The 119,740-nt window shown below is 46.4% G+C and overlaps 1 protein-coding gene across 2 annotated transcripts; it reads left to right on the top strand.

Moving 5' to 3' along the window:
* The first annotated feature begins 24,806 nt into the window (after positions 1–24,806).
* Positions 24,807–95,397, top strand: LOC144484380 (NACHT, LRR and PYD domains-containing protein 3-like). 2 transcript variants are annotated; one of them, XM_078202903.1, is made up of 13 exons: positions 24,807–25,402; positions 28,875–29,070; positions 30,819–30,981; positions 38,854–38,949; positions 46,901–47,067; positions 62,802–62,973; positions 63,077–63,142; positions 67,490–69,227; positions 74,868–74,954; positions 80,957–81,127; positions 84,765–84,935; positions 90,208–90,375; positions 94,913–95,397. In XM_078202903.1, the coding sequence occupies exons 4-13, from the start codon at positions 38,886–38,888 to the stop codon at positions 94,998–95,000; spliced, it is 2,892 nt and encodes a 963-aa protein (XP_078059029.1). In that variant the 5' UTR covers positions 24,807–25,402; positions 28,875–29,070; positions 30,819–30,981; positions 38,854–38,885; the 3' UTR covers positions 95,001–95,397. The 2 variants fall into 2 exon arrangements, with proteins under 2 accessions (XP_078059029.1, XP_078059027.1); XM_078202901.1 differs by lacking the exon at positions 28,875–29,070.
* The last annotated feature ends 24,343 nt before the right edge of the window (positions 95,398–119,740 follow it).

Below are 119,740 nucleotides of genomic sequence, written 5' to 3'. Positions count from 1 at the left end.
TCCAAAGTTTCAGCGTTCTTTCAATTCTGCGTCCCTCATTTCTTTCATCCCTCCATTGTCAGCCGTGCCTTCATCTGCCTGGGTCCAGAGCTCCAGAATTTACTCCCATCTGTCCCTTAGAAATCTTTTACAAATCTGCCTCTTTTATCAAGCTTTTACTCTCCTGTCCAGTAAGGACAGTAAGACAATAAACTTGCCTCATTTTGCTCCAGTGAAGGACTTTGGAATATTTTATAGCATTAAAGGAGCTATAAGAATGCAAATCGCTTTTGTTGAAATCAAAGCAAAATACTGTGAATATTGGAATCTGAACCAAAGGGTGGGATGGGTGGCCCAGTGGTTAGCACCGGTGACTCTCAGTGCGAGAGACCCGGGTTCGATTCCCGGCTTGGATCACTGTGTGTGGACTTTGGACGTTCAACCCTTGTTGACCTGGGTTTCCTCCGTTGCTCCGGTTTCCTCCCACAGTCCGAAAGACGTGCTGCTTCGGTGCATTGGCCACGCTAAATTCTCCCTCAGTGTAACCTGAACAGGCGCCGGAGTGTGGCGACTTGGGGATTTTCACAGTAACTTCATTGCAGTGTTAATGTAAGCCTACTTGTGACACGAATAAATAAACATAAACAGAAAACACTGGAAAATCTCAGCAGGTTTGACAGCATCTGTGGAGAGTGAATAGAGCCAACAGCCCTCAGCAGAGCTGACCATGGTCCTTGCGGGCATTCCCCTCGGTGAAATGGAGCTCGTGGCAACAGGCTCTGAACTTTTGCACAAGACAAACACTTCGCTGCTCTCTCCTCGATTTGGGTATCGAGCCCTGACCACCAAAAATAACTTCTTTAATAACTCAGCTTCCCTCTGGAAACTTGACTGACGATATTTTATGGTCTGTCCGGCTGACTGTGAGAAATGGAATCCTAGTATGAGGCCCAAAAAACATTGTTAGTGACTGATTATCCATTAATTCAGTACATTTCCTTCCACATCGGTGTTGCCCTGATTCTGAAAATGATTCCTGGAGCTTCCTTTTGTTTGTGTGCAGAGTTCATTCCTGCTCTGTTCAAGGTCTTGGTGCAAAAACTATCGGCTTCTCTTTCCCATCGGGCATTGCGTGAGAAACTGCTGCCTCCATCCCATAAGGCGATGCGTTATGTGCCAGTTGCAAAGGTAAATTTGGATTAAAGTGTGTCAGGATTTCTGACTTTACTAGTACCTCTTTAGCTTGTACGAAGGCTTTCTCACACACATCCACCCATTTCCATTTCTGTTTCCTCTTATGACACAAAAAGTTGTGTAAATGTTTAAGAATAGTCGCTAGATTAGTGACAAACCTTTCATGAAAAATACTTTAATAAGCCCAAAGGAGAATTAAGATGATTGATGTTGAGGTGCAGGTGCGTCAGAAATGGCTTTGACTTTTGAAGGCAATTTGTGCAGTCTCTTTGCATCTATAGAAGATTGGAAATCTTCCGTATTTATCTTTCCGTAATCTTAATCCATGATCTTCTAGTCTCTGGAGTGTGGCATCTAGGTTGTGGAGATGTTCTTCCTCATTCTTTCCAGTAACTTAGATATGGCCTATGAAACACTGGACTCTTTCTAATCCGCTTAGAATTTGATCCATGGCACATTGGAACAGCACAGGTGCAGACATGATGCCAAATGGAAGTCTTGTCTATCTGAATAGCCCTTGGTGTGTCACAATCGTCAAATATTGTTGTGAATCTGGATCCACATTCATCTGGAGATAAACACGATTAAGATCAATTTGACTGAAGTGTTGCCTTTAGCCGAACCAGTGAATAAATCCACCTTTCCATCATACAACATCTGTTAGCTCTGGGATCAGGCATTTCCCAAGAGTAATCATTAACTCTCCACAGCCGGTGTGACACAGACAGCTGCCCAGTGAAATCCAGAGAGTCCCACTGGTCCCCACAACCTGGTTACAGGTGGGATCCTGTTCACTGAGACTCCACACTGGGAAATCCCATTGGTTAAAGATTTACTCCCAGTGCAGAATGAAACCAGACTAATTCCCATGGCAGAGAATATTCTCAAGGGAAATGTGGAGTTTGGTGATCAATGGTGAATTAAATGATCCTTCACTTGGTTTCTAACAGCCTGGCAGGGTTGTACTATGTTAACATTTATGTTTGATGTGTTTGATTTGATGGAGTTTTGATATTAAGCTCTGGTAATGTATGAATTATATCTCTGCACTTATACATTATAAGTGGATATGATTCCTCTGGATAGTGACAATCTCCATGAGATGAGTGCCCTGGTTGAAGCTCTAACTTGAATACAGTGACCAAATTTCTCATTGTGTCAGCAGTTGACCAATGAACACTGTAGGAGGTGAAAGTAGTTACCACTCTTCTACTAATATTAACATCAATGTATAATATTTTCATTCGTAAAGGTATCATCAAATAAGGTCATATGAATTGAACTGAAGAACAAGAAAGGGACACTGACAGTTCTGGGAGTATAACATCTACCCCAGACAGTCAAAAGGAAGTCAAAGAGCAAATATGTAGTGACATTGCTGAGAAGAATGTACTCAAGAGGCGGCTGGATATCGCATTTGGGGCAAATGGGATCAAAGGTTCTGGGGAGAAAGCAGGATGAGGCGATTGAGTTGGACGATCAGCCATGATCGTAGTGAATGGCGGAGCAGCTCAAAGGGCTAAATGGCCTCCTCCTGCTACTATCTTCTATGTTTCTCTGCATAGAACATAGCACAGGAAACGGCCCTTCAGCCCACGATTTTGTGCTGAACATGATGCCAAATTAAACTAATCCCTTCTGCCTGCCCCTGGTCCGTATAACTCTCTTTTTTGCATATTCATGTGCTTCTCTAAAAGCCTATTAAATTCCCCTATCGTATCACCCCTGGCAACGCGTTCCAGACACCAACCACCGCCACCCCTGGCACCGCGGTCCAGACACCTACCACCACCACCCCTGGCACCGCGGTCCAGACACCAACCACCACCACCCCTGGCACCGCGGTCCAGACACCTACCACCACCACCCCTGGCAACGTGATCCAGACACCAACCACCGCCACCCCTGGCAACGCGTTCCAGACACCAACCACCACCACCCCTGGCACCGCGGTCCAGACACCTACCACCACCACCCCTGGCAACGTGATCCAGACACCTACCACCACCACCCCTGGCAACGTGATCCAGACACCTACCACCACCACCCCTGGCACCGCGGTCCAGACACCAACCACCGCCACCCCTGGCAACGTGATCCAGACACCAACCACCGCCACCCCTGGCAACGCGTTCCAGACACCAACCACCACCACCCCTGGCACCGCGTTCCAGACACCAACCACCGCCACCCCTGGCAATGCGTTCCAGACACCAACCACCACCACCCCTGGCACCGCGGTCCAGACACCAACCACCACCACCCCTGGCACCGCGTTCCAGACACCAACCACCACCACCCCTGGCAACGTGATCCAGACACCAACCACCGCCACCCCTGGCAACGCGTTCCAGACACCAACCACCGCCACCCCTGGCAACGTGATCCAGACACCAACTACCGCCACCCCTGGCAACGCGTTCCAGACACCAACCACCGCCACCCCTGGCACCGCGGTCCAGACACCTACCACCACCACCCCTGGCAACGTGATCCAGACACCAACCACCGCCACCCCTGGCAACGCGTTCCAGACACCAACCACCGCCACCCCTGGCAACGTGATCCAGACACCAACCACCGCCACCCCTGGCAACACGTTCCAGACACCAACCACCACCACCCCTGGCACCGCGTTCCAGACACCAACCACCGCCACCCCTGGCAACGCGTTCCAGACACCAACCACCACCACCCCTGGCACCGCGGTCCAGACACCAACCACCACCACCCCTGGCACCGCGGTCCAGACACCTACCACCACCACCCCTGGCACCGCGTTCCAGACACCAACCACCACCACCCCTGGCACCGCGGTCCAGACACCAACCACCACCACCCCTGGCAACGTGATCCAGACACCAACCACCGCCACCCCTGGCAACGCGTTCCAGACACCAACCACCGCCACCCCTGGCAACGCGTTCCAGACACCAACCACCACCACCCCTGGCAACGTGATCCAGACACCAACCACCGCCACCCCTGGCACCGTGGTCCAGACACCAACCACCACCACCCCTGGCACCGCGGTCCAGACACCTACCACCGCCACCCCTGGCAACGTGATCCAGACACCAACCACCACCACCCCTGGCAACGCGCTCCAGACACCAACCACCACCACCCCTGGCACCGCGGTCCAGACACCTACCACCGCCACCCCTGGCACCGCGTTCCAGACACCAACCACCGCCACCCCTGGCACCGCGGTCCAGACACCTACCACCACCACCCCTGGCAACGCGTTCCAGACACCTACCACCACCACCCCTGGCAACGCGTTCCAGACACCAACCACCGCCACCCCTGGCACCGCGGTCCAGACACCAACCACCACCACCCCTGGCAACGCGTTTCAGACAACTACCACCACCACCCCTGGCACCGCGGTCCAGACACCTACCACCACCACCCCTGGCAACGTGATCCAGACACCAACCACCACCACCCCTGGCACCGCGGTCCAGACACCTACCACCGCCACCCCTGGCAACGTGATCCAGACACCAACCACCACCACCCCTGGCAACGCGCTCCAGACACCAACCACCACCACCCCTGGCACCGCGGTCCAGACACCTACCACCACCACCCCTGGCACCGCGTTCCAGACACCAACCACCGCCACCCCTGCCAACGCGTTCCAGACACCTACCACTCTGAGTAAAAAATATGCCTCTCACATCTCTGTTGAACAATCCCCCTCTCACGTTAAGTGCAGGCCTCTTAGTAGTAACTCTCGGTAGAAAATCTTCTAGTAAATGTCAACCCTATGATCATTTTATAGATTCCTTTCAGGTCTCCCCTCAGCCTCTGCCACTGCAGAGAAAAGAACCCGAGTTTGTCCATCCTCTCCTTATAGCTCATATCCCCTAATCTAGGCAGCATTCTGGTAAACCTCTTCTGCACCCTCTCCAAAGCCTCCACACCCCTCCTGCAACGTGGCAACCAGAATTGAACACAATACTCGAAGTGCAGCCGAACCGAAGTTTTATAAAGCTGCAACATGACATCCGAACTCTTAAACTCAATGCCCCGACCAATAAAGACAAGCATGCCGTACACTTTCTTTACGACCATATCTACTTGTATAGCCCCTTTCAGGGAACCCCAAGATCCCTCTGTCCATCAATGCTATCCAGGGTCCTGCCATTGACTGTATACTTACCCTTAACATTTGACCTTCCAAAGTGCAGCACTTCACACTTGCCCGGATTAAACTCCATCTGCTATCTCTCTGCAAATATCTGCAACTGATCTATATCCCGCTGTATCCTTTGACAACCTTCTATACTATCCACAACTCCACATACCTAGAGTTGTCTGCAAATTTACTGACCCATCCATGTTATCATCCAAGTCATTTATATGTATCCCAAAGCAATAGGTCCCAGTGCGTATCCCTGTGGAACATAACTAGTCACGGACCTCCAGCCCGAAAAACACCCTTCTACCACAACTCTGACTTCTTTGGGCAAGTCAATTCGGAATCCAAGTGGCCAAGTCACCGTGGATCCCATGCTTGTAAATCTTTTGGATGAGCCGAACATAAGGGGCCTTGTCAAAAGCCTTACTAAAGTCCATGTAGACTAAATCCACTACTCTACCCTCATCGATCACCTTCATCACCCCTCAAAAAAACCAATCAAGTTAGTAAGACATAACCTGCCCCACACAGGCACATGCTGACTTTCCCGAATAGGCCTGGCCTTTCCAAGTGCAGAAACAAAATGGCAGCGATCAAAGTGGATTTCAACTGTCCCAGAATTAACTGAGATGAATTGAGGTTGGGGGGCAAAGAGCAATCAAAATGCATTTGTCCAACAATATACTCTACACATGAAGTTTACAAAAGTATATTACAAGACTACTCAAAGCTGACAGCACACAAAGTGCAAAACAAATAAGTTTCTCCCAATTCTGGATGTTATTTACTCCATTCACAATCACAGTTAACATTTAGCGTGAACATACGTCAAACGTGTAGCCTGAGGGTTTATTTTGAGTTTTCATTCTCTCGCTGAGGGGTCTTAAAAAGCAGCCTTTTCCCTTTGTGGGAGCGGCCCCAGATTTTACTGTGGCCCCAGTACGTTATCCTGAACCTGGGAATGTGTCAGTCTGCGATTACAGAGCTGGAATTAAAAAGGAACTCGCAAAAGCAAAGAGAGGGCAGGAAACAATAAGGGGGCTGTAAAAAGGAAAGACAAAATATATTTTATAAAGACAAAAAATGCAAACAGATAACTCAGACAAGAATACCAAGCATTAAAAAACAAAATGGAAACTTGTGGATGGAGAGAGACGAAATGCACATGGTTCTTAATGATCTGTGTGTCTGTTTTCACAAAACAGGGAAGCGAAGCAGACCTCTCAGTTAAAGATGAGGGTTGTGAAATATCGAATGTGTTAAACTTAGTGAGGGATGAAGTGTTGAGATATTCACCATCTTTGAAAGATTTGGATGAAATGCATCCCAGGCTGCCAAGATGAGTAAGGGAATAAAAAGAAGAAGCTTTAACCATCACTTTCCAGTGCTCTTTGGCTGCAGCGTGATGTTGTCAGATTGGGGAACTGCTAATGTTGTACAGTTATTTAAAAAGCAGCAAGGGGTAATTACAGGTCAGTCAGTTTGATCTTGGTGGACAAATTATTCAAAGACCTTCCGACAGTTATTATAAATGCTCCTTTGGAAAGGCATCAATTGGTAAAAGAAAGGTGATGTCTGACTATCCTCACTGAATTTTTTTCAGATTAGAGAGACACTTGTTTGATGCAGTCTACGTGGGTTTTAGTGAGGTTTTTCTGACAACTGTTCAGAAAAGTAAAAGCCATTGGATCCAAGGGAAAGAAAGTGGTCATTTGGATCCAAAACTGGCTCAGTGGCTAGAATCAAATTGTAATGGTGGATGGATATTTTTTGTAATTGAATGACTATCCAGTGAGGACTCCGTACTCGGCGCCTTGCTGTTTGTGGTAAATATCAATAATTAGTCCTAAATATAGCAGTGATCGGCACAAGGAAGGTCCTCTGCTTATTTCTCCACTCTTCACAGTTCTGCACATTCCTCTGTAGTTATTCATCAGAGCGTCCCATTTCCAAATTCAACGAGCAATAATCCGAGCGAAAGGAGCGAAGAAGTTTCCTGACTTCCTGTAAACTAAACACAAGTCCTCTTCCTGAAGAGTGCTCCACCCGTAAGCAGCCATTGTACCTCGGGTATCCAGCACTTCCAATATTGCGAACAAACATTTACTGGTTCCATCACCATTGGCCAGGCCTCATAAACCCCACATGGGAGACTTAATTGGGGCTGGAGTGAATTGCAGAAGCAAATCCTTCCTGAGGTTGCAAATGATCCTCCTACACTGACTTAAATATAGGAGCCATGATTAAGAAGTTTGCAAGTTATATGAAAATTGGTTGAGTCGTTAACAGTGAGACAGAAAGCTTTAGAATGAAGGAAGATGTCTGTGGACTGAACAGCTGGGCAGAAAAGTGTCAAATAAAATTAATCCAGAGTAGTGTGAGGTAATGCATTTAGAAAAGGCAAATAAGCCGATGAAATACACAATAAATGGATGGATTGGGGAAAGAGAGACCAAAGATACAGAGATATGTTGGAATCCAGGACAAGCTGCATGTACAGAATATTGGTCAAGGCATTAAATGTAAGAAGTTACATTAATCTTATCTTCTGTCTGCAAAAAATCCCTGTCTCTTCATTTCCGTGTAGTGTGTGTCAGTTCTATCCCTGATCCTCTGCGTCAATGAGATAGAAATTTCTTGCAACTTGCTGAAATGAAACAAATTGGAAATGTGATTGTATCCCTTTTCAGTGAAGCTCACAGCTTTACCCTCTGTGTGAAAGCTGCTGCCCATCCTCAGCATGGAATTCAATTTAAACATTCCCCACTTACTGCAGAGAAGGGAGCGGCCCCATTCCAGGCATCAAATTCAACCTGTTTGACAACCTGCGGCTAATTCAACTGTCAACAAGTTTCATTTGAAATTTTACTTTAACTCTTCTTGTTCCAGAGATGTTCAGTAAATCAGTCAAATGATAAGAAACAAATTCCAACTGGGACTTCGGAACTTTGAGCAAACATTGATTTCCTGATATTTGTGGTTTCACCCCAGAGCCCAGGAGCCAGTTCCTTGTCAATGAGCTGAGAGAAGGGCTGTTTCTCTACATGGAGATTAACCATTTAACTTCCAAACTGAATGATCTCTGAGCAACAATGGCTGCAGCTGTTGGGCAATGAGCACTAACACTCCAGTTACATTTATTATTGTAAACCAGCAACTGAGACACCAGATTCTGGCCCAATGGAGTTATTCAAGAAGATGCTCAGAATTTCACTAACTCAGGATGACAAGTGAAGTGAATCTATGGCAGGTCATCGTCAACTGTCCTTATCGAGGATGACATCTACTCAGGGTAAATGGAGTTAAGATGCAGATTAGGCAACATTTAATTAAATAGAGGAAGAGGCTCAAGGGGCGGAATAATTTCATCCTGTTACTGTATTTAAATGTTGGTTGAATAATGAAGTGTGAAACTTCTGGAGGATTTGCACCTCCCTTTTAATCAGTTGATCTTGGATTGTTTATTTCAGATGGTGCAACATTTTTATTCAGAGAATGATCAGATAATCGGGTTCAAAGGACAAACTTTAGAAACGATAGTTTAGCAAAAACACTTTCAATGTTCCATCCTGTGCCAGTTATAGAATCAGGCCCCTAAACTTACTGATAGTTTTATTCTGGGTTCAACCAAATCTCTGAACAAAAGATTTGCTATCGAGTGATTTTAAATATCCAGATTTGGAAATTACTGATTTATAACCTGATCCAACCTGCTGAGGATTCTAGATCGGATCCACGAGGTTAAATATCAATTTTGATGTTAAATTGATAAGAGTAAGACAGGTGAGAGCAGTGTGCACTCTAACACTGCTTCCAACTCTCCATCTCTGTTGGGTGAGGTCCACTGGTTCTCCTGCACCCACTTGGCAGGACAAGACAACAATTCAGGTTGTTGTTTTACTGTGTGTAAATTACAGACAGTGTGGGCCTCCAAATGAAAAGAGAGAATCGAGCCAAAGTTTTGAGTCAAGATGACCCTTCATCTGAACTTGTATTTTAGCTCATTCTTTAAGTTTCCTAACCTACTAGCTGTAATTGAATCAGAATTTGACCGTATTTAATTCCTAGAAATCAGGAACACAGAGGGACTAAGTGAGTTGGTAAAGCTACAGCATAAAAAAACTGGAAATCTATGAATAGGCAGTGTGAGGCCATCCACTTCAGTTCTGAGTATTTTCTCTGTGGGAAGTTGGATGAAAAAGTGATTACCATCTCCAGGTAAAAGACATAAAAGCAAAGAGTTCAGGGAAGGAATTTCAGAGCTGCAGGTCAAAGGGAGTGGAGATACACAGGAGGCCAAACGTGGAGGAATGCTGAGATCTCAGAGAGGAAAAACCATAGACCTATGTGAACAGGAGGTTGAAAATTCTCGGTCTGGAAGAAGACACAGTGCTAAAGAGAAATGAGGCCTCAAAGGGATATGAAATGCAGGAAGAGATAGTTCTCTTCGGATGACAAACGGAATAATTTTGGCTTATACACTGAGTTGAGAGGAATAAGCGGTGATTGCGCTGAAACATACAAGTATCTGAAAGGGCTGGGCAATGTAGACACTAAGTAATTGTTTTCCACTCGTTTGGAAATTGAAAACAGCAGTGCAGGATCTCAGGATAAGCCGTGGATTGTTTAGAATTGGGGTGAGGAGAAATGTTTTCACTCAGAGGGTTGTGAATCTTTGGAATTCTCTACCCCAGAGAAGGTGGATGATCCAGCACTGAAAATATTCAGGACTGAGATTTCTGATCTCTTATCGAGTGAAGGGATATGAGGAGCAGCTGGGAAAGTGGAGTTGGGGCAGAAGAGCAGCCACGATTATATTCAATGCAGAGCAGGGGCAAGGGGCCATGCAGTCTACAACTGACACTATTTCTGATGTGTTTAAATTAAAAGCCAGACATTTGCCAACTGGGGACCAAGGCAGTAATATACAAATTAACACTTTCAGTTCACTGCCTGGCAGACAGTAAAAGAAGATATTAATGTCCATGGAGAAGTAGTCAGGGTCAAAGCGGCAGTCAAGTTCACACATTTAGCCAATTAGGAATGGCTGGAACAGAAAAGAGAAAGATGTTACAATGGAGCGTGGACAGTCTTAACAACCATCACCTTGTCTGAATCCGCAATCACCAGCTTCCCCTTTCCCAAAATACAAATGAAGAACGTATCCACTCGCTGCTCTCCATTTATTCAATTGCAGCTCCCAGCTTCACTTCCAACTGAAATCCTTCATGATCATTTGTGCTGCAATTTGAAAGGGAGCCCAAAAACAGAGAGACTTGGGAAAAAGGGCAGAGATTTTTAAAGACAACACTGTTTAAAAAGCTGAGAAAAATTCCAAATGCCGAATTCGCGTAAAAACTGGAGTAATTCCCGCTGGGGTTTATTTTGGTGGGATTTTCAAATCTCCCACACTGTGCGCACTGCAGAATGCACTCGCGTGAATCTCCTTCAAAACCCAGGGCGGAGCCTATTCCAGCCGGAGAGGCCGGTGGCAGAGCACTGAGCGGGTCACTGTGCAGACGCTGCTTTGTCAGAGCAGAGACTGGGGCTGGCGCAGTAATCCACACTGCCAGCCTCCCGATTGCTGTCCAGCCCCGCGACCCCACACACATTACTGACCGTGCGACCCCCCACCCCTCCCCCACACGCCCTGATCACTGGTCTCGCAGACATGTCTGGGCCAGCCATGACCTCTCTACCCCCCACCCAACCTCCCCCACCGGCCTGGAGGGGGACTGGGGGGAGATGCTTGCGGCCCCAAAGACTTCAGTCCCAGGCCCGCTATGCAAGTGGTCATCAGTATAATTTATACAGCTCCGCACCGATTTCTGGCACAAAGCTGACTGCGCCAAAAATCTGGCCAGTGACACACGGAGGCCGTGGCACCCAGCGGGAAGCCCGCTACACGGTCTTCGCTTGCGTCTCTTGGCTCACTGCACTGCTAGTGGACTGGGGGAATCACCCCCATAAACTACAAAAGGCGAGAGAAGGTTATGTTTATCATTCACCAGTTCAGCCTCAGCTTCAGCACTGCACCCAATTTGAGGTCTCTGGAAAGAATGTAAAGCAGCATTTCTGGCACAGCTCCAAGAATCAGGATCTTTACCAAATGACTGCAAAGGTTCATGAAGGTGGCTCATCGCCACCTTCTTATCGACAATTAGGGATCAGCAACAAATGCCGGTGATGTCCCGATTCCATTGACAGAGAAGAAAAACTTCAGTTTTGTAGACCATGGAGAAACTGGCACTATTCTCCGAGAGCAAAGAATAAAGAGCGTCTGAACAGGGGAGTTCAAAATGAGGAGGCTTTGATAATGAGAAGTGTTTCCACTGGCAAAAGGGTCAGAAGCAGATAAGGACAGATTTATGGCGTTCTGTAATTGGTAAAGGAACCAGAAGGGAGATGAGCTATCTTTTAAACAGCAAGTTCTGATCTGGAAAGAACTATCTGAAAAAGTGAGGCCGCAAATAACCTCCCCTCCTGTTCTCCCTCCAACTGCTCTAACTGAGGATTTTAGGGTTTTGAATGGAATTATCAGTTGACAGAAATTTTACTCACTGGTGTGAGAGTCGCCGGGTCCGGATGGGATGTACCCCAGGTTACTGTGGGAGGCGAGGGAAGAGATTGCAGAGCCTCTGGCGACGATCTTTGCGTCGTCGATGGAGACGGGAGAGGTGCCGGAGGATTGGAGGATTGCGGATGTGGTTCCTATTTTCAAGAAGGGGAATAGGGATAGCCCAGGAAATTACTGACCGGTGAGTCTAACCTCAGTAGTTGGTAAGCTGAGGGACAAGATTTATGAGCATTTAGAGAGGTTTCGTATGCTCAAGAATACTCAGCATGGCTTTGTCAAAGGCAGATCGTGCCTTATGAGCCTGATGGAGTTCTTCGAAAATGTGACGAAACACATTGACGAAGGGAAAGCAGTAGATGTGGTTTATATGGATTTTAGCAAGGCGTTCGATAAGGTCCCCCATGCAAGGCTTCTAGAAAAGGTGAGAGGGCATGGGATCCAAAGGGCTGCTGCCCTGTGGATCCAGAACTGGCTTGACCAAAGGCTGCTCTAACTGAGGATTTTAGGGTTTTGAATGGAATTATCAGTTGACAGAAATTTTACTCACTGGTGTGAGAGTCGCCGGGTCCGGATGGGATGTACCCCAGGTTGACACTCACTGTAAGACACTCACCTGAAGAAGGGGCTAAGAGCTCCGAAAGCTTGTGTGGCTTTTGCTACCAAATAAACCTGTTGGACTTTAACCTGGTGTTGTTAAACTTCTTACTGTGTTGACCAAAGGAGGCAAAGTGTGTGCATGGATGGGTCTTTTTCTCAATGGAGGTCGGTCACCAGTGGTGTGCCCCAGGAACCTTGCTGTTTGTCACTTTCATAAATGACTGGATGAGGAAGTGGAGGGATGGATTGGTAAGTTTGCCGAAGGTTGGTGGGGTTGTGGATAGTCTGGAGGGATGTCAGAAGTTACAAAGGGACATAGATAGGATGCAAGACTGGGCGGAGAAGTGGCAGATGGACTTCAACCCAGATAAATGCGTAGTGGTCCATTTTGGCAGGTCAAATGGGATGAAGGAGTACAATATAAAGGGAAATAGTCTTAGTACTGTAGAGGATCAGAAAGACCTTGGGGTCTGGGTCCATAGGACTCTAAAATCGGCCCCGCAGGTGGAGGAGATGGTTAAGAAGGCGTATGGTGTGCTGGCCTTTATCAATCGAGGGATTGAGTTTAGGAGTCCGGGGATAATGATGCAGCTATATAAGACCCTTGTCAGACCCCACTTGGAGTACTGTGCTCAGTTCTGGTCGCCTCATTGCAGGAAAGATGTGGAAAAGATTGAAAGGGTGCAGAGGCGATTTACAAGGATGTTGCCTGGATTGAGTGGCATGCCTTATGAGGATAGGTTGAGGGAGCTCGGTCTTTTCTCCTTGGAGAGACGTAGGATGAGAGGAGACCTAATAGAGATATATAAGACGTTGAGAGGCACAGATCGTGTGGACTCTCAGAGGCTTTTTCCCAGGGTGGAAATGGCTGCTACGAGAGGACACAAGTTTAAGGTGCTGGGGTGTAGGTACAGGGGAAATGTTAGGGGGAAGTTTTTCACACAGAGGGTGGTGGGCGAGTGGAATCGGCTGCCATCAGTGGTGGTGGAGGCAAACTCTATAGGGTCTTTTAAGAGACTCCTGGATGAGTATATGGGACTTAATAGGATGGAGGGTTATAGGTAGGCCTAAAAGGTAGGGATATGTTCGGCACAACTTGTGGGGCTGAAGGGCCTGTTTTGTGCTGTAGTTTTTCTATGTTTCTATGAGAGCTCAGGACAAGGGGACAAATATCTTATTATCAGAGCCAGGATATTCAGGAGATAAATTTAGGAAACACTTGCTCACACAAAGGGTGGGGGAAGTGTGGAACTCTCTCCCACACATAGCTGCAGATATTAGCTGTTGAATATTCTCCCCGTGTCTCCATGGGTTTCCTCCAGGTGCTCTGGTTTCCTCCAACAGTCCAAAGATGTGCGGGTTAGGTGGATTGGCCGTGCTCAGTTGACCCTAGTGTCAGGGGGTTAACAGGGTAAATATGTGGGTGTTATTGGGGTGGGGCCTGGGTGGGATTGTGGTCGGTGCAGACTTGCTGAGCTGAATGTGCTCCTTCTGCACTGTGGGGATTCTGTGAACAATTTTCACTCTGAGATGGGGATATTTCTGCTGCCGGAGCTCAGAGCTTGTGCAGCTCCTGGAGCTGGGGGAGGCCATTCGGCCGCTTCAATATGGGACAGCCCACCTTTCAGACAGTTTATCCCTTGTCTGATGTCGGTGAGCTTTGTGTTATTTTTATTGAAGGGTCATTAACAATGTGCAGATTCACACAGACTCTCTCCATGTTACTGGGTCACCAATGTTGCTGATCTTTCCCCTGAGCGGGGGACACTCACAATAAGGAAACAGCCTCCTCACCCAGGCCCGGCCTGTTGCTAAGGGAACCTGGCTCAGTCACTGCGCAGGCCCGGCCCGTTTCTAAGGGAACCTGGCTCAGTCACTGCGCAGGCCCGGCCTGTTGCTAAGGGAACGCGGCTCAGTCACTGCGCAGGCCCGGCCTGTTGCTAAGGGAACGCGGCTCAATCACTGCGCAGGCCCGGACCGTTGCTAAGGGAATGCGGCTCAATCACTGCGCAGGCCCGGCCCGTTGCTAAGGGAACGCGGCTCAGACACTGCGCAGGCGCAGCCCGTTGCTAAGGGAATGCGGCTCAATCACTGCGCAGGCCCGGCCCGTTGCTAAGGGAACCTGGCTCAATCACTGCGCAGGCGCAGCCCGTTGCTAAGGGAATGCGGCTCAATCACTGCGCAGGCCCAGCCCGTTGCTAAGGGAATGCGGTTCAATCACTGCGCAGGCGCAGCCCGTTGCTAAGGGAATGTGGCTCAGACACTGCGCAGGCTCGAGCCCGCTGAGGTCAGCTCGGCAGGTCACGTGAGGAGCTGTCAATCAATTGCCTATTCAGCATCTTTGTTCAATCATTGACTGAATAAATTCTGTTAACCTGTTGCATCAAACTCACTGTCTGGTGTCTTTTCATCTTGTCCCAGGAACTTAGTTCATCTCAGTGAGTCTCACACAAGCAGCTGGAGGCACTTTGTGCTCTCATGGTTATCCTGTCCACCCAAATAGTCTGAAGATTTCAAAGGTTGGTGTGAGATTCTTGAATTTACCAATGTATGGGAATAACAATAAACATATGGAATTTTAACCATATCTCACCATTGACTTCAATCATGCACACGTACAAACGCATGTACGCACACACGGAGATGGCCCGGAACTTGCACATGTTCACGTGTGATTTCAAGAAGAAATTAGATATAACTTTTGGGGCTAAAGGGATCGCGGGATTAGGGAGGGGAAGGGGAGATCAGGATATTGAATTTGATGATTAGCCATGAGGAAGAGTTCATAGAGGGTATCTGCGATACCTTCCTTGAACAGTATGTAATGGAACCTACAAGGGAGCAAGCTATCCTAGATCTGGACCTGTGTAATGTGACGGGAATAATTAGTGATCTTACAGTTAGGGATCCTCTTGGAAGAAGCGATCACAGTATGGTTGATTTAAAATACAGATGGAGCGTGAGAAGGTAAAATCCAAAAGAAATGTCTTGTGCTTAAACAAAGGAGACTACAAAGGGATGAGGGAGGAGTTGGCTCAGGGAAACTGGGAGCAAAAACTTTATGGTGGGAAAATTGAGGAACAGTGGAGGACTTTCAAAGCGATCTTTCACGGTGCTCAGCAAAAGTATATACCAGTGATAAGGAAAGACATAATCAGCCATGGATATCGAAGGAAATAAAGGAGGGTATCAAATTGAAAGAAAATGCATACAAAGTGGCAAAGATTAGTGGGAACCTGGAGGATTGGGAAATCTTTAAAGGTCAGCAGAAAGCCACAAAAAAAGCTATAAAGAAAAATAAGATGGATTATGAGAGTAAACTCGCTCAGAATAAAAAAAACAGACAGCAAAAGTTTCTACAAATATATAAAATGAAAAAGAGTGGCTAAAGTAAACATTAGTCCTTTAGAGGATGAGACGGGGGATGTAATAACTGGATATGAGAAAATGGCTGAGGCATTGAACAGGTATTTTGCGTCAGTCTTCACAGTGGAAGACACAAATAACATGCCAAGAATTGATGAGTGGAAGGCTATGGCAGGTGAGGACCTCGAAACTATCATTATCATGAAAGAGGTAGTGTTGGGCAAGTTAATGGGGCTAAAGGTAGACAAGTCTCCTGGCCCTGATGGAATGCATCCCAGGGAACTAAAAGAGATGGTGGGGGAAATGCACTGGTGATAATTTACCAAAATTCGCTGGACTCTGGCATGGTTCCCGCAGATTGGAAAACAGCAAATGTGAAGCCACTGTTTAAAAAAGGAGGTAGACAAAAGGCAGGTAACTATAGGCCAGTTAGCTTAACTTCTGGAGTAGAGAAAATGCTTGAAGCTATCATCAAGGAAGAAATAGCGAGACATCTGGATATAAATTGTCCCATTGGTAAGATGCAGCATGGGTTCATGAAGGGAAGGTCATGTCTGACTAATTTGGTGGAATTCTTTGAGAACATTACATGTGCAGTGGACAATGGGGAACCTGTGGATGTGGTGTATCTGGATTTTCAAAAAGCATTTGGCAAGGTGCCGCACCAAAGACTGCTACACAAGATAAAGGTGCACGGTGTTACGGGTAATGTATTGCATGGATAGAGGATTGGTTAACTAACAGAAAGCAAAGAGTGGGGGTAAATGGGTGTTTTTCTGGTTGCCGATCACTGACTAGTAGTATGCCGCAGGGACCAGTGTTGGGACTGCAATTGTTCACAATTTACATTGATGATTTGGAGCTGGGGACCAAGTGTAGTGTGCCAAAATTCGCAGATGATACTAAGATGGGTGGCAGAGCAAAGTGCGCAGAGGACGCTGAAAGTCTGCAAAGGGATATAGATAGTTTGTGAGTGGACGAGAGTCTGGCAGATGGAGTACAATGTTGGTAAATATGAGAGCATCCATTTTGGTTGGAATGACAGCAAAATGGACTATTACTTAAATAGTAAAAAATTGCAGCATGCTGCTGTGCAGAGGGACCTGGATGTTCTTGTGCAGGAATCTCAAGGAGTTGATTTGCAGGTGCAGCAGGTATTTAAGACGGTAAATGGAATTTTGTCCTTCATTGCTAGAGGGATGGAGTTTAAAAACAGCGAGATTATGTTGCAGCTGTATCAGGTGCTGGTGAGGCCACACCTGGAGTACTGTGTAGTTTTGGTCTCCTTACTTGAGAAAGGATATACTGGCACTGGAGGGGGTGCAGAGGAGATTCACTAAGTTGATTCCGGAGTTGAGAGGGTTGGCTTATGAGCAGAGACTGAGTAGACTGGGGCTATACTCATTGGAATTCAGAAGAATGAGGGGAGGTCTTATAGAAACATATAAGATTATGAAGGGAATAGATAAGATAGAAGCAGGGAAATTATTTCCACTGGCAGTAAAACTAAAACTAGGGGGCATAGCCTCAAAATAAGGGGGAGCAGATTTAGGACTGAGTTGAGGAGGAACTTCTTCACCCAAAGGGTTGTGAATCTGTGGAATTCCCTGCCCAGTGAAGCAGTTGAGGCTCCCTCATTGAATGTTTTAAGGCAAGGATAGATACATTTTTGAACAGTAAAGGAATTAAGGGTTATGGTGAGCGGTCGGGTAAGTGGAGCTGAGTCCACGAAAAGATCAGCCTTGATCTTATTGAATGGCAGAGCAGGCTCAAGGGCCCAGATGGGCTACTCCTGCTTCTAGTTCTTATGACCAAAATGAATGGTGGAGCAGGCTCGAAGGGCCGAATGGCCTCCTCCTGCTTCTCGTTTCTATGTTTCACACATAACCCCCATGCAGGCAAACACTTACACACTCACACACTCAATTTCTCTCACAAACACAGACACACACACTCGCACACACTCGCACATAGGCACACACCCCTCCCATGCACATATACACACACGCACACATACATGCAGAATACACACACACACACACACACCCAAATACACCTATGCAGACCACCTCACACCCTGATACACACACACACATACTGATACATACACCAATATACGCACGCAGACACACACACACGCACGCAGACACGCACACAAACAAATACAATCTCCCATTTCATTGTTTCATCAAACAAGGACAGGACAGTTCAGAAAATGCAGTTAGATACAGATGAAAACTCCCTTCATATCAGCCTCTCTTTCCCACTCTCCATCCAGCTGGAGTGGGCAAGAGAGAAACAGGGATAGAGATAGAGAGAGAGTAACAGAGAGAGGGGAGGAAAGGAATGGAGTGAGAGTCACAGAGAGGGAGAGGAAGTGATTGAGATAGAGTGTGTTCGGCAGAGTTCCTGCAATGCTGAGTACAATGGCCTTTGAAGGTACCACACAGAACACAACAAATAGGAGCAGAAGTAGGCCATTCTGCCCCTTGAGGCTGCTCCTCCCATTGATAAGATCATGGCTGATCTGACTGTGGCCTGAACTCTACTTTGCTGCCTGTCTCCCCATAATGCTCAACTCACTCTCTGGGGAAAGTGGTTAGCACTGCTGCTTCACAGCGCCAAGGACCTGGATTTGATTCCCAGCTTGGGTCACTGTCTGTGTGGAGTTTGCATGTTCTCCTCGTGTCTGCATGGGTTTCCTCCGGGTGCTCCGGTTTCCTCCCATATTCTGGTTCGGTGCATTGATCCGAACAGGCGCCAACTAGAGGAATTTCACAGTAACTTCATTGCAGTGTTAATGTAAGACTGACTTGTGACCAATAAATGAATTTTAACTTTGAATTCTAAACACTAACCACCCCCTGAGAGAACAAATTATTCCTCCTCATCTCCATCTTTAATGGGCGCTGTATGAATTTTAAACTGTGCCCTCCCTGATACTAGATTCCCCCATGTTGGCCCTGTTCTGTGATAATACAGATGTTTAAAGATTATTCAGTAGTTCTTTAAGGGTAGCAGACACAGGGAAAAAAGAAGTGACTCTGTACACAACAGATATATTTCAAGGGGATACTGCACCCAGCTGTATCTGAGTGGGCAGTAATCTTCCCTCAGAATCAGACAGATTGTGGGTTCAGCTCAGAGCCTCAAATACTAGGCCCTTAGCATCGATCAGAGACTCCGCGCACAGCATGATGGGAGAGCGGACAAAGGAAACTGGTGTCAACTTTTGAATGGACCTACCATATATTAAGCTGATCTTTCACTCCACACTATCGGTAACTGCAACACTATATTCTGCACCCTTTCCTCTCCTTCTCCCCTATGTACTCTATGAACGGTATGTTTTGTCTGTATAGCGCACAAGAAACAATACTTTTCACTGCATCCCAATACAAATCAATCAAATCAAATCAAATTAACACGGTGAAGTTTGGACCCTGTGGAGTGACAGTTGTCTGAATACAGATTCTATCTTATTGTAACGTTCAGGTACCACGTGTACTGAGCTCACCAGCGTTCTGTCTGCATTGTGTGAATCCAGTCTTGAAATATCCAATCGTGTTGCTAATTCTGCCAAAACAGAAACAGAAAGAGTGTTTGAATTCTCCGTGATTAGACCCCTTAATGATAAACAACATGGTGGATGAGAGGGATAGAGAGAGAGAGGAAGAGATACAGAGTAACAGAGAGGTAGGGAGAATGAGAGAGAGCAATACAGAGAGTAACGGTTGTCTGAATACAGATTCTATCTTATTGTAACATTCGGTACCACATGTACTGAGCTCACCAGCATTTGCAGAAGCCATTATATAAATACTGTTCTGTCTGTATTGTGTGAATCCAGTCTTGAAATTTGCACTCATGTTGCTAATTCTGCCAAGACAGAAACAGAAAGAGTGTTTGAATTCCCTGTGATTCGACTCCTTAACGGTAAACAACATAGTGGATGAGAGGGATAGAGAGGGAGAGGGATAGAGAGGGAGAGGAAGAGAGAGAGGGAGCAATGCAGAGAGTAACAGTTAGACAGTGAGGAATAGAGATTAATTCAGATGGATAGTGAGTGTCAGGGGAGTCCGAGACGCTACATAAACAAGGTAAAGATTTGAAAATGGAGGAGTGTTTCTTACCCACTTTTAAAAGATAATCCACACTCACACCACTCACATTTCACACTCTCTGCTCAGTCCTGTGTTGGGGGGTGTTGAGTGTGGGATCAGTGTTTGCTTTTCTCAAACCGCACTGATATTCCCAACAAGGGCAAGAGGTTTCAGTGTTTGAAAATGTAAACATTTAAAAGCAAAACTAGACTGGATTTGGTTAAATCTCATGGGATCCAGGATGAGGTGGCCAAATGGATACAAAATTGGTTGATGACAGAAGACAGAAGGTGGTTGTGGAGGGTTGTTCTATTTTCAAACTGGAGGCCTGTGACCAGCGGGGTGCCTCAGGGATCGGTGCTGGGTCCCCTGCTATTTGTAATTTATATTAATAATTTAGATGAGAATTTAGGAGGCATGGTTAGTAATTTTGCAGATGACACCAGGATTTGTGGCATAGTGGACAGTGAAGAAAGTTATCTCGGATTGCAACGGGATCTTGATCATTTGATCGAGTGGGCTGATGAATGGTGGATGTAGTTTAATTTAGATAAACGCAAGATGATGCACTTTGGTAGATCGAACCAGCGCAGGACTTAGTTAGTGGTAGGGCATTGGTGAGAGTTATAGAACAGAGATCGAGGGCTACAGATTCATAGTTCCTTGAAAGTGGAGTCACAGGTGGATAGAGTGGTGAAGAAGGCATTCCACATGCTTGGTTTCATTGGTCAGAATACTGAATGGGATTTGGGACATCATGTTGAAGTTGTACAAGACATTGGGTAAGGCCACACTTGGAATACTGTGTACTGTTCTGGTCACCCTATTATACCAAGGATATTATTAAACTAGGAAGTGTGCAGAAAAGAACTACTGGGATACTGCAGGGTCTTGATGGTTTGAGTTATAAGCAGAGGCTGCAAAGACTGGGACATTTTCTCCTGGAGCATAGGAGGCTTCGGGGTGGTCGAACAGTGGCCTCGCTGGATTCACTCTGTCCTTACAGATTCAGTCCCACAGGCCTGGCTGTGTTCACTGTGTCCTTTGAGATTCAGTGTCACAAGCCTGGCTGGGTTCACTCTGTCCTTTCGGATTCAGTGTCACAGGCCTGGCTGGATTCACTCTGTCCTTTCGGATTCAGTCCCACAGGCCTGGCTGGATTCACTCTGTCCTTTAGGATTCAGTGTCACAGGCCTGGCTGGTTCAGTGCCAGGTTCACAGGAGTGCCCGTGTCAAATAGTAGTTCCCTCTAGCTCGATTTGAAGTCCCAACTATCTCAATTTGGAGTGCCCCCTATCTCGATTGCGAGTGACCCTCTAACGATTAGGAGTGTCCCATCTTGATTTGGAGTGTCCCGATCTGCAATAAGGGAGCCTTCTATCTCGATTAGGAATGCCCCCCTGTTTAGATTTGGACCAGTGACTATTTCAGTGAGGAGTGCCCCCCGTCATTTCTGAGTGTCCCCGGTCAATTAGGAATGCTGCCTACCTCGATTAGGTCTGTCCCTCCCTCGATTAGGAGTGTCCCATATCTCGAATAATGGAGCCTTCTATATCAGTTCGGGGTGCCCCCGATTTAGATTTGGAGCAGCGACTAATTTAATTAGCAGTTTCCCCCCCCATCGCCGTTGGCAGTCCCCCCCCACCACCACCCTCCCCCCCCCGCCCGACCGTCGCCGTTAGCAGTTCACCCCCGCCCCCCCCACCGTCGCCGTTAGCAGTGCCCCCCTGTCTCGATTGGGAGCACGCCGTTTCTCGAATAAGAGAGACTTCTATCCCGATTAGGTGTGCTCCCATTTAGATTTAGAGCAGTGACAGTATCAATTCTGAGTGCCCGCATATCAGCTCGCAGTGCACCTGTCAATGAGGAGTGCCCAGGTGAATCACAAGTGCCCCCAATTTCGGTTTGGAGTGCCCCCATCTTGATTACATGCGCCCTTATCTCGATTAGAGGGCCATGGACCAAATCCTGAGTGGAATGACAGGAGTCCAGACTTACCTGGATGGTATCTTGCTCATGGATTCGACTATTTTCCCAGTACTTGGAGAATACCTTAGAGGTTGCAGGAGCACGGCCTGCAAATCAAGAGAGAAATATGAGTTCTTCAAGGACTCCATTGAATGTCTGGGTCATGAAATGGATGCACAAAGCCTAAGATGGAGGTCATCATGAAGGCCCCAAGACCAGACAATGTGTCCCAATTCAGGTTGTTTTTGGGTCTAATCAATTACTATGACAACAAGCTCAATCCGGACCTGGCGGCAGCATTGAAACTGATGCTCCAGTTGCTGGTGAAAGGAGAGCCGTGGAAGTGAAAAAAAGGAGGCCTCCCTGGCGGTAAAGCAGGCTTTGAAGAGATTGGAAATGCGAGTTCAATTTAACCCAAAGTTACCGCTGCAGCTTACATGCGAAGCCTCGCCCAATGGGATTGAGGCTGTCCTGTCTAACGTTATGTCAAACGGAGAGGAAGATCCATAGTATTCGCTTCTAGATCATTGACGAAAGCTGAGGAAAAGTTTGCTTGGGTGGAAAAAGAAGGCTTAGGCATCGTCTTTGCATCAAGAAATTAAAATCTCTGCCATGATGATGTTGTGACTGAGCTCGAAGGGCTGAATTACTGACTCCCATTCATAATTCCTATATTTTATCTTCCATCCTTGGACCATTCACTGGGATACCGTCCATGGCAGCAGTTTGATTGCAGAGGTGGGTGTTGGTGCTGTCAGTGAGAAACACGGCAATGCGGATGCTCTGTCAAGGCTGCCTTTGCCTGGAGATAAAGATGTTCCCGCTGGAATGTGCAGACAATGCTCTTCACACAAGAAGATAAAGTTCCGGTAACCGCTAACCAGTTACGGAAAGTCACCCGGAATGATCCGGTTATGAGGCAGGGAGTGGAACTTGTCCAGAGAGGGAGGATGAGTAGAAAGCACCCGGAGTTACGGTGATAAGTGTGCGGAAGCTGGGAGTTGTCGGTGTTGCTGGATGTTTATTCTGGGCTATGAGAGCCTCATTCCCCCATCATTAAGAGGAAAGGTGCTGGAACGGGAGCACCAAGAGCACCCGGGGGTGCTGCCAATGGAAGAGACAACAAGAAGCTGTTTGTGGTGCTGCCCAAATGGAAGAGAAAGTGGGATGGTGCGAATGCTGCGCTTGGGGACGGAAGGTGCCGCCCTTGCTGCCTCTTGCTGCCTGGGATTGTCCCCAATGGCAGCGAATCCACAGCGAGTCGCTGCTTCATCACAATCTGCCCGACTCCACCCACACTGGCTGTCAATCATTCTGCTGGAGCGGCTTCCTATTGGCTGTGTTCAGCTGATGGACAGCAGAATGCACCAATGGAGAATGAGGGTGCAGTGATGGATTGTGCAATGAATCAATGAGGCTTTTGACAAGGTACCACATGGCAGGTTGTTGCACAACCTCCATCATGGGACCCAGGGTGAGGTAGCTAAATGGATACAAAATTGGCTTGATGACAGAATGTGGAGATGCCGGCGTTGGACTGGGGTAAACACAGTAAGAAGTTTAACAACACCAGGTTAAAGTCCAACAGGTTTATTTGGTAGCAAAAGCCACACAAGCTTTCGAAGCTCTAAGCCCCTTTCGACGCTGCGACAACGGATGAATGAACACCGCTCGACAATCACCAGGCAAGACTGTTCTCTTCCTGTTGGGGAGCACTTCAGCGGTCACGGGCATTCGGCCTCTGATATTCGGGTAAGCGTTCTCCAAGGCGGCCTTCACGACACACGACAGCGCAGAGTCGCTGAGCAGAAACTGATAGCCAAGTTCCGCACACACGCGGACGGCCTCAACCGGGATATTGGGTTCATGTCACACTATTTGTAACGCCCACAGTTGCGTGGACCTGCCGAGTTTCACTGGCTGTCTTGTCTGGAGACAATACACATCTTTTTAGCCTGTCTTGATGCTCTCTCCACTCCCATTGTTTTGTTTCTTAAAGACTTGATTAGTTGTAAGCATTCGCATTCCAACCATTATTCATGTAAATTGAGTCTGTGTCTTTATAAGCTCTGTTTGTGAACAGAATTCCCACTCACCTGAAGAAGGGGCTTAGAGCTTCGAAAGCTTGTGTGGCTTTTGCTACCAAATAAACCTGTTGGACTTTAACCTGGTGTTGTTAAACTTCTTGATGACAGAAGCCAGTGGATGGTTGTCCAGGGTTGTTTTTCAAACTGGAGGCCTGTGACCAGCGGTGTCCTCTGGGATCAGTGCTGGGTCCACTGTTATTTGTCATTTATATTAATGATTTGGATGAGAATATAGGAGGCATGGTTGGTAAGTTTGCAGATGACACCAAGATTGGTGGCATAGTGGACAGTGAAGAAGGTTATCTCGGATTGCAATGGGATCTTGAGCAATTGGGCCAGTGGGCTGACGAATGGCAGATGGAGTTTAATTTGGACAAATGCGAGGTGATGCATTTTGGTAGATTGATCCAGGGCAGGACTTACTCAGTTAATGGTAGGGTGTTGGGGAGAGTTACAGAACAAAGAGATCTCGGGTACGGGTTCATGGCTCCTTGAAAGTGGAGTCACAGGTGGACAGGGTGGTGAAGAAGGCATTCGGCATGCCTGGTTTCATCGGTCAGAACATTGAATACAGGAGTTGGGACGTCTTGTTGAAGTTGTACAAGACATTGGTAAGGCCACACTTGGAATACTGTGTACAGTTCCGGTCACCCTATTATAGAAAGGATATTATTAAACTAGAAAGGTACAGAAAAGATTTACTGGGATGCTACCGGGACTTGATGGATTGAGTTCTAAGGAGGAGTTGGATAGACTGGGACTTTTTTCTTTGGAGCGTAGGAGGCTGAGGGGTGATCTTATCGAGGTCTATAAAATAATGAGGGCACAGATCAGCTGGATAGTTCATGTCTTTTCCCAAAGGTCGGGGAGTCTAAACCTTAGAGGGCAGAGGTTGAAGGTGAGAGGGGCAATTATTTCACACAGAGGGTGGTGAGTGTCTGGAACGAGCTGCCAGAGGGAGTAGTCGAGGTGGGAACAATGTTGTCTTTTAAAAAGCATTTAGTTAGATGGGTCTAGAGGGATATGGGCCAAATGTGGGCAATTGGGACGAGTTTCGGGGTTTAAAAACAGGGGCAGCCTGGACAAGTTGGGCTGAAGGGCCTGTTTCCATGCTGTATGTAAATCTGAATGATGACGCAATGAGGTGCCGCCCACCCAGTGACGTGGCTGGAAGCGGCCGTTAAACGGTTTCCGCGCGCGGCTGGAGGGGGCGTTGTGACGTCACTGCCGACGCACAGCACGTGACCTGGATCTGGCCAATCGGCGAGCGGGACAATCAGCCGCCGCCGTCGTCTCGAGTGCGGAGTTCAGGCGCCGCGCCGTTTCTCACTGCGTGTGCGGGGCTTTCCCAGCGGCGTTCACACCGAATCTTTGAGTCACGGTAAGGAATTAAATAAGAGAAAAAGTCTCCGCTTCAGCGGCGCCGACTCTCGCTGACTGGGATTGTCCCCAGTGGCAGCGAGTCGCTGCTTCATCACAAGCTGCCCGAGTGCGCCCGCGCACTGGCTGCCAATCATTCTGCTGGAGCGGCTTCCTATTGGCTGTGTTCATTTGACGGACAGCAGAACGCACCAATGGGGAATGAGGGTGCAGTGAGGTCCCGCCCACTCAGTGAGAGCGGCCCGCGGTCACGTGGCGCGGCCGTTAACGGTTTCTGCGCGCGGCTGGAGAGGGGGGTCTGAAGTCACTGCCCGCTCACAGCACGTGACCGGGAGCTGACCAATCGCCGGAAACCAGCCCTCGCCGCCCCGAGTGCGCCTGCGCCAACTTCACTCCGGGAGGGTGCGGCCCGCTTCCTATTGCGCGCAGGCGCACTGCGGTTTTGTCGGTGCGTATCCGGGTATTTCCGGGTTTGAGGAATTAACGGCCCAGAAAAAGTTTCAACTCCAACAACATTCAGCTTGAGGATTAAAATGGCGGTTTCCTGTGTAAATACAGCCCGTCTTTGTATCATATTAACAGAGCGGGGACGGTCAGTTACATTGTGGGCGGCGCGGTGGCTCAGTGGTTGGTGCTGCGGTCTCACAGCGCCAGGGAGCCGGCTTCAATTCCCGGCCTTGGCTCACTGTCTGTGTGGAGTCTGCACATTCTCCCCGTGTCTGCGGCCCTTTCCTCACACTCTCCAAACATCAGCAGCACAGGGGCACTGGCCAGGCTCAGTTGCTGCTCAGTGTCGGGGGGATTAGCAGGGTCAACACGGGGAGAGGGTCTGGGGGGGATTGTGGGCGGTACAGACTGGATGGACCAAATGGCCTCCTCCTGCACTGCAGCAATTGGATGATTCAATGTTTCACAGAAAGATCTGTTATTACAATCTAGGCCGTGTCTGTGTAAACACCATCTAAATGGTATGAGTAAACACAGCAATGGATCTCTTAGTTAATTCAGTCTGGGCCCTGTGTGAGCATTTGTAGAACATGAAACTAAATTGCTTTTACAGCCGCGCAAGCAACAAATGCAAGGAAACTGAGAGCTTGATTGAATACGAGGATATGTGCACATTCACAGTGCAACACGTGTTTTGTCACTCTATCTCTAAAGAGAGCGAAGAACTGGTACCCACAATGTTTGTGTCTCATGAAAATCCCCCCTCCACCCTTTTGCCCTGTCTGGGCTTCTACTGCACAACTTTCACCTCTCTGACTTTGCCCGCAGTCTGGACGCACCCTGGCATGTCTTGTTGCCGTCTGCCAGGTATTGTCCCCAGTGGATGGCCATTCATGAGCGAGGCCTCCCCCTTATCATCAGGACCTAGGGTGGAGGGGTTTGCCTGCAGCAACACCATACAGTCACAGGTTGAATTGGTTCACAGACTAAAAATACGTCTGTGAATTTGCAGCCTTGTGGAGTCCATAGACCACATATATGTAAGTTGTCAAAGGCTGCACTTCATTTTTAGTTTCTTGAGAAATGTGTAAATTTCTTTTTTGGTGGGACTTCAGCCCCAAGCGTCGATCTTTGGGCACCCGTCATGGAGGGGGACGGGAATGGGGGAGAAGCTCCTCATATGCCTGCTCCTGGACTTGGCCAAGCTGGCCATTAATAGGTCCAGGCAACGGGAAGTTGAGTGGGTCGTCTGTCCCAACTCTTTTCCCATCTACTGCAGCTATGTTCACTGCCAGGTGAAAGGCAGCATGTGATCTCTGCTGGCAACATAGAGGCTTTCCTTACCTGGTGGGCACTGAGGGCTGGAGTGTGTTTTTAACCCCTTTCATTATAGTTTGCTTTATTGTTTAAGTTTCCTTCGAGATTCTGTTCATTTTTAGGATGCTGCATTTTAATTCATCCCTCAATTTGTTGATTTGGTTTATTTGGTTAAGATACGAATTGCAAGATGCAGAATTTCACTGGCATCTCAATCTCTGGACTTTTCCCTCGGATGCCAACAGTCCACAGTCAGTCACCTTGCAGAAATGTCCCCCCTCATTTTAGCTAAGAGCAGAGGGCTTTCCCTGTCAGCAGCTGCTGCACCCCTTGGAGGGAGAAGGGACAGGGTTGTGGCGGGGAGGGGGGTGAGGCAGAGATGGATTGAGAGGTGGAGGGAGACGGGGGAGGCAGAGGTGGAGGGAGACGGGGGAGGCAGAGATGGATTGAGATGGGGGGGGAGGCAGAGATGGATTGAGAGCGGGGGGAGGCAGAGATGGATTGAGAGGTGGAGGGAGACGGGGGAGGCAGAGATGGATTGAGAGGGGGGGGAGGCAGAGATGGATTGAGAGGTGGAGGGAGCCGGGGGAGGCAGAGATGGATTGAGAGCGGGGGGAGGCAGAGATGGATTGAGAGGTGGAGGGAGACGGGGGAGGCAGAGATGGATTGAGATGGGGGGGGAGGCAGAGATGGATTGAGAGGTGGAGGGGAACTAATTGCAGGTTGCAGTGGTTAGAACAAACTTTGTACAAATTTATGGTTTCTGAAATTTGTAATTATTTTGACAAATTGAGCAGTGGCTGTTCAGTGAATTGCCACCCTGACAGATTCTGTTCACTAACAAATGAACAATAATCTCATTGAACGACAGTGCAAACACTCGGTAGTGTTCACTTACTCCTGTTCCTGTGAGTTTGTAAATACCTGCTGTGGTTCCTTGATGTGGTGAGGCTCCTCAATTAACTGCTGCTGATGTTGGAACAGAGTCTGATCAATGAAAATTAATGTTGTCCCTCATGGGTCAGAGCAGTGGAGAATAGGAAAACTGAATGGGGAAGATTGAAGAAATAGGGAGGGAGTCAGTCACAAGGTGTTTGGAAGGAAGGGAAGATCTCTCTCTCTCGCGTTTTCTTTCTGTTTTTCATTCTTTCTCCCTCTCTCTCCCTGAACCATAGAATCCCTACAGTGCAGAAGGAGGCCATTTGGCCCATCGCATCTGCACCGACGGCAATCCCCATAACCCTACTTATTTACCCTACTAACCACCTGACACTAGCGTCAATTTAGCATGGCCAATCAACCTAACCCACACATCTTTGGACTGTGGGAGGAAACCGGAGGAAACCCACACAGACACGGGGACAGTGACCCAAGCCAGGAATTGAACCTGTGACCCTGGCGCTGTGAGGCAGCAGTGCTAACCACTGTGCCGCCCTGTGGGACTGGGGGAAGTGCTATAAAAGTTCCAGTGAACTGATGTCCCATCAACTTGTTCACACTGTTCAGATGCTCTCATTGTGGGGCTGGTTTCAAGACATCTTCTAATCTCGCTGCACACCTGTGAGTTCACATTGGGGGGGAGACCTTTCAAATGCCTAGATTGTGAGAAGTGCTTTAAACGTTCTGAGGAACTGATGTCCCATCAACGTGTTCACACTGATGAGAAACCATGCTCTCTCTTTCATTTTGCTCTCTGTTTTTCTCTCCAGTATTTCCTGGATTTAATTCTGTCGATCAATGAGCATTACTAGAACTGAGCTTTCTATTGGATAATGATTGACATCTAGATGCACCTATGAGAAGATGGAAAGAATTGAAACGCTGGTCTTGGTGACGCATGCACATAGACCGTCACAGCCGGCAACACGCATGCGCCAGCCTGCCGTCTGCACGCGAGAGAAAACGGTTAACGAATAACAGTGTTTGAATAGAAACAGCCTCAACACTGAGTAGATCTGGGTGATTCTAGGCTGAATAGACACAGCATTATAACACAGAATATCTGGGTGATTCTAGCCTGAATACACAGCATTATAACACAGAATATCTGGGCGATTCTAGCCTGAATACACACAGCATTATAACACAGAATATCTGGGCGATTCTAGCCTGAATACACACAGCATTATAACACAATGTCTGGGTGATTCTAGTCTGAATACACAGCATTATAACACGGAATATCTGGGTGATTCTAGTCTGAATACACACAGCATTATAACACAATGTCTGGGTGATTCTAGTCTGAATACACACAGCATTATAACACTGAATATCTGGGTGATTCTGGTCTGAATACACACAGCATTATAACACGGAATATCGGGGTGATTCTAGTCTGAATACACACAGCATTATAACACGGAATATCTGGGTGATTCTGGTCTGAATACACACAGCATTATAACACGGAATATCGGGGTGATTCTAGTCTGAATACACACAGCATTATAACACGGAATATCTGGGTGATTCTGGTCTGAAAACAGACCACCAACACTGAAAATATCGTTGAATCATAGAATCCCTGCATTGCAAAAGGAGGCCATTCGGCCCATGAATTCTGCACCGACAAAATTCCATCCAGGCCCTATTACCCATAACCCCACATATTTACCTTGTTGATCTCCCTAACACTCGGGTCAATTTAGCATAGCCAATCAACCTAACCCACACATCTTTGGACTGTGCGAGGATACCGGAGCACCCAGAGGAAATCCCTGCAGACACGGGGAGAATGTGCAAACTCCACACAGACAGTGAGCCAAGGCTGGGAAGTGAACCCGGATCCCTGGCGCGGTGAAGCAGCAGTGCTAACCACTGTGCCACCTTGCCGCCCCTTGATCTGGGTGATCTAACCTGAATACCGAGAGGGCATTATAACACTGAGTGTATCTGGGTGATTTTGGGCTGAATAGAGAGAATTAACTGCTTCATAACACTGAGAACATCTGTGGTTATTGTTACACTTTTCAAACACACACTTTTCCTGAACATTCATCCTTAGCTTGGGGAGAAAATGGCGATTTTCTGTTTTTCACTCAAAAAACCATATAGGCGGCACAGTGGTTAGCACTGGTGTGTCTCAGCGCCAGGGACCCGGGTTCAATTCTGCCCTCTTTGTGTGGAGTTTGCACATTCTCCCCATGTCTGCATGGGTTTTCTCCGGTGCTCGGGTTTCCTCCCACAGTCCAAAGATGTGGGGGTTAGGTTGATTGGCCGTGCTAAATTGACCCAAGTGTCAGCGGATGAACAGAGTAAATATGTGGGATTAAAGGAATAGGGTCTGGGTGGGATTGTGGTCAATGCAGACTCGATGGGCCAAATGGTCTCCTTCTGCAGTGTCGGAATTCTATGAAACCCCATATTGAAAATTAGGGTAGTCTGATCAGACACTGTGTAACCTTCATTAATGTGTCCAATGAAAACACTAATTCAAACATTTCCAACACTCCTATTGAAATTCCCTGTTCGCTTCACTAGATGGACTGTCCCAGGATTGAGGAAATTGTCATTCTAATTGAAACATTTCCAACCGTCTAATTGAATCTTTCTTTCGGGTCTGGTTTATGGGCTGACCTGGGAGTGAGAAAATTGTCGTTCTCGTTCACCTGGCACTATTTGTCTTTTTTTTTCTCTCCTGCTTTAATCAGATCTCCGGTGAATGCTGGATTGATTGAGAAAATCCACAGCTGGAAGTAAGCAAGGAGTGTGGACTGCGGGACTAAAAGGTGAACCAGCACAGGATTGTGAGAGTGCCAACCAGAGAGAGACCTTGAGATTGAAAGAACTTCCGTATATTTTCTGGAGAGGAAGGTGAGAGAAAGTTGCATTTATTCTGGTCCTGTAGACAGTGCAGAAAGGTTACAAGGTGAGGTCAGAAATGCTGAGTGAGAGGTATGGAGAGTCTGAGCACTGAGTCCAGTTATCTCGGATATAAAGTGTTATTTACTGTCAAACAGATCAGTTTTTGTCTCCTTAAACTTTAATTTAATAAAACCGCAGTGTTTGTTCTTGTTATATCAGTTGTGCAATATTGGAATTGCAGCTTCAGTGTTAATTTAAAACAAACTGACTGTTCTGGGTTAATCTTCCTCTGAACTGAACTGATGGTGTGTGATGGTGGTTTTGTTATTTCCGTTTTCAGTTATATTTGCTGATGGATTTCCTGTGTTGCCGCGGTAACAATCTGACTGATCTCAGGACCAGAGGCAGAAGTACGGACACCAATTAGTGGAGAGAAATCGGATGGGTGGGGGCCAGGCGAGGGGATCACCATGTGAGAGGCGGGATTCTGGAGATAGACAAAAGCAATCAGATCTGCAAGGCAGAAGGAGAGGGAGACCAGGGCAAACAGACACAGACAGGAATGAAGGAGAAAAGGAAAAGCAGAGAGGGGGAGAGAGAGACACTCTTGCAGACAGGCAAGGAAGTTCGAAACTGAGATGGCAAGTGACAAAGCAGCAAGGCTAAACATGGAAGCAGGTGGTGGGGCAATTATGTTAATTAAAGAGGGCTTTAGTCGTGCAGTCAGAGGTGACCTTTAGTTCTTGAAGATCGAAGTGTAAAATCAGTTGGGTGACCCTAAGAAACAGCCAGGGGCAAAATCCATTGGTGTGAAGTGTTTGTCGGTCACCCAGCAGCAGATGGAATGTGAATCTCCGGTACGTCAGGAAGTTCGAGGTGTGTTTAAGAAGGGTAATGCAGTAATCAATCTACATCGAGACTCGGTGAAACATAATTAGTACTAATGTTGTGGGGGATGAATTGTTTGAAAGTATCCTGAGCCATTTTCTAGAATAGTATATTGAAGAACCAACTAGGGAATCGAAAAACAGGAGACTAAATATGTAAATGAATGATCTCGGAAAGTGTTATCATAACAATGAACAAAGAAAAGTACAGAACAGGACAGGGCCCTTCGGCTCTCCAAACCTGTGCCGATCCTGATGCCCTAACGAAACAAAAAAAAACCTCCAGCCCTTACTCGATCTGCCTGCTTCCACCACCTCCCTCAGGCAGTGCATTCCAGGCACCCACCACTCTCTGCGTGAAACAGTTTGCCTGCACATCTCTCTTAAACTTACCCCCCCTCACCTTGAACCTGTGCCCTCTTGTAATTGACACTCCCACCGTCTATGCCCCTCATAATTTTGTAGACCTCTATCTGGTCTCTGCTCAGCCTCCATCTTTCCAGTGTGAACAATCCGAGTTCATTCAATCTCTCCTCATAATCAACACCCTCGTGCTGGTGAACCTTCTTTGCACTCTCTCAAAACTCCAGGTTCTGCTGGGAGTGTGGTGACCAGAACTGCACACAATACTCCAAATGTGGCCTAACCAAGGTTTTATATAGCTGCAACATGATTTCCCAGCTCTTGTACTCGGTGCCCTGGCTGATGAAGACAAGCATGTTATTTGCTTTCTTAATCACCGTGGCCACCGTGTGTCGCCACTTTGTGAGAACTGTGGACCTGCATGCCCAGGTCCCGAGATATGTTAATGTTCCCAAGGGTTCTGCCATTCACAGTATAATTCATGATAGAATTTTACATTTAAGTTTGAAAGTGATTAAGTTGCATTAGAAACTAGGGCATTAAATTAAAACAAAAACTCTGATGGTGTGAGGATCAAATTGGCTGTGGTGGACTGGAAAACTACGTTTAAAGTTTGTCAGACAATGTCAAACATTTATAGAAATAATACATAGTTTACAATAGCAATACAATCTGAAACCCAGAAAGGAATGTGTTCCAATCATGGCTAATGGAAACAAAGCAAGGATTGTGTCAGATCAAAGGAAGCAGCATATAAAGTTGATGTGGATTTATGGGTGTAGGAGTAGGTTGAGAATCCAAACAGGAATGTCTGTCATCCACTCCAAAAGCAGAGTTCACTGGCAGTCCTTGCCACAGCAGCATTTTCTTCCTGTGGTCGGCACATTGGTAAAGGAAGACGACATGTGTCTGTATCTGCGTTTGCATTGTCCTTCCCTGCCAGCCTTGATCACCATGTTATACTGGTTTGGTGACAGTGTGAGAGCCCAGTGCTGTATTCTCACTGAGGCCTTGGGGGGAATGCGCTTGGATTCACTGAAAAGACTCATCAATGGCTTATGGTCTGTGCATATGGTGAATGAAAGACCATAAAGATACTGATGAAAATGTTTCACAGCGAAATCGATGGCTACACCTTCCTTGTCTGACTGAGAATATCCCTTCTCAGCTTCTGTCAGCGTATGAGCTGCAAAACCAATGGCTTGCTCTGACCTGTCCTCCATCAGATGAGGGAGTTCTGCCCCAACACCGTAGGATGAGGCATTGCATGATAGAATGAGTTCCTGTCTTGTTCAAAGTGATCGAGCAGATTAGCTAATTGCAGCAGAGCCTTCACATCCTTGAAAGCTTTCTTTTATGCTGACCCCCACTTTAATTTGGTTTCTTTGTGAAGCAGTATATACAGTGGTCCCAACACTGCTGTAAGGTCTGGCAAAAACTTCCCGTAATAGTTAATCAAACCCAAAAATGAACTGAGCTCGGACACATGATTGGGATCTGGAGCTTTTTTCCTCCACAAGTGATGAACGCTGCACTATGATTTTGTGACCTAGATATTCCACAGTTTGTGCCTGGAAAATTCCCATGCTGCGCTTCAGATGCAATCCTGCCTCTGAAGACTCTAACACTTGATTCAGGGTGCTGAGGTGTTCCTCCTCAGTTTTCCCTGTAATTAGATGTCATAAAAATGAACTGCGACAGGAGGAAAACCTTGTAACAGATTATCCATTGTTCCCAGCACGGTTTGAAAACAGAACTCCAGGCCTCCAGGTAATCACGTGTACGCATAGTATCATCATTTTTAATAACAGGGATATTTGATGCTCCCCAACTGAATGGACTCATCGAGTGGCTGCAAAGGCTTGGAATCAAACTCCTCCCCCACTTTACCTTTCATGGTGTAGGGCCCTGTCCTGTACTTGAAAAAGCGAGGAGGATAGCCTGTGGATCAACAAACAACTTAATTATAGTGCCACGCAATGTGCCCAGTTCATCAGAATATTTCTGAATGCCATCCTCTGTCACCTTTGTGTGCTTTATTTCATCCCAGTTCTACAGAACATCACTGAGCCAGCCATGCCCTATAGATAAGGCTCCTTCCCTTTTACCACACGGACATGTGTTCTTCTTTTCTGTTGTGTGCAATGTCTAACACCGGAAGCAATGGTATGGGCTCTCCGGTGTACATCTGAAGTTTGATCCCTGTCTGAGTAAGGGCTGGCGCCTTGTTCGAGTCCCAAGTTGTCTTGTTGGTCCTTTCACTGATCACCGATGCAGAGGCTCCCGTGTCCATCACCATCATGGTTTGTTTTCCACCGACCTCTGCTATTGCATAAATAGGTTTTACATGCCCCTCACTCACATTAAACATGTTGTAAGAGTGCTCCTCGAGCAAAGGAAAGTACAACACAAGAACACGTCCTTCGGCGCTCCAAGCCTGTGCCAATTATGATGCACTAACTGAACTAAAAAGCCCTCCTGCCCTTACTCGGTCTGTATCCCTCTATTCCTTCCCTATTCATGAACCCATCCAGATGCCCTTAAATGTTGCAAATGTGCCTGCGTCAACCACCTCCTCAGGCAGCATGTTCCAGGCACCAACCATTCTCTGCGTGAAAAACTTCCCCTGCACATCTGTCTCAAACTTGCCCCCCTCTCACATTGAACCCTTTTATTGACACTTGCACCCTGGGGAAACGCTTCTGAATTTGCATCATGTCTATGCATCTCATAAGTTTCTAAACCTCTATCAGGTCTCCACTGAGCCTCTGGCTGTCCAGTGAAAACAATCCTCGTTTATTCAACCTCTCACCACAGCCAACACCCTTGAGACCAGGCAACAGCCTGCTGAACCTTATTTGTGCTCTGCAAAGCTTCCACATTCTTCTGGTAGTGTGGCGACCAGAACTGTGTGCAATACTCCAAATGCGGCCAAACCAAGGTTTTTTATAGCTGCAACATGATTTGCCAACACTTGTACTCAATGCCCCGGCCATGTGTCTTCTCAATAACTATGGCCACCTATGTTGCCACTTTTAGGGAACTGTGGGCCTCCACGCCCAGATCCCTCTGTGTCTTAATGTTCCAAAGGGTTCTGCCATTTACAGTACAATTCACACACAAACATGATCCTCCAAAATGCACTACCTCGCATTTATCCAGATTAAACTTCATTTGCCATTTCTGTGCCCAAGACTCCAATCTATCTATATCCTGTTGTAAACTCAGCACTATTACCCTCTCCACCAATCTTCGTGTCACCCGCAAACTTACTAATCAGACCACCCACGTTTTCCTCCAAACAAAATAGGTCCCAGCACTGATCCTTGCAGAACACTACGAGCTCCAGGTCACCATTCTGAAAAAATACCCTTTCCCTGCTGTTCTCTGGGGTGAATTTTCCCATTCCGCCCACCATGGGAATCGGAAAGCCGAGGGGTGGACCATGGAAAGGTCCGTTGACCTTGGGTTGGATTTTACAGTTTTGGGAGGAGCGCAGCGTAACATCCTGCCGTCTGTCTTCTGTCACCAAGCCAGTTCTGTTTCCATCCAGCCAGCCCACCCGATTCCTTGTGATTTCGGTTGTTGTACCAGTCTGCCATGTGGGATCTTGTCAAACACCTTACTACAGTCCATATAAACTACATCCACAGCCCTTCCCTCATCAATTATCTTTGTCACTTCTTCAAAAACCTCAATCAAGTTGGTGAGACATGACTTTCCCCTACAAAACCATGCTGCCTGACACAAACTCGTCAATTTTTCCAAATGTGCACAGATCCTCACCAATAGCTTCTCCACCGCAGACGTTAGGCTCACCAACCCTTGATTTCCTGGATTATGCCTGCTTTCTTTCTGAAACAAGGGATCAACAATGGCTATTCTCCAGTCCTCTGGAACCTCGCCTGTGGTTAAAGAGGATGTGAAGATATCTTTTTACTCCCCTGTTTCTTTCCTCCCACACTAAACTGGGGTCGATCCCATTTGGCCCCGGGGACTTGTCTACCTTAATGTAATTTAGGATACCTACCACTTCCTCCTTCGATATATTGACATTCCCTAGAGTGTTCACACACCTATTCTTGGCCTCAACATCCTTCACGTCCATCTCCTTGATGAATACGGATACAAAGTACTCATTAAGGATCTCACCGCCTTCCTGTGACTCCACGCATAACTTCCCTCTATTGCCCATGAGTGGGCCTATTCTTTCTTGGGCCACTCTCTTACTCCGAATACATGCATAAAAGTCTTGGGATTCTCCTTCTCCCTGTTTGCTAAAAATGTTTTATGGCCCCTTTTAGCCCTCCTAATTTGGCGTTTAAGTTACTTCCTATTTTCTCTCTACTCCTCAGGGGCTTTGTCAGTTTTTTAGTTGTCTCGACCTATTGTATGTTTTCTTTTTGACTGAGCTTACAATTTTCCTTGTCATCCAAGGTTCCCGAATTCTGGCATTTCCATCCTTCATTTTTCCGTGTCAGGCATTTCCTGCATTTCAGTCAATTGGCCTTTAAAAGCTTCCCAGATGCCAGACGTGGATTTGCCCTCAAAGAGCCGCTCCCAATCCGCATTCCCCTGTTCCTGTCTAATTTGGATGTATTTGTCCCGCGTCCAATAGAACCGAGGGCCACTCTTGTCCTTATCCATTACTACCTGAAGTCTTATGGAATTATATGGAATCCTTTGCTCCTGTATGTGCTCTGAGCTCTCCAGGTGATGTGTAGCTGACTGATGCTTTTTCAAATTTGAATTCCCTTGCTCCACCTTCGACTTGCTTTTAGCATCTTTGCAGCTCTTTGTTAAACGCCCCTTTTTTGTTGCAGTGGTGACAAACAGCATCAAAACATTTGCAATGATCCACATAGTGTGTCCCTCAACACCTGACACATTCTATTGCTTTCACCTTTCTTCTTGCTGCCTCTTTTGTTACTTGATGCAGTGCCCCCTCCTGCTCACCACCATTGGTCTTCTGGATATCTTTTGCATGGCAGCCATTTCCATGCACTGAGAAATTTCTGCGGCGCTCTTGAAAGTCACTGTGGCTTCACCCAATAACTGATGCTGGCTCGGTGTGGGCGAGGCCGGGTCATTGGGGTTGATGAGGAATAAACCCGGATCTGTTCAGATGACCAGATGTGTATTACAGAGCCTCGCTAGAATGATATTGTAAATTTAGTGTTAAATTGAAGAGACCCAAAAGGGAGAATGAATTTGTGCTTTGGGATATTGTTTTCACAAAGTCAGACACACTGGAAATCTGAGTTGTTCTGAGATGAAGAGTGAAACGGGTAACTGCATTTTACATTGCTGGTTTTAAACCTTGGTTGTAAATTATTGCTGTTGAATAACTTCCAATTCTAATTTGAAGAAATTAAATGTCTGAATCACTTTTCCATTTCCATATTGGAGAAAGGAGAGGACAATAGCTGAGTTTGATTAGGGATACAGGTACAGGGACACAGACACTGACACATCCACACGAGTGGAGAATATGGAGCCACATGCATTTGTATAGCACCTTTAACGTAGCAAAACATCCCAAAACACTCAACAAGAGAACAATTCAGTGGGAAAACAAATACATAAAACATTCGAAGGGGTAGCTGGGCAGGTGACTAATTTTAGTCAGATTGTTAATCTTTTTAAGGTGAATCTGAGAAGAGGGAAAAGTAAAGCAGCCGAGAGGCTTCGGGAGGGAATTCCGGAGCTCAGGACTTGGCCTGGATTGTGGACAAATTATTCTCAAGATACACAACTTGTCAGATTGGGCAAGGTAGAGATGTTGTTGGCTTCTGGGGCTGCTGTAGGCTGCATGAATAGGAAGAGAGGGGCCATGGAGAGATTGAACAGCTAGTTTGAGCATTTTAAAATTGAGCTGTTGTCAGGCTGTGAGACAGTGAGAGTTGGTGAACACAGGTGAATGAACTGAGACGTGGTGTGAGTTAGTCAGGATTCAGGAAGCAGAGTTTCAGAGCAGTGAGAATGTAGAGCTGGATATCAGCAGTTTGCATGTTGAACCTGCTGCCAGGTTACCGAGGGGCAGCATGTTGATGAGGAATAGAAGAGGGCCAATGATAGAGATAATGATGTGGGAGTGGCAAGAGAAAGCAATGTCACTGATTCTCTGGATGGAAAGTAATAGATAAGAATTGAACCGGGGCCTTTGATGCATTTCCACTCAGCTGCACGACAAGAGGCAGGAGTTGAGAAGGATAACATGGTCAAGCACGTTAAAGGTTGCAGACGGGTGAATGAAGATACTTCACTGACTTTTGTCAGAGTCGGATAGGATAGTATTTGTGATTTTAACAGCAGCGGCAGGGTGCAAACTTAACTGTATGGAGCTCCTGCTAAAATGGTGCTGGATTTGGGAGGTAACAACATGTTCAATAACTTTGGAGAGGGAAGTGGGAACTGGAAATGGGGCAGAGGATTGAAAGGGAAAAGGATTTTTCAAGGGACCTGATGAGGGTGACTGGTATTTTGTGAAACAGCTGCCACTAATATCGTGGTAACATGTGCAATTGTAATATTCTGAAATATATTTTACACATCAGTGAAGATCTCAACGCTCTGCTTCTGATTTTAATATTTACATCTGATCCTGACATTGATATTATCCTCATTACAGAGTCTCAGAATCAGGGAACGTCTGTCAATATCATGGCTGAAGGTTCAAACAGGGGAGAATGTTCAACATCTTCAAAACGAATGAGAATGGACACAGGTAGGATCACCAAACAATACAAATATAATTCCTGTCTTGTCTGCTGCTCACACAGGAAGAGGGAACAGGACAGGGACTGAGTAGAAAGTGGGAGTGAGTCACCATCTCGAGCGGGTTGATCCAAAGTTCAGCCCAGGGGCCGGGTGTGACTTGTGAAGCTCCTCTACGCGGCCCCGGAGGCAGTTTTCAAATTGTTGTCAAACAGCTGGGTTCGAATTCAAGATTCTGCTTGGAGCTGCTCCTCCAATCAGAGGTTGTTTCTCTCTCCCGTTGCTGCTGATTGGCTGACTAGCGAGTGTGAATAGGAGAAACAATCCATGATTGGTGACGCAGTGAACAGCGTGCTGAAGGCTGGTGTGAAAAAGGAGCAAAGGTATCTCTGGGTGGGGCAAAGTGCAGTGAGGCTGCAGCCCGGTGGGAGGGAACAGGCGTGGCAGGGCTGGGGTGGGTGAAGTCTAGTCGGGTAAAATCGAATCGGGGCTTAAGACAGAATGTTTGTCATTTTCGTGAGAACAGTGACTAAAGGGATGTGTGAATGAATGAGGGTGTGTGGGAGAAAGAGTGACCATGTATCTGTGTGGGGTGGTGAGAGTGAGAGAGAAAATTGAGACTGAACGTATGTACTCACACTCGTCCCCACTGTCTCAGACAAAAAAATCAGGACCTTCCTCCTGTTATCTCTCCAAGATTTGGCCTCTTGAGTGATTAAAAATGTATATATATCCTCAAGTTGTGAAGGTGAACAAGCCTGATCTAGAGTGAGATCACATTTACAGGTGGAGGGAGCCCCGACGTACTCAGACTGTCCAATCGACAACTGGAAGTGGGCATTGTAAGGGTGACTCAAGCAGAGTGTTCCTGAGCAACAGTGTGACGTGGGCCACAGAAATAAGAGTGATAGTGGTTGGAGATTCTGTTGTCAGGGGAATAGACAGATTCTTCTACAGCCCTGGCACATCACAAATGGTAAATTAGCTCCCTCGTACCAGAGGAAAGAATATCCTGGAACTGATGGGATCGTCTTTGAGAAGGAGGAAAGACCAAAAAGATGCATGTTTTGAAGTAGTGACACAGATGGAAAGATGTTCATAGAGGAGCTGTTAAAACTGACGCACTGGAGTGAAAAACAAAGCATGAGTGAGTGATATCTGGATTGTTCTGTGCTGGGTCAGGTCAGGAGGGGAATAAGAGGCTGGTCAATGTGAAACTGCAAGGCTGGAACAGGAGTGGGGTTTCTCATTCTCGGCTTCAGAAGAAAGGGCCCTAACGTCTGTACCATGAACCTATCAAGGACAATAGAAAGATAAGTGGAAAAGTGAGAACAAATAATTGATACGAACATATGGAATAGGAGCAGAAGTCGGCCATTCGGCCCCTTCAGCACTTCTGCCATTCAATAGGACCATCACTGATCTATTTGTGTTTCGAAATCAACAGCCCTCTGAAAGAAGAAAAAATCTCATCATCTCTGACCTAAAAAGACAACTTTATTTTAAAATAGTGTCCCCTAGTTCTGGACTTACCCACAAGGGGAAACATCCTTTCCATGTCCTCGGTGTCAATACCAGATTTTATAAGCTTCAACCAAGTTGCTGCTCACTTTTCTAGACTCTGGAAGAAACAAGCCCAGTCTTTCTCGCGTTTCCTCATAAGATAACCCGCTTCTTCTGGGTATCAGTCCAGTTAACTTCCTCTCAATAGCATCTAATGCACTAATATCTTTGTTACATAATGAGCTCATTAACTGGGCACAATATTCATAGAGTCATAGAGGTTGACAGCATGGAAAGAGGCCCTTCGGCCCAACTTGTCCATGCCACCCTTTTTTGTTAACCAATAAGCTAGTCCCAATTGCCTGCGTTTGGCCCATATCCTTCCATACACATCTTACCCATATAACTTCTAAATGCTTTTTAAAAGACACAATTGTATCTGACTCCACTCCCATCTCTGGCATCTTGTTCCAGACACTCACTACTCTCTGTGGAAAAAATTGTATCTCTCCCCTCTCTCCCTAAACCTATGCCCTCTAGTTTTAGACCCCCCCTACATTTGGGAAAAGTTGCCCCTCATTAATTTACAGACTCTATAAGATGTCCCCTAAGCCTCCTACGCTCCAGGGAAAAAAGTCTCAGTCTATGCAGCCTCGCCTTAAACCTCAAACCATCAAGTCCCAGTCGCATCCTCGTAAATAATCTTTTTTGCACTCTTTCTTGTTTAATAATATCCTTTCTATAAGAGGGTGACCAGAACTGCACACAGTATTCCAAGTGTGGCCTCACCAATGTCTTGTACAACTTCAACAAGACATCCCAACTCCTTTATTCAATGTTCTGACCAATGAAACCAAACATGCTAAATGCCGCCTTCACCATTCTGCCCACCTGTGACTCCACTTCCAAGGAGCTATGAACCTGTTCCCCAAGATCTCTTTGTTCTGTCACTCTCACCAACGCCCTATCATTAACTGAGTAAGTCCTGCCCTGGTTCGATCTACCAAAATGCATCGTCTCGCATTTATCTGAATTAAACTCCATCCGCTGTTCATCAGCCATTTGAGATGTGGTCTTCCCAATTCCCTGTAAATCTGAAGCATAATATCCTTTTATCTTCAAGTTCCCTCAAAATAAAGGACGATATTCCATTCGCCTTTCAATGACTTGCTGTACCTGCAAATTATTTTTTTCTGACTCATGCACGAGAACACCCAAATCCAAATGCATCAGAATCCTGCAGCCATTCTCCTGTTTAGGAATACTGTTTCTTTTATCCTCCCTGCCAAAGCAAACAGATTCACATTCTCCCACATAATACTCCATCTGTCAGTTTTACTTACTCACCCATGCACAACCTCCTTATATCCTCTTCACAAGAACCTTTTCTACCGATGTTTGTATCATTTGTAAATTTAACCTTGATGCCTTCGCTTCTCTCGTCTATTTCATTCATAAAAATTGTAACAAGTTGATGCCACAGCATAGACGCTTGCAGCTTTCCACTGGTCCCAGCCGGCCAATTGCATAAAGCACCCATTCATTAATACTCTGTTTTCTACCAGCCAGCCAATCTTCTATCAATACTATTATGTTACTCCCTGCACTGTCACCTTTTATTTTCCACAAAACTTTGATGTGGCACCTCCTCAAATGGCCTCTGGAATCCAAGTGCAGCATGTCTACAGGCTCCTCTTTATCCACGGTGTCACTGATCCTTCAAAGAACTCCAGTAAATTAGTTCAGCACGATTTCCCTTTCCATGCTGACTCTTCCAGATTTTCTGAGTTTCTCTGAGTGTCCAGGTATAACCACCTTAATGATCGATTTGAATGCTTTACGTGTGACAGAAGTCAAAGTAACTGGCCTATAGTATCTTTTTTAACCTCCATCCCTTATTGAATACACGGGTTAAATTTATCTGGTTTTCAGCCTGATGGAACCGTTTCACAAACTAGGGAATTTTAGAAAATTAACACCAATGTGTCCAGTACCTCATGAGCCACCTCTTTGAGATCCAAGGATGAATGCCATCTCGATCTGGAGATCTGTCAGCCTCAGCTCTAGCAGTTTGCTCAGCACCAATCCTTCTCGTGATTGCAACTTCATCAAGTTCCTCTCCTAATAGCTGTCCTCCAGCTATTACTGAATGCTTCTGTAGCCTCGAGAGTGTAGACAGCAGCCAATTATTTGTTCACTTCATCCGCCAGTTCATTATTATCTGCTCGTCTCTCCCCATTGCCACTCTCCACAGGACCAGCACCAACTGTACCGGCTCTCTTCTTGTTTGAATACTTGTAAAAACTCCTACTATCAATGTTTGCCATTTTTACCTGCTACCTCTTTATTTAAGTGAAGAACACACGTCTTAGACCCATTCTTCTGCCTCAACCTGGCACTTGGCAGGCAACATTTTTTTCACTCTTGCTCTTTACTGCAGTGAACAGTGTCAATCCCCCTCACTATATTCTTTTGGAACAAAGTGATAGGCTATTTCTCTCTCTGCCTGATGTTGCACACTGTCTTGACTGGGAGTGTCTCGGAGGGGAGTGTTGAACCGTTGGAGAAAATCTCCATTACAAAGTTGGAAGTGTTAGGTTTGTTAGAGAATTTAAAGACTGACAAATCCCCAGGGCCTGATGGAATCTATCCAAGGCTGCTCAGGGAGACGAGAGATGAAATCACTGGGCCTCTGATGCAAATCTTTGTCTCGTCACTGGACGCAGGTGAGGTCCCAGAGTATTGGAGGATAGCTAATGTGGTCCCGTTATTTAAGAAGGGTAGGAAGGATAACCCGGGTAATTATAGGCCGGTGAGCTTGACGTCCGTGGTGGGGAAGTTGTTGGAGAAGATTCTTAGAGATAGGATGTATGCGCATTTAGAAAGGAATAAATTCATTAACGACAGTCAGCATGGTTTTGTGAGAGGGAGGTCATGCCTCACTAACCTGGTGGAGTTTTTTGAAGAAGTGACCAGAATGGTTGACGAGGGAAGGGCCTTGGATGTCATCTATATGGACTTTAGTAAAGTGTTTGACAAAGTCCCTCATGGTAGGCTGGTGAAAAAGGTTGGATCTCATGGGATAAAGGGGGAGGTGGCTAGATGGGTGGAGAACTGGCTTGGTCACAGAAGACAGAGGGTGGTAGTGGAAGGGTCTTTTTCCGGCTGGAGGCCTGTGACTAGTGGTGTTCCGCAGGGCTCTGTATTGGGACCTCTGCTGTTTGTGATTTATATAAATGATCTGGAAGAAGGTGTAACTGGGGTGATCAGTAAGTTTGCGGATGACACAAAATTGGCAGGACTTGCAGATAGTGAGGAGCATTGTCAGAAGCTACAGAAGGATATAGATAGGCTGGAAATTTGGGCAAAGAAATGGCAGATGGAGTTCAATCCTGATAAATGTGAAGTGATGCATTTTGGTAGAAATAATGTAGGGAGGAGCTATATGATAAATGGCAGAACCATAAAGGGTGTAGATACGCAGAGGGACCTGGGTGTGCAAGTCCACAGATCCTTGAAGGTGACGTCACAGGTGGAGAAGGTGGTGAAGAAGGCATAAGGCATGCTTGCCTTTATAGGGCGGGGCATAGAGTATAAAAGTTGGGGTCTGATGTTGCAGATGTATAGAACGTTGGTTCGGCCGCATCTGGAATACTGCGTCCAGTTCTGGTCGCCACACTACCAGAAGGATGTGGAGGCTTTGGAGAGAGTACAGAGGAGGTTTACCAGGATGTTACCTGGTATGGAGGGGCTTAGTTATGAGGAGAGATTGGGTAAACTGGGGTTGTTCTCCCTAGAAAGACGGAGGATGAGGGGAGACTTAATAGAGGTGTATAAAATTACGAAAGGCATAGATGGGGTGAACGGTGGGAAGCTTTTCCCCAGGTCGGTGGTGACGTTCACGAGGGGTCATAGGTTCAAGGTGAAGGGGGGGAGGTTTAACACAGGTATCAGACGGACATATTTTACACAGAGGGTGGTGGGGGCCTGGAATGCGCTGCCAGGCAAGGTGGTGGAGGCGGGCACACTGGGAACGTTTAAGATTTATCTAGACAGCCATATGAACGGAGTGGGAATGGAGGGATACAAAAGAATGGTCTAGTTTGGACCAGGGAGCGGCGCGGGCTTGGAGGGCCGAAGGGCCTGTTCCTGAGCTGTATTGTTCTTTGTTCTTTGTTGTTCTTTGTCTTTTGTTCAGCTTCCAGATCAGTATTCCTGATCTGGATTTCCTCCAGCTGCTTACACTTTCTGCAGACGTGTTTGTCAGGAATCGCCTTGCTTTCCAAAAGCTCCCACATTTCCACAGCTGCAACATAGCACCAATGCTGCCATTGGTCCTTATGTTATTTAGTTAATTAAATTGGTCATTTAATTAACTTAAAATCATTCCTATGTGTACCACACCTCTTTCCCCAGCACTGAAATCCCACTTGAAGCAAATTTGCTGCTCTCAGTCTCTGTCTTACTCCGGCGTAGTTACCTGTTCCTCACACCCCTTTTACACAATACAAAATTAGTGTAGATTCTGCTACCTTGAAAGAACAGCAAAGAGTGAAAACACATATTTTCGGAGCATCGAAGGAAACTTGCGAGTGATATTAAATCAACACATTTTTTTCAGTTACGTTTGGGTGGTTAGTAATAATGTAAACCCTCTGAAAACTGATAATCGTGATATTGTCAGTGAAAATATGGAAATGGGGATATGTCAAATACTTTGCATCAGAATTTACAGTAAATTAGAGAACAACATGCCAGACATCTCCAGGAAACTAATGCTGAATCAGAGATAGGGTTCATTGCAGCATTTTAAGGTGCTGGTGAGGCCACACCTGGAGTACTGTGTACAGTTTTGGTCTCCTTACTTGAGAAAGGATATACTGGCACTGGAGAGGGTGCAGAGGAGATTCACTAGTTTGATTCTGGAGTTGAGAGGGTTGGCTTATGAGGAGAGACTGCGTAGACTGTGCCTATAATAATTAGAATTCAAAGGAATGAGGGGAGATCTTATAGAAACATATAAGATGATGAAGGGAGTAGATAAGATAGAAGCAGGGGAGTTGTTTCCGCTGGCGGGTGAAACTAGAACTATGGGGCATGGCCTCAAAATAAGGGGAAGCACATTTAGGACTGAGTTGAGGAGGAACATCTTCACACAAAGGGTTGTGAATCTATGGAATTCCCTGCCCAGTGAAGCAGTTGAGGCTACCTCATTGAATGTTTTTAAGGCAGGGATAGATAAATGTTTGAACAGTAAAGGAATTAAGGGTTATGGTGAGCGGGCGGGTAAGTGGAGCTGAGTCCACAAAAAGATCAGCCATGATGTTACTAAATGGCAGAGCAGCTCAAGGGGCCAGATGGCCTCCTCCTGCTCCGAGTTCTTACGTTCCTATGGAAGTAGGTGAAGCATTTTTCTCAGATTCATTATAAAGATTTGAGCCTTGTTGGTGAGGCCAGCATTTATTACCCATCCTATCTTCCCTTGAAAGTTGGTGATGAGCTGCCGCTGACTTGAACCTCTGCAGTCCATGTGGTGCAGGTACACCCACAGTATATTAGGAAGGGAGTCCCGGGATTTTGACGAAAGAAGTGGGATATGGTTCGAAATCAGGATGGGGAGGAGGAGAACTTTCATGTGGTCGTGTTCCCATACATATTCCACCCTGCTAGGGGGTAGAGTTCATGGGCTTGGAACTTGCTGTAGTGGTTGTCAATCAAGCATGTTGTTTTGTCATTAATAGTGTTGAGCTTATTGCATGTCAATGGAGCTGGTTTCTTTGGGGCAAGAGATGAATATTCCATCACTTAACTGACTTGTGCATTTTAAACAGTGAACAGACTTTGGGGAATCAGGAAATGAGAAATATCTGCTGCAGAATTCCCAGCCTCTTACCTGCCCTTGTCGTCACAGAATTTATATTGCTTGTCAAGTTCAGTTTTGTCTCAATGGTAACCCAGGGAATATTGTCAGTGGAAGATTCAGTGATGGTAATTTTGTTGAATGCTCCTTCAACATTTCCCAATCCACGACCTGTCACCCTTGAGGGACAAGGGCAGCAGGTATATGGGAAGTCCACTATCTGCAAGTTTCCCTCCAATGGAAATTTAGGAAAGAAAACAAATTCAGGCCTTACCAGCAACCCCCACATCCAGTGAAGAATTAAAAAAATGTTGATTTTATATTTGAAATTAATGGCCTCTTTTAACGATGGATGTTCATGGATTTGGGGCTAAGTTCGTTACAGGGTTAAGGTCAAATATGCTTTCACTGAATGTTTGTGTGTTAAACACAGTAAGAAGTCTCACAACACCAGGTGTTGGAATCATGTTTCTGTGTTCCCAGAAAGTGTTTGATAATACGGTTCACAGGGGGCTTCAGTTGCTTCTTGTAAAGTGAAGTGTAACAACATGGATAGAAACTCATTGACGTGTTTATTTTTCTCCATTTGTGTTCACAGATCCAAACTCCACAATCCCTCAGTTCCTGACAAACTGTGATGATTACCAGTTGTTCCAATTGACAAAATTCTACCGGGACAGACTAAAGCAGGCGATGGAAGGAGGAGTGGATGGAGTCAGCTTAACATTAACATACGAGAGGATTTTCACTGGACAAGAACATGGGGTAAGTGGGAGGAATACAGAATTAGTTTCCATTATTCCTATCAGTACACAACTTTCAGGATATATTGCCAAATGATGGTAAAAGAGCAGGTTCTGTCCAGATAATCTTCCAGCAGACAAGGAATCACACGCTGCACTGATAATGGAGTTATTGACTCATAATATTCCTGTCTTTAAGTCTACACCAGACCCAGGTATGAGGAGAGGGAAACTTCACAGCTCGACTGTACTCCCCACGCACGGGGACAGCAGCTTGGCTGCACTCACCACGCAGTTTATTGGGATATTACTGGGTCCACTCAGGTGCTTGCGTAAACCAGTGTTAAAGGCGCCCTTGCGGGATCGGAGCTTTAAAACACCATGAAACATGCTTTGATCTCACTGTGGCAGTTTGTATATTTCGTCAAAACCAATTTGTTTCACTCAGGCCCTTTATAGAGTCATAGAGATTTACAGCATGCAAACAGGCCCTTCTGCCCAACTTGTCCATGCAGTCCCATTTTTTAACCCCTAAGCTAGTCCCAATTGTGCCTTTTTGTCCCATATCCCTCTATACCCATCTCATGTAACTCTCTAAATGCTTTTTAAAAGACAAAATTGTACCTGCCTCTACTACTACCTCTGGCAGCTTGTCCCGGAAACTTAACACCCTCTGTGTGAAAAAATTGCCCCTCTGGACCCTTTTGTATCTCTTCTGTCTCACCTTAAAGCTATGCCCTCTAGTTTAGTCTCCTCTATCTTTGGGAAAAGATATTGGCGATCTTGCTGATCTGTGCACCTCTATTTTATAGACCTCTATAAGATCACCCCTCAGCCTTCTACGCTGCAGAGAAAAAAGTCCCAGTCTATCCAGCCTCTCCTTACAACTCAAACCATCAAGTCCCAGTAGCATCCTAGTAAATCTTTTCTGCACTCTTTCTAGTTTAATATACTTTCTATAATAGGGTGACTAGAACTGTACACAGTATTCCAAATGTGGCCGTACCAATGCCTTGTACAACTTGAAGACATCCCAACTCCTGTATTCAATGTGCTGACTAATGAAACCAAGCATGCCGAATGCCTTCTTCACCACTCTGTCCACTTTTTCAAGGAGCTATGAACTTGTGCCCCTAGATCTCTTTGTTCTGTAACTCTCACCAACGCCCTACGATTAACTGAGTAAGTCCTGCCCTGGTTCGATCCACCAAAATGCATCACCTTGCATTTATTTAAATTAAACTCCATCTGCCATTCGTCAGTCCACTGGTCCAATTGATCAAGATCCCGTTGCAATGCCAGATAACTGTCTTCACTATCCGCTATGCCACCAATCTTGGTGTCATCTGCAAACTTACTAACCATGCCTATTAAATTCTCATTCAAATCATTAATATGAATGACAAATAACAGTAGACCAAGATCCCTGAGGCACATCACTAGTCACAGGCTTCCAGTTTGAAAAACAACCCTATACAACCACCCTCTGTCTTCTGTCATCAAGCCAATTGTGTCTCCATTTGGCTACCTCACCCTGGATCCCATGAGATATAACCTTGTGCAACAACCTACCGTGTGGTATCTTGTCAAAGACCTTGCTAAAGTCCATATCGACAACATCAACTGCACTCCCCTCATCTACCTTCTTGGTTACCCCTTCAAAAAACTCAATCAAATTTGAGAGACCTGATTTTCCACTCACAAAACCACGCTGACTGTCCCCGTCAGTCATTGCATCTCTAAATGCCTGTAGATCCTGTCTCTCAAAATACCTTCTAACAATTTACCCACTACAGATGTGAGGCTCACCGGCCTGTAGTTCCCAGGCTTTTCCCTGCAACCCTTCTTAAACAAACGCACAACATTTGCCACCCTTCAATCTTCAGGCATCTTACCTGTGACTTTAGCTGAGGAAACCTGCTGTCCTGACTCAAGCTGGCCTGTATGTGGATCCAGACACACAGAAATGTGGTTGACTACTCACTGCCCTCTGAAATAGTCTAGGAAAAGAGGCAAATTTTCCCAATCAGGAATGTCTTGGCAGCACGATTGTTGACTGAACTTTCCAGGCTGAGCTTGTGGCAGATTCACTTGTTCATGACAGTGTTGGTAAGACTCAGCGCACAGCCTGTGTTGGAGATGAAGTAGCTCTTTAAACTGAGGAGTGGGTGTGGTGTTGTGCGATGCTCTGCCCTTGTGAAATGTGATAGATTTATCAGGTGCAGCATTGCTTATCCATCACTCCACCATTATAATCAAACCAGAGGCCTAGCCCTGGTTCAATGAGTTGCATAGACGAGTGTTATGACAGCCATAAGGGACATGGGAGATTGTCATTAGATCTCCTGTCAGCTTTTTGAAGTACAAACTTCCTGCTTGAGCGGAGGCTTTAGTCGGACTGCTGGTCCTGGGATACAGACTTGCTTGCTGTAAGTCGTGATTGCGGCTCTTCCTTTTGGTTTTCAGTAAACGGTTTCTGGTGATGGGAAAGTGGATTTGGAGGCTGACTGCATTGGCGATGAGGAGTGAATAAAAAAACATTTTTTTCCCCTCTGTGGACGACCGCCATTTGTCAAGTAGCTTCTTCAGTAATGAAAAGCAAATATGTTTCTTCTTGGGAAACCTGAGCCCTATGATAACAGTGTACAGAGTGCATGCATTACTACTTGTCAGGCAGGGAGGAAGCAGACGTGTGAGGGAACCGTGGTTTACTAAGGAGGTGGAATCTCTTGTGAAGAGGAAGAAGGAGACTTACGTTAAGATGAGACGTGAAGGCTCAGTTAGGGCGCTTGAGAGTTACAAGTTAGCCAGGAAGGACCTAAAGAAAGAGTTCAGAAGCGCCAGGAGGGGGCATGAGAAGTATTTGGCAGGTAGGATCAAGGAAAACCCTAAAGCTTTCTATAGGTATGTCAGGAGTAAAAGAATGACTAGGGTAAGATTAGGGCCAGTCAAGGACAGTAGTGGGAAGTTGTGCGTGGAGTCTGAAGAGTTAGGAGAGGCACTAAATGAATATTTGTCGTCGGTATTCACACTGGAGAGGGACAGTGTTGTCGAGAGGAGTACTGAGATGCAGGCTGTTGGACTGGATGGGATTGATGTTCATAAGGAGGAGGTGTTAGCAATTCTGGAAAGGGTAAAAATAGATAAGTCCCCTGGGCCGGATGGGATTTATCCTAGGATTCTCTGGGAGGCAAGGGAGGAGATTGCAGAGCCTTTGGCTTTGATCTTTGTGTCGTCATTGTCAACAGGAACAGTGCCAGAAGACCGGAGGATAGCAAATGTTGTCCCCTTGTTCAAGAAGGGGAGTAGGGACAACCCTGGTAATTATAGACGGGTAAGCCTTACTTCTGTTGTGGGCAAAGTATTGGAAAGGATTATAAGAGATAGGATTTATAATCACCTAGAAAGGAATAATTTGATTAGGGATAGTCAGCACGGTTTTGTGAAGGGTAGGTCGTGCCTCACAAACCTTATTGAGTTCTTTGAGAAGGTGACCAAAGAGGTGGATGAGGGTAAAGCGGTTGATGTGGTGTATATGGATTTCAGCAAAGCGTTTGATAAGGTTCCCCATGGTAAGCTTTTGCAGAAAATGCGGACACATGGGATTGAGGGTGATTTAGTGGTTTGGATCAGGAATTGGCTAGCTGTAAGAAAACAGAGTGTGGTGGTTGATGGGAAATATTCATCCTGGAGTTCAGTTACTCGTGGTGTGCCGCTGTTTTGGGGCCACTGCTGTTTGTCATTTTTATTAATGACCTGGATGAGGGCGTGGAAGGATGGATTAGTAAATTTGCGGATGACACTAAAGTCGGTGGAGTTGTCGACAGTGCGGAGGGAAGTGGCAGGTTACAGAGGGACATAGGCTGCAGAGCTGGGCTGAGAGGTGGCAAATGGAGTTTAATGCGGAGAAGTGTGAGGTGATTCACTTTGGAAGGAGTAACAGGAATACAGAGTACTGGGCTAATGGTAAGATACTTGGTAGTGTGGATGAACAGAGGGATCTGGGTGTCCATGTGCATAGATCCCTGAAAGTTGGCACCCAGGTTGATAGGGTTGTTAAGAAGGCGTACGATGTGTTAGCTTTTATTGGTAGAGGGATTTAGTTTCGGAGCCAGGAGGTCATGTTGCAACTCTACAAAACTCTGGTGCGGCCGCATTTGGAGTATTGCGTACAGTTCTGGTCGCTGTATTATAGGAAAGATGTGGAAGTGTTGGAAAGGGTGCAGAGGAGTTTTACCAGGATGTTGCCTGGTATGGTGGGAAAATCATATGAGGAAAGGCTGAGGGGCTTGAGGTTGTTTTCATTAGAGAGAAGAAGGTTAAGAGGTGACTTAATAGAGGCATACAAGATGATCAGAGGATTAGATAGGGTGGATAGTGAGAGCCTTTTTCCTCGGATGGTGTTGGCTAGCACGAGGGGACATAGCTTTAAATTGAGGGGTGAGAGATATAGGACAGATGTTAGAGGTAGGTTCTTTACTCCGAGAGTAGTAAGGGCGTGGAATGCCCTGCCTGCATCAGTAGTGGACTCGTCAACATTAAGAGCATTCAAATGGTTATTGGATAAACATATGGATGATATTGGAATAGTGTAGATTAGAGGGGCTTTAGATTGGTTCCACTGGTCGGCGCAACATCGAGGGCCGAAGGGCCTGTACTGCGCTGTAATGTTCTATGTTCTACTTTCATGTTAGCAACATTGAAGGAGATGAAAAACAAATGTAATATTGTTGACAGCATGCGAGGCCCTGACATTCAGTATGATTTTAAAAGTTTGACCTTGCCGCATGTCCCTGACTTAAACTTTTGATGAAGTAGTAGACCTGGGGAAAAACCACCGTGACCCGAATCCCTCTGTTATACTCCAGAGATACCACTTCAACGTGGCTGAGAAACCTGTAGGGAACCTGTCACCCAATTCTTGTCTGGATTATGAAAATTAGCAGAACATTTGTGAAGTCATGCTGCCTCGAGATGAATTGTGGCGATATAGATTGGTATGCAGCGTAAATAACCTAACTCGCCAAAAGAAGCTGTCGGCATAACTCAGTCTGGATTTACAACAAATAGTTCCAAGAACCTCATGTCAGGAGAATGCAGACGAGGTGCTCAGGAGCTACAAGGGTCGTCAGGCAGCAAAGTCATCCAACTGGGGAGTGTGTCATTGTGTGTAAACAGTCTTCAATAGAGAGTGCTTGTGTAAAGCAGGTGTTAAAGGACCCCTTTGCGAGATCGGAACTTTAAAACACCATGAAACAGTCAACGAAAGGCAACAATGACCTGAAGAGTGTTAGAGAACATTGGCCAGAGAGTTGCAGATGCCAGACAATAAATTATTACAAGTACTGCCAAAGGGCACAGCCAAGGTGAAATTTTAGAAATAGGCAAAATGCGTGCTGCCCAGTGAAGAAACCATGGCCAATACCTGACCGTACCATGTTGCTATTCCTTCTTCCAGAGTCAGGGATATACAACGGAATCACATCACCACAACAAAGGCTGCCCTCATAATTGCAGAATTACTGGTAAATGGCTAACCCCAAAGAACAAAGAAACAGGAACAGGCCCTTCAGCCCTCCAAGCCTGCAGCAACCATGCTGCCCGACTTAACTAAAACCCCCTACCCTTCCAGGGACTATATCCCTCCATTCCCATCCTATTCATGTATTTGTCAAGATGCTTAAAGTCACTATCGTATCTGCTTCCACTACGTCCCCCGGCAGCGAGTTCCAGGCACCCACCACCCTCTCTGTAAAAAATCTGCCTCGTACATCTCCTTTAAACCTTGCCCCTCGCACCTTAAACCTGTGCCCCCTCCTAATTGACTCTTCCACCCTGGGGGAAAAAACTTCTGACTATCCACTCTGTCCATGCCCCTCATAATCTTGTCGACTTCTATCAGGTCGCCCCTCAACCTCTGTCATTCCAGTGAGAACAAACCAAGTTTCTCCAACCTCTCCTCATAGCTAATGCCCTCCATACCAGGCAACATCCTGGTAAATCTTTTCTGTAACCTCTCCAAAGCCTCCACATCCTTCTGGTAGTGTGGCGACCAGAATCGAACACTATATTCCAAGTACGGCCTAACTAAGGTTCTATAAAGCTGCAACATGGCTTGCCAATTTTTAAACTCAATGCCCCGGCCGATGAAGGCAAGCATGCCGTGTGCCTTCTTGACTACCTTCTCCACCTGCATTGCCACTTTCAGTGACCTGTGTACCTGTACACCCAGATCCCTTTGTCTATCAATACTCTTAAGGGTTCTGCCATTTACTGTATATTTCCTTTCTGTATTAGACCTCCAAAATGCATTACCTCACATTTGTCCCGATTAAACTCTGCCACCTCTTCACCCAAGTCTCCAACCGATCTATATCCTGCTGTATCCTCTGATGGTCCTCATCGCTATCTGCAAATCCACCAACCTTTGTATTGTCCGCAAACTTACCAATCAAACCAATTACATTTTCCTCCAAATATATATATATATATATATAATATATATATATAAAACAGCAATGGTCCCAGCACTGATCCTTGAGGAACGCCACTGGTCACAGCCCTCCATTCAGAAACGCACCCTTCTACTGCTACTCTCTGTCTTCTTTGACTGAGCCAGTTTTGTATCCACCTTGCCAGCTCACCTCTGATCCCATGCGACTTCACCGTCTGCACCAGTCTGCCATGCGGGACCTTGTCAAAGGCCTTACTGAAGTCCATGTAGACAACATCCACTGCCCTACTCTCACCAATCATCTTTGTCACTTCCTCGAAAAACTTGATCAAGTTAATGGGACATGACCTCCACTTCATAAAACCATGTTGCCTCTCTCTAATTTCCAAGTGGGAATAAATCCTGTCTCGAAGAATCCTCTCCAATAATTTCCCTACACTGATGGACATCATAATGGATACCCATAATGGGCATTTGGTACATCCTTAGCTGGTCTCTGTTCTAGGAGAACAGATACACAAACACCTCCAACTTGGCATCCAACTCCTAAGTTTGGAAGACACAAAGGCCAGGCTAGCCACCTGCACACGGGAATCTTTACAAGTAAAAATCACCACCGTGGTCTCAGTGACTTCAAGGCAGCAAACAACTCGCCTCACACAAAAGGATCAAGTTTCATGGGACGAGATTGGCTCCAGAAGACCCGTCTGATGCGGTTGGAGATCTTTAGGCTAGGCGTTGGGTGATTGTACAAAGTCCAGTCGATGCCCTGGAAGTTTCCAAGAAAGTCTTGAAAAAAATAAAAGGGGCCAAGGCCAAGATCTACATCGACCCCGATCTAAACCTAGGGCAAGACCAGTTCCTTACTCCGTGCTGGAGAAATTGGAAACTGAACTGGGGTGTCTTGAAAGTGTAGATAGAATAAGGCCTGTGCAATTTGCAGAATGAGCGGTGCCTGTAGTGGCTGTTTTTTAAGTCCAGCAAATCAGTTTGTCATCGGGATTATAAGCAGTCAGCTGGTTTTTCAAACTCTATACTCCCCTCTGCTTGAACAGAGGGGAGTACGATAGGATGAGGGTGGAATTGGCTAATGTAGACTGGGCGAGCAGACTGGTAGGTAGGACAGCTGAGGAACAGTGGAGGATTTTTAAGGAGATTTTTTTTAAGTACTCAGCAAAAATATATTCCGGTGATAAAGAAAGACTGTAAGAAAAAGGATAACCGGACGTGGATAACGAAGGAAATAAAGGAGAGTATTAAAATAAAATCAGATGCGTACAGAGTGGCCAAAAATAGTGGAGAATTAGTGGATTGGGAAAGCTTTAAAGAAAAACAAAGAACGACTAAGAAAGCGATTAAGAAAGGAAAGATAGATTATGAAACTAAACTAGCTCAAAATATAAAAAATGATAGTAAAAGTTTTTACAAGTATATAAAAAGGAATAGAGTGGCTAGAGTGAATGTTGGACCCTTGGAAGATGAGAGGGGGGATTTAATAGTGGAAAACGAGGAAATGGCTGAGACTTTAAATAAGTTCTTTGTGTCGGTCTTCACGGTGGAAGACACAAATAGTTTGCCGAATATTAGAGATCGAGAGTTGGTGGGAGGGGAGGTCCTTAATACAATTACTGTTACTAAGGAGGTGGTGCTTGGTAGACTAATAGGACTGAAGGTAGACAAGTCCCCGGGCCCGGATGGAATGCATCCCAGGGTACTGAAAGAAATGGCTGAGGTAATAGCAGATGCGTTAGTAGTAATTTATCAAAAATCGCTGGACTCTGGGGTAGTGCTGGCTGACTGGAAAACAGCTACTGTTACGCCGCTGTTTAAAAAAGGAAGTAGACAAAAGGTGGGTAACTACAGGCCGGTTAGCTTAACGTCCGTAGTTGGGAAGATGCTAGAGTCCATTATTAAAGAGGAAATAACAGAGCACCTGAATAAGAATGGTTCGATCAAGCAGACGCAGCATGGATTCATGAAGGGAAAGTCATGTTTGACGAATCTACTGGACTTTTATGAAGATGTCACTAGTGCGGTTGACAGGGGAACCGGTGGATGTGGTGTTTTTAGATTTCCAGAAGGCGTTCGATAAGGTGCCTCACAAAAGGTTGCTGCAGAAGATTGGGGTACACGGAGTTAGGGGTAAGGTGTTGGCGTGGATTGGGGATTGGCTATCTAACAGGAAGCAGAGAGTTGGGATAAATGGGTGCTTTTCTGGTTGGCAGTTGGTGACCAGTGGCGTGCCGCAGGGATCGGTGCTGGGGCCTCAATTGTTTACCATTTACATAGATGATCTGGAGGAAGGGACTGAATGTAGGGTATTCAAGTTTGCTGATGACACGAAGGTGAGTGGGAAAGCGAATTGCGTGGAGGACGCGGGAAAGTCTGCAGAGAGATTTGGATAGGCTGAGCGAGTGGGCGAGGATCTGGCAGATGGAATATAACGTTAGCAAATGTGAGGTTATCCACTTTGGAAGAAGTAATAGTAAATTGGAATATTATTTAAATGGAGAAAAATTACATCGTGCGACTGTGCAGAGGGACCTGGGGGTCCTTGTGCACGAATTGCAAAAACTCAGTCTGCAGGTGCAGCAGGTGATCAAGAAGGCGAATGGAATATTGGCCTTTATCGCGAGGGGGATAGAATATAAAAGCAGGGAGGTCTTGCTGCAACTGTACAAGGCACTGTTGAGGCCGCAACTGGAGTACTGTGTGCAGTTTTGGTCCCGTTATTTGCGAAAGGATATATTGGCCTTGGAGGGAGTGCAGAGAAGGTTCACCAGGTTGATACCGGAGATGAGGGGTGTAGCTTATGAGGAGAGATTAAACAGATTGGGTCTGTACTCATTGGAGTTTAGAAGGATGAGGGGTGATCTTATAGAGACATATAAGATAATGAAGGGGCTGGATAGGGTAGAGGTGGAGAGATTCTTTCCACTTAGAAGGGAAACCAGAACTAGAGGGCACAGCCTCAAAATAAGGGGGGGCCGGTTCAGAACAGAGTTGAGGGGGAACTTCTTCTCTCAGAGGGTAGTGAATCTCTGGAATTCTCTGCCCATTGAAGTGATGGAGGCTTCCTCGTTGAATATGTTTAAATCACGGGTAGATAGTTTTCTGATCAATAAGGGAATTAGGGGATATGGGGAGCAGGCGGGTAAGTGGAACTGATTCGCTTCAGATCAGCCATGATCTTGTTGAATGGTGGGGCAGGCTCGAAGGGCCAGATGGCCTACTCCTGCTCCTATTTCTTATGTTCTTATGATAAGCACTCCTGTTCAGAATCAAAGATCTCTATGCTAACTCAACAGGTGGCCAGATGTTCACCAATTTGGACATGTGCCACGTCTATCTTCGGCTTGTATTGGATGAGTCCTCCTAGAAATGTGATAAATGCGAACAAGGGACAATAGAAGTAAACTCGCTTGCCCTTCGATCTCATCAGCGTGCCATTTTCCAATGAGTCATGGAGAACATTCTTCAAGGGCAACCCAAGGAGCTTCGTAACAGGGACACCTGGCATACTTTAAAAAAGGTCTTGCAGAGTTTTTCAAAAACGGGCGTGTGCTTGATGAGGGAGAAATGCATCTTCCAAGCAGCTGAAGTAACCTACTTAGGCCACCAGGTAGATGGCAACGGGTTAGACCCAGTGGAGGATAAGCTAAAAACAATCAAGGAGGCATCAACTCCAAAGAACTCCACAGGGGTTGAAATATTTTCTGGGATTGGTTACTTATTATGGAAAAATTATCCTGAATTTGCCTTCCATGCTGGCCGCCTTGCACGCCTTACTATGAAAATACAGAGATGGTCCTGGGAAGCTCCACAGGCAGAGGCTTTCGCCAAAGTCAAACGTTGGCTATTATAATCTAACTCATTGGCCCATTTTCATGCCGACAAATAACTTGTGCTGACACGCAACGTTTCCCTGTACAGGGATGGGCCGGTGCTTTTACAGCACTGGAAAGATGGGACGGAGAAGCCCACCGTGCGTGCATCCAGGATCTTTCTGGATGTAGAGTGAAGGTATTCTCAGATTGAGGAAGAAAGGTTGGTGGTGTATTTGGTGTGGAAAAGTTCCATCAGTATGTCTACGGTAGACGTTTCCCAATTGTTACCAACCACAAATTCTTACTGGGACGTTTCAACCAGGACAAGGCATCCCGTTATTGTCTCCATCCAGATAGAGTTGGGCCTTTTTACTGGCTGCCTACAAATATCGTACAGAGCACCAGGCTGGAATCCAGATTGCCAATACACTGAGTCACCTCACATTGCCCACAAGCCTGTCTCCTTTACCAGCATTGCATCAGGTCGTGATGACACTGAATCATTTGGAGAGTTTGCCAGTCTCCGCAAGGCAGATTAGAGCCTGGACATAGAAAGATCAATCTCCAGCATTTGATCCTAGATGGAGGATTCCAATGATGACCCTGCGAAGAAATGCAACCTTACCTCGCTAAGAAAGACTAGCAGTGTTGAGGATGGGATCATTGAGGGTCTCGAGTGTCGTTCCGCCCCCAGGATGACATCCAATATTAGTGGAACTACATAATGGCCACCTTGGAGTATCAGAGATGAAAATGCTGGCCAGGAGCTACGCCCTGCTGGCCCGGCCTCGACTCAGTCACTACGGACTTGGAGAAGCAGTGTGACTTGTGCTAAGAAAATCAAAAGCTTCCTCCCTCAGCCTCTCCACACCCATGGGAATAATGTGGCAGGCCATGGGTACAAGTACATGTGGACTTTGCAGGGCCCTTTATGGGTTCCATGCTTTTAATCATGGTACATACACACTTCAAATGGTTGAAGATGTACTGCACGAGTTCCACGACTTATCCCAGGCTGCGATCAATAAATTGCGATAAAGCTGTTGTACGCATGGGACAGCAGAAGCCCTGGTTTCCAATAGTGTTATGGCCATTACCTGCAGTGATTTTCAGAATGTCGGCTCTCTAATAGTGTCCAAATCACCCGACTCAGCACCTACCAGCCCGTCGTCAAACAGATTGGTGGAACAGGCGGTGCAAACCTTCAGAAATGGCATGAGAAAAAGAACTGATAGCAACCATGGAGAGCAAACTGACATGATATTTGTTTGACTATAGGACCGCACCACATATAACAAATGGAGTTGCCTCTGTGGAACTGTTACTGGGATGGCAGCTTCATATCAGACAGAGACTGCTGTTTCCAAACCTGGCAGGGAGGGTGGAGACCCAACGAGAAAATCAGAAGAAAAATCAAGATTCTACAAGGACAGAAAGAACATTTGAAACAGGTCACCTGATTCACACAATCAACTTCAGCGATGGTCCCAGCTAGGACCCTGTGCTTGTTATGGAGAAAACGGGGCCTGTATCTTAAGTGTAAAGCATTAAAGAAACAGCTGGAGCATCTCAGACGCAGGTTGTCCACTTCTGAACAGGTCTCACTCCCATGGAGACAGCCGCTTCCAATGTTGGCCCTCAACGTGAAGCTGAGTCCGCATTAGCCTCTCCAGATAAAGAAGGCATGGACTCTGAGATGAAAGCTGAGGAAGCGGGTGTCCAGGCTACAAAAAAACCAAAAGAGGAGACCGCATCAGTGAACCTACGATGCTCCCTCGAAACAGAGGTCCCCATTCACTTCACTGCCTGACCCAGGCCCGCCTTCAATGCACAGCAGTCCAAACGCTAAGTGACAGAAAGTATCTCCTCATGGTGGGGGTTGAGGGGGAGAAACGGACTCGAGGTGGGGAGAGGGGTGGGGCGAGTGTTATGAAGGACACGGGGGATTGTTGATAGATCTGCCCAGGGGCTTTGTGGAGTGCAAAGTCACTTATTAAGCAAAGGGAGCCTTGCCCAATGGGAAGATAGCGATTGGAATTTAAAACCTTTTGCTTTAAGCCACACTGTTATTGCAGGTCCCAGGTTTACAGACTTGTTTACTCTAATGGATGCAACTCATCTTGTTAGTCCCATTAAAGGGTTTCTGGAGAGAGGAAACTGTCTCTTTCTGAATTACTACAGAGGGCATTGCAGGAACAGCAGCAGGGATACATAAAAATGATGTGCCAACCTGGTGAATCTACAACCCCTCACCATGCTATAGATAGACAGGCAAGTTGAGCCACAACTGACACAGCATAAAGCTTTTCTATCCTGCCACGCCAGGCATATCATGTTGGATAATTAAACAGCAAACGTGTGGAGGGGATTTTGCAAAGTTCCACATCAAAAACATCAGAGTCCAGCTCATGAGTGCAAAAGACACGGCTGAAGCATTCGCAATAATATTCAGTCAGACATGTTACTGAGTTATTCATTTCAGCCTCTTCATGGGATCCCCATCATCACAGAAAAACCAATTCAATTCCCTCCACATGATCTAAAGGAATAACTTAGTGCTTGGTGTGCAGGAACACTGACAACATCCTGGCTGTGATACTGAAGCTTTGTGCTCCAGCACAGGCTGCACTGTGAGCCAAGCTGTTCAGTGCAGCTACAACACTGGCATCTACCCGACAATATGGAAATATTGCCAGCAACAGCCTGTCCATGATAAACAGGACAAACCCACTCCAGGAATTACCATTCTATTAATCTATTCACAGTCATCAAAATGACGGAAGGGATCATCAACAGTTCTTGCAGTGGTCCTTGCTCAGCAATAACCTGCTCACAGATACTTAGTTTGCGTTCTGCCAGGACCACTCTGCTGCAGAGCTCCTTTGGTTCAGACATGGTTAAAAGAATTACAGGGGAGAGGTGAAAGGGTCTGTCATTCACATCAAGACAGCATTTTCACTCGATTAGCATCAAAACCTTCCGGCAAAACTGGAGTCAATGGAAATCCGTAATCATATCGCCTCTGAAACTTGTTTTCAGTGAAGACAGATCCACTTTCCACAATGGGTCCTCGTCCAACCACACAATCATCTCAACCATTCCAGTTGTTTTCAGAAGCTGCAATAATTTTGTTGCACTGAGGGAACCACAACTTATACAATATTCTAAATGTTGTCTCATCAATGATTTTAGAAATGAGCTGGATTGTCTCACTTTGACTCTATTGTCCTCATAATACACCACAACGCTTAGTTTACTGCAACTGACACTGACTCGTATCAATTTTCGATCCTTAGTCTCAGAATCTTACAGAATAGAAGCTGGAATCATGTTAAAAAGAATGCTGCCCCTATTTTTTTCATTGTGGAAAGTCAGTCTTCACGGGGGAATATAACATCATTGAATTCATTCACTTTGTGATTTTCTGCCCCTGTGCTCTGGGAAAGTAATTTACTCCCTCTCTTAAACATTGAAAAAAATAACTCCATTGTCTGCTACCCCAACACAAACTCCATCTCCTCACCACCTGATTGTATTCCATTCCCAGCCGCTGACTGAGACCTGGCCAGACTATCTGTGACTTCAGTGTTCAGAATCAAGCTGAACTCCATTTCCTGCATAATTGTCAGTGCAGAAATATCCTTATTCTCTGAATGTAACACTGCAAATTTCTCCTCCCACCTCAGCACAGCTCCTGCTGAATCCAAATCTATATTTTTGTTACCCCCAGATTCGTCTGTTCCAATGTTCTCCTGCTGGGCCTCCCATATTGCCCTTTATCTTCAGCTCCTCAGATTCTGCTGCCTTTACTGTGTTCCCCGTCAGACTCCAGATATCACTTTGTGCTCACAATGGCCCCCCAGTCCTCAGATGTCTTCAGTTTAAAATTCCCATTCTTCTAGTTTCCGAGTCAATGAGTTTGAACCATTCCTGTAAACTCCAGTCTGAAATTCTCCATTAGCACGACTCTGACATCTTGCACAGCCCCTCCTTCACACCCCACTTGTAACTGTGTTACTATCTCTCGAATCCTATCTCACTCCCCTCTCCTCTTCACCGAGATTTCATACTAGTAATTTGAAAACAAAAAATGTTTTGTTTCTGGAATTTGAGTTACTGAGCGGTAAAGTTTACATTAGATTTTTCACCATTGTCAATGGCTCATTCTCCTGACCTAAATTAGCAGTCGGTATTTGGATTAGTCAATGGCAATTTGTCAGTTAAATTTCATTTTAACATTGCTTCTATTTAAATAACTTAAGGATCCGACTCATTATTTCCCTGCCATCTGAGTTCTGATTCATTGTTTAGTTTACTTACACATGGAGAGCAGGAATCCCTACAGTCCATAAGGAGGCCCATCATTCTGCACCAACTCTTTGAAAGAGCAGCTTACCCAGGCCCATCTTTAGACAATGCAGGAAACCCACACAGACATGGGAAGAATGTGCAAACTCCGCACAGCCAGTCACCCAAGGCCGGGATCAAACCTGTGAGACTGCAATGGTAACCACTGTGCTGCTAGGAGTAGGCCGTTCAGCCCCTCGAGTCTGCCCCGCTCTTTAATAACATGATTTGATTGTAGCCTCCAATCTGCAGACTGCCGATCCACGATACCCATAACTCCTTGCTGACCAAGACGCCATCCACCTCTCCGTTCCTACCACCGTTTCAGGAAGAGCGTTTCAAAGACACACTACCCTTTTGGAGAAAAAACACATTGCCACATCTCATCAGGATTTCCTGGTAAATCACAGCGTGATTTAAGTGTGTGGGAAAAAGTGCATCATGTTGTCAATCAGTAATCGAATGTCATAGAATCAGAGAAACCCCACAGTGCAGAAAGAGGCCATCTGGCCCATCGAGTCTGCACCGACCGCAATCCCACCCAGGCCCTACCCCCTTATCCCTAAACATTTACCTGCTAATCCCTTTAACCTACGCATCTCCGGACACTAAGGGGCAATTTTAACCTGGCCAATCTACCTAACCCGCACATCTTTAGACTGTGGGAGGAAACCGGAGCACCCGGAGGAAACCCACGCAGACACAGGAAGAATGTGCAAACTCCACACAGACAGTGACCCGAGCCGGGAATCGAACCCAGGTCCCTGGAGCTGTGAAGCAGCAGTGCTAACCACTGTGCTACCGTGCCGCCCATCATGTTGGACACTGAAGGACAGACAGCTAATCACATGTAAATATATCAGATTCTCAGTGATTCTTCACACGAGTTGAAATTTGTTTTTGATTTCCAGTTCAGTTGATTCACATTTGTTTATTGTTAGTGATTGGATCGAGATTTCAAGAGAATTTTCAGTCCGTGTTTATTATGGATCAGGACCCGGCCCAGTGACTGATTTCTGAGCTGAAAACAACTGGGAAATCCCATCACTGAGCAGATCCTTTCCATCTCATTCTCAGTGTTTATCTTTCACTCTGCGTCTCATTATTCTTCATTACTATTCTTCATAGAAAGTCACTGAGCTCGTGGATAAGGGAAACCGGGCGGACAGTTCCAAACTTCTCCTCAATCTGGTGATGGAAAAAGGATCTCGGGCTCGAAGGGTGATGTGGGAATCCTTTGTGAGAATGCGTCACGGAGTCCCAAAACTGGATAAAATACTGAAAGAATCACAGGAGCTTGGTACGGTAAAATCACAGTGAATTCAATTTCCCATTTAAACACTGTCGATATCACTGTAATATTACACTGAGCTGGTTTCATGGAAGTTTATTTATTTAAACAGGTGCTGATTCGTTTGATTCTATCAACATCGGACATGGTTTATCTGAATTACCCACTAACCTGAAAGGTAAGAGAGGAAATGGAGATTATAAACTATTTCACTTCTGAGAATCTGAATGATTGGTTGGAGCCTTTGTTTAAGAGATTGTGAAAATGTGGGATACTGAAAATTCAAGACTGGAAATTGGGTCGAGCATGATTCGGTTTTGTCATTAATGCTCGACCATACATAGCTTCAAATTACAATTCATATGATCTGTCGTTTTTTTTTCCAAAAATATGTGACCAGTGCATCTTTTCACTTAACCTAGCTGTTAATTGCTATTACTTCTGAAGTCTTATAGACACCTGTCAGAAACCCGGTACCGTGTGAATTCAGTACAGAGCTCCTGCTTGCCTGGGTGTTCTAACAGAAAGCAAAGAGTGGGGTAAATGGTTGTTTTGGTTGGCGATCAGTGACGAGTGGTGTGCCTCAGGGATCAGTGTTGGGACCGCAATTGTTTATGATTTACACAGATGAGTTGGAGACCAAGTGTAGTGTGTCAAAATTAGCAGATGACACTCAGATGAGTGGCAGAGCAAAGTGTGCAGAGGATGCTGAAAGTCTACAAAGGGATATAGATAGTCTGTGAGTGGGCGAGGGTCTGGCAGATGGAGTACAATGTTGGTAAATGTGAGGTCATCCATTTTGGTACGAGTAACAGCAAAATGGACTATTACTTAAATGGCAAAAAATTGCAGCATGCGGCTGTGCAGACAGACCTGGGTGTCCTTGTGCAAGAATCACAAGGTGTTTGTAGGTGTAGCAGGGAATTAAGAAGGCAAATGGAATTTTGTCCTTCATTGATAGACGGATGGAGTTTAAAAACAGCGAGGTTATGTTGCAGCTGTATAGGGTGCTGGTCAGGCCACACCTGGAGTACTGTGTACAGTTTTGGTTTCCTTACTTGAGAAAGGATATACTGGCATTGGAGGGGGTGCAGAGGAGATTTGCTCGGTTGATTCCGGAGTTGAGAGGGTTGACTTTTGAGGAGAGACTGAGTGGACTGTGAAGATACTTATTGGAATTCAGAATAATGAGGGGAGATCTTATAGAGACATATAAGATTATGAAGGGAATAGATAAGATAGAAGCAGGGAAGTTGTTTCCACTGGCAGGTGAAATTAGAACTTGGGGGCATGGCCTCAAAATAAGAGGGAGCAGATTTAGGACTGAGTTGAGGAGGAACTTCTTCAACCAAAGTGTTGTGAATCTGTGGAATTCCCTGCCCAGTGAAGCAGTTGAGGCTACCTCACTAAATGTTTTTAAAGCAAGGATAGCTACATTTTTGAACAGTAAAGGAATTAAGTGTTATGGTGAGCAGGTGGGTAAGTGGAGCTGAGTCCACAAAAAAATCAGCCATGATCTTATTGAATGGTAGAGCAGGCTTGAGGGGCCAGATCGCCTATTCCTGCCCTGAGTTCTTATGTTCTGGGCTCACAGTAAAGAGTTGGGTCTTGAGCCAGATGTAAAGGGTTCGCTGCACCTGAGAAATCATTCCTACCGTAAACCTATCAAATTAGTGAGTAGCAAAATCCCAGATGGCCCATCAAGCCAAACCCGGACCACCAGGGCTCAGTGTTCAGAAGTGGAGATGTCCACTGATGACTGTACAATGTTCCGTAACTTTCATGACTCCTCAGATACTGAAGCAATTCCTGTCCAAATGCAGCAAGTTCTGGACAAAATCTAGGCTTGATCTGACGAGGTTGCATGTAAATTTCACACCACACACGTACCAAGCTATAACTATCTCCAACAAGAGTGGATTCAACCACCACCCCTTGACAATCGATGGCATCAGTTTTCTGTATCCCCCACTATCAACAACCTGAGGGTTACCATTGACCAGAAACTGAACTGGACTCGATATATAAATAGTGTGACTACAAGAACAGGTCAGCTGCTAAGGATTCTACAGCGTTAAACTCATCTCTTGCTCCCTGTAAACTTTCCACCATCCACAAGGCACAAGTCAGAAGTGTGATGGAATTCTCTGCCCTCACCTGGGTAAGTGCAGCTCAACGACACGCGTGGAATTCCTCACATACCAGTTTAAAGTAGACTGTTTGATTAATACCCGCCCACAAAACGTATCCCCTCCACCACCGACGAAAAATGGCAGCAGTGTTTACCATCTCCAAGATGCACTGCCGAACACAGCAAGGCTGCTGAGACAGCACTTTCCAAACTCATGGCTGCTGCCATCCAGAAGATCAAGGGCAGCAGTCACAGGGGCACACCACTGTTTTCCACCAAGTCACTCACCACCCTGACTTGGAAATATCTCTGTCCGTTCAAAAACAAAGAACAAAGTAAAATCCAGCACAGGAACAGGCATCTTTGGCACTCCAGGCCTGCGCAGACCATGATGCCTGCCTAAACTAAAACCGTCTGCACACACAGAGTCCGTATCCTTCCATTCCCATCCTATTCATGTATTCGTCTAGTTAACCCCTTAAATGCTGCTGTCGTCCCTGTTCCCACCACCTCCCCAGACAGCACGTCCCAGACATTCACCATCCTCTGTGTAAAAGAAACTTGTCTCACACATCTGCTCTAAACTTCTCCCCACGCACCTTAAACCTATGTTCCCGAGTACTTGACTTGAAACACTATAAAAGGGGAAGGTTATTTTTGTTTTGAGTTCTCTGTCTAAAGGCAGGTTATGTCTCCACCATGGGCAGGGCAACGAGCGAGGTCCTGAATTCACCTTGGAACAGGGATCAATTGCCAGGCTGTTGTTATAACATAAACCACATCAAGCGCTTACCCAACTGATCCAAACGGCTCTGCAATAACTCACTTAATGTGGTAACAGCCCTGATAGAATAGCAGAACTTTCCATGTTCAAAACTGTTGCTTTTCCAATGCACACAATATGACGAGAACCTACTGAAGTTTACGCACAGTAACAGTGAGACTCCTGAACAATTACAGTCTCTCCCGCTCCTACGCAGCGTCTAATATCCCACTTAGCATTTCTGCAGCAGATTGGGAGCTCTGACCAGTTCACAAACTATATGGACTGCTATATAATCAAGATCTACCAATGAGATGTCTATAATAAGGGCAGGGTGGAAAGTATTAACCATCAGAGTTAAAACATCACCTTTGTAAAATCAATGGGGGCGATTCTCCCAGGTCGCTGTGTTGCTTTGGTACTGCAGCAGACCAGGAGACTGGTGCAGAGCCGTTTCACAGGCTTCCCGCTGGGGGCCATAGCCTGCCTGCGTCTCCGGCAGCTGGATTTCGGGCACCGACAGCTCCGTGCCAGAGATCCGCGCGGAGCTGTATAAATTATTACAATGCGCATTTGAATCTGCTTAAAAGTCATTAGTGGGCCCAGCACTGAGATTTCCGGGCCCACGAGCCTCTCGCCCCGCCACCCCCTCACGTCAGGAGTGGTTCACTCCAACGGGGTTTTGTACAACTTCCCATTTGCAGGGAGCTGGTGACCAGACCCCGCTGGAGTGAAGGGGATGTCATCGAGGCCCCCATGGGGTTGGAGGTGGCTGGGGTACCCTGGGCATTGCCAGCCTGGGCCCCTGGCACTTCCAAAGGGGCAAAGTGCTAATGTCCAGGACACCTTGGCACTGCCTACTGGGCATTGAGCAGTGCCAAGAGTACAGGGCCTAATGGGGATCGGGCCTGTGGGGGTGAGCAGTGGGGGTGGGGAGTCCCGCTTCCACTCTGCATTCGGGCTGAGTGACGGAGGGAGGGAGGACAGCGATTGGGGCTGGCCATCAGGGTGGGGGGAGGAGATCAGCCTTCTGGGGTGGGGTGGGGGTGTCAAGATTACGGCGGGGTCAGTCCGTTGGGGTGGGGGGGAGGGGGCATTGGGACTGTGTAGGAGGAGGAGGGGAGGGGGCGTTGGGACTGTGTAGGAGGGGGAGGGGAGGGGGCGTTGGGACTGTGTAGGAGGGGGAGAAGTGCTGGCTGCCGGCATTGTGGGGCCAGTACGCATGCGCCGATCTCTGCGTTGACAGATCATCGCACGCACAGTGGCCGCTCAGCGCGATGCTGCCGGCCCCTCCAGCCTGATTCACGCTCGTGCAATCTGCTCTGCAGAGATTGTGGGAGATTCATTTTGAAACTCCCGCTGAAAAGTCCAGCGTGATTTACTCCAGTTTTTACCCAAATTCGACACCGAGATTCCTTTTCGGGAGAATCGCCCCCAACATGTGATAGAAATATTGGAATTAAGTGAAGACCTGAAACTTTAAGTGGAAATTAATCATTGTCAAATGAGGTTTTCAATAATTCAATTTTATATCCTACTCAAACCTTGACTGACACTGTAAAATAAATCTCTCAAATCAGCAAAGACAGTGTCTTAATGCAACTAACATTTTCTCTCTGTTCTTATTGAAGATCTCCAACAGAAACACAAGGAGACACTCCGGGTACAAACTGAAACACTGAGAGTGAACACTATCCTCATAAAGGAGAAGGTTAAGATTTTCCAGCTGGTTGATCGATACGCTGAGCTCACGGTTATTTCTACTGTTCGAGATCGGACACTTGTCGAACATGAACTGCTGGCAAGAGGCCGAGACCATGAAGAATGGAGAGAGAAAGATCTCCGGAGAGAACTGGAAAAAATCCGAACTGATCAATTGTTTCAGAGCAGCTTTTCCCAGAGAAAATCCAAATCTGGGAATTCAGCAGCAGTGAGCGGAGTGCCGGGAATTGGAAAAACAACAATGGTACAAAAAATTGTTCATGACTGGGCCACTGGGAAAATATACCCACACTTTCAATTTGTTTTCAGTTTTAAATTCCGGGATTTGAACACTATTAACTGTAGAATAAACCTGAGGAATCTGATATTGGATCAGTATCCCTACTTTGGGAATATTCTGGGAGAGCTCTGGAAGAACCCAAAAGGATTGCTGTTTATATTCGATGGTTTGGATGAATTCAAGGGCAGGATTGATTTTGCTGACAATCGGAGAAATACAGAACCTCAGTACAAGTGCACAGATCCCGAATGCTGGTGTGAAGTGTCTGACATTGTGTACAGTTTAATACAGCACAAGCTGCTCCCAGGATGTTCAGTGCTAGTGACCAGCCGCCCCACTGCATTACATTTATTGGAAAAGGCTGAGATCAGTGTCTGGGCTGAAATCCTGGGATTTGTTGGTGATGAACGGAAGGAATATTTCAACAAGTTTTTTGAAAATCAGACGGTGGCAGCAGCTGTTTTCAAACACGTGGAGGAGAACGAGATCCTGTACACCATGTGTTACAACCCTTCCTACTGCTGGATCCTCGGTCTGTCACTGGGTCCCTTCTTTACACAAAGAGACAGGAAACAGCAGCAAGTTCCCAAGACCATCACCCAACTATATTCCTACTATATTTACAACATTCTGAAAAACCATGGCCGAGAGATTGAAAACCCCCGTGATGTGTTACTGAAGCTTGGTGAGATGGCCTACACAGGAGTCTCCAAGAAGAAGATTGTGTTTAGAGATGGAGATTTGATTGAGTACAATCTACAATCTTCCCAGTTCCTGTCTGGGTTCCTGATGGAACTTTTGGAGAGAGATGTTTCTGCCCAGAGTGTGGTTTACACATTCCCACACCTCACCATCCAAGAGTTTGTAGCTGCACTCACACAATTCCTGACTCCAGATCCTGGGGAGATCGGGAAACTCCTCAGTGAAGCCCACAGTGAGGAAGATGGGCGATTTGAGATATTTCTCCGTTTTGTTGCTGGTCTGTCCTCCCCACAGTCAGCTCGACCCCTGGTGGAGTTTCTGGGTCCATTTCTTCATCAAACAACCTGCCGAGTGATTGACTGGGTGAAGGAGAAGGTTGAAGGGCAGATTGGAGACACACAGACTGAAACTGGGAAGAGGAAGCTCCTGAACACATTCCACTACCTGTTTGAGTCTCAGAATAAAGCACTGGCTCGGAACACAGTGGGATCTGTGGAAACACTTACATTTAGTGAATTGCGACTGACCCCGATTGACTGTGCGGTCCTGTCTCATGTCATTGGACTCTGTGATACAATAAAACACCTCGATCTAGGGCAATGCAACAGTCAGTGTGAAGGGCTCCAGCGGCTGGGACCCATTCTGCACAAGTGTCAGGAGTTGAGGTAACTGTTTGGTCTCAGAGCGGATATTTTCATTGTTGAGAAGCCATTTCCTTTGTTCTAATAAAACAGAGGCATGTTCATTCGAGGACGTCAAGAGAGAAACAATGTCCAATGGTCACAAAGTGTGGGAGAATGGCACAAAGTAATAATGCTCATTTGAGAGCAGATGCAGATATGATGGGCCGATTGGCCTTCTTCTGAACCTGTAATAAATACAGATTCTCTGATAAAACTACATCGTTTCAAGAAGGCAGATTCTCCTGGAATAGGCGTGGGCAATAAATGTTGGCATAACCAGCGATGCCCACGTTCCATGAATGAATAAAAACATTATTGGGATGAATTTTAAATAATTAGAGCTGTAAAGGCCTCCCTCCAAAATCTGAAAAAGGATCATTCCCTCTCCCAACAGAAACCATCTGATTCTGTACGATGCTATACAGAAATTAGTTTCTCTTGTTCGGTGCAGCTTACAGTGTGTGTTTAATTATGATCAGGATTATTTTACTGCGCTCTCCCTGTGTTATGTATTACAGTCGGTGTGTGTTATATTGGGACAATGTCCCTTTATAAGTCACGTGATCACTGGTGACATCATCAGTTCGGGTTGCTTTCTGAATGCCTGCGTTGCGCTGCCTCTACTGGCAGCCTCTGTGAACTCCGTCTTGCTTCTTGGATTAACTGGTTGTAACTGAAACTCAGAGCTTCTATCATTCATTGTGGGCCTTTGAATAGAAGCAAACATTTCTTTAAACCTCTATAACTCTTACAACGTCGTAAACCTTAAATTAAAATGTAGGGACAGTTTAAATTGAAACCAAAAACCCGCAGGCGGGTAGCTTTGTTTAACATGAAGTGAAATTAAAGTTTTGGCCCTTTCTGAGCTCACAAGCACAGAAACACAAATTAAACTTAAACTCATGAATTACTGTGTAATGCCCACAAACACAAATTATTACATAACAGTGAAGCCCAAGATGCTGTTTTCTTTATTAATTGCTACCGACACTTGCCCTGCCAATGGCAATGATCGATGCACAATGTGTTCAGTCCCTCTGCTCCTGCAATCCGTTAACAATTCTACCGATTATTTTATATTGCTTCCTCATGTGCATGTTTCCTGAAAGTATCACCTCACACGTCTCTGCATTGAACTTAATCTGCCACCTATCTGTACACTCCACCATAGTCTGTTTTTCAGTCCCAAGCTCTTCTCCTCACAGTTTACAATGCCTCAAACTGTTCTGTGATCAACAAACTTTGAAATTTTCCTCGAGACTGCAAACCATAGAAACCCTACAGTGCAGGAAGAGGCCATTCGGCCCATCGAGTCTGCACCGACCACAATCCCACCCAGGCCCTACCCCCATATCCCTACATGTTTTACCCTCTAATCCCTGTAACCTACACATCTCAGGACACTAAGGAGCAATTTTAGCATGGCCAATCAACCTAACCCGCACATCTTTAGACTGGGAGGAAACCGGAGCACCCGGAGGAAACCCACTCAGACACGAGGAGAATGTGCAAACTCCACACACACAGTGACCCAAGCCGGGAATCGAACCCAGGTCCCTGGAGCTGTGAAGCAGCAGTGCTAACCACTGTGCTACCGTGCCGCCCAAACACCTAGATCATTCACATATATCAGGGAAAAGCAAGGATCCCAATACCAACTGCTTGGGTTCTCCATTACCGACATCCTCCAGCCTTAAAAATATCCATTACTCTTTGTTCATCCAATTTTGTATCCACGTTGCTACTTTCCCATTTATTTTATGAGCTTATGCCACAAGTCTGTTGTGTCACTGCATCAGATGATTTTTGAATATCCATGTACACCACATCAACAGCAGAACCATCATTGACCCTTTCTGTTGCTTCCTCCAGTTCACAGCAATATAAAGCCAGTCGAAAACGGCATTTTTTTTTTACCAACCAATGAATTTAGTTTCCTCTGTGTCGCTATTAGATTCACCATTTCCCTTTTGAACTCAGCGTGGGCCGGCTCAGAGTAGCTGAATGATCAACTGACCCTCCAACCCTCAGCTAAGTTTAACACTACTGCTCCAGGCTGGAGCCGCAGACTTGACTCATTTGGATTGACCCAGTCTTTTCGGTTGTGGTTACTGCCTCCTGGCCCTCTCTTCATCCACTCCAACAAACTGAGATAGCTGGGAATTAAACCTGTATCAACTGCTTGGAAAGCAACTATGCTCGCTATTATATCACCATCATTGCATTTAGGGACTCCTGTGGTGTAGGTGCACCCACAGTGCTGTGAAAGAGAGTGTCCCAGGAGTTTGACCCAGGAACAGCGATATCTTTCCAAGTCAGGATGATGTGTATCTTGAAGGGAACTTCCAGGTGGAGATGTTTCCATTTATCTGCTTGTCCTTCTCGGGATAGAAATCACAAGATTGGAAGGCGCTGTGTAACGAGCCATTGGGAGTTGTTGCACTGCATCTTGTAGATGGTACACACTGCTCGCTCTGTACCTCTGTGGTGGATGGAATGAATGTTGAACGTGGAGAACCAGTCAACAAGCAGAGTTATCCTGGATGGTGGCGAGCTTCCTGAATCTTGAGCTGCACTCATGCAGACAAGTGGATGGTATTTAATTAAATTCCTGACATGTGTCTTGTAGATGGTGGAAATGTATTTGGAAGTCAGGAGGTGAGTTACTTTGTGCAGAGTTCCTGGCCTTCAATCTTCTCTAAAATCCACAGTAATGATATGTCTAGTCTGTTTCTGGCCAATGGTAGCATCGAAGGTGCTGATACTCAGGATTCAGGTGATGATAATCCCATTGAATGTGAAGGGAGAGTTGATTGTATTCATTCTTGGTGGAGATGGTCATCGCCTGGCACTTGTCAGCCTTCCTTGAATATTGTTCAAGCCTTGCTAAATATGGACAGGTCCTGCATTACTATCTTGCGGAGTCGAGAATGGTGCTGAACGTTGTTCAGACATCAGCAAACATCTCCACTTCTGACTTTATGATGGATGAAATTTAATTGATGAAGTAGCTGAAGATGGTTGGGACGAGGGCACTCTCCTGAGAACTTCCTGCTGTCATTTCCTGGAGTTGAGATGACCCTCTCTTCACCCACTCCAACAAACTGAGATATCTGGGAATTAAACCTGTATCAACTGCTTGGAAAGCAACTATGCTCACAATTATATCACTGGAATTGCATTTAGGGACTCCTGTGGTGTAGGTGCACCCACAGTGCTGTGAGAAAGCGAGTTCCAGGATTTTGACCCGGTCACTGTGAAGGAACGGTGATATATTTCCAAGTCAGGATGGTGTGTATCTTGGAAGGGAACTTCCAGGTGGTGATGTTTCCATTCATCTGCTGCCCTTGTCCTTCCAGGGATAGAAATCACAGACTGGGCAGTGCTGTGTAACGAGCCATGGTGAGTTGTTGCACTGCATCATGCAGATGGTCCAACAACCATAACTAACTTCCTTTGTGCTGGTGTTGCTCCAACCGGCAGATAGTTTTTTTTCTCTCATTTCCATTGACTTCAGTTTTTCTCTGGCTCCTTTTTGCTACATGTGGTCATATTCTGCCATGATGTCAAGGGCAGACACTCTCATCTCACATCCTGAGTTCAGCTCTGCTGTCCGTGTTTGCATCAAGGCTGTAATGAGGTAGGGGACTGAGTGACCCTGAGTAAGCACAAGCTCAGAGTCAGCGAGCAGGTCATTGCTAATTAAATGCTGCTTGATAGTCTCGATGACGCCTTCCTCTGTTGGTGATTGAGAGGAGACTGATGGGGTGGTAAATGGACAGATTGGATTTGTTCTTTCCTTTTTGTTTATGGTCAGATCTGGGCAATTTCCCACTACTTTAGGTAAACATCAGTGTCGTAGCTCTACTGGAACAGCTTGGCGAGGAACAGAGCAACTTCTGGAGCAGTAATCTTCAGTACAGTTACTGGAATATTGTCAAGATCTGTGGTCTTTGCAGTATCCATTACCTTTAGCTATTTCTTGACATTATGTGGAGTGAATCGAATTAGCTGATAAATATCTGTGATGCTGGGGACCTCTGAACGGTTTAGCCACTGAAGTTAGTTACTAATATTTGAGCCATATCTTTTGCACTGATGTATTAGTCGTCTCCGTCATGAGGATGGGATATTTGTGGAGCCGCCTCCTTCTGTTATTTCATCATCCACTATCATTCACAACTAAATGTGGCAGGACTGCAGAGCTTACATCTGAGCCGAGGAAACCAGAATTTCCTGAATGAGGAAACCTGCTGCTGGAAAATCTCCAGTCAAACTGTCAGTGATATGAAACCGGGTTTGCGGATAACCCTTTCCCTGGGCGGCACAGTAGCACAGTGGTTAGCACTGCTGCTTCACAGCTCCAGGGTCCCGGGTTCGATTCCCGGCTCGGGTCACTGTCTGTGCGGAGTTTGCACATTCTCCTCATGTCTGCGTGGGTTTCCTCCGGGTGCTCCGGTTTCCTCCCACGGTCCAAAGATGTGCGGGTTAGGTTGATTGGCCAGTTTAAAAATTGCTCCTTCGTGTCCTGAGATGCGTAGATTAGAGGGATTAGCAGGTAAATATGTGGGGGTAGGGCCTGGGTGGGATTGTGGTCGGTGCAGACTCGATGGGCCGAATGGCCTCCTTCTGCACTGTAGGGTTTCTATGATTCTATGATTCAATGTGAGGATCGACTGGAAGTAAGAACTCATGGTAATTCCCGGAGATAGAACACGAGCCAGACCTGCAGAAAATGTAGAGCCTGTTTACTGTGGAATGTAGCGGGAGACACCCCTCCCCTATAAACTAATCAAACAGAAACATTTCAACTTTCTAATGGGAGAATAATCTTTCCTTGTTGTATAAAATTTAGGGGATGGACGTTAAAGCAACAGTTAGCACAGTTTCACACTTTAACTCACCCTGAGATATTATACAGATGATACAATGTCAATAGTTAAGAAGCACAGGGAATCCCGAGGGATCCACTCTCACAGCTTTATCATTTAACCCTCAGTAAAATGTACAATTCTCATAAAATCCTGGATTTATGTAACAGCAGAAATGATTTGAATTTTTGGAATCTTGGCAGGGTCAGTGAGATTCAGGAGGGTAATTCTGATGATCAGGAAATGAGACCAGAATGTGGGACATGTTTAAACGTTACTTGCTTGTTCACAGGATGTGGGCATCACCACCTCTGGGGGCCATTAGCAGTGGGAAATAAATGCTTGTCTCGCCAGCGACACCCATATCCCATGGACAATTAAACAAAATATACATTTTGAGAGGTGTAAAAGTGGTTTCCCCAGTAGGCAAACCAGTGGGAGTTAATTGTTCAATTGTTTCAATGCTGACTATTGCCTTTTCCATTCAACAGAAAGGGTTTGATATTATCTAATTTAATATTGTCACATTTTATTAGTGCCAAAGCATACCGTACATAGGGAAGGAAAGGAAAGAGTCCAGAATGCAGTGTTACAGTCACAGCTGGGGTGCAGAGAAAGATCAACTTGGATGAGATATAATATCGTAACTTGAATCAGGTCACCACTCGTTTCTGACACAAAAATAGATCCAGCTATTTTTTCTGCTTAACATTAATCTGAATTTAATGTGTTTCTCACTTTCTCCATTTAGTCTGTTTCGCAATAAAGTGGGAGATTCAGGAGGGAAACTACTGTCTGCGGCTCTGAGGAATCCAGAATGTAAAATACAGAAACTGGAGTAAGTATCAGACTGTGTGAGATTCTGTTAATAATCAGTGGATGGTCTGACACTGTAAATTATTATCAGTGTCAGTAATAGTGTCATTAATAACCATTCCACATCATTCCTGTCAGTATTCGTGTTAAACACCACGGATTCGCTCTGATTCCTGAAATCTTTCTCTCTCTGATCTCCAGTTTGGAGAGTAACAGCCTCAGATATTCTCACCTCTGCTCTCAGTACAAACCAGTCAGTGATGTGTCTGAACCTGAGTTACAATAAACTGCGAGATTCAGGAGTGAAAGAATTAACTAATCATTTATAATTATTCTCAAATCCATTCATGAGAATAAAAAAGATGGACAAAACAATTAAATGTTTATAGAATTCCCAGATATGGCTGGTCGCATGTTCAGTTTAGTTTAATTTGTCATTCAGATTATAGATGTTTATGTCTGTCGGCTTCTCAGTTTGATTAAATGTAGAAAACTGCTGTATATCGGTGAGGCAGATTACAAACTACATGGAATTCTGATGAGTTTTATCCCGAGGGATCCACTCTCAAATTTACGTTAAACGGAGCTTAAGGAGCATCTGAAAAGAGAATGCAGAGATGGAGGTGGGGAGGGTTATGAAGAGAATTCCAGAGCTTACAGCCCAGCAGTTCAAGGCACAGCTCAACTGGCAATGGCAATAATCACAGTGCAGAATAGTCTGAATGACGTCCCTATTAATAATGGACATTGTTTTTAAGAACACAAATAATGATACTAAATATACCATTGCTGTCAGTATTTGTGTTATTAAAAACACTATCCGCTATTAGTAGACACAAAATAAGCTTGGGAGCAAAGTTGGAGACCATGAAATAAAAGAGACAAAGGCAGCCTGGATATGAAGTTATCTGAGTGACAGGAAACAGGCAGGAGAGGTGAACTGTACCTTTTCATTTATCGGAAGCTGACAGTGGCTTTCCCCAGCAACCAGTACTGTGTTACTCCGACTAATTTTCTTTACATGTACTACCAAATGAGACTTGGGTTTATCTAAAGATGAGATGTGAAGCTCCAGCACACGGCCACCAGACCACAGAGCGGACGCAGCATATGAGACCGAGCTCACTCACACCAAAACCAATGGATCAGATCAGAGATCTGCTGTCTTGCCATATCCAGTCATAAATAGTGTTAGACATGCCACAAAATGTTGGACATGCCGGTTACATTAGGCAACAAGGTGGCACAGTGGTCAGCACTGCTGCCTCACAGCGCCTGGGACCAGGGTTCAATTCCGGCCTTGGGTGACTTGATGTGTAGAGTTTGCACATTCTCCCAGTGTCTGTGTGGGTTTCCTCTGGGTGCTCCAATTTTCTCCCACAGTCCAAAGATGTGCAGGTTCGGTTGATTGGCTATGCTAAGTTGTCCCTTGGTATCTCAGGGTGTGTAGGTTCCGGGGATTAGTGGGCCATATATGTGGAGTTACAGAGATAGGGCCTGGATATGATATTCTTTCAAAGAATTGGTGAAGACTCGATGGGCCAAAGGGCCTCCTTCTACACTGTGGGAATTCTATGATTCTATAAACATGCCACAAGAATTCCATCATTACTGATGAGGGAACCCAGAGCATCAGTGCCATCTTCAGCCAGAAGTGCTGAGTAGAATGATTAATCTCGGCCTCCTCCTGAGGTCCCCAACATTACAGATGACCATTTGATTCACTGCATGTGAGGTAAAGAAATGACTGAAGGCACTGCATACTGCAAACTCTGTCAGCCTGGCTGTACCCCAGCAATGGTACTGAAGAATTGTGCTCCATAACTAGCCATTCCCCTAGCCAAGCTGTTCCAGTACAGCTACAACACTGGATCTACCGGACAATGTGGAAAAAAACAGGGCAAATCCAATCTGATGAATTGCTGCTCCATCAGTCTGCTCTTGAACGTCAGAAAAGTATCATCCTTCCAGTGCCTCATGAACATCACTGCAGGAGTTCCTGAGGGTGATGTCCAAATCCCAACCACCTTCAATTGCTTTATCAATGTCCTGCCTTCCATGATAATGTCAGAAGTGAGGATGCTCACTAATGATTGCACAATGCTCAGTACTGTTCACAATTCCTCAGAGACTGAAGCAGTCCATGTCCATAAACAGCAAGACCTGAACAAAACAGAAAATGCTGGAAAGGCTCAGCATGTCTGACAGCTTCTGTGGAGAGAGAACAGCTAACCCTTCGAATCTGGATGACTCTTCGACAGAGCGAGCGTCTTAAGCTCTGAAGAACTTTCAGGCTTAACCTGATAAATGGCAAGTAATGTTTCACTGCACAAATGCCAGGCAAGGACCATCTCCAACAGACGGGAATCTAACCATAATTCCCTTTACATTGAATGGCAGCACCATCGCTGAATCCTCGACCATCAACATCCTGAGTGGTGGGGGCGCACTGGGACCATTGAACAGACACTGAACTGTAAACACTATGGCTCCAAGGGTAGATCACAGTCTGGGAATTCGGAGATGAGGAACTCGCCTCCTGTCTCCCAAATTTTTCCCACCATCTCCAAGGCACAAGTCAGCAGTGTGATGGAATCTGCTCATCTTGCTGGATTGACTGCAGCTTCAAAAACACTGAAGAAGCTCATCCATGGAAAAGAAGCCCACTGGATCAGCTGGCCATTCACCAAACTAAACATTGACTGTCTCTACCACTGACGCACAGTGGCAGCATTTTACCACATACAAGGTGGAATGTAGCAGCTCACCAAGGTTCCTGAGCCAGTATGTCAAAATACAGACATAACAAAGTGACCAGTTACAACAAAGTATAATCCTGTGAAACCCAAGGAAGCAACCCCACCATGACAACCACCGCCATCCCCGCACTTTCCGCTGAGCTGCAGGCAGCATCTTACCTCTCTCCTCTCCTCTGGGGATTTCGATGACCGTGGCCTTTGTCCTCAGATTTCCTGAGTCCTGGAAGGATCCGGCCAACTGCGGGTCCTCTGCACAGATGCTGGAGTTGTCTCTGTCATCATAGCTTCGTGAGGTGCTTGTGTCACAGTCGGAGCAGAAGGGGACCCACTGCCCACACCAGAGGCATCCTGAGAGGAGCTCCCGAATACTGCAGGCAGCCGCTCCTCTATCCATTCAGGGCAAACTGGACCCTCCCTGCTCAGCTGGGGAGGTCCTGACAGTTACTCCAGGCACATTTTCCCACCCCTCCCGCAGCCCGTGTTCCACAGAGCTCATGGAGGTGGTGAGAACATGCAGGTTCATGTGTATTTCCTGTGGGTGATAGGCTGGATGTGACTCTCCATGAAGGTCACCAATGTCTCTGTCGAAGATGCTATTTGTGCTCAGACCTGAGACATGGTAACGCTGCTGGCCTGGATTGACTCCTCCATCCTTTGTGTATGGATACACACAGCCTTTGGAAACTCCTCCAAATGTTAAAGTATCCTACGCTCCAGCTCCAGTATCTGCTGCATAGTCACATTTCATCTACCTGAAGCTGACAATGACCTGTCCTCTCGAGAGTGTGAGTGAACTCAGCTATTCCTGCCTCCATCAGCTGCTCGGGTTTGTGTGTGCTCTCCTGTGCTGCCAGATTGTAACCCCTTTGCTAATCGTGAGAGACATTATCTGCTCTGGCGGACGTTATAGAGTATAATGTGACAATCCATCCTCTGACCCCTCCCCATCTTCAGAGCTACACGCCTCTCTCCCGCTCACCGCAGCTGTTGATTTGTGAGAGAGTGAAGAATGTTAGAGGGTAATACACATTCCAACATGTCCTGGAGACTGTTCCTAACCCAGAGCTCCATGTGACCAATAGAAGAGACACAAGCACCAGGTTTGGGACTCAGCAGCAGATCCTCTCCTGTGCCCATCCATTCACTCACTCACTCCCTCTGGATCCACAACCCATCTCACCATCAGCGATTGCCCACCCAGCCTCCAGGTCTCCCAGCTCCAGCACTGCATCTTCCATTGGCATAAGGCTGACACAATCCAGACACTGTCACTCTTGGCTCCTTCTCTGACGCTCTGTGCCCTCTTCTACAAGAACATAAATTTCCCTTGTTACTCACCCATCAAAGACACACACAAACCTGACGCTAATTTAGACTGCCCATCATGGGACCACCAGGATGGTCACTCAGTGTCGGCAGTGCAGCAGCCATCTCTGACTGACTCTTTACTCAGAGAGCGGTTGGGGTGTGGAATGGACTGCCTGCTGTCATAGTGAAGTCGGACTCTTTAGGAACTTTCAAGCAGTTATTGGATAGGCAGATGGAGCACACTAGAATGATAGGGAGTTGGATATTGGACAAAGCTCGGCACAACATCGTGGGCCGAAGGGTCTGTACTGTGCTGTACTGTTCTATGTCCTATGTTCCATGTAACCCTTCACAGAGAGGCTGACATGTTCCTGAAGATTGATGCTGCTGTCTGGACATTGCCAGTGTCTGGGTGGAGATGGTCTTTCCACAATTTCTCTTTCATCCTTATTCACATATCAGCCTGTAGGCTTAACGCTCACCTTGTCAGAACATATCAGATTATTCATCTTTTGCCTCATTGCAGCCGCTGCTCAGACCCTTGGCAGTGTCTATCCAGACTTGCTTGGGTTGATGTGACAGGTCTCCTTCTCCAGTCCTGAGGGAACAGAACCGTCCTCCAAACCGAAATAGCCTTGAGAATTTCCAGGGAAGTGTCAGCGAATTGGGTTTAATCTGCCTTCTGCCATTTCAGCCCTTTGTTCATTAACCAGGGCTCCCTCACTGCTCCCTTCAGAGCCTTTAAAAGTGCCGCTGGCTGCCTTTAAATCTGGTGCCAGCATTGCCAGAATTGTGCTGTCCCCTGCAGCCAGTGGTTAAGCTCTGGAATGCGCAGGGATTTGGGGGAAGGTGGGAGAATGCCACTTAGTGAATTGCTCATTCGGAGAGTCAGTGCAGACACGATGGGCCGAGTGGCCTCCTTCTGCTCTCTAACAATACTGTGATTCTGCCTGTGCTGCCTGAGTGGACGGATTTCCCGAACCTGTCAGACATTTACTGTGCCCGTTCTGGCTCTGTGTGGAGTTGGTTAGTTCAGTTGGTTCGGTGTCTCCAGCGTGATGTAGAATGACGCTGTTGTTGAGGGTTTGGTCCTCGTACTGGCTGTGGGGTTAATGGAGTCCCAACTCTTCCCATATCCCCACGTTTACTAAGTTGTATCCCTGAAGCGACATGTACCAAATTGTGTCTCTTTCTATTGGAGAGATTTCATTGGGGACTGTGGCTACTAACACTGTCCACACGGCAACATCACCAACTTCCAGTTGAAATATCGATAACATTTTCAACCACTGTCTCCACAGAATTCTTACGGAGCACAATGAGGCCATTTGGCCCATCGTGTCTGCACCAGCTCACCAAATTGACATTCGAAATTCGTGTCATTCTCCAGCCTTTTTGTCGTATCCATTTTCGTAGCTCATTGCCTATCTTCAAAAAATCATCTAATTCCTTTTTGACTGCTTCAATGCAGCCGACCTCCACCACACTTCCCGGCTGTGAATTCCAGACCCGAACCACTGGCAGTGTGAGAAAGGTTTCTGTCGCATCATCTTCAACCCCACCACACACACCATTCCTGAGCCGCAGTTAGAATACTCACTGTCTCCATCTCCTGGTGTCCCTGTCTAACTGCACTCAGTTACCCCCCTCACTGTCTCCATCTCCTGGTGTCTCTGTCTAACTGCACTCAGTTACCCCCCTCACTGTCTCCATCTCCTGGTGTCTCTGTCTAACTGCACTCAGTTACCCCCCTCACTGTCTCCATCTCCTGGTGTCTCTGTTTAACTGCACTCAGTTAGAATACTCACTGTCTCCATCTCCTGGTGTCCCTGTCTAACTGCACTCAGAAGACTCATTGAATGTCCCGCGCTGTACATTATTATTGTTAATGATCTTATTCTTAAAAGCACTGTGGATTTACCCTGATTCCTGTTATTTTTCTCTCTCTGATCTCCAGTCTCTGTATTAACGATCTCACCGATTCTTGTGCCGAGGACCTGGCCTCTGCTCTCAGGACAAACCGCTCACTGATAGACCTGAATCTGGGTGTCAATAAACTGGGAGATTCCGGAGTGAAACTGCTGTCTGTGGCTCTGAGGAATCCGGACTGTAAAATACAGGAACTGCAGTAAGTAGCAGACTGTGTGAGATTGTGTTTATAATAACTGAATATTCAACAATATAATTTCACCACTGGTATTTGTATAAAAAACACTGCCCATTACTATTGGCGTCAGTTATGAATCAGGAAAACTGCTTTTCCTCTGACTCCTGTTGCTTCTCTCTCTGATCCCTGAGCAATGGGATGTCAGTCCCACAGATCCTTATGTTGAGGGAGTGGGGGAATAATGTTATGGTTCACCCTCTGAGGTCCAGTCATTGGCAACTGCAAACTGTATTGAATTTCTACCTTCGGGTGTGCTGACTCTCAGAATCCCCAACCTGATCCAATCACATGACTTCATATTATAAGAGCCGACAGCTTTGACAAATCAACAGAAAAGGCAATGAGGGACAATTCGCCTGGGAGCAAAGGTCGCCAGTCACAAATCTGATAGGTTTGTGGTCACAGCACAGCTGAAGTAACGTATATAGTTTTGGTCACCTTATGAACGTATTTTATAAACAATTGAGAAAATGTTGGCTTGAGTCTTTCATAGCATGCCAGGCTTATCTTATGAAAAAATATAGAAATTATTCGTCCTATACTCACTGCAATTGGGACGAACCACAGCTGATCATGGTCGGCAGGGTGGTAGAGCTGTTAGCACTGCTGACTCAGAGCGCCAGAGACCCGTGTCAATTCCGGCCTTGGGTGACAGATTGTGTGGAGTTTGCATGTACTCTCCGTGTCTGCGCAGGTTTCCTTCAGTTACTCCAGTTTCCTCCCACATGCCAAAGATGTGCACGCTAGTTTGAGCGGCGATGGTAAATTGACACTTCATGTCAGGGGGATTTGCAGAGTTAATATGTAGGGTTACTGTTATAGGGCCTGGGCGGGATTGTTGTTAGTGAAGGATTGATGGGCCGAATGGCCCACAGCTTGTCTGGACTTGCAGAATCTCACTGGCTGTCCTGTCTGGAGACAATACACATCTCTTTAACCTGTGCTTAATGCTCCCTCCACTCACACTGTTTGTACCTTTAAGACTTGATTATCTGTAAAGACTGCACTCCAGTTATTATTCTGTAAATTGAGTTTGTGTCTCTGTATGCCCTGTTTGTGAGCATTTCTACACTCCACCTGACGAAGGGGCAGCACTCCGAAAGCGAGTGGCATTTGCTACCAAATAAACCTGTTGGACTTTAACCTGGTGCTGTTAAACTTCTGACTGTTCCTAACCCAGAGCTCCATGTGACCAATGATGAACACACAAGCTCCAAGTTATGGACTCAGCAGCAGAGTCTCTCCTGTGCCCATCTATTCACTCACTCACTCTCTCTGGATCCACAGCCCATCTCACCATCAGCGATTGCCCACCCAGCCTCCAGGTCTCCCAGATCCAGCACTGCATCTTCCATTGGCATAAGGATGACACAATCCAGACACTGTCACTCTTGGCTCCTTCTCTGACGCTGAGTGCCCTCTTCTACAAGCACATAAATTTCCATTGTTACTCACCCATCAAAGACACACACAAGCCTATGATGCTGCCAGACTGCCCATCATGGGACCACCAGGATGGTCACTCAGTGTCGGCAGTGCAGCAGTCATCTCTGACTGACCGGAACCCTTCACAGAGAGGCTGACATGTTCCTGAAGATTGATGCTGCTGTCTGGACATTGCCAGTGTCTGGGTGGAGATGTTCTTTCCACCATTCCTCTTTCATCCTTATTCACATATCAGCCTGTAAGTTTAACGCTCACCTTGTCAGAACATATCAGGTTATTGATCCTTTTGCCTCACTGCAGCCACGTGCTGCCTGCTCTGGCCCTCGGCAGTTTCTATCCAGACTTGCTTGGGTTGATGTGACAGGTCTCGTCCTCCACTCCTGAGGGAACAGAGCCTCCCTCCAAACCGATATATCCTTGAGAATTTCCAGGGAAGTGTCAGTGAATTGGGTTGAATCTGCCTTCTGCCATTTCAGCTCTTTGTTCATTAACCAGGGCTCCCTCACTGCTCCCTTCAGAGCCTTTAAAAGTGCTGCTGGCTGCCTTTAAATCTGGTGCCAGCATTGCCTGAATGGGGCCTTCCCCTGCAGCCAGTGGTTAAGCTCTGCAATGCACAGGGTTTTGGGGGAAGGTGGGGGGATGACACTTAGTGAGTTGCTCATTCGGAGAGTCCGTGCAGACACAATGGGCCGAATGGCCTCCTCCTGCTCAGTCACAATTCTGTGATTCTGCCTGTGCTGCCTGAGTGCACGGATTTCCCGAACCTGTCAGATATTAATGTGCCTGTTTGGTTATATGTGGAGTTGGTTAGTTCATTTGGTTTGGTGTTTAGAGTGTGATGTAGAATGATGCTAAATCTGAGGGTTTGGTCCTCTTACCGGCTGTGGGGTTCATGGAATCCCATCTCCTCCCATTGCCGCACGTTTATTAAATTGTATCCCTGAAGCTACATGTAACAAACTGTCTCTCTCTCTATTGGAGAGAAACACAAGAACAAAGAAAATTACAGCACAGGAACAGGCCCTTCGGCCCTCCAAGACTGCACCCACCATGCTGCCTGACTTAACTAATACCCCCTACCCTTCCGGGGACCATATCCCTCTATTCCCATCCTATTCATGTACTTGTCAAGACGCCCCTTAAACGTCACCACCATATCTGCTTCTACTACCTCCCCCAGCAACGAGTTCCAGGCGCCCACTACTCTGTGTAAACAATCTGCCTCGTACATCTCCTTTAAACCTTGCCCCTCGCACCTTAAACCTGTGCCCCCCTAGCAATTGACTCTTCTGCCCTGTGAAAAAGCTTCCGACTATCCACTCTGTCCATGCCTCTCATAATCTTGTCGACCTATATCAGGTCTCCCCTCAACCTCCGTCACTCCAGTGAGAACAAACCAAGTTTCTCCAACCTCTCCTCATAGCTAATGCCCTCCAGACCAGGCAACATCCTGGTCAATCTTTTCTGTACCCTCTCCAAAGCCTCCACATCCTTCTGGTAGAGTGGCGACCAGAATTGAACACTATATTCTAAGTGCGGCCGAACGAAGGTTCTATAAAGCTGCAACATGACTTGCCAATTTTTAAACTCAATGCCCCGGCCGATGAAGGGAAGCACACTCCACCACACTTCCCGGCTGTAATTCCAGACCCGAACCACTGGCAGTGTGAAAAAGGTTTCTGTCGCATCATCTTCAACCCCACCTCACACTCCATTCCTGAGCCACTGACCATCCCATGTCCCTCCCTGTGACTCAGGGTAAGGACATGGGAATCCTGTGCTCTTCCCTTTCACCATCATCCTTTTTGTCGTTTAATCAGTCTGGCACTTCCATTTTGTTCTTTCCTTGTCACCCGCCCATCCCCAGCTCCCTGTCACTTAAAACAATTTAATTCATTGCTAAGTTTCGCGAATTGAACTGAAACTAAATCTGTTTCTATCTTCACAGAGGTTGCCTGTCCTGCTGAGAGTTTCCAACATGTTTTATTCATATTTCAGATTTACAGCATCAATCGAATTTTGCCTTCTGTATCAACTGAAGTTGTGTTTCTTGAATGTCCCGCGCTGTACATTATTATTGTTAATCATCATATTCTTAAAAACACTGTGGATTTACCCTGATTCCTGTTATTTTTCTCTCTCTGATCTCCAGTCTCCGTGGTAACGATCTCACCGATTCTTGTGCCGAGGACCTGGCCTCTGCTCTCAGTACAAACCGCTCACTGATAGATCTGGATCTGAGTGAGAATTACCTGGGAGATTCCGGAGTGAAACTGCTGTCTGTGGCTCTGAGGAATCCGGACTGTAAAATACAGAAACTGCGGTAAGTAGCAGACTGTGTGAGATTGTGTTTATAATAACTGAATATTCAACAATATAATTTCACCACTGGTATTTGTATAAAAAAACACTGCCCATTACTATTGGCGTCAGTTATGAATAAGGAAAACTGCTTTTCCTCTGACTCCTGTTGCTTCTCTCTCTGATCCCTGAGCAATGGGATGTCAGTCCCACAAATCCTTATGTTGAGGGAGTGGGGGAATAATGTTACGGTTCACCCTCTGAGGTCCTCTCCTCCTCCTCAGATGTGCACAGCTCTCCCCGGACACAACATCCATTGATTAGTGAAAAGGGGGAGAGTGAGTGGATGACAGTAAATGGAGGACAGGACATGGCGGTGGAGTCACTCTGTTAGTAACAGATGTCAGTACAGTCGCGAGAGGTGAACTTAGTTCCAATGATCCAGATGCGGAATCAGATTGGATAGAGATAAGTATGAGCAAAGTTAAAAGTTCTCTTGTGGGAATCATTTATAGGCTCCTAACAACAGTCACAATCTCCGACACAATGCACAGGAAAAATAATGGGGCCTTGTAAAAACATTGCAATAATCCCGGGTGATTTTAATCTTCATATACAAAGAAGAACAAAGAACCGCACAGCACAGTAACAGGCCCTTCAGCCCACCAAGCCTGTGGCGCCTCCTAACGCTTATTCAGACCCAGAACTTACTGCCAATTTGCGGTTTCTATTCCTGTTTGTCTCTTGTTCATGTATCTACCAAGATGCACCTTGGACATTGGAAACGTGCCTGCTTCTGCCACCTCCATTGGCAGTGCCTTCCAGGCACCCACCACCCTCTGGGTGAAAACTTACCCCACACACCTCCCTCCAAACTTTGCTCCTCTAACCTTCATCCTGTGCCCTCTTGTAGTTGACCATTCCACCCTGGAGAAAAGTCTCCGACTATCCACCATATTGATGCTTCTCATAATTGTGGATACCTCCATCAGGTCACCCCTCAGCCTCCCTTTTTTGTAGTGAAACAATCTGTGTTTATACAATGTCCCCTCATAACCTAACCGTCCTTGACCAGGCAACATTCTGGTAAACCTTCCTTGCACCCTCTCCAAAGCATCCACATCATTCTGGGAGTGTCACGAACGGAACTGCAAGCAATATTCCAATGTGGCCAACTGAAGTTTCATGCAGCTGTAACATAACTTGACAACTTTTACACTCGATGCCCCGGTCGATGAAGACAAGCATGTTGTCTGCCTTATTGACCACCTCATCCACCTGTGTTGCCACTTTCAGGGATCTGTCGACTTGTACACACAGATCCCTCTGTAGGTCAATGCTCCTGTGGCTGCTTCCATTTACTGTATAAATCGCTCAGATTGTCAAAAGTTGAAAAGAAGATTCGTTCACAGAATCTATTCAAGCAATTTCTTGGAGAAGCACGTTCCAGTGCCAATCACACAACAAGCTGTTTAAGACATGGTGATGTGCAAATGTGTGGCGTTTCCAACAAAAATAGATTCCTTTCATTTGGAGAAGAGCAGCAGAAGTGTTCCAGCCGTTGCTAATTCAAGGAGTGTATTAGATTAAGTGAAGATGTGGCACCGGGGTTGGCACTGCTGCCTCACAGCGTCAGGGACCCGGATTCATTCCAGCCTTGGACGACTGTCTGTGGAGTTTTCACGTTCTCCCCGTGTCTGTGTGGGTTTCCTCCGGCTGCTCCTGTTTCCTCCCATAGTCCAAATAAACTGTGTAGGTTAGGTGGATTGGCCGTGCTAAATTGCCCGTTAGTGTCCAAGATGTGTAGGTTAGGGGGATTAGCGGCGTAAATATGTGGGGTTACGGGAAACCGGGCAACTGCAGATCTATTAGTCTGACATTGATGGTATGGAAATCCTATAGTAATCTATAATAAAGGAAGAGAGAACAGAACACTTTGAAATTAATGGCAGGATTAGACAGGGCCAACATGGATTTATGAAAGGCTGGCACGGTGACACAGTGGTTAACATTGTTGCATCACAGCCAGGGGCCCGGGTTCAATTCCAGCCTTGGGTGACTGTGTGGAGTTTCCACATTCTCCCTGTGTCTGCGTGTGTTTCCTCTGGGTGCTCCGGTTTCCTCCCACACTCCAAAGATATGTATGGTAGATGGATTGGCCATGGTAAAATTGCCCTTCGTGTCCCAAGATATGTAGGTTAGGTGGATTAGCCCCAGTAAATTTGTGAGTTTATGGGGAGCGGACCGTGGTAAGTTACTCTGTCAGTGTGTCTCGATGGGCCGAATGACGATTCCTACACTGGGGATTCTATAGTTGCATGATTCACACACAAGAGGTTATTAAATAAAATTGGAGCACGTGGGATTGGGAGGAATATACCAGCATGGATTGAGAACTGATCAATGGACAGAAACAAGGAGTTGGAATAAATGGGTTTCTTTTGGGTTGACAGCCTCTAACTAGTGGAGTACGGCAGGGATCAGTGTTTGGGTCTCAGCTATTCAGAATCTATATCAATGATATGGATGTGGGGATCAAATATAATATTTCCAAATTTGCGAATAATGGAAAACGAGGTGAAAATCTGAATTGTGAGGAGGATGCAAAGATGTTTCAAGGGGATGTGGAGAGGCTCAGGGAGGCTCCACAACTGGAGTAATGTGTACAGTGTTGAGCTCTTTACTTACAAAAGGATAGAATTGTATTGGAACCAGTTCAGAGTAAGTTCACTCGGCTGATTCCTGGGATGGAGAGGTTTATTGTACGAGGACAATTTGAGCAGATTGGAGCAATATCTATGAAAGTTCAGAAGATTAAAAGGTGATCGCATTGAGGGGATGAGACAGGGTGGTTGCTGAGAGGCTGTTTCTTCTTGTCAGAGAGACCAGAACAAGGGGAAAGATTTTAAAATGTAATTGTCAGTCCCTTAAGACTGAGTTGAGGAGAAATTTATTTTCTTAGATGGTGGCTGGTCAGTGGAATTCTCTTCCCTGGAGACTCGTGGCGGCAGAGTCATTGAATATATTCAAGGCTGAGTTAAGAATGATTTTGGATTGAGAAGTGAATCAAGGGTTACGGGGAAAAGAGTTGAGACTATAATTAGATCAGCCGTGATGGAGTGTGCTCGAGGGGCTGAATGACCTTCTCCTGTTCCTAGGTATTTTGTTCTTATCCCAATACGTCCTTCAGACTGCTCTCTGTGACCAGTGATGGATAAACAAGCTCTATGTTTTGTCCTCACCAGACGCTCTCCTGTGCCCATTCATTAGGCCACCCACTCAACCCATCCCACCAGCAGTAATTACCCACTCTGCCCCCAGGCCTTCCTGATCCAGCACTTCATCTTCCATTGGTGTAAGGATGGCAAGACCTGGACGTCTCCACTCTTCTTCACTCATTCCCTGATGATGTTTGCTCTCTTTCCAAACACATAAATTGTTACTCACCCATCAAACACATGCAGTAGCCCAGGGTTGTCCAACGTGTGGACCAAGGGGTGAATGTGTCCCTCGAAGCCCCTCAATGCGGCCCCCGGAGCGAGTTTCCAGAATCTCAGTCACACAGTTCAGTTTGAATGGAAGAATCTGCATGGAGCTGCTCCTCCAATCACATCCCGTTTCTTTCCCATGTTTGCTGCTGATAGGATTTTGAGCCAATCTGCAGCAAATGTGGGAGAGAAACAATTTGTGATTGATGAGGATTAAACTCTAATAATCATCTTTATTTATTACTCATTATTGTGCTCAGCAAGTTGTTTCTTTTCATATCTCAGTTTAGTTTTTAATTGAAATTTCTGCTGTGCCAAACTTTATCATTCTGAAATTTACTCATCGGCCGCTTGAGTGAGAAAAACATTGACGTGTGTTTGCCCAGTGAATATGTTGGTCAGCCCTGCTCGAGCCTATGCTGGTGGCAGCCTAACGGACATGTCTCTGACAGTCAATGCTGCTGCCTTTGCATTGTAAGAGTTTTAACAACACCAGGTTAAAGTCCAACAGGTTTATTTGGTAGCAAAAGCATTAGCTTTCGGAGCGCTGCTCCTTCGTCAGATGGAGTGGAAATCTGCTCTCAAACAGGGCACAGAGACACAAAATCAAGTTCCAGAATACTGATTAGAATGCGAATCCCTACAGCCAACCAGGTCTTAAAGAGACAGATAATGTGAGAGAAGGCAGCATTAAGCACAGGTTACAGAGATGTGTATTGTCTCCAGACAGGACAGCCAGTGACATTCTGCAAGTCCTTTGCATTGCCAGTGTCTGGGTGGAGATGTTCTTTCCACAATTTCCCCCTCATCCTTATTCACATATCAGGCTGTGCTGCACTCACCGTGGCAGAACACATCAGGACATTGATCCTTTTCCACTCTGTAACCACGTGTCTGAAACCTGCTCACCTCCCAGCAATCTCCATCCAGACTGGCTTATACCGATGGGATAATCTCCTCCCATCCTGAGGGAACAGGACCTCCCTCTGAGCCTGAGCAGCTGGGAGGAGCCCCTCCAGGGAGGGGGGGGGGGGGGCAAGCCTTGCTCTGCTTTCTGACATTTCAGTCCTTCATTCAATAAGCAGAGCTCCCTCGCTGCTCCCTCCAGAGCTGCTGTGTTTGAAAGTCCTGCTGCCTTTGGAGATGGTGCCAGCATTGCCTGAACCGGGACTGCCCCGTGCCCGGGCTGCCTCAGTGGGCAGCTCCCCCTGCCTGCCAGCCGTTAATTGTCCCCCTCTGACAATATCACCTTCATAACTCTGCCTATCCTGCCCACACGGACACACCACCCATTCCCAATCCCCATGCTGGGACTTCAGAGCTTCTGGTAAAATCACAGCCATTATCTTCAACCTCACCACAAACTGCATTCCCAAACCACTGACCATCCCATGTCCCTCCCGAGCCACTCCGAGTAAGGACATGGTGATCCTGTGATTATGGTCCTGTCCCATCATCACTTTTATCATTTAATCACTCCTGTAATTCCAGTTTGTCCTTTCTTTGTTTCTTCCCCAGCCACCCACCGCTGTCACTTCAAACCTGTCAATTCACTGCCCGTTCCCAGTTCCAATGGAAGCTCAAACTTTACCCCTGTTTCTCTCTTCACACGTATTTAGCGAACCTGCTGAGCATTTCCAGTTTATTTATATTTCATTTTCAGCATTGAGTATTTCCTCATTCTACAGAAATGCAGGTTGTGTTTTTGGAATGTCTGATACAATACATTATTATTGTTATTAACAGTATTGTTTAAAACACTGGGGATTGAGCCTGATTCCTGTTATTCCTCTCTCTGGTCTCCAGTCTCGATAATAACGCTCTCTCAGATTCTTGTGCTGAGGATCTCGCCTCCGCTCTCTGTACAAAACAGCCACTGAGGTTTCTGTCCCTGGGAACAAACTCCTTCACAGATCAATCTGTCCCTGCTCTCCGCCGCCTCATACTGACCTGCAGCAGTCTGGAGGAGATCTGGTGAGTGTTTGTGTTAATTTTCAGAGTAACAATTAAAATATAAATGGATTTAAAATATAAATGTGCCTGAATCTTCCAAGCAGCAGCAATGGTAAGCAGATTGTCGGTATGTTTAAAAATTCTCCCAACCTGAAACTGCTGCATATTTCTCCCAGGATCTTCAGCACTGCGACCCTGGGAGCTCCATCAGAGCAGACAAGAGTCGGGGAAGAGACAGCACACACCCTATTTACAGCACAGTGACCCCGGGGAGCTCCGTCAGAGCAGACAAGAGTTGGGGAAGAGAGAGCACACACCCTATTTACAGCACAGTGACCCCGGGGAGCTCCATCACAGCAGAGTAGAGTCGGGGAAGAGAGAGCGCACACCCTATTTACAGCACAGTGACCCCGGGGAGCTCCATCACAGCAGAGTAGAGTCGGGGAAGAGAGAGCACACACCCTATTTACAGCACAGTGACCCCGGGGAGCTCCATCAGAGCAGAGTGGATTCGAGGTAGAGCGAGCACACCTTATTTACAGCACAGTGACCCCGGGGAGCTCCAGAAGTGTTAGTTGATTGTGGGAGTGAATGGGTTGGTGTGTCGTTGGATGAATGGTTAGTCAGGGAGCTGAGGAGAGGTTCAAGGATTAGTTCTGGGTGTCGGAAGAGTGGTCGAGTTGTATTGTGTTGGGTTGGAGGGTTAATCAGCAGTTTGGATGGTGGCTGGGAGTTGGTAATGTTGGGTGTCTAGTTAGATTTGGTTACGTGGTCAGGGGTTGGGATTGGTTAATAGCTTTGGAGAGTAGTGGGTTGGGGTTGGTTCTTGAGTAATCAGTTTAAGTCAGAGATATAGTCAAGAATGTATTCAAGAGGCGGCTGGATATAGCACTTGGGGTGAACAGGATCAAAGGTTATGGGGAGAAAGCAGGATTAGGCTTTTGAGTTGGACGATCAGCCATGATTGTGATGGATGGTGGAGTCGGCTTAAAGGGCCAAATGGCCGCCTCCTGCTCCTATCTTCCATGTTTCTATGTCAGGTCAGGAGAGGTTGGGACGGATGAGGCCAAGTTGGGAGGTTTAGTCAGATTTGTTCAAGGGCTAGTGGGAGGTAGTCGGGCTGGAGGGGAGGGAGAGATGATTTACGGGAGTGATAGCCTGTCAGGGGGAGACACCAGCAGCAGCCAGGCCTGTGACACCACAGCTGGTTCTGCTGTGGGACAGGGTCGGGCAAAGAGCAAGCGAGCAGTAGTAATAGGGGACTCGCTAGTTAGAGGCACAGACAGGCGTTTCTGTGGCTGCAATCGAGACTCCAGGATGGTGTGTTGCCTCCCTGGTGCCAGGGTCAAGGACGTCTCTGAGCGATTGCAGGACATTCTGAAGGGGGAGGGTGAGCAGCCAGAGGTCGTTGTACATATTGGTACCAGCGACATAGGTAGGAAAAGGGATGAGATCCTGAAATGTGAATACAGAGAGTTAGGCAGAAGGCTAACGTGTAGGACCTCGAAGGTAGTAATTTCAGGACTACTATCGGTACCACGTGCTAGTGAGAGTAGGAATAGGAGGATTAGGCAGATGAATGACTGGCTTGAGAGCTGGTGCAGGGGGCAGGGATTTAGATTTTTGGATCATTGGGATCTTTTCTGGGGAAGGGCTGATCTGTTCAAGAGGGATGGGTTACATTTGAACTGGAGGGGGACTAACATCCTGGCGGGGAGATTTGCTCGAACAGCTCGGGAGCGTTTAAACGAGGTTGGCAGGGGGGTGGGATCCAAAGCAGTAGGGAGACAAAAGAGAAGTTTGAGGACAGCACGGAAGTTAAAGAGAGCACATTAATTAGTAAAGGCAGTGTCGGTAATCCTAGTACCAGACAGATCAGACAGAAGCAAGACAGAGAGCAAGGGAAGTCCAGATTAAACTGCATTTATTTCAATGCAAGAGGCCTGACGGGCAAGGCAGATGAACTCAGGGCATTGATGGGTACGTGGGACTGGGATATTATAGCAATTACTGAAACATGGCTAAGGGAGGGACAGGACTGGCAGCTCAATGTTCCAGGGTACAGATGCTATCGGAAAGATAGAACAGGAGGTAAGAGAGGAGGGGGAGTTGCACTTTTGATTAGGGAAAGCATCACGGCCGTACTGAGAGGGGATATATCCGCGGGTTCGGCCACTGAGTCTGTATGGGTAGAACTGAGGAAGAAGAAGGGGGAAATCACTTTGATAGGGTTGTACTGTAGGCCCCCAAATAGTCAGCAGGAAATTGAGGAGCAAATATGTAAGGAGATGACAGGTCGCTCCAAGAAAAATAGGGCAGTAATAGTCGGAGATTTTAATTTTCCCAACATCGACTGGGACAGCCATAGTATTAGAGGGTTGAATGGAGAGAAATTTGTTGAGTGTATTCAGGAGGAATTTCTCATTCAGTATGTGGATGGCCCGACTAGAGAGGGGGCAAAACGTGACCTCCTCTTGGGAAATAAGGAAGGGCAGGTGACAAAAGTGTTTGTGAGGGATCACTTTGGGACCAGTGACCATAATTCTATTAGTTTTAAGATACCTATGGAGAATGATCGGTCTGTCCCAAAAGTTAATATTCTAAATTGGGACAAGGGCAATTTTGATGGTATCAGGCAGGAACTTTCAAACGTTAATTGGGGGAGTCTGTGGGAAGGAAGAGGGATGTCTGGGAAGTGGGAGGCTTTCAAAAGTGTGTTAACCAGGGTTCAGGGTAAACACATTCCTCTGAGAGTGAAGGGCAAGGCTGGCAGAAGTCGGGAACCCTGGATGACTCGGGATATTGAGGCCCTGGTCAAGAAGAAGAAAGAGGTACATGACGTGCATAGGCAGCTGGGATCAAGTGAATCTCTTGAAGAGTACAGGGGGTGTAGGAGTAGAGTTAAGAGAGAAATCAGGAGGGCAAAAAGGGGACATGAGATTGTTTTGGCAGATAAGGCAAAGGAGAATCCAAACAGCTTCTCCAAATACATAAAGGGCAAAAGAGTAACAAGGGAGAGAGTAGGGCCTCTTTAGGATCAACAAGGCAATCTATGTGTGGATCCACAAGAGATCGGTGAGATCCTAAATGAATATTTCTCATCAGTATTTACTGTTGAGAAAAGCATGGATGTTACGGGAACTTGGGGAAATAAATATTGATGTCTTGAGGAGTGGACATATTACAGAGAAGGAGGTGCTGGAAGTTTCAAAGCGCACCAAAGTCGATAAATCTGTGGGACCTGATGAGATATATCCCAGGACGTTGTGGGAGGCTCGGGAGGAAATTGCGGGTCCCCTCGCCGAGATATTTAAATCATCGATAGTCACGGGTGAGGTGCCTGAAGATTGGAGGGTGGCAAATGTTGTGCCTTTGTTTAAAAAGGGCTGCAGAGAAAAGCCTGGGAACTACAGGCCAGTGAGCCTCACATCTGTGGTGGGTAAATTGTTGGAAGGCATTTTGAGGGACAGGATCTACAGGCATTTCGAGATGCAAGGACTGATTCGGGACAGTCAGCATGGCTTTGTGAGTGGAAAATCATGTTCACAAATTTGATTGAGTTTTTTGAAGGGGTAACCAAGAAGGTCGATGAGGGCAGTGCAGTTGATGTGTCCATGGACACTGATTAGATGCTCTGACTGTGACTGTTAATGTATGAAATGAGAGGGGAGAGATACAAAATGGTGCACTTGGAATACTGTGTACACAGTTCTGGTCACCCTATTATGGAAAGGATATTATTAAACTAGAAAGAGTGCAGAAAAGATTTACTAGAATGCTATTGGGACTTGATGGGTTGAGTTACAAGGAGAGGCTAATAGACTGGGACTTTTTTCCTTGGAGTGTAGGAGGCTGAGGGGTGACCTTAGGGGAGTCTAAAACTAGAGGGCAAAGGTTTAAGTTGAGAGGGGAGAGATACAAAAGTGTCCAGAGGGACAATTCTTTCACACAGAGGGTGGTGAGTGTCTGGAACAAGCTGACAGAGGCAGTAGTAGAGGCGGGTACAATTTTATCTTTCAAAAAGCATTTAGCTAGTTACATGGGTACGATGGGTATAGAGGGATATGGGCCAAATGCGGGTAATTGGGATTAGTTTTTTAAAAAAGGGTGGCATGGACAAGTTGGGCCAAAGGGCCCGTTTCCATGCTGTAAACCTCTGAGACTCTGAGTGGGTCTAGTCGGATTGTGGGAGGTGGAGTATGGGGATCAGTGGGAAGTGATTGGGGGACTCGGGTTGTGCTATTCAGGTATTAGCCCAGGTGGTGAGCTGTCTAACATTACCTGAGTAACTATCCAGGTAAACTTTGTGGATCTGTCCCAAGTATCTGACTCTAACTGCAGCAGGGGAGTTCCCCAATAGTAGTTAATACCTCTGGGACAATTCCCAGGTAGATCAGTGCGTCAGGACATCCACAGGGTCCCGATGCTCATCTTCGGATGTGTGTCTGGCCTCTGGCGATCCAGAGACCAGAAGATTTGTCCCATTAACTCCAGTCTCCTGTTATTTACTCTGTTGTTCAATCTGTTTATTTCCTGTTTCATCTTTAATCTGTTTCAGGCTGTGTCATAATCAGTTCAGTCAAAATGGAAAGAGACAGCTGGAGTCGCTGCAGGGATCCAGACGGGGACTGACAGTGATAGTGTGAACATTTCAATCTATAAACATTGCTGCTCCACCGGTTACAGTGAAATCCTGAATTGTGAAGATCTTCGACAGCTCCTTCCAAACCCTTCATTCCTGCCCCTCTCCCTCCCTATTCCACCAGCCCCTCCAGCCTGGCACTGATTTCCCTGCTTACCTGGTTTCCCAGCTGGAAAACTGTTGTAGTTTTAGTCTCCACATTGAAGGAAAGATTGCTGCAAACCATTGTTTAAGCAGCAATGTGTTGTCAGTGTTCTCAGCAACAGAGTCTTCAACCTCCTTTCAAAATGGAGCAGCAGAGATCATTCTCCAGAGAGAGAACAGTGTGTGTGTGATTCTGACAGTAATGATGTGGAGATGCCGGCGTTGGACTGGGGTAAACACAGTAAGAAGTTTAACAACACCAGGTTAAAGTCCAACAGGTTTATTTGGTAGCAAAAGCCACACAAGCTTTCGAGGCTCTGAGCCCCTTCTTCAGGTGAGTGGGAATTCTGTTCACAAACAGAACTTATAAGACACAGACTCAATTTACATGAATAATGGTTGGAATGCGAATACTTACAACTAATCCAGTCTTTAAGAAACAAAACAATGGGAGTGGAGAGAGCATCAAGACAGGCTAAAAAGATGTGTATTGTCTCCAGACAAGACAGCCAGTGAAACTCTGCAGGTCCACGCAACTGTGGGAGTTACAAATAGTGTGACATAAATTCTGATTCTAGGATCGCATGATAAAGACTCAGGAGGAAAAAAGCAGAAATATTTATGTGAAATAGTGTGACATAAACCCAATATCCCGGTTGAGGCCGTCCTTGTGTGTGCGGAACCTGGCTATCAGTTTCTGCTCCGCGACTCTGCGCTGTCGTGTGTTGCGAAGGCCGCCTTGGAGAACGCTTACCCGAATATCAGAGGCCGAATGCCCGTGACCGCTGAAGTGCTCCCCAACAGGAAGAGAACAGTCTTGCCTGGTGATTGTCGAGCGGTGTTCATTCATCCGTTGTCGCAGCGTCTGCATAGTTTCCCCAATGTACCATGCCTCGGGACATCCTTTCTTGCAGCGTATCAGGTAGACAACGTTGGCCGAGTTGCAAGAGTATGTACCATGTACCTGGTGGATGGTGAGAACACCATCCACCAGGTACATGGTACATACTCTTGCAACTCGGCCAACGTTGTCTACCTGATACGCTGCAAGAAAGGATGTCCCGAGGCATGGTACATTGGGGAAACTATGCAGACGCTGCGACAACGGATGAATGAACACCGCTCGACAATCACCAGGCAAGACTGTTCTCTTCCTGTTGGGGAGCACTTCAGCGGTCACGGGCATTCGGCCTCTGATATTCGGGTAAGCGTTCTCCAAGGCGGCCTTCGCAACACACGACAGCGCAGAGTCGCTGAGCAGAAACTGATAGCCAGGTTCCGCACACACAAGGACGGCCTCAACCGGGATATTGGGTTTATGTCACACTATTTCACATAAATATTTCTGCTTTTTTCCTCCTGAGTCTTTATCATGCGATCCTAGAATCAGAATTTATGTCCCACTATTTGTAACTCCCACAGTTGCGTGGACCTGCAGAGTTTCACTGGCTGTCTTGTCTGGAGACAATACACATCTTTTTAGCCTGTCTTGATGCTCTCTCCACTCCCATTGTTTTGTTTCTTAAAGACTGGATTAGTTGTAAGTATTCGCATTCCAACCATTATTCATGTAAATTGAGTCTGTGTCTTATAAGTTCTGTTTGTGAACAGAATTCCCACTCACCTGAAGAAGGGGCTCAGAGCCTCGAAAGCTTGTGTGGCTTTTGCTACCAAATAAACCTGTTGGACTTTAACCTGGTGTTGTTAAACTTCTTACTGTATTCTGACAGTACCCAGCAGAGGGCAGATTGGTCAATCTTGTCAGAGTTTCCTCTCTGTCTCTGTGAATGAATTAAAGGCTCCACCAGCCTCTCCTCAAAACCTCTTTCACTATCTGGTGATTAAAGTGACACAATGCCACCATCTGCTGGTGGCTCACAGCTACTGCAGGCGCTGCTCTCTGTGAGCCTCAGACAAGTTCAGTAAGTCCCATGTCTGCATCTGGGAACCGGTTACTGCAGCGTGAATATTGAACAATATTGACAGGGATTGGAGTTTGCAGCAGGAACCCCGGCTGGTGAATTAACCCTTTTATCACCAGACACTGTACATGAACTCTGTTCCCTCATTCCCTCTGGGAGATATTGTCTGGAGATTGTAGTTGGGGATGATCTCAGACTGTAATGTGTACATTTGGTGCAGTTATCAGACACGAATCCCATTCAGAATGGGAGTGGGTAAACTCTGCTGCACTCTGTAATTCCTGTGTCAGACATTCAGTGTTTAATCTTACACAGGGGATCTTGCTCACGGTTCTTTTAACGTTTCCAAGATAATTCTCTCAATCTCACAGACTGATTCTTTGAAAATTGGGAATACGAACGTTTTAAGACACAATTACCACCTTCAATCACATTTTGTCCGTGTTCAAACAGAAAATAATTTCCAAACTATTCCCCTTTTGCAGCTCTTGCTTTCCAATTCCACAGGTTTCGGTGAGACAGAGAGCAGCTCAGTTGGAATCCAAATTCTCTCATTCCACTCTCGCCCCCCGTTTACCCTGCCAATTATCAACCTCAACAAAAGTTCCCACATATTTATCTGGGAAAGTTTCAGTGTTGACTCTGGTGAAGCAGGGTTTCCATTCCTTAACCCACAACACACACGCACGGTAACTGTTACTGCAATTATTTCTGGAACTGTTACAATCCCGAATGCACAGGTTGATTAAAGTGATTCCAATCCAAAGGTGGAATGTGTTTCTGATTTATAATCTCAATCACACAGAGGCACTGACATTCCCACACAAAAACACACAATCACAATCTCACACACACGCTCACAGAGAGACACACAGAGCAACACACAGAGAGGCACAATCATGCAAACCGACACACAGACACACAGACACATAATCATACACATACACGCATCTGTGCATCCTACACACATCCCTCCAGACACACACAGACACAAACTGGCACCCACACACATTCACACACTGACAAACTCTCACACATGCTCACGGGCACAGAGATACATACTCTCACAAACACACACATACAAACCCAGACACTTGCACACTCTTACCCGCGTACTGAGACACAGAGAGACTTACAGAGAGAAACACAGAATCTCTCTGAAATACACATAACACGCAGCCATACACCCACAGAAACACACATCACAAACCCATGCATTACAGCGGTGAATGAATTCTCAGCACCCCACAACCAAATGATTTAATTGGACAACAGTGATAGCATTTCCTCTGAAACCGACATCCCTCGAACGAAAGTAACACAGGAACACTGGCGCAGCATTGCACAGGATCAGAGCCTCGGAAATGCAGTTTCCTCTTTCCTTGTTCCTTATATCTCACTGAGCAGATGCAGAGCGAGAGCATAGAAAGGTAGAATTCACAATTTCACTCTGTTCCTGCACACTCACCTCAGCTTTATTTAATTTCTGAATGTATGATTTATTTTGGATTATCCCAAAGATCTCAGGACAGATGCATGATGTCAGATATTCCCATTATTTATCAAACTGTTTATTTTACCATGACAGATATTACCTGGTGTTTGTCGGATTGTTGCTTTTCATCCATCTACAGTTGCAGATGCCGGTGCTGAAAAGTGGGTAGATATTCTACACCATTAAAAGCTTCACATTGAATCGGGGAAATTCTTCAAAGACTATGAATTAAGCACTTTCAAATTAATATCATTTCTTCAGAACAAACTATTCATATCATCTGTTATTGCAATTTAAACTAACTTTGTGTTGTCTGGTCTGTGCTAGTTTTAACTGAAAACTGCTCAGTATGTGACATGATCTGTGTTATCGAGTCTTGGAACAGAAAGGGTTAGTGCTGCTGCTCTGTAATTGTAATGGATATTCCTAATTTTATCATCTGTATAACTGTAGTTATTTACAATTAAATGCTTATTGGTTAATTAGTTAAATGCTAATTGTGAATCATTGGAATGCTGAAACTAATACGTACACAAGCTAATAAAGAGCGGGGGACTGGTGTAAATACTGTAGCTAACAGTGAGCGTGAAACTGAAAAGACCATAAGATACAGGAGCAGAATTCAGCTATTCTGCTCGTCGAGTCTCCTCCACCATTTAATCACGGCTGATAAGTTTCCAAACCCATTCTCCCGTCTTTCCCCCATAACATTTGATCCCCTGACCAATCAAGAACATGTCTATCTCTGTCTTACATACACTCAATGAGAGAGAGTGAGCAGAAAGAGTGAGGGGGAGTGAGGTTGAGGGCAGATGGTGTGAGGGGAGAGCGCGATGGGAGATCGAATGAGGAGGAGAATAGGTGAAAAGTGAGGCAGGGAATGGGGGAGGGAGATTGTGAGGAGGGGAGGGAGAGTGACGGGAAGATAGCGCATGAGGGATAAGAGAATGAGAGGGGAGTGCGAGGGATGCAGGGGGAGGGGAGAGATAGAGGGGAGGGAGAGTGGGGGATGAAAGTGAGGAGGAGAGAGAAGAGAATGAGAGGTAGAGTGAAGGAGAAAGTGAGCGTAGATGGAGTGAAGGGACGGTGAGAGGGGGAGAAAGGTGAAGAATGAGGGAGAGAGTCAGAGGAGGGAGAGAACGGGAAGAGGAACTGACTGGGAGAGAGTCAGAGGAGAGAGTGAGGGGAAGAGTAAGTGAAGAGCAACTGAGGGGAGAGAGCATAAGCGGGAGAGAGGTTGATGGGACGGATAGTGAAGGGGAGTGTCTGAGGCGGGATAGTGTGACGGAAAAGACTGAAGGGGAAGAGAGTGGAAGGTCTGAGGCGGGATAGTGTGACGGAAAAGACTGAGGGGGAAAGACACTGAAGGGGAAGGGAGAGAGTGAAGACAGAGTGAGGAGGAGAGAGAGGGGAGGGCGAGTGGGGAAGTGTGAAGGGAGAGAGACTAAGGGATGGAAAGTCAAGGGGAGAGTGTGAGGGCAGAGACTGAGGGGGAAGAGAGTGCAAGGGAAGGAAGTGAGGGGGGGAGAAATTAAGTGAGGAGGAAAGTGACTGGGAGGGCATGAGGGGGAGGGAGTGAGGAAAAGAGAGGGTGAGAACAAAGAACAGTACAGCACAGGAAACAGGCCCTTCGGCCCTCCAAGCCTGTGCCGCTCCTTGGTCCAACTAGACCAATCGTTTGTATCCCTCCATTCCCAGGCTGCTCATGTGACTATCCAGGTAAGTCTTAAACGATGTCAGCGTGCCTGCCTCCACCACCCTACTTGGCAGCGCATTCCAGGCCCCCACCACCCTCTGTGTAAAAAACATCCCTCTGATATCTGAGTTATACCTCGCCCCTCTCACCTTGAGCCCGTGACCCCTCGTGAACGTCACTTCAGATCTGGGAAAAAGCTTCCCACCGTTCACCCTATCTTTCCCCTTCATAATCTTGTACACCTCTATTAGATCTCCCCTCATTCTCTGTCTTTCCAGGGAGAACAACCCCAGTTTACCCAATCTCTCCTCATAGCTAAGACCCTCCATACCAAGCAACATCCTGGTAAACCTCCTCTGCACTCTCTCTAATGCCTCCACGTCCTTCTGGTAGTGCGGCGACCAGAACTGGATGCAGTACTCCAAATGTGGCCTAACCAGCGTTCTATACAGCTGCATCATCAGACTCCAGCCTTTATACTCTATACCCCGTCCTATAAAGGCAAGCATACCATATGCCTTCTTCACCACCTTCTCCACCTGTGTTGCCACCTTCAAGGATTTGTGGACTTGCACACCTAGGTCCCTCTGTGTTTCTATACTCCTGATGACTCTGCCATTTATTGTATAACTCCTCCCTACATTATTTCTTCCAAAATGCATCACTTCGCATTTATCCGGATTAAACTCCATCTGGCACCTCTCCGCCCAATTTTCCAGCCTATCTATATCCTGCTGTATTGTCCGACAATGCTCTTCACTATCCGCAAGTCCAGCCATCTTCGTGTCATCCGCAAACTTGCTGATTACACCAGTTACACCTTCTTCCAAATCATTTATATGTATCACAAATAGCAGAGGTCCCAGTACAGAGCCCTGCGGAACACCACTGGTCACAGACCTCCAGCCGGAAAAAGACCCTTCGACCACTACCCTCTGTGAGGGTAGTGAAGGGAAGAAAATCAGTGGGAGAGAGAGTGGAAAAGAGGGGAAAGTGTGAGGGAGGCAGAGTTTGCAAGGGGGAGGGAGAGAGAGGGCAAGAGTAGGGGGAGAGAATGAGGGAGGGGGAGGGAGAGGGCGAGGACGTTTTTTCACTCACTTTCCTGCAATTCTTCCCGGTTGCTCCACCTATTTGCTTCTGTGTTGCATCTTGCTGGGGAGGATTGTCCACATTCACTGTGGGAGGGGGGAGAAAACTGTCCTCTGTCCCCGAGGTTTAATGCAGCCTCTGGGACTAGGCCTCAATTCAAGGCCTAATCTCAGAGGGCCCTCAGAATGTCCTTTTGTATTTGCTTCATTCCCGAACAGTGTCAGTGCTGAAGTGGGAGAACTCGATGGTTAAAAACAAAATAATGCATTTAATTCAGGATGTGATTGTGGGTTTTCCTGCTCTCTCTCTCTCTCTCTGTCTCCCATCGTTCTCCTCTGATTGTGAGTTATCAGAGAGAGAAATGGGAAATGGAGGGTAACAGTGAGGGGCGGGGGGACGGGAGGGTAACAGAGCAGTTTGCTTGTGGGATCTTGCTGTGTGTATTTTCCCTGCAGCCTATCCTGCTGGGAGACCGTGGTTCTGCTCCCCAAGTTCAGTGCACTGACAACTGACTGTGATTGCTTCCATCTCCCACCACTGCCCCCAGCCTCATTTCTCAATGTGAATCAGTGATCAACACAAACAGTGGTCACAGGGTGACATGATTTAAAATGGTCAGACAGAAACCTTTCAGAGAGCATTTCAATCCAGATTCATCATCAGAGAGAGAGAGAGAGATTATCCAGAGCAGGCGAGAGAGAGAGAGAGAGAGGAGGGCACAGAGATAGGGGGAGATAAACAGGCAGAGAGAGAGAGAACAGAGATAGAGCATCAAGTGCAGGAGAGAGAGAGAGGAAGGGGATGGGTACATACAGAGATAGGGGGAGATAAACAGGCAGGAGAGAGAGAGAGAGAACAGAGATAGATCATCAAGAGCAGGAGAGAGAGAAGAGGGGGGTGGATAGGGGCAGAGATGGTGGAGGTAAAAGAGAGAGGGAATCAGAGAGAGAAACAGAGAGGAGTGACTGTGCTAGAAGTGGAAGGTTCCCTGTTCATGTCAAATGTACAAACAGCACCAAATTTGGAGTGATGTCCCCTTATTTCAACTGGGGAGGGGTGGAATGAAGAGGGGCGGAGAGAGGGAGAGGTGTGGTCCCTCATTGTCCACTCACTTTACCCCAATCTCACTTAAATATCACATTGTATCTGGCCATGTTCAGACTGTGTGTGTGTGGGATCTTGCTGTGTACTCATGTTCTGTGCCTCCTCCCTGCCCCATATTCCTCACACTGTATCAGTGTCCACATTTTAAACATAAAAGATTGAGGGAAAGGAGGGTGGGATATGGAGAGGAACAAGGTAAGGCAGAGCTGCAGAGAGGGCGTTTCGATCGAGTTCTCACATGGGCTTGGAATGAAAAAGGCTGTGATTGGGACCCGGTTTAATTGGCCAATTGGACAGTGCCTGTGTTTTACTCTCAGTAATGTCACGGTGCTGTGTGAGAGCCCAGGGCAGCGCTTCAATCTACTTTTACTGAGTTTCTCTTTGTAACATTCTTAGTCTCCCTCTCTCACTGTGAAGCACTCGGGAGGGAGAGGGAGCTGAAATTCACATTCCTGAGCCTGGGGAAAGGCTTGTTCTCCATCCCAGAGTCCTCGTGTTTTTAGACAGGGCGCTGGGATTTGTGCATGGAAAGGATTGTTCTGTTTCACTGGGCCTCAATTCAAGGCCTGTGTGACTGGGCCTCAATTCAAGGCCTGTGTGACTAGGCCTCAATTCACGGCCTAATCTCAGGGGCACTTTTGTATTTGCTTAATTCCCGAACAGGGTTTAAGTGGCTGAATTCAATGGTTCAATAAGAGTGAAGGAAGAGAGGAGGGGTAAAGACGTTGAAGAATGCGTGAGGGGAGAGAGTCAGAGGAGGGAGAGAGTAAGGGGAGAGGGATTGACGGGGAGAGAGTGAGAGGTGATAGAGTGAGGGGCAGAGTAAGTGAAGAGCGAGTGAGGGGGAGAGAGTGAGTGAGGGTAGAGGGCAAAGGGAGATGGAGTGAGGGGAGAGAGAGCGATGGGCAGAGCGAGTGGGGAGAACAGAGACCAAGTGAGGGGAGACTGAGGAGGAGTGGGTGATGGGAAGCGAGAGAGAGCGAGGGGAAGCGAGAGAAGGTGAGGAGAAATGAGAGAGAGTGAGGAGAGAGAGACTGATGGGGAGAAAGTGAGAGGAAGCGAGAGAAAGGGTAACCGAGTGATGGGGGAGATAGAGTGAGGGGAAAGAATAAGGGGAGAGAGGCTGAGGGGACGGACAGTAAAGGGGAGTGTCTGAGGTGGGTTAGTGTGAGGGGAGAGACTGGGGGAAGACAGTGAGGGGGAAGAGAATGAGGGGGGAGAGAGACTAAGGGAGGGAAAGTAAAGAGGAGAGTGTGAGGCGGGAGAGTGAGAGAGCAGAGAATGAGGGGGAGAGAGTGAAGGGGAAGGAATTGAGGAGGAGAAAGTGAGGGGAGAGAATGAGGGGAATGTGTGAGGGGAGAGAGTGTGAGGGGAGAGAGGCTAAGGGAGGAAAAGTAAAGGGGAGAGTGTGAGGGCAGAGACTGAGGGGGAGAGAGTGAAGGGGAAGGAATTGAGGGGGAGAGAATGAGGGGGAGGGAGTGAGGGTTAGAGAGGGTGAGGGAGAATTAAGTGGGGAGGAGACAGTGAGGGGAGAGTGTGCGAGGGCATGAGGGAGCGGTAATGAGCAGAGAGGGCGAGTGGAAGAGTGAGGGGGAGGGAGTTTTGGGAGGAAGAGTGAGAGGAAGAGAGGCTGAGGGGAGCGAGAGTGAAGGGGGAATAGTAGGGGGGGGGAATAGAGTGAGTGGAATAGTGAAGGGGAGAGACTGAGGCGGTGAGGGGAGGTAGAACGAGGGGGTGAGATTGAACGGGTGATAGTGTGAGGGGAGAGAGTGAGGTTAGGGAGGGTGAAGGGTGAGAGTGAGGGGAGAGGGTGGGAGGGTGAGAGTGGATGAAGAAAGAATGAGGGAGAGAGAGTGACGGGGAGAGAATGGGAGGAGAGTGTGTGATGGGGGAGAGTGAGAGGGATGAGAGTGAACGAGGAAAGTGTGAGGGGAGAGAGCAAGAGATGGGAGAGTGTGACAGGGAGAGAGCATGAGGGGAGAGGGAGTGAGGAGGGAGTCGGTGAAGACGCGTGAGGGAGAGTGGGGAGTGAGGGGAGATAGTGACGGTGATCGAGGAGAGAGCACGGGGGAGGGAGAGTGTCGGGGAAAGAGTGAGGGGAGCGGAGTGAGGGGAAGTAGGTGAAGAGTGAGTGGGGGGAGCGAGTGACGGGGAGAGAGAGGGATAGTGTGAGGGCTGAGAGAGTGTGAGGAGAGTGTGTGTGAGGGAGGGGGGAGGATGTGGGAGGGAAGGTGTGTGAGGGAGGGGGGAGGGTGTGTGAGAGGGGGAGGGAGAGTGAGGGGAGTGAGAGTGAGGGGAGAGTGAGAAGGGCACAGTGAGAGGGTAGAGAGAGTGAGGGTGGGAGAGTAAGGGGAGAGAGGGGGAGAGTGATTGAGTGGGAGAGAGTATGAGGGGTACAGAATGTGAGGGGGAGCGAGTGAAGGGAGAGAGATTGAAGGGTATAGAGAGAGGGGAGAGAATGAGGAGGAGGGAGGAGCTTCCGTCAGGTTTGCTCACTGGCCATGTTGGGGAGTTAGTGGTGCTTGTGGTTTCTCTCAGAATCCCGCTTTCCACTAACCCTTTAACGATCTCCACTACAGCTTTCTCTGCCTCTGGTTTGATTGGGTATTGTCGGTGTGGCTTATGCTCTGGTCCCGGTACCTTTATTGGGTCCGTTTTAGTCAAACCGGTATCTAACTTTGTTTTAGCCCATACTCCGGGGACGGATGAGGCCATTCAGCCCATCAGAGCGGCAGCAGCTCGGGGAATGGAAACTAGCCGCCCATTGTAACCGCAGCTTCCAGTCAGGCAGCCCCCAGCCCCCTGTTTCCAGCCGGCAGCATTTCAGCTCCAGGTGCAGCTGCTGATGGAGTGAAGCCCAGGGCTTTGTTTCGAATGGCCTCATTCTGGACTGTAGGGGTTCTATGATTCTATGAACTAAAACTCTCCAGGCCAGGCAACATCCTGGTGAATCTCCTCTGCACCTTTTCCAGTGCTATCACATCCCTCCTATCCTGTGCATTCCACAACTGCACAATGTTTCGATGAGGGGCGGCACAGTGGTTAGCGCTGCTGCCTCACAGCGCCAGGGACCCGGGTTTGATTCCTGGCTTGGGTCACTGTCAGTGTGGAGTTTGTACATTCTCCCCGTGTCTGCGTGGGTTTCCACCGGGTGCTGCGGTTTCCTCCCACAGTTCGAAAGACGCGCTGGTTAGGTGTATCAGCCGTGCTAAATTCTCCCCAAGTTGCCCAAACAGGCGCCAGAGCATGGCGACTACGGATTTTCCACAGTAACATCATTGCAGTGTTAATTGGGGGAAGGCTAACTTCATGGGGGAGGCTAACTTTATTGGGATCAGGCAGAAATTGGCAGCTCTTGATTGGGAGAGGCTGTTTGAGGGTAAATCCACATCTGGTATGTGGCAGTCTTTTAAGGAACGGTTGTTAGGGCTACAGGACAAGCATGTGCCTGTAAAAAAGAAGGATAGGAAGGATAGGATTAGAGAACCGTGGATAACCAGGGAAATTGAGGGACTGGTCAAAAGGAAAAGAGAGGCGTATGTTAGGTCCAAGCAGCTAAAAACGGAGGGAGCTCTGGAGGAGTACAATGAAAGTAGGAAAATACTCAAACGGGGAATTAGAAGAGTCACGAAATGTTCTTGGCAGACAGGATTAAGGAGAATCCCAAGGCATTTTATTCATACGTTAGGAACAAAAGGGTTGTTAGGGAAAAAATCAGACCTCTCAGGGACAAAAGTGGGGACTTATGCTTGGAGCCCAAAGAAGTAGGGGAGATCCTAAATGAATACTTTGCGTCGGTATTCACAAAGGAGAGGGATGTGTTGACTGGGAGTGTCTCGGAGGGGAGTGTTGAACCGTTGGAGAAAATCTCCATTACAAAGGAGGAAGTGTTAGGTTTGTTAGAGAATATAAAGACTGACAAATCCCCAGGGCCTGATGGAATCTATCCAAGGCTGCTCAGGGAGACGAGAGGTGAAATCGTTGGGCCTCTGACGCAAATCTTTGTCTCGTCACTGGACACAGGTGAGGTCCCAGAGGATTGGAGGATAGCCAATGTGGTCCCATTATTTAAGAAGGGTAGGAAGGATAACCCGGGTAATTATAGGCCGGTGAGCTTGACGTCCGTGGTGGGGAAGTTGTTGGAGAAGATTCTTAGAGATAGGATGTATGCGCATTTAGAAAGGAATAAACTCATTAACGATAGTCAACATGGTTTTGTGAGAGGGAGGTCATGCCTCACTAACCTGGTGGTGTTTTTTGAAGAAGTGACCAAAATGGTTGACGAAGGAAGGGCCGTGGATGTTGTCTATATGGACTTTAGTAAAGCGTTTGACAAAGTCCCTCATGGTAGGCTAGTGAAAAAGGTTGAATCCCATGGGATAAAGGGGGAGGTGGCTAGATGGGTGGAGAACTGGCTTGGTCATAGAAGACAGAGGGTGGTAGTGGAAGGGTCTTTTTCCGGCTGGAGGCCTGTGACTAGTGGTGTACCGCAGGGCTCTGTATTGGGACCTCTGCTGTTTGTGATTTATATAAATGATTTGGAAGAAGGAGTAACTGGGGTGATCAGTAAGTTTGCGGACGACACAAAACTGGCAGGACTTGCAGATAGTGAGGAACATTGTCAGAGGCTACAGAAGGATATAGATAGGCTGGAAATTTGGGCAAGGAAATGGCAGATGGAGTTCAATCCTGATAAATGCGAAGTGATGCATTTTGGTGGGAATAATGTAGGGAGGAGCTACACGATAAATGGAAGAACCATAAAGGGTGTAGAGACGCAGAGGGACCTGGGTGTGCAAGTCCACAGATCTTTGAAGGTGACGTCACAGGTGGAGAAGGTGGTGAAGAAGGCATATGGCATGCTTGCCTTTATAGGACGGGGCATAGAGTATAAGAGTTGGGGTCTGATGTTGCAGATGTATAGAACGTTGGTTCGGCCGCATTTGGAATACTGCGTCCAGTTCTGGTCGCCACACTACCAGAAGGACGTGGAGGCTTTGGAGAGAGTACAGAGGAGGTTTACCAGGATGTTGCCTGGTATGGAGGGGGTTGGTTATGAGGAGAGATTGGGGAAACTGGGGTTGTTCTCCTTGGAAAGACGGAGGATGAGGGGAGACTTAATAGAGGTGTATAAAATTATGAAAGGGATAGATAGGGTGAACGGTGGGAAGCTTTTCCCCGGGTCGGTGGTGACGTTCACGAGGGGTCATAGGTTCAAGGTGAAGGGGGGGTGGTTTAACACAGATATCAGAAGGACATATTTCACACACAGGGTCGTGGGGGCCTGGAATGTGTTGCCGGGCAAGGTGGTGGAGGCGGACACACTGGGAATGTTTAAGACTTATCTAGACAGCTATATGAACGGAGTGGGAATGGAGGGATACAAAAGAGTGGTCTAGTTTGGACCAGGGAGCGGCGCGGGCTAATTGTTCCTTGTTTCTCGTTTCAAGGCTTCATTCTATGATCATCTTGCTGGTGCCAGTACAGAGCGAGACTGCGGATAGTTGGGAACCTGTCTCGGGGGCAGGGAATTCATATGGTGTTCGTGGAAGTGGAAATGACTAGGGTTGGGAAGCATTTTCCGATCAGGGCCATTGTGATCTCCTGGACTCGTTTCGATCGCCTCAGGGGGTCGGAGAGGAATTTCCCAGATTTTTTTTCCCCATATTGGCCCTGGGGTTTTTCACTCTGGGTTTTCGCCTCTCCCTGGAGATCACATGGTCTGGAATGGGGGGGTGGGGGTGAGTTAATAGGTTGTAATGAACAAAGCATCGTAGCTGTGAGGGACAGCTCGGTGGATAGGATATTGGTATGTAGATAGGCTGGAAAATTGGGCGGGGATCCTGGATTCAGGATTCAATCCTGGACCGGGGAGCGGCGCGGGCTTGGAGGGCCGAAGGGCCTGTTCCTGTGCTGTATTGTTCTTTGTTCTTTGTTCTTTGTTAATGTAACCCTACTTGTGACACTAATAAACAAACTTTTAAACCTGATACTCGATTCCCCCATGTTGGCCTTGTTCTGTGATAATTAATGCGGATGTTTAGATGATTCAATAGTTCTTTCAGGACAGCAGACACAGTGAAAAAAAAACATGTGGCTCTTTACACAACAGATATATTTCAAGGGGATACTGCAGCCAGCTGTATCTGACTGGGCAGTAATCTTCCCTCAGAATCAGACAGATTGTAGGTTCAGCTCAGAGCCTCAAATACTAGGCCCTTAGCATCGATCAGAGACTCCGCGCACAGCATGATGGGAGAGCGGACAAAGGAAAGTGGTGTTGAATTTGTGAGCCTTGTTTTGTGGAAAGCTTTAGTGTTTGGTCAGAATGTTAATTTTTGAGTGGACCTACCATACATTAAGCTGATCTTTCTCTACACCCTATCGGTAACTGCAACACTGTATTCTGCACGCTCTCCTCTCCTTCTCCCGAATGAACTCTATGAACGGTATGTTTTGTCTGTGTAGCGTGCAAGAAACTATACTTTTCACCGTGTCCCAATACATGGGATAGGGCGACATGGTGGACAGTGTTTAGCACTGCTGCCTCACAGCACCAGGATTCAATTCTCGGTTGGGAGTTGAGTTTGCACATTCTCCCTGTGTCTCCATGGGTTTCCTCCGGGTGTCCCGGTTTCCTTCCACAGTCCAAAGATGTGCAGATTAGGTGGAATCTGAGACGCTACAGAAGCAGGGTAAAGATTTGAAAATGAAGTGTTTCTCACCCACTTTTAAAAGACAATCCACACTCGCACCAGTCACATTTCACACACTCTGCTCAGTCCTGTGTTGGGGGGTGTTTAGTGCGGGATCAGTGTTTGCTTTTCTCAAACCGTAGTGATATTCACAACTTATCAAGGGCAAGAGGTTTCAGTGTTTAAACATGTAAACATTACAAAACTAAACCAGACAGAAAGTGATGAGGCCTCACACCTTCAATGGAGTCATCTTCGCTCAGAGTCAGAGAGATTGTGGGTTCAGGTCAGAGCCTGAAATACTAGGCCCTTAGCATCGAGACACACAGAGACAGAGAAACACAGAGACAGAGACAGAGAAACACAGAGACAGAGAGACACACGCAGATACATAGAGAGATATACACACAGAGGCAGAGAGAGAGAGACACAGATCCAGAGAAGTACAGAGACAGAGAGACACACAGATACACAGAGAGATAGAGACAGAGAGACACACACATAAACACACTAACAGAGAAATACAGAAAGAGAGTTTGGCAAAGTCAGATTTAATTTTCCATTCAATATTTATTTAAAAATTCAGAGAATATTTTACAGGAATATTGATTTTAAAGTTAACAAAAGTGAATCTGACCTTTGAGCTTCACAATGAGATCTGAACCCCTACGCTCTGAGCTGCCCAATATCTGTACAGCTGTACCAGACACCAGAAAGAGAAAACCAGAGCTCAACATCACGGGAAATGAACAATTGTGAATCAGGAACGAGAAAAGTTATTAATTTATACCTGAGATTTAAACTACAGGAAAACTATTGACTACAATTACATTGCAACAAAAGTTACCTTCTACATTTCACACTGAAAACTGAACTACCGCCCACAATTGTCTCAGTGACAGATTCAGAATCATAAACTGAGAGAATTTCACTGTTGGAGTCACCGACAGCAGATATTGTATTTGTGTCAATCAGGAATCTTAATAATCAGCTGAGGGAAATCTACAACGTCCAAAATTCAACCCATCACTTGATCTGTAAAAGAAAGATACAATAATGAAGCAGATGTTTATGATGCGGGACATTAATGTTAGAGTTTTTAATCAATGAATCATTTAGAGATTTTTCAAATCCGTTCTGTTTGACAATCCACTCTGACACCAGTCACATTTCACACTCTCTGCTCAGTCCTGTGTTAGGGGGTGTTTAGTGTGGGATCAGTGTTTGCTTTTCTCAAACCGCAGTGATATTCCCAACAAGGCAAGAGGTTTCAGTGTTTAAAAATGTAAAGATTTCAGAACAAAACCAGACAGAGAGTGATGAGGCCTCACACCTTCAATGTAGTGATTCCCCCAATCTTTCCTTTTGTAAATTGTTTCCTTCCTCTGTCTGAAGTCTTGGAGACGTCGACATCACTGAAACAATACAATCTCTCGGGACAATCACTGTAAACAACTTCTGGAAACAAATTAAAACTTTAATCACCCAAAAAGCTGAATGTCCATTCAAACATCTCCCTCCCCATATCCTTGTGAATGCAAAGATAACTCCCATTTCCCCAAAGCAGGAAGATGTGAAATGGAAACATCTTCAGCTTTTTACACACTGCACTTTTCCACGGACCAAAATGTTTCAAAACATTTGCTGAAGTTTTGTTTTAAACTCTTTATCAATGTCCTTCCAGGTTTAGTGTGAAGGTTTGTGTTCCACACTGAGCCCCTCTCAGTCTCCACACGGAGCTTGTGTGTGTGCTGATGCTCCTGTCATTTTGGATGGATACTGTGTGAAGCTGCATTCTCTCCCAGTGAGTTTCTGATCTACTTCACTCTCTCTGCGGCTGGAGCAATGTCCAGCAGGCAGCAGAGGATGGCAGTGTATCACTGTCAGCACAATAGACAAACAGCCTTTAGCAAGAGAGGCTTTGACCCTTTTTCAAACCTCCCTCAGTTATTACAATCTGGGTCTTGTATCAGTACATGCTGCCCATCAGCTGATTGGAGAATATCATTGTGAATATTACTGAGTTTGGGATGTAATATTTTCCTGCTGCTGCCAATATGACTATTTTTAACTTGGTTTCTGGGATCCTCCAGTCTCCCCTCAGCAGCTTTCTGGGCAGTGAGAGGTGACACACCGTTCACTCGCAGAGGGAGTTTTTGGTCCTGTCGCTGTCAATGGGATTTCCCATTGAAGTCACCTCACGCTAGCAGGAAACCAGAGGCAGGGGTACGAGAGCAGAGAATTCCCCACGAGTGAACAGCCGGAGAATCCCGGACATTCGCTCCTTTCCCAGTTATCACTGCACTCAACCCAGTCGCTGTTTATACGCTCAGTTGTCTCAGTGAATACTACATTACACCATGCTGCTGTGGACACTACAATCAACCCTTTCTGAGTTCTCACTGTATGAATACCATCTATGGATTGATATTTCATTGGACAATGTGCTGGGTTAGATGAATATTTATTGATTCTTGTGATGTGGGTGTCACTGGCTAGGTCAGCATTTATTGCCCATTCCTAGTTGCCCTGGAGAAGGTGGTGGTGAGCTGCCGTCTTGAACCCGCTGCTGTCTATGTGGTGTAGGTACACCCACAGTGCTGTTAGGGAGGGAACCTGCTTAAATTATCACTGCATTTAACCATGTCACTCTTTATAAAAAATAAACTAGACCATGTCTGGGTAATGAATGTGGAGCATGTCTCCATTTCTCTTTACCTCAGCACTGTATCTGTGTATATAACACTTTATACAGTTTCAATGTTATTTATTAGTGTCACAAGTAGGCTTACATTAACACTGCAATGAAGTTGCTGTGAAAATCCCCTAGTTGCCACACTCCGGCGCTGTTCGGCTTCACTGAGGGAGAATTTAGCATGGCCAATCCACCGAACAGCATGTCTTTCAGACTGTGGGAGGAAACCGGAGCACTCGGAGGAAACCCAGACACGGGGAGAACATGCAGACTCCACACAGACAGTGACGCAAGTCGGGAATCGAACCCGGGTCCCTGGCGCTGAGAGGCTGCAGTGCTAACCACTGTGCCACCCCTATAAACTAGGTACAGTTTCTCTTCTTAATGCATGGGGCCATCCCTCTGTATATACTACAATTGGTCTTTACTTAGTTATTGCTTCACTCAACTCTGTCACTGTTTCCAATCTACACCACACCCGACAATTTCTAAGCTGTTGCTGCACTTTCCCAGGAATAGATTTGATCTGTTTCTCTTACATTCAGCATCATCGGAGATACTGCTGTGTTCGGCCTTGTTTCATTCATTACTCAACTCACCTGTGTCTCAGTTTTATTTTACACAAGTTCCTGTCTTTCTTATTCCTACATTCTACCCTGTTTCAGTTGTTACTGCACTGAAAAATCTCTCTGTTAGGTAGACAGAGAAAGAGAGTCAGCTGGATGGATAGACGAATATTCCTTTAAAGTTATATATTTGTGTGAGTCAGCTGGTGCCACCACTCTTGTTTGGAACAGTTTTTGTTTGGTCTTGTTACCAGCTATTGGGTGTTGTGTGAAATGTCCAATTGCTCCAGTATTGTGTGTGTAATATTGGTGTTGAAAGATTGGGTGAATTTCGCTCGAGTCTCTTGGAGATGAGCAGAAATTGAGGAAGGGAAATAAAGTTGAACATCGGTAAAGGGAAAGTGACCACAGTCCCAGATGACGATCTGCTGCTCTCCCCTTTGAGGGGGAGAACTCACTGGCGGTGATTTACCACACCTCAGGCCAGGGGAAAGGTTGAAAGGGTTGGGCTTTCATGACGTGTTGGAGACTTTGTGCATCTCAAACCAGCTGTCCAGCCAACTGAGTGAACCAACGTCCATATTGCCACATTTCAATGCATGTTGCACAACCTGGTCACAAACTATTGCATTGGAGATTACTCACTGATATTGGGATTGATCTGTGACAATTCTCACAGTCGCGTATGTGTGTGTGTGTGTGTGTGTGTTTGTGTGTGTGTGTGTGTGTATGTATGTTTCTGTCTGTGTGCATGTTAGTGGATATGTTTTTACAGATTCCCAGAGAGAGAGAGAGCGAGAGATGCAGAGACCAACAGATGACAGGGTCAAGGAGAGTGAGAGAAAGAGAGAGCCAGATTGAGAGAGGCACTGAGAGACAATGTCTGTTCAAATCCTCTTGAAGCCACTTTGCATTTTCCTCACAACTCACATTCCCACCGAGCTTTGTGTCATCCGCAAACTTAGAAATATTACATTAGGTCCCCACATCCAAATCATTGATAAACATTGTGAACATCTGGGAACAAAGTCCAGATCCTTGTGGCACAGCCGGCCGACACAAGACGGAGAAATCATCTGGCCGGGAACACAACAGGGAAGCTCGGAGCCAGCTGTGTCTCAGTGGATCATAATCTGACCTCAGAATCATTCAATTGTGGCTTCAGTTACAGCATCAAATTCTCGGCCAGGCTGGAAAACAAATCACTCCTCAAATCCCCAAATAAAACGTTCTGGGATCTGAACTTAAAATGCTGTAACTGATCATGGAGGAAAGAGTGGGGTCTAATAGACACTGAGAAGATAACTTGCATATGAATCATAGAACGGTGACAGCACAGGAGGCCATTCAGCCCCATCAAGCCAGTGCGAAACTCTGCAAGAGCAATGTCACTATTCCCACTCCTCCACCCTTTCCCCGTGACCCTGTAAATATTTCCCCTTCAGCTTCCCATTCAACTTCCCCTGGAAGTCCTTGATGGAATCTGCTTCCACCTCACCCTCAGACAGTACATTCCAGATACTGGACACTCACTAAGTTAGAAACATTTCCTCATGTTGCCGCTGTCGCCATTTACCTGAATTCAGCATCCTCTGGTTTTCAACCTTTCCCCCAATGTGCCGATTATCTCAAAGCCGATCCTCTCAGTCCCGGGACGTCCCTGCAGGAGTTCCTCAGGGTGAGTGTCCGAGGCCCCAACCATCTTCTGCTGCTCCAACACTGACCTTCCCTCCATCACAAGGTCTGAAGTGGGGATGTTCGCTGATGATTGCACAATGTTCAGCACCATACGCAACTCCTCAGATACTGAAACAGAAAATAAGAACATACCAAACAGGTCAGGCAGCATCTGTGGAGAGAGAAACAGATTCTGGGACCAGGGGGACTGAGAGACAGGCAGATTGAGAAAAATATGCACACACACTAACACTCACACTCAGACTGCCTAAAACTAAACAGATATATAATGGAGGAGGAATCCCTTCTCCCTCTGTAAATAGAGATTAACTCGATTTCTCTTCCAAAAAGACAGCACATCTGGATGGGCAGAATAGTCTCCAATTCTACCCATGGTCCTTTTCTGATCTCCATTCTTCACATCTGCACACGTTGGCTTCAGCTCCAGTTTGTGAATGAAAGCAAACCCCTGTTCATTACAAATCCACTCAGCCTTTTCCCTCTGCTCTCTCCACACACAATCTACAAGACACAAACAGGAAAGATGGATTCCAGGAGAGAAAGGTCACACCTGATCCTCCTCTCAATGGATTCTCTGTCGCCAGAGAGAACATTCCAGCTCCCACAGAAAGTCACAACTGATTAATATCAGGGACAGAATTGGAATGAATTAGACACAAGAGAGATGAAAGGTTTCTGCTCATCATAAAAAAGCTAAAGAGTCACTCAATGTCATTAAGGGAGAGACCTCGCTGGTCTATCTTTGACCCAAGTCACACACTGACTCTGAATGTCCTCACAGCAACTTGGGGGATGGACATTACTAAAGTACTATTCATGGCTTTAGGGTTTCCAAAAGTGTTTCACCGACAATGGAGCGGTTTTGAAATGTTGTCAGTGTTATTTAGAAAATAAGCAAACTTTTGACGCCACACGCATTGAGTTTAAAAATTGGCAAGCCATGTTGCAGCTTTATAGAACCATTGTTAGGCCGCACTTGGAATATAGTGTTCAATTCTGGTCGCCACACTACTAGAAGGATGTGGAGGCTTTGGAGAGGGTACAGAAAAGATTGACCAGGATGTTGCCGGGTATGGAGGGCATTAGCTATGAGGAGAGTTTGGAGAAACTTGGTTTGTTCTCACTGGAATGATGGAGGCAAGGGGGGTGACCTGATAGAAGTCTACAAGATTATGAGAGGCATGGACAGAGTGGAGAGTCAGGAGCTTTTTCCCAGGGTTGAAGAGTCAATTACTAGGGGGCACAGTTTTAAGGTGCTAGGGACAAGGTTTAAAGGAGATGTACGAGGCAAGTTTTTTACACAGAGGGTGGTGGGTGCCTGGAACTCGCTGCTGGGAGAGGTAGTGGAAGCAGATACAATAATGAGTTTTAAGGGGCGTCTGGAGAAAAACAAGAATAGGATGGGAATAGAGGGATATGGTCCCTGGAAGGGTCGGTGTTTTTAGTTCACACATGGTTGGTGCAGGCTTGGAGGGCCGAAGGGCCTGTTCTTGTGCTGTAATTTTCTTTATTCTAATTTCAGAGAGAGATATATACAGATACAGAGCCATAGAAAGACAGAAACAGGATGTGATTGTGCTGTACATGTTTCCGAGCTGACATTGAGACACACACGAGATGTACACCAATGATTTGGATGAGGGAACCAAAAATAATATTTCCAAGTTTGCTGATGCCATGAAACTTGTTGGGAATGTGAGGAGTGAGAAGGATGTTAAAATGTTTCACAGTGACTTCAGAAAATTGAGTGAATGGGTAAATGCGTGGCAGATGCTGTATAACGTGGACAAACGTGAATTTAACTACTTCGGACAGAGAAGCAGAATGGCAGAGGATTATTTAAATGGTGATAGATTGGGAAATGTTGATATACAAAGGGACCTGGGTGTCCCAGTGCACCAGAGACTGAAAGCAAGCATGCAGCTACAGCAAACAGTTAGGAAGGCAAATGATATGTTGGCCTTCATTGCAAGAGAACTTGAGGAAAGGAGCAAGGATGTCTTACTGCAGCTGTACAGGCCCTCGGTGAGACCACACCTGGAATATTGTGTACAGTTTTTGTCTCTGTAACTATGAAATGCTGCATTTACCAGAGAGGGAGAGCAGCGGAGGCACACCAGACTGATTCCTGGGATGGCAGGATTGTCGTATGAGGAGAGATTGAGTCGACTGGGCCTGTATTCACTGGAGTTCCGAAGAATGAGAGGGGATCGAATTGAAATGTATAAATTCTGACTGGGCTGGAGTGACTGAATACAGGGATGTTGTTTCCTCCAGCTGAGGGGCTGAGGGGGTGGGGAGAGGGGGGGGGGCGGAGAGGCTGGAACAAGGGGTCACAGATGGTGAAACTTTGCAATATGTTTAATCTGTAGAAACCGATCCATCTCAGTCTGTGAACGATGACTGAGCCTCCACAGCCTCTGGGATAGGGAATTCCAAAGATTTACCATCCTGGAAGCACACGGGATTCAGGAAAACTTGGCGAGGTGGATCGGAAACTGGTTTAGTAATTGGACACAAAGGGTGGGTGTTGGAAGGCTGTTTGAGTGGCTGGAGGCCGGTGTCCAGTGGTGCACCACAAGGCTCCGTGCTGGGGGGCTTATTATTGTTACACATAAATGAGACAGATGATAATGTGGGGGCAATGATAAGCAAGGTTCCAGATGACACCAAGATTGGTAGGATGGTTAATAGTGAAGAAGGTTGTAGGTTACAGGAAGATATCGCTGGGTTGGTCAGATAGGCAGAGCAGTGGCAGATGGTATTTGACCCTGATAGGTGCGAGGTGATGCACTTTGGAAGCAGTAACAAGGCAAGGGAGTATTTAATGAGTTGCAGGACACTGGGAAGCTCAGAGGAACATATGGATCTTGGGCAATTATTCACAGATCCCGGAAGGCAGCAGAGCAGGTGAATCAAGTGGTAAAGAAGGCAGATGAGACACTTGCTTTTATCAGTCATGGCGCAGAGTAGAAGAGCAAAGAGTTAATGTTGGAGTTGTACAGAGTGTTGGTTAGGCCACAGCTGGAGTACCGTGTGCCGATCTGGTCACCACACCAGAGGAAGGATATGATAGCACTAGAGGGGGTACAGAGGAGGCTCAGCAGCAAGTTGCCTGGGATGGAGTATTTGAGCTATAAGGAGAGACTGGAAAGGTTTGGATTGTTTTCTTTAGAGCAGAAAAGGCTGATTGAGGTGTGTAAGATTATGAGGGGTATGGACAGGGTGAATAGGAAACAGCTGTTCCCCTTGGTTGAGGGGTCAATCATGAGGGGACATAGTTTTAGGGCAAAGGGCAGGAGATTCAGAGGAGAGTTGAGAAAAACATTCACTCAGAGGGTGATGGGAATCAGGAATGTACTGCCTGGGAAGGCAGTGGAGGTCGGAAACCTTACAACCTTTCAAAAGCATTTGGATGAGCACTTGAAACATCACAACATTCAAAGATATGGTACAAGAGATGGAAAATTGGATTAGCACAACTTTAGAGGAACCCAGGTCCCTGGAGCTGTGAAGCAGCAGTGCTAACTCCTGTGCTACCGTGCCGCCCTGTGGCAGGGGTTAACTGACATGTTTGTTCAGCGACTGCAATTAAGGTAAATCTCCTTGGATCTTAGTTGTGTCTCTGGAGCATTTACTTTGTGCGTTTATAAACGACTCATTTCAAGGTGTCGCCCTATATTTTGGCTCGGGCCATCAACTCTGACACTACGACTGCTCAGCTGCTCCAGAGTGAAGAAGAGGAGGGATCAGAATCTGCAAACAATAGGTTGAAGTTTTGGAACAATGGATCCGCATCTGAGAACAATCGATTGGAATGCTACAATGGTCAGTCAGAACCTGAACAATAGCCAATTGGATGGCTCAGCCATGGATCAACATCCAAAAACAATAGACAGATATCTCAGAAGAGTGGAGAAGGATTTATTCTATTGGCTGGACCGTCTTTCTGCGGAGCATCCACGGATAAGTTTCACAACCAGAATTTATTACTCACTCTCGGTGATTCAACACTTCTATTATCCCATCCTAGCTATTGTTGGTCTCCCGCGTAAGTCAATATATTCAGGCATTAACTTGAGAAAATATTTCAAACTCTGTTGCTGTTCTTAGTCTGCTCTGTTTACTGCTGCTGTTCTATAAATCCAGAAATTGATTCCAGACCATCGATGTATTAATCCGCTTCGCAGTTAATGAATATGAAAATGAAAGCACCTTGTCTTCATTCATTGTCGCAAATTTTGCTCCCCATCCACTGATGTAATTTGACCAATCTATGAGAACAAAGAGTAATATTAAGAACTTTCACAGTCTGTGGCTGTGTTTGCTCTTGGTCTGATTTGGGAACGGGCGTCACGGTGGCACAATGGGTAACACGGCTGCCTCACATGGCCAGGGGCCTGTGCTCGATTCCTGCCTTGGGTCACTGTCTGTGTGCAGTTTGCACATTCTCCCCATGTTTGCGCGGGTTTCTTCCCGGTGCTCCGGTTTCATTCCAAGGATGTGCAGATTGGGTGAGAGGTTGGGCCACGTCAAATTGTCCCTCGGTGCGCCCCAACAAGCGCCGGAGTGTGTCGAATAGGGGAGGTTCACAGTACCTTTATTGCAGTGTTAATGTCAGACTACTTGTGACTGATAAATAAACGAAACCATATTGATTCCATCAGCAACGGCTGCCTGTTCTCACACACGATCCTATTCGCATTCTCCTGAACTTTTCCGGTGTTTTTTTTCAAGATTTGTTATCAATATCTAGTTATCCTTATTGTCAATATCTAGCGATCATTGTTATCAATATCTCGTTCCATTTGAAAGCGATTTCCCAGGCGTTATTCGCATATATGTATATGCTATTTCTACGTCTTCTGAGATTGTAACAGATCCCTGTGGCCATTTCCCTCCCTGACATTCGTTTATTGGATCACAGATTGCTGTAGCACCGAAAAGTGCGATTCAGCGGATTGTGTGGGTCCTGATATTTTGTAAGGCTTTTCGTAAATAGTTTTATTAATTCCTCTGCACTCCTGAATCGCCAGACTCAAGCATTTCTCCCCATCAAGTGCACATACAATTCCTGTTGAAACAAATGTTGACTTTACCATGTTTTCAGCACGTCAATTTTCGGTCGCGGAAGCACGATGCTTAACATAATTTCCTTCCTTCCATCTTATTTTCAATTCCGGAAATTGCATTCACTGCTGTTAATTTATTTATTCCTGCTCCTCTGCTAAAATCTATTACATTTCCCTTCTAGTTGTCGAGAAGGTGGTGAACTGTGTTGTATGCACACCTACAGAGGTTGGAGCAGGAGTTCAATTATTTTTATCAGGAGAGAGAGAATGATGGTGTTAGATTCCACATCAGTTTGGTAAGCGGGTTGAAGCGGAATGTTTCGATTGCTTCTGATACCTTTCTCCGAGTTTGTAATTGTGGTGGTTTTGAGGCTTTGGGAGACTTGATCAATTATTCTAGTATCTCTGCGAAAAGATATAAAATGCTGTCACTGAGCGTGATTAGTGCAGTGAGTGGATGCTGGAGGAACTAATTGCAGTGCTAATCATGTGGACTGCAGTGTCCTGTATTATGTCGACCTCTTTCACGACTGTTGAAGCTTCAAACATTATGCCAAATTGAGAATAT

Source organism: Mustelus asterias, unplaced genomic scaffold (genome assembly GCF_964213995.1).
Source record: "Mustelus asterias unplaced genomic scaffold, sMusAst1.hap1.1 HAP1_SCAFFOLD_102, whole genome shotgun sequence".
Lineage (NCBI taxonomy): Eukaryota > Metazoa > Chordata > Chondrichthyes > Carcharhiniformes > Triakidae > Mustelus > Mustelus asterias.
The sequence above is the reverse complement of the archived record's forward strand: the minus strand, read 5'-3'. Positions and strand labels throughout refer to the sequence as shown.

Coding starts and splice junctions, on each gene's coding strand:
- LOC144484380 (XM_078202901.1), top strand. CDS start 38,886: ATGGCTGAAGGTTCAAACAGGGGAGAATGTTCAACATCTTCAAAACGA. Junction 63,143..67,489: donor ATTACCCACTAACCTGAAAG/GTAAGAGAGGAA, acceptor TTCTTATTGAAG/ATCTCCAACAGAAACACAAG. Junction 90,376..94,912: donor AGCAGTCTGGAGGAGATCTG/GTGAGTGTTTGT, acceptor AATCTGTTTCAG/GCTGTGTCATAATCAGTTCA.